At 41.5% G+C, this 144,179-nt stretch overlaps 1 protein-coding gene across 1 annotated transcript; it reads left to right on the top strand.

The window, feature by feature from the left end:
• Window positions 1-34,051: 34,051 nt before the first annotated feature.
• On the top strand, window positions 34,052-139,541 carry LOC126444234 (beta-glucuronidase-like). The gene is made up of 12 exons (XM_050090964.1): window positions 34,052-34,243; window positions 64,612-64,794; window positions 82,674-82,840; window positions 90,945-91,090; window positions 103,050-103,243; window positions 109,668-109,814; window positions 110,097-110,269; window positions 110,399-110,542; window positions 115,973-116,057; window positions 120,007-120,183; window positions 133,824-133,962; window positions 139,378-139,541. Exons 1-12 carry the CDS (start codon window positions 34,052-34,054, stop codon window positions 139,539-139,541), a joined length of 1,911 nt encoding a protein of 636 aa, XP_049946921.1.
• The last annotated feature ends 4,638 nt before the right edge of the window (window positions 139,542-144,179 follow it).

The following is a 144,179-nucleotide window of genomic DNA, read 5'->3' as shown; positions in this document are numbered from 1 at the left end:
GGAGTTAAAAGCGATCACACATTTATCTAGGTAGACCAGATTTCCAAAATCAAATACGGGACACATATGGGTACCGAAGATGCAGTACCAAACCTCGACTTTGACCAGTGAATTCATCAACATGGCGGTCCCACCTTTAAAACCTATACAATATGGCCGATCCTGACATCACTCATTAATGCAGGTAGACACAAACAAAGGAATTAATTCATACATAGTAAGGCATGAAACTATTTTTTCGCTTTCCAAAGCTAACGTGTTATATTTAGTGGTTCTCGTACTTGCTTCTTTCGAAAACACTTCATTTTTAGTACAGTTTTCTGTGGATAGAAAATGGGGCTTTTGAGTATAAAATGATCACAACACAAAAGTATTTAATTTGCAGAAAGAACATGAAGCGAACGAGACAAGCGCAGGAATTAAGAGGTTTTGGGTGGGGGCACTAAAACAGTCGAAATAACTTGCATTACTAAACGAATAAATATTTTATTGTTTTATAGTTATCACAAGCAAATAATTAGGATATACAATGATTATTACTTACGGAGTTTACTTATGTCTCTCTCAATTATATTTTGCTATAGCATGAATGTCATTCAGGAGTTTGATATTTGCAGATAGAATTTCAGAAAAATCAACGCACAAAGTATTCTGAAAACGAATTTTTGCTATAATTATTTGCCTCACAGTTTGCATACTAAATCTATTCTTTTCATCTGCCCACAAACTATTTGCGAGAGGGAACACTCTTCCTGCTGCAGCACTGGTGCCAGGTATAGCTAGCACAAAGGAAATAATGAGCTGCATATTTAGCAGAAGATATCTTCATCTGCAGGCAAGTTGAAAATAACAGACCAGTTTTCACCAACACGCTTCACAGTTTCCAGTTCACCAATTTTCACTTCACATTTATTTTTCACGTGGTTCTCTTCCTCAAAAAGCTGATCTTCACATTTCTTTCAGAACATTTTCATCAAACTCTGCTAAATTTTTAAGGCTTTGTTGAACAGACTTCCAAAGAAGGGTATATTTGAGTTGGACCCAGTTAAATGGTTTCAGTACATGAAATGTGTAGCCCACTTCTCCATATAATCAATTGATGTTTAATAAAATAAACATGAAATGTTCAAGAAATCAGACTCTTTCAGCAAGCCATAGTCTTGCAATGTACTTATCAATGACTGAATTTTTATAGTTTGGAAGTTTTCCTCTTTCCACGATTTATCTTTCCTTATCAACATTTCTAACTCCTCCAAAACTTCATTTGCTGACATATACGCTGCCTCAACAGTTTTTATTATTGATGAAAGCATTTTCGACTGGCCCTGAATGAAACAGAGCCAAAGCAGTGATTGACGATCACTGAAGAAAGATTTCAAGCTAGTAGGACATGTGTCATGAGACAAAAAAAAAGATTTTAGTCCATCTAAAGATCGACAATTGTGTTAAAACAGCCGGTTCCAAGGAGAGTCATCTGCCTTTAGCACTACCGAGCACCTGTTTATATTCCTCTTCAGAAAACTCGCAGAATTCTTTTAGTTCTTCTACACGAATGGTGTAAATGTGGAAATATTGAAAAATTTTGTTTACAATTGTTTCCATGTCCACTGGGAGAATATCAGCACTAGTTTGAACTGTATTATGCACTATGTGCGCTGCACATTCTACACCACGAATTTTGCTCTTCAGCAAAGGTTTAAGTCCTGCAAAAACATTGTTTTATCCCTTTCGAGCTGAACCTCCAAAATTTGTGTTGCAGTTGCCACCGCAAAATGCAACAGTTTTATCCTGGAGATGGTATTTATTGAGAACTTCTGTGATAAGATTTGTTATAACATTAGCCGTTTCAACTGTTATATTCTGGAAGTCAATGATCTGTACTTAAATACCCTTACTCGGCACTAAATGTCGAACAAGCACTGGTATCTACTTTACACTTTCGTCATTGGATGTGTTCACCGTAATTGAAATATACTTCGCATCTTTCAGCTCCGCACATACCTGATGCAATGTGTGTGGAGCCAACACATTCACTATTATGGATTCACACTTTTTTCTCGAACAAGTTAACTTCTTCTCAGACAGCTTCCTGAGGATCGTAACAGTGCAGTCCATTGATCTGAAGGAATGGTTGTGTTTCATTTAACGAAAAGCTAGCAAACCTTCCTCAACAGCAAGTCGCTTTTCTTCATCATTCATAATAGCACTCTTCTCGCGTTTTGTAATTAAAGACATCATACTTTGTGGCGAAGTTTTGATTGAAACAGCTAGCTTGTGTTTCTTCACATTAATGTGTCCCACAGCATCAGGTCGACCTTTGTGATCGATTGAAAAAGTACTTTTACGCAATGTGCAGAGTAATTTCTGGGCTTGCGGTTTTAATTCCAGAAAAGGAAATTCTGAGTTCATTTCGTCGCTAAATACACACTTCCTTTTTGGCATTTCTGAGACATGCAAAAGTTTGCAGTATATTACACCAGGCAACGTAATCTGCGTCTAAAATCAGTTAATTCACACTTCTAAACACAGAGACCTGAGGCAACAGACAAAGCCAAAAGAAACGTAAAGCGATGAACTACACGTGATTTTGTGTGCGGTGTAGGCATCGAAACAAATGAAGAACGAAACAGGGATAGGTCGTCTGGATTTCCCGTCATTCGTCGCACCATTACCAACTCCTGCACGACATGGGAAAGATGCCATGTGAAAGAACTACGTAATACCAACCATAGAGTACAAATATTTCTACTCTATGACACCAACCAAAGAACTTGTCATTCAGTTTAATTTAATCAGACTATTTACTTCCTTCTTTGGTTATGACCACATTTCTTCTCCATTTTGCTACGCTAAACATTACTTAAAAACACGCTACTTCAAAATACACGAGACGGTTAATAAAAAACGGTAAAATATAGGTCCCGTATTTATGTGGACACTTGAAGCTAAAAAAGGGATGATCCCGTAAAATACGGGACGTTTGGTCACCCTATGTCACGCCTTATCGCCGGGAGACAAGACAGCTAAAAACAGCGATTGCGAGAAAAGTCCATAAAATACGCCATCGAGACAACCGAAGTCCTGAACTAAAGATTAAATGTCCTTCACCATATTGCAACTACGGTGCGCCCTTCGATAAAACGGTCGATAACACAAACGGCAAACATAAACGAGAACGTAAGTAGTTTAAAAAAAAGGGCGTTTCGCCAGGAAATGGAGAACCGTCAAAGGTTGAGGACAATGAGCACAAAGTGGTGGGGGACCACCCGTTAACAAATGGCGATGCCTAATACGCGACCTCCTCGCAGCGAGAGGACCGAGAGGGGGTCGACCAAACCGGTGGGAGACGTTTAATTCCCAGAGCTTGTTTCCGTGAAGGGAAGACCAGTGATGATGACAAAGTGACACCACCTGCCGAAAGACGGCAATACAAAGATCTTCACAGGGTACGAGGCTGACCAGGTGTTGCCTAGGTAGTTGTACGGGCTTCCTCGAGGACAATTTTGTCGCAGGTGTTCCCTGCAGCGAAATATCACACATTTCTGCGGTTGTCCGCTGTACGACACAAAAGCTCGATACCCTCGAATGTAAACGTTCTGACTGAACGAGCGTCACCCTTGACTGTCGCCTCTTCTGGACCACCCATCTCTGGACCATCCAAGCCAAGGCACACTCTCGTCTCCGCCTCCTCAAGCTCCTTTCTGGCCGCACATGGGGTCTGGACCCCTCCACCATCCTCCACACCTAACATCCCTCATCCGCCCTATCCTCTGCTATGCCCATCCCGCCTGGATCGCCGCCCCTACTACCTTCTACAAATCCTCGAACGCCATGCGCTCCGCCTCGCCTATCACATCCGCCTCCCCTCCCCCACGCGGATCCTCTACGACTTAATTCCGTTCCCACACCTCCTCCTTTTCCTCGAACGGATACAGATCCTTTACATCTCACGCAAACTTGATCTTATTCCCATCCTTTCCCACCCCCATGTGCTGCCGCGCCTGTACTCCCACATCCCACCCGCTATCCACCACTCCACACTCCATACCCTTGCCCAAGGTGGCTTCCGCCAACTCCCCCCCCCCCCCCTGATGATGCCCTCATCCCCTCCATCTACCCCTCCTACCTACTTTGATCCTCCCCTTCCTCCCGCTGTGTTTTTCCTCCAGGACACCCTCTTTCCCTTCTCTCCCACCTCTCTTCCTCCCTCCCTCTACTGCCCCCTCCCCCTCCTCTCCCCTCACCCTTCTCCTCTCCCACTGGCATCAACACTCTCCCCCTCTACCTCCTACCCTAACCTCTTCCCTTTGGCAGGTCCCCGGCTTTTTCGTGTGAACAATGCATCTTCGTGCACCGGAGATCGTCGCCAGTGCTCGTGTGTGTCATCGCGTTGGTGCTTCAGTGTCTCTCCGTTTGTGCTCCCCCGTTCACGTGTGTAAACTCTGTCTTCCCCGTTGTGTACAGTGATGAACGTTTTTATCCAAACAGTGCGCCCGTGAACGGCTTCATTTCTTTTACTATGTCTGTCTCCCGTTTTTATCCACCATGTTTGTTTGTTCTTCTGTCTTTCTGTTTCCTTTATGTGTTCACTGTGGCTGAAGAGCGGCGTAGTTAGGCCGCTGCCGGCCTACCTTTATTGTAAAGGTATCAAAATAACAATAAAGAAAAAAAACTGAACGAGCACCGCTGTCCACCTAGTACACGTAATTCCCTTGTTACAGAATATACTTTTCCATGAATTTCTAAAGTTTTTGCAAATTCCTCGTTTGGAACTTCAAACCGCTACATTGAACACCCTCGCATTCCAAATGCCATATGCAGCACGTTGCACCAAAATATCTCTGATGGAACCAACAACAAGTTTAAATTTCTGGACACCGTTATTACAGGCCACCAACCGTTCAGCAACATTAGCGGTACAAAGTTTCACAAAACACGAGTTCAACGGAAAGTTCAGCTGAATGCCCTCTAAATCCTTATCCGCTATTTTCAAAGTGAATAGATTCCAGATGAATTTCGTAAGCCGTGGGTCACGGATAATTTCTATCGAATGCGCATTGCACAGAGTATGCCCTGTTTCAGTTCATCATTGTACTCAGCTAGCAACTCAGTAGAAAGAATTTGTCACAACACGTACACGCTGCGGAGATACCACTCGCAGCACCGGCGTTGCAGGCACCGATGTAAACACAGAGGCCGGCGAAGCGCGCTGTCGGCACGTCCGACCAGGGTGACAGCCAGCCAAGTACCGCCCGTCTCGGTCCGAGTGCTGCCTCTACGGAGTAGCGCGCTGCTCAGTCACTGCTGGAGAACTGGTTGTTCTTCGTGTTGTGCTTTTCCTGTTGATACATGTCGGTAAGACGAATGTCGCACTAGGTTAATCTGGTACTGCTCTTTAGAATGAACACGTAAAATTCCAATTTAAAAATCATTTTGTTTGAAACGGGGAACAAACCGACGCATTGCGTCAACGCTGGGCGTCGTGTAAAAGACCTGATGAGTACAATTTGTTCATGCTGACACCAGCTACATGTTGCAAAAACGAAATTGCAAATGCCTGCCGAAACACCAGAGAAAATGAGCGTGACGACCCATAGGAGGGTAATTTCCAAGAATGATTGCCTATCGAAGTTGGAGGGCTCCAAATGCTACATATCGAACGTGCGATAGTAAATCGATTATGGAAGTCTCGTGGTGCGTGTTATCATAAATTATTTGTGATCGTCATTTTTATCAGTTTTGCGTTGTTTCTTCAGTTCATGTATATTACATTCCCTCCGTAATTTTTTTGTGATTCCATTGGGAAATAGACACGGTTACTCTTGATAGCGAGTGTAATGTGTGCTGCTTCTCAAGTTTCTTCTGCGGATTGCCTCACATGGAAAACTCTAATCCCATGCATTTCCAGTATAGACAAATGTTTGACGTTTTTCCGGAAATATGGACTTCTGCCGGACGAGGAAAGCAGGGACTGTGTTGACTGTGGTGCTGCGATGTCTGTGAAACTCCATAAGAGGAGTGTGGACACAGATTCCGTTTCAATTTCATTGCGGACTTTGCGGAAAGCGAACCAGCATCAGGAAAAATACGTGGTTTGTGTCCTCCAAATTATCGATTCAGTCGAGCGTAATTCTTGTGTCGTGCTGGATTCGAGATTACGCGTTGTAAGCCACAGCATCATAAACTGAGTTATCGCTAAATACCGTGTGTGACTACATCGCCGGCCGCGGTGGCCTAGCGGTTCTGGCGCTGCAGTACGGAACCGCGGGACTGCTACGGTCGCAGGTTCGAATCCTGCCTCGGGCATGGGTGTGTGTGATGTCCTTAGGTTAGTTAGGTTTAAGTAGTTATAAGTTCTAGGGGACTGATGACCTAAGATGTTGAGTCCCATAGTGCTCAGAGCCATTTGAACCATTTTTGACTACATCGGGTTTTGTCGAGAAGTGTGCTACGTGATAATGACAAATGACAGTGTGCCAATTGGTGGACCAAATAAAATAGTAGAAGTAGGTGAATCTCATATCGCTAGACGAAAGAATGAGAGAGGACGACCTTCTAAAAGTGAAGTAGATCATATTTGGGTTTTTGGTGGGATAAAAAGGGAGTCGCGTAAGTGTTTCGTTGTGAGGGTATTCTCCTGAGACAAGGTGACTTTAGTGGGTCTCATAAAACATTTCATACTGCCTGGAACAAAAGTCACCACAGACGGGTTTCGGTCGTACCAGACTGTCAAAGCTGAAGGGTTCGAGCACGAATTCGTGAACCACTCTGTGGAGTTTGTCTCTTCAGATGACGCTAGTGCCCATACCCAGAATATAGAACGGCTGTGGAAGTCTGCCAAGTCTACCATAAAAAGAGAAGGGCGTTCAGGGCAGAGGGAGGAACTGTATTTGTTCCAGTGCCTATACTTTCACAACTTACGCTTGCAGGGGAAAGTCGACGCATGCGACACTCTGCCGATATTCCTGCATGATATTGGCAGTGTTTACCCTGGGTACGGGAAAAAAGGAATTGCCCCTGCAGCTTATACATCACATGGACTGTCACAAGACAATAACACCGACGACGAGTAAGGTAAGTCGTCTCCTTTCAATTTGCAAGTGCTTCTCTAACGCATTTCTTTTGTCGTTCTGTAATGACACCTTCAAACGCACTCGTAACCAGCGCCACGAGACTTCCATAATCGATTTACTATCGTATCTTCGATATGTATCGTTTGGAGCCCCCCAACTTCGTTAGGCAATCATTCTTGGAAATTACCCATAGGAGAGACAACCGGTATACAGAGCGTAATAGAAATGCAAAAATGTACGGCACAAATTGTAGGACACATTCCTCACACATAGACGAAGAAATTATGTTATATAAAAATGGGCCTGGAAACGCTTACTTTCCATGCTGCAGCTCATTTTCTCCAACTCATTAATCATGGAAAACAGACACGAACAGAACGCACCAGCATACCACAAGTAACTCTTTCTCACAGGAGATGTTCAGTATGCCCTCTGTGGGCATTAATCGAAGTATCAGCTCACCGTCGTAGTGATCTCGGATGCGCTGATGTACCACTGGAGTACTGCGTATTGTTCCGCAGCCTTCCATAATACGGGCACAGACACACTGAACATCTCATTCTGAGGCTCCATACACAAGAACTTTAAAAATGTCCCCACAAATAAAAGTCCAGTGAGCTTAGGTCCGGAGAGCGTGGAGGCCAAACAATTGGTCCATCTCTACACATCCATCTGACACCGGATCTATTATTTAGAAACCGACGGACATTAAAACTAAAATGAGGAGGTGCTCCATCGTGGATGAATTACGTGTTTTGTCGCACAGATAAATGCACATCTGCTAACTGATCAAGTAGAACATTCTCTGCAAAATTATGATAACTTTCTCCGTTGAACTTGGGAGGAAAACATGGCCAAAAACGCCGACACAAAAATGACAGAAAGTCTTTGTTGATACTTGCTTCAGCAGCTGCGTGAGGATAGACGTTTGCCCATACATGCCTATTTTGAAAATTTACCGTCCAGTCTCGTTGGAACGACGTCTTATCTGTGGACACCATCGTTCCACTAAAATTAGGGTTGACACTTTGTTGAATAAACCACTTGTAGAAGAGTCCCGTGCAGGGAAATCAGCTGTTGACAGGGCCTGCACACGCTGTCCTCGTGTAACACTCGCCAGACAGTCACGTGGTCAGCGTTCAGCTACGTGTCTTGTACTGATACAAAGGTCGTCGACACTGCCTGAAGAACTGCCGCCTCCAGTTGCGGTGTCCCCGTCCTTCTAGGCCTCCCCCGGTCTCGAGTGTCTGGCTTAAATGCCCCATGTTCCCTAAGACGACGGTCAGTGGCTTCAAATTTTTTCCTGCGGGGGCACCTTCGTCCTGGAAATCTCTCCCGGTACAAACGTTGAGCACGAGCGCCACTGACGTCAGCCAATGCGTGCGTCACATGGGTATCTGCCTCCTCTGCATTTGTGTACACTGCCACTGCACGAGTCAAACCTGCGATTAACTCTGCGTAGTAACCCGTGTGCTTACAACGGTCGTACTGATACCTGGAACAGTTGATGTTACCCTTAAACAAGCAATGACGTACGTCTCATGGCAACAAAACATATGGGTGCGCAACGTAACCAGACGTCGCCAAGAGTGTGTGTTCGCCATGATTCTAAGGTTCTGTTCTTGTGTGTTTCCCATGATTAATGAGTTGGAGAAAATGAGTTGTAAAAAATGTGTCTCCAGACCCATGTTCATGTAATATGATTTCTTTGTCTACGTGTCAGGAACGTGTCCTGCAATTTGCGCCGTACATTTTTGTTTCACCCTGTATTGTGAAAGCTCTGATATTTTGTACGCTCGTATTTTGTTCAGTAGGTGGCAATGCGGAACTGTATCGAACTCCTTTCAGAAGGCAAATAACACGGCATCAGACAGTAAGCCGGTGTCCGTTTATTTCTGGGTCTTGTCGACGAACAGAGTGAGTTGAGTTTCACATGATGGGCGTTTTCGGAGCCAGTGTTGATTCCCACAGAGATTTTCGGTCTCGAAAAAATGGTTCAAATGGCTCTGAGCACTATGGGACTTAACAGCTATGGTCATCACTCCCCTAGAACTTAGAACTACTTAAACCTAACTAACCTAATGACAGCACACAACACCCAGTCATCACGAGGCAGAGAAAATCCCTGACCCCGCCGGGAATCGAACCCGGGCGCGGGAAGCGAGAACGCTACCACACGACCACGAGCTGCGGACTTTCGGTCTCGAGAAATGACATAACCAGCGAGTATAAAGCGTGTTCCAAAATTCCATAAGGAACGGTGTCAGAGTTTTATGTGCCAGTTCTTGAAAACGGGGATGACTTGCGCTTTTTTCCAATCATCGTTAACGCATCGCTCCACCAGAGACTTGCGCTATATTGCAGCAAGAAGAGGGACAAGTTCTTCCTCATATTAAAAATAGAATCGTATTTGTATCTCGTCAGGTCCAGTAGCGTTTCCTCCGTTGAGCGAACCAGCCGTTTTGCTATCCCGCTGTCACTTATTTCGACATCTGTCAGTCTGATGTTCGTGCAACAATTTAAAAGGGGAAGTACAGTACAATCTTCATCATTGTTTCAGTTTTGAGAAAAGGAGTTTTGTAATTCGGCCCTCTCTCTGTCATCCTGCTTTTCGATGCCATTGTGATCACAGAGTGGACTGATGGCTTCGATCCGTTTACTCATTTAATCTGAGACCAAAAACTTCCTGCCGGCCGCTCTGGCCGAGCGGTTCTGGGCGCTTCGGTCCGGAACCGCGCTGCTCCTACGGTCGCAGGTTTGAATCCTGCCTCGGGAATGCACGTGTGTGATGTTCATAGGTTAGTTAGGTTTAAGTGGTTCTACGTCTAGGGGATTGATGACCTCAGATGCTAAGTCCCATAGTGCTTAGAGCCATTTGAACCATTTGAACCGAAACTTCCTAGGATTTTCTGTTAAGTTAGTAGAAAGAAATTTACTTTCGAATTCATCGATGCTTCAAGCTTAGCTCTTCTCATGTTAATTTTGGCTTCGTTTAGTTTTCGTTTGTCTATGAGGCTTTGGCTACGCTTAGATTTGCCGTGAAGCTCCCTTTGCTTTCGTAGCAGCTTTCTAAAACGAATCTTTCGCATTCCTCGCAACATTGCTCGACTCAAATCTGTTGCATAATCACCCGCGGAAAGTTAGGGAGCGTATCCGGCTGACCTTATGCGGTGAACCATCCTAACATTCGTGTAGTACAACTACAGATAACAAATGTGAATATTACCATGGGAAACTTCAGCTCCAAGCATTATGACTTTTCTTTTTACACAGATGTTGTTTTAAGTATCCTTTCAATATTATTACGAGGGGCGTTCACTATGTAATGGGGCAGTACCCTTTTTTCTCAGATGGTTTTGGTTGAAAAAATGCGGGATTTGTTGTGAAGCATAGTGGAATATCCCCGCTTTAGCCCCTGTGGTGAAGTTCCGATAGTTGGAGGCGCTATATGTAGCCTTGTAAGTGACGTCTGTAACGGAGGAGCATTTCAAGCAGGAAGGTGTCACTGAGTTTCTTTTAGCGGAAAAACAGGCCATTTCAGGTATTCACAGACGCTTGAAGGATGCGTGCGGAGACGTGGCAGTGAAAAAAAGCACGTTGAGTCGTTGGGCAAGTCGTCTGTCATCGTCGCAACAATGTCGCGCAAACCCGTTCGATCTCACGAGTGCCGGCCGGCCGCTAACAGCTGTGATTCCTGCGATGTTGGAACGTGCGGACACTCTCATTCGACGTGATGGACGGATCACAATCAAACACCTCGCTGCACAACTGGACGTCTCTGTTGACAGTGCTGACACACTCGTCCACCATTTGGGCTACCCAAAGGTGTGTACCCGCTGGGTTCCTCGTCGCCTAACGGAAGACCATAAAAAACAACGAAGGATCCCCTGTGCGGAATTGCTCGCGTGCTACGAGGGTAAACGTGAAAATTTTTTGTCGAACATCGTCACAGGAGGTGAAACATTGGCTCATCACTTCGAACCGGAATCAAAACGGCAGTCCACTGAGTGGCGCCACACTACCTTTCCTCCGAAGAACAATTTCACAACCGTAGGCTCAGCGGGTAAAGTAATGGCGACGATCTTCTGCCACTTTGAAGGGGTTATCCTGTTTGATGTCCTACCTCATGCTGCTACGATCAACTCTGGAATTAAAGAAATGACATCAACGTTTTCGTTGCCACAGAAGTGCAAACGAACTTCCCCTTCTCCACGACAACGCAAGGCCCCACGCAAGTCTGCGCACCCGACAAGAGCTCGCAAAACTTGGTTGGACTGTTCTTCCTCTTCCACCCTTCAGGAAACTTGCATCTTCCGACTTCCATCTGTTTGGCCCAATGAAGGATACAACCCGCAGGAAGCAGTACGTGATTGATGGGAAGATTACTGTTGCAGCAAGACGTTAGCTCCGACGTCAACCAGGAGAGTGCACCATTCGGGCATATACGTCCTCCCAGTAAGGTGGCGTAAGGCCTTCACATTTAACGGAAATTATGTTGTAAAATAGGGTTTTGTAGTCAAAAAAGTGGAGAATAATATGTTGCATTGGAATACTAAATAAAAACAACCTAGTTGCAGAAAAAAAATGTATAGCATTACTTATTTCGCCCCTCGAAATACTTCCCCAAAGACTATCGTAAAATTATTATCCCTTACATTTTGTCAGTTCATCAACGGTCTTTACTGACTGATAGAATTGGCACTATTATCGTCATTAATTTCTTTGTGTGACCGTGTATGAGGCCCATTCTAAATTGAAAAATTGACGAAGACACCTTTAACGGACATTCTTATATCCTCGATGGTTTGAAAAGTCCGTTGCTACTGAAAACACTCCATCAAGACGTAGTTTCGTAGCGTGAACTACTTATTTTCCCATAACTGTTGTTGTTCTCAACCTCGTCTTAAGACAGCAGCAAACATTTCTTATATACCATCACATGTTCCTCATGAAATGAAACCCATCTTTCTTTTACAACTGTCCTGTAACAGATGCCGGAAGAAGAACTTCCTTTTTTGAAAATCGAGATTTGGACACCATTGTAAATGAAATTCATTTTCAGATTTCGGTAGCTAAATTTACCTAACATAACACCCATGAGTCATTCACGCGATACGTGTATTTGCTCGACACAGTATACTGTAGAAAATGTAGAACCGTACTAAACTATTTCTCAAGTATACGACGAAAATACCTGATCTGGACACGACAGTCAAGTTTGAACTAATGAATAGGATCCCAAAATAAGATCTACGAACTTAGCTGAAGTGAAAAGTATCAGTGTGGAATAATTACAATTGCTTATCAACTTAATGAGGGAATAACAGAATTATTATGTAAAACATCCACTTCAAATTAAGGTCACTCAGTGATGGTATATCTCATTAATGTTATCATTTCCTTTTTGAGTGCCCTACTGATAAAATTTTACTTTCAGAAATGTAATAGGCTGTAGGCAAACAGAGATACGGACTTCAATAGCCGTGCACAAGTGGTCGTGCAGAATGCTTATATCTGTTTCTGGGCTACTGTTTCAGTTAATCGTAAGAAAGATCAAACTGGCAAGGGTATTGAGCTGTCGTTCTCTAGGAAAAGATATCCACACAACAAGCTCGTTACCTCATTACGTTTCTGCAGATGACTATCTTTCACCTTGGTAATGTATTTACTTTCCCCGGACTCAAATAAAGCAACCTTTCAAGCTACATTTGAGATTTCGCTGAACAAAAAACTACAAAAATAACAATTCTCAAAGCGTTGTATACAATCAAACATAACCAAACTTCAGATCGTATGACATGCAACAAATAAAACTACCAAAAACGTCAGTGTAAAATACCTCGACAAGAAGCAGAAGTATTCTCCTTGTAAAATTGCTCTCATAACAGCAAGGGTCTGCTGAGAACCTTGACCACACAGAAATACATACTTAGTGACAGAATCGCAATGGCGCTCTTTGCGACACCATCCTGCGCCACATCGTATTCAACCTTCAGACACTCCATATGTCGTCAAGTATTGTTGTCTTTTGGGATGTAATTTTCATTTGCTCCACTAATATTCAACGAGCCATAGAGGATTGCTGCATCCAGTGTCGCCAGTTTGGACGTTGCAGTTTTTGACAGCACAGTGTGGGTCTGGGAGGGCGCGGGGGGCGCTCAAGCCCTCAGATGGAACCCTCTATACCAATTCTAGAGCCCTATATGCATCTGCTTCTACTGCTCGTACGACGTTTCTAATGTACAATGACTGCCAAGAAGAAAGTGAAGCACGCAGAGGGGGACGAAGAAACGAAATGAAGCTTTATGGGTTGAAATGGTATGTGACGTTATTTCAGTAATTACAACGCAGACTAAAATTTACAAATTTACAAATAACTTCGGCCGGCCGGGGTGGCCGAGCGGTTCTAGGCGCTTCAGTCTGGAGCCGCGCGACCGCTACGGTATCAGGTTCGAATCCTGCCTCGGGCATGGATGTGTGTGTTTTCCTTAGGTTAGTTAGGTTTAAGTAGTTCTAAGTTCTATGGGACTGATGAGCTCAGAAGTTAAGCCCCATAGTACTCAGAGCCATTTGAACCATTTGAACAAATAACTTCGCAGTATAAGCCCACTTATCAGTACGACGTTTCACCCCCTCTGGAAAGGGTGTCATACCGTTGTATCCTCTCCTGACGTAAGCTGGCTTACAACTATTGTAACTGGTCCTTGGTATGCAGAATACTGGCGCTGGGGCGGAGCTGACACTCGATCTGGTCTTCAATAAGGGACAGATCTGAAAATCTTGCTGGCTACGAGAGTACCTCAACATCAAAAAGACAGTTCATAGAGAAGTGTACCACGTGTGGACGAGCTTTGTTGTGTTGAAAAATGGCACCACGACACTGTCGCACGACAGAACGCAGGATGTCCGTGATGTACGGTTGTGTGCTGAGAGTTCCCTGAAGTGACCTGAAGTCATACCCAATGGCTCCCCAAACCGTGGCGCCAAAACCAAACTTTCCACGTCTCCATAAAACATTGGGAGAATGAGACCTTTCCTCATTTTCACCATCATACGTGCCGACGATGGTCATCCAGGGCAGTGCAGAACTGTAGTACATTGCTGAAATCCAAGACACGCCTTTCATCAGCAGTCATTCCTTCCCAGTTACGACATCACACCAAATGCAGCTGTTCGTGTTGTGGCGTTAACGGCACCCTACCCATGGGACGGTAATTCCTTAGTCTATCTGCAGTTAGGCTCCGGTTCCACTCTGTTTACGTCAGGCTGCGCCACGTCCAGTCGTGCAGGACATGGAAGTCCGTCGTTGATACCCCGACACGGGAGGGGACAGCTGGATCCCCCATATCGTAGTTCAGTGGAGGTGGCAGAATGCTGAACTGGACAGAGTCTCGAATCCCAGTGATGGTAGAGATGGCCACGTCATCGATGCGATGTTGAACAATGCAGGCTTCAAGTCACATTGCTGCCTATCTGCTCGACAATGACTGGTCTGCGGAGAGGTTTAAATACATTTCCTTGATGCTGATTTCACTTGAGGACCATGTTTCTGTGCCACTACGGAAATGTTCTGAAATAGAGGCAGTGACCCAGCGGCTGATGGCATGTGGCAGTCCGTACACTCATAGATACTTGCTGAGGGCTGACCACAGGGAACTGATACGCAGAAGTCTGGCGATAAGGGAGCAGCGACTTCTCTTGGGCTGTTGAACACACAGTCGGCGACCAGTGGTCGTCATTGTCTATTTCCTGGTATGCTGTTCTTGGATCCAAGGTCTTCTACAGTCCATCACGTTACACAAATAAACATAATGAAAATGACCCCTTCCCATATTGGCTGCATTCTGACCCTACAAAAATTCTAGTTAATAAATTACAGCGAATATTAACGATAACACAAAGTGATGCCATCACGCATAACTCGTAAAACAACAAAAAACAAACTAATATTTATATAGGTACAAGTGCAACATATCAGATCAGCGCGCAGATACCTTCCCTTCTATGTGGCGCACTTGATTTTTTTCTGGTTTCCACTAAATCTGAACTATGATCTCTTTAATTGGTGGCCTATTTCAGTCGAATAACATAATGTTTATTTTGGTACATAAACGCAAATACACTGCCTGGCAAGAAAAGAAGCACCAAGAAGATATGAATGTAACTTCGTACATCAGCACACCACTGGCGGATAGGCAAATGATTATAGTTGCAACACTCTGTGACAAATATAACAGCCAGCGGGTTGCATTACTGTCAGGCCCGGATGTAGGACGCAGGGGTTGGGAGGGGCGGGGGACAAACCGGGCTATCTGCCCCAGGTGGCAGTTTCAGGGGAGCCAAATTCATATTCTTGAAGAAAAAACCATGTTTCACAAAACGCCTAGCATCCAGCACACGATAGTCTATCGATTATTCATATAATTTTGAAACGCATTCCTGTGGGTTTTTTGAACATTTTTGAACAAATTCTAAGTAGATTTCTGAACTACTCATAAGTTTATTTTGAATGCGTGCATAGCGTACTTGACGTCTCTGCCAGGGGAATCCCCGTCGTATAGAGAAATAAAAAACTTCCTGTAGGCGAAAGGGGACGACACTATACGAGCTCAGCCGCATAAATCCGGAAGGGTGACTGCCAGTCTCTGTTTATGTGACTTATTGCGTACACGAATGATAAGCGTTGTCATAATTACTAGCGAAACCCATAGATTCAGAGTACCAGAGTGGAAACAAAGAACGAACAGGAAGAATGATAGAATACTATCTTCCCTGTGCATTCAAGAAAACGAAATTTTCACAGAAAAGTATTGCCCGAACGCTACAGTACTAAGGGCCAGAAGTTGTACAGCCTCCAGTTAGGTGCCACTTAAGTTCTGTTCACGGAATAGCGCGGAGAACGCGTTGTACGAACATTCAATAACGCCTAAACGGAGAATAAATGTGGGATAACTGAACCGGTGATTCTGGTAGGGCTAGCGAAGTTAACCGGAGAATACGTTTTCACAATGGTAGGAATAGTTACAGAGTTAGTGATGACTAATTGTTTATTAGAACAAGGATGGAAGAATATAAAGATTCCAAATTTATATAAAAATTTCGTACTACTATTACTTTTTGATCTCATGGCTGAGAAACTGGAGCGTGTGAGTGAAATATGAAACTATTTCCTAACATAAAACGTTTTGCTTATAGTAGGCCTAATAGGCATTTGATATTGATACTTCGTGAGTTATATTCTGTCGTGTTAGTTTTGTGAATGAGGTAGATAAAAATGATCATTTGTGCCAAAACAGTCTCGCTTATTTGGCGTGTGTTACAATTGCTGCGATATTAGAAAGGACTATTTCGTTTTATCTAGCAGACAGTGACAAAATCAACGTAATCAAATCGAGAAACCACACCAATCTTGCGTACTATTCATATTAACAACTTCTTCAGTATTAGATAATGACATTCTGATTTTTCATGTAGCAAAAAGCATGACGAACTTTGATGAGATAATAGATTCATAGAGAGGAAAGCACGCCGCGTAAATCAGTAGCAAGATTAGAGAGAAAAAAAATGCTGGGACCTAAGTATTGAAGAAATGTGTGCTGTCTTGCTTGTCTCTTGTCTTTACTGGTTTTATGTTTCCTATATTTAATTTTATGTCACACAAAAGGGAAAGTTATTAGGTAATAGGTAATAAAGAGTGCAAATTTTCTAAAGCGTTCTTATTCTTCCGATCACAAATAATCCCACCCAGTATTCATTGAGAGTAAGGGGGTTAGGACGTCAAACAGGCCGACTGGAAGAAGGTGAGGCACCACAGGACACTTTAATTTCCGGTGTTGTGAATATAGGTTCGATGGCTTCCATTACAAAATATACACGTTTTAAATCCACAGAGCGGAATACAGTGACGCGCGATAAAAGAACGCCGTGTGAAGAGGCGTGGCACCATACCTTGGCACAATTAAGACCAAACAACATGTCTTACATTTCATCGAACGTGTATATTTTATATGTCAAACTCTTCAGACGGATGTGCGCAACAAAATAAACATAGTTTTGAAAGTCGATTTTTTGATTTTTGACGGTCTACCTCAAACGCTCGAGGGGGAGGGTAAGCCGCCACTATCACGTTTCTGCCTCGGTTCGGAAATATCGTAGATCCGGGGCTGATTACTGTCGTTCATATTGAGTGTTTTTAGCAGGTCTGGTAGGGTATAAAAGGGGGGTTGAACAGCGTCAAATGCTGACTGATCACTGAAAAGATCACAGAGGCGGTGCCTACTCGTGTGAGACAGCATTATCAGCACCTGACGGACTTTGAAAAGAGCGACATTGTTGATCTTCATTGGGTTAGCTTGTCGAATTGTTGGGATTCAGATGTGACAGTGGCCCAGTGCTGGACTGCTTGCAAACGTGGGAGCGCTCATACTGCTCGTCGAGTTTCTAGTCGATCTGACTATCAGAAAGGAGAACCCGTGCATTGTGCATCAAGCACTTTGTAACGTACACCTTTAGTCATAGACTAGCAGCAGCCAGACCAGGGAATTACCATGTGATGCGTAGGATGTCATTTACATAACAACACAAACGGCTGTGTTTGGAGCGGTGTTGCGGCTGGGATAAATGAACTGCTGATGAAAGGCGTCGCATTGTGTTCAGTGATGAATAGCGGTTCTTTACTACCCATGGATGACCATGATCGGCAAGTACGTCGGCCACCCAGGGAGAGGAACCATTCTTCCATTTTTTTTGCAGAGCTGCAGTGGCGTTACTCTTGGCGACATTGTGTGGCATCGTAGCGTCATTTTTCAACAGGACAATGCTCAGCACACATGACACTTGTCTCTATGAACTGCCTACTTGATGTGGCACTCCTGTGCCCAGCAAGAACCCCAGATCTGTCATCGATAGAACAAGCACGGATGTCAACCTCACTCAGTACCAGCATCCAGGATGTAAAGAACCAGTTACAAGAGTTGTAGGTCCGCTTGCTTCAGGACAGGATACAACGGCTTTAAGACCCCTTCATAACTGAACTACTGTATTCATCCAGGCAAGAAATTGTGTAACGTTGTACGGATAAGTGGGCTCATACTGCCATGTTCTTTGTAAATATGACTTGATTTTGTAATCACTGAAACAACACCACACTTCCTGTCAATCTGTGACGTTTCATTGCTTTTCCTCCTCCCCTTCTGCATGCTTTACTTTTCTTGTCAGGCAGTGATATCCTGGGGATAGGGTAAATGCATAAGCTTACACATACTGACGTTACCATAAACATCATTGTGGAATACATTGTGCTATGGTCAACTTAATTGATTAGTGATAATTAGAACTGTCAGTACTCAGGATCCAGTCAAGTTCCACATAAACTAGATTGGTATGTGTTTACCGTATAGTTCGGCTCCCGATTGACATGTCATCGATGAGTCTGACCACATGCATTTGCCACATGTATAATTTCAAGTATTTGTTGCATTATTGTTCATAAAAAACAGTCATCATGTAGCCCTAGAGTTCGCGCTGTGTCGTGCAATGCTCCATTGAACTCGTGATGTCAAGAAGCACAATTTCATATCGTCATTTATTTCGTAAGTCCATTGGATGCAATTTCAATTTTTTTCCCTGTAATATTTATGAGTAATAATCAGTAGCCGAAAAGCGACATTTTTGGCAGTTCGACCACAAGTCCGCCGCAGCTAGTACATTCGAGCAGCTTCCGAGTTTTCTCTTCCTTTATCTGCTGCACCATGTTTGTGTTCAGCGTTGAGGTATCCATTCACAGCTCCTCTGGTCTGGTGAACCGCGCGACGATCCACGCCCTCCACAGCCGCGAGCCGTCCGCTGTGTGTGGAAGCTGGCGACCGCTCGGTGTACTCCGCTTGCTATGCGCCTAATAGCATGGCAGTGTTTATCATCAAAACAAAAGAGAAATATTGCTGTGGCTCTTTGGATGAAGACAAGGAAAAAAATGTTTATCAACGAAAAAATGCTTGAAAGATAAATCTAATATTTCTCACATAAATCGGTTGCCAAACCTTCAAGTTTAAGAGCCTATAAACTAAAAAACTTCTTGTGTATGAACGATAATTTTGTGATTTGTTGGAATTGATACTATGCAAAACCGATTAGAAAAAAAAATCTGCATGAGAGCTACCATCAGTGTTGAAGAGAGGCTAGTCGCAACCTTGCGATTTCTGGCTACAGGCAGATGTTATGAAGGCCTAAAATACAGCTGTTCCTTTTCACCTCAACTGCTTGGAAAAGTCATCTTTGAAATGTCCTAGGGCATCTTCGGCACCCTGCAGCCATTATACTAGCGAGTAAGCGGATCACTTTATATTCTGTGATAGTAACTTTGGCTTACATCTCAGTGGTGCCAGCTGGGTCTATCAGTAGATTGGGATTCACTAGGCGTGGCCTACACCTAAATAGATATGGGAAGGGGATGCTGACAAAGCTTATAGGTGACAGTGTAGAGGGTGGTGGTGGTGGTGGGTAGTAATTGATGTTAGAGCAACCCCTGTTTTAGATTGAAGTCAGCTGATAGGTACACCTGCTTAAATGAAGTCCCTGTAACTAAGGGCTCACCTTCAGAGGATATAATGTTTCTAAGTAGAGAAGTAATTAGCATATTTCATCAAAATATAAGAGATATTAGTGATAAAGTTAGTGAACTGCTTATAGATGTTGACTCTGAAATTATTAGTATATCAGTGCACCACTTAAATAATTTGACAGTTTAGAGGCTTCCTTTACCAGGATACAGATTAGCTGGCTGTTTTTCAAGAAGTTCCTTGCGGGATGTGGGAGTGGCTATGTATGTAAAAAACGGTATTCCATTTGAGTCCATAGACTTCTCACGGCACTGCAGTGAACAGATATTTGAATGTTGTAAATGGGCAGTTAAATTTATTGAAACTAAACTTCTAATTGTTGTTGTTTATAGGTCCCCTAACTCTGACTTGAGAGCATTTCTTCTCAAGCTAGAGAAGGTTCTTGGTTCACTTTGTAGGAAATACCAGAAATTAGTTACATCTGGTGACTTCAATATAAATTTCGTATCTGATGGTGCAAGAAAAAGGATGTTGGCAGATCTCCTAAATTCATGTGATCTGATGCAGACTTTGTTTTCTCCAACTAGGGTGAAGGGGAACTATAACACAGCCATAGACAATATTTTTATTCATTCTTCATTTCTAGATGGGCGTTCTATTAGTAAAAGGGTGAATGGTCTTTCAGACCATGATGCACAAATTTTAACACTAAAAGGCTTTTGTACTGAAAAAATGTCACATATAATTACAAACTATGCAGGAAAGTTAATCCAATTGCAATTTAAGGTTTTTTAAACCTTGTCAAGGAACAAGAGTAGCAGGCTGTTTATACTGCCAATAATATAGATGATAAATAAACGCTTTTCTTAACACATTTCTCATGCTCTTTGAGAGTTGTTTTCCATTAGAGCGTTCTAATCGGTGTACTAGCAGTAATAGGCAGCCCAGGTGGCTGACTAGTGGGATAAGGATATCATGTAGACCAAAGTGGGAATTATATCAAAATGTTAGAAGTAGTCATAATCAAGCTACAGTAGACCACTATGAACAGTATTGTAAGGCGCTTAAAAATGTTATTAGGAAGGCAAAGAGCATGTGGTATGCAAACAGAATAGCTAATGCCCAGGATAAAATTACAACCATATGGTCAGCTGTGAAGGGAGTGTCTGGTCAGCTGCCCAAGGTCGACAATATAAACTCAGTTCACAGTAAAAATATTTCTGTTACTGATAAATCAGATATATGTACAGTATGTAAAAATCATTTTCTGAGCATTGCTGATGAATTACATAAAAATTTAGTTTCTACATGGAATCATATAACTTTCTCAGCAAATGCCTTTCCGAGATTGATGTCTGAAATACTCTTCTGTGATATAGACAAGAGGGAGATTGAGTCAATAATTAAATCACGGAAGACTAATGACTCTCATGTATGATGCAGTGCCTAGCAGAATATTAAGGTACTGTGCTGTACATGTTAGCCCTGTATTTAGGCATATTTGTAATTTTTCAGTTTCCTGAACGATTAAAGTACTCAGTAGTAAAACAGCTTTATAAAAAGGGAGAAAGGGATAATGTAGATAATTTTAGAACTATTTCTATGTCATCAGTGTTTGCTGAAGTTATTGAAACGGCTGTGTACGAGTATGTAAGGATAAGTGATCATTTTATATCATACGATTTGCTATCAGACGTACAACTCAGCTTTAGAAGTCGTTTAACAACTGAAAATGCAATATTCTCTTTTCCTCTGTGAGGTACTGGATGGATTAAACAAAGGTCTCAAACGCTAGGCATATTTTTTTATTTAACTAAGGTGTTTCATTGTGTTGAACACAAAATATTGTTCCAGAACCTGGACCATTACAGAATACGGGGAATAGCTCACAACTGGTGCACCTCTTACTTTAGCAACTGACAGCAATAGGTCATTATTCACAATGTTGAGAATGGCTGTGATGTGGGGTCTGAGTGGGGTACTGTCAAGTGGGGGGGTGCCCCAGGGATCAGTGTTGGGGCCAATCCTGGTCCTTATCTATATAAATGATATGCCCTCTAGTATTACGAGTAACTCTAAGATATTTGTTTGCTGATGACACTAGCTTGGTAGTAAAGGATGTTGTGTGCAACATTGGCTCGGTTCCAAATAGTGCAGTTCATGACCTAAGTTCATGGCTTGTAGAAAATAAACTAATACTAAATCACAGTAAGACTCAGTTTTTACAGTTTCTAACACACAGTTCAAGAAAACATGATGTTTTAATTTCACAGAATGGGCATATGATTAGTGAAACTGAATAGTTCAAATTTCTAGGCGTTCAGATAGATAGTAAGCCATTGTGGAAAGCCTACGTTCAGGGTCTTGTTCAAAGACTTAATGCTGCAATTTTTACTATTCGAACGGTATCTGAAGTGAGTGATCATTCGACACGAAAATTAGTCTACTTTCCTTATTTTCATTTGCTTATGTTGTATGGTATTATATTTTGGGATAACTCTTCCCGTTCTAAAAGGATATTTTTGGTGGTTCGCGCAACAAGTATTGTAAGTTCACGCACCTCTTGTCGATCCCTGTACACGAGTCTGGGTATTTTGAAATTGGTCCCTATATATATATATATATATATATATATATATACCTTATTGTTATTTCTTGTTAACAATATTAGGTTATTCCCAAGAATAAGCAGCTTTCACTCAGTTAATACTCAGCAGGATTTTCTTGGAAAATTAAGCTGATTCTTGTTGTATTGTTGATTTTGTTTACTTAAACTTATTGACTGACTTTTTTCATATTCATAAACAATTATTTTTATCTGTTATTACTTTTATGCTGTAAAAACATCATACTCATACATCATACTCATACTTGGAGATTTGCTCCTCAGTTTGGTCCTACAGACTTGGCGTGTAAATAAATAAAATAAAATAATCGTTAATACTTTTACCCCACTGTGAGGCAAGATGCCCAGTGCCCTAATGGAAAAATGTTTGCGAATACCTACAGAATCATGACTGTACCTAGACGTGCACCTCTACTTGCGAAGCAAATTGACAGTCACAAGATGTCTTTCTTCAGGGCTCTAAAAATATCGAACTCGCATGGGGAACTATCGGGACTGCATGGGGGACATGTGAGGGCTTCGGAACCATGACTGTACCTAGGCGTGCACCTATACGTGCGAAGAAAATCGACGGTCACAATATGTCTTTCTTCAGGGCTCTAAAAATATCGAAATCGCATGGGGAACTATCGAGACCGCATGGGGAATGTGTGAGGGCTTCCCAGCGAAACTTCTGTACTGTAGTCGAAACAACCTTGGCAACGTGTGGCAGGCTTTACCCTACAACAGAATGCATCGAGTGACATTATACTGAGTGCATTATCCGAAAATTACCTCGAGCAATTAAACAGAGAACCGACTCGTGGAGATAACATCTTGGACCTACTGATAACAAACAGACCCGAACTTTTCGACTCTGTATGTACAGAACAGGGAATCAGTGATCATAAGGCCGTTGCAGCATCCCTGAATATGGAAGTTAATAGGAATATAAAAAAAGGGAGGAAGGTTTATCTGTTTAGCAAGAGTAATAGAAGGCAGATTTCAGACTACCTAACAGATCAAAACGAAAATTTCTGTTCCGACACTGACAATGTTGAGTGTTTATGGAAAAAGTTCAAGGCAATCGTTAAATGCGTTTTAGACAGGTACGTGCCGAGTAAAACTGTGAGGGACGGGAAAAATCCACCGTGGTACAACAACAAAGTTAGGAAACTACTGCGAAAGCAAAGAGAGCTCCACTCCAAGTTTAAACGCAGCCAAAACCTCTCAGACAAACAGAAGCTAAACGATGTCAAAGTTAGCGTAAGGAGGGCTATGCGTGAAGCGTTCATTGAATTCGAAAGTAAAATTCTATGTACCGACTTGACAGAAAATCCTAGGAAGTTCTGGTCTTACGTTAAATCAGTAAGTGGCTCGAAACAGCATATCCAGACACTCCGGGATGATGATGGCATTGAAACAGAGGATGACACGCGTAAAGCTGAAATACTAAACACATTTTTCCAAAGCTGTTTCACAGAGGAAGACCGCACTGCAGTTCCTTCTCTAAATCCTCGCACAAACGAAAAAATGGCTGACATCGAAATAAGTGTCAAAGGAATAGAAAAGCAACTGGAATCACTCAATAGAGGAAAGTCCACTGGACCTGACGGGATACCAATTCGATTCTACACTGAGTACGCGAAAGAACTTGCCCCCCTTCTAACAGCCGTGTACCGCAAGTCTCTAGAGGAACGGAGGGTTCCAAATGATTGGAAAAGAGCACAGATAGTCCCAGTCTTCAAGAAGGGTCGTCGAGCAGATGCGCAAAACTATAGACCTATATCTCTTACGTCGATCTCTTGTAGAATTTTAGAACATGTTTTTTGCTCGCGTATCATGTCATTTCTGGAAACCCAGAATCTACTATGTAGGAATCAACATGGATTCCGGAAACAGCGATCGTGTGAGACCCAACTCGCCTTATTTGTTCATGAGACCCAGAAAATATTAGATACAGGCTCCCAGGTAGATGCTATTTTTCTTGACTTCCGGAAGGCGTTCGATACAGTTCCGCACTGTCGCCTGATAAACAAAGTAAGAGCCTACGGAATATCAGACCAGCTGGGTGGCTGGATTGAAGAGTTTTTAGCAAACAGAACACAGCATGTTGTTATCAATGGAGAGACGTCTACAGACGTTAAAGTAACCTCTGGCGTGCCACAGGGGAGTGTTATGGGACCATTGCTTTTCACAATATATATAAATGACCTAGTAGATAGTGTCGGAAGTTCCATGCGGCTTTTCGCGGATGATGCTGTAGTATACAGAGAAATTGCTGCATTAGAAAATTGTAGCGAAATACAGGAAGATCTGCAGCGGATAGGCACTTGGTGCAGGGAGTGGCAACTGACCTTTAACATAGACAAATGTAATGTATTGCGAATACATAGAAAGAAGGATCCTTTATTTTATGATTATATGATAGCGGAACAAACACTGGTAGCAGTTACTTCTGTAAAATATCTGGGAGTGTGCGTACGGAACGATTTGAAGTGGAATGATCATATAAAATTAATTGTTGGTAAGGCGGGTACCAGGTTGAGATTCATTGGGAGAGTGCTTAGAAAATGTAGTCCATCAACAAAGGAGGTGGCTTACAAAACACTCGTTCGACCTATACTTGTGTATTGCTCATCAGTGTGGGATCCGTACCAGGTCGGGTTGACGGAGGAGATAGAGAAGATCCAAAGAAGAGCGGCGCGTTTTGTCACCGGGTTATTTGGTAACCGTGATAGCGTTACGGAGATGTTTAATAAACTCAAGTGGCAGACTCTGCAAGAGAGGCGCTCTGCATCGCGGTGTAGCTTGATCGCCAGGTTTCGAGAGGGTGCGTTTCTGGATGAGGTATCGAATATATTGCTTCCCCCTACTTATACCTCCCGAGGAGATCACGAATGTAAAATTAGAGAGATTAGAGCGCGCACGGAGGCTTTCAGACAGTCGTTCTTCCCGCGAACCATACGCGACTGGAACAGGAAAGGGAGGTAATGACAGTGGCACGTAAAGTGCCCTCCGCCACACACCGTTGGGTGGCTTGCGGAGTATCAATGTAGATGTAGATGTAGATGCCGTCCATAACATTCATGGCTGTTTGGTCGTGATGCCGCTCTTTAATTTTTGCAAAGCATCCATATGAAGCGCGCCATAAAGTCCAAACGCCCATGAACGTTGATGGACGGCATCATTCTGTTGCACGGTAAAGCCTGCCCACACGTTGCCAAGGTTGTTTCGACTACAGTTCAGAAAGTTTCACTGGGAAGCCCTTACACAACCCCCATGCAGTCTCGATAGTACCCCAGGCGATTTCCATATTTTTAGAGTCCTGAAGATGTGCACCTCTGGGTATGATCATGGTTCCGAGGGCAATCGCAAACATTTTACTATGAAAGCAGTAGCCGTCTTGCTCAAAGTGGAATAAATGTATAACGGTTATGGTGATTACTTTTGAAACAACATCCGGTTTACTTACTTTTTATCTATCTGTATCGTTTTCATTTCCCTTGTAGCTAATAATGAGACTCCTGCAGACTGTATTTTTGCTCAGGAGAAAAAATATTTAGACACTTCATGTCTTGTACTTTTAGCAATTGCTAAACGTGTCACAGCAACACAAATAAAGTGAATGAAACGAGAGGGAGAAAGAGAAATAAACACATAAAAATATACTTGCACTTCAGAAAAACTTCGAGAGGTTCTCGTCATATTGCAACAACGTCCCCATTTTTTGAATGAAATACACTCCTGAAAAAGGAAAAAAGAACACATTGACACCGGTGTGTCAGACCCACCATACTTGCTCCGGACACTGCGAGAGGGCTGTACAAGCAATGATCACACGCACGGCACAGCGGACACACCAGGAACCGCGGTGTTGGCCGTCGAATGGCGCTAGCTGCGCAGCATTTGTGCACCGCCGCCGTCAGTGTCAGCCAGTTTGCCGTGGCATACGGAGCTCCATCGCAGTCTTTAACACTGGTAGCATGCCGCGACAGCGTGGACGTGAACCGTATGTGCAGCTGACGGACTTTGAGCGAGGGCGTATAGTGGGCACGCGGGAGGCCGGGTGGACGTACCGCCGAATTGCTCAACACGTGGGGCGTGAGGTCTCCACAGTACATCGATGTTGTCGCCAGTGGTCGGCGGAAGGTGCATGTGCCCGTCGACCTGGGACCGGACCGCAGCGACGCACGGATGCACGCCAAGACCGTAGGATCCTACGCAGTGCCGTAGGGGACCGCACCGCCACTTCCCAGCAAATTAGGGACACTGTTGCTCCTGGGGTATCGGCGAGGACCATTCGCAACCGTCTCCATGAAGCTGGGCTACGGTCCCGCACACCGTTAGGCCGTCTTCCGCTCACGCCCCAACATCGTGCAGCCCGCCTCCAGTGGTGTCGCGACAGGCGTGAATGGAGGGACGAATGGAGACGTGTCGTCTTCAGCGATGAGAGTCGCTTCTGCCTTGGTGCCAATGATGGTCGTATGCGTGTTTGACGCCGTGCAGGTGAGCGCCACAATCAGGACTGCATACGACCGAGGCACACAGGGCCAACACCCGGCATCATGGTGTGGGGAGCGATCTCCTACACTGGCCGTACACCACTGGTGATCGTCGAGGGGACACTGAATACTGCACGGTACATCCAAACCGTCATCGAACCCATCGTTCTACCATTCCTAGACCGGCAAGGGAACTTGCTGTTCCAACAGGACAATGCACGTCCGCATGTATCCCGTGCCACCCAACGTGCTCTAGAAGGTGTAAGTCAACTACCCTGGCCAGCAAGATCTCCGGATCTGTCCCCCATTGAGCATGTTTGGGACTGGATGAAGCGTCGTCTCACGCGTTCTGCACGTCCAGCACGAACGCTGGTCCAACTGAGGCGCCAGGTGGAAATGGCATGGCAAGCCGTTCCACAGGACTACATCCAGCATCTCTACGATCGTCTCCATGGGAGAATAGCAGCCTGAATTGCTGCGAAAGGTGGATATACACTGTACTAGTGCCGACATTGTGCATGCTCTGTTGCCTGTGTCTATGTGCCTGTGGTTCTGTCAGTGTGATCATGTGATGTATCTGACCCCAGGAATGTGTCAATAAAGTTTCCCCTTCCTGGGACAATGAATTCACGGTGTTCTTATTTCAATTTCCAGGAGTGTATGACGGCCCAGATATATACGAGTTAAGAGTTGGTTTCACTTGACAGACTTAACAACGTGCTTGACATTCGGAAGCAGAAAATGGTTAACAGTGTGGTGCGTCACAGCTAAGGTAGCGATGAACAATAAAATGTGAAAGGTGTTGCCATGCCCTTATTAACGTGTTATAGGAAAAGTAAAGAAAATTCAAATGAGATGGCCGTTGAGGGGTTGAGCAATGGGTCCTCTCTAATATTGGTCACACATTAAAAGTTGAGCAATCTCACTCTGTCAGCACACACGTCAGTGATTGCTTGCAGGGGCAAGGGGGTGCGGATGGCGTAGGGGAATCACCCCGTGATGCAAACGTCATACTCATAAAACAGATAAGGCACAATAATTATAATTAGAGAACAACTTGTGGAACACTTGAATGAAAAGTGATGTGATGATGAGAACTGCCACTGATGATAGTGCCAGAAGTGTCTTGTGAAATCCCGCAATCCAAGTGGAGCACCCACTTGACTGTTTCGCTTGTGTGTGCGACGACTTTATACTGGCTACGTATTCCATGTGCCCCGGTCATTAATTGTTTGTACACTTTATCAGGTACAAAATGACCAGCGATAAGAGATGAGGAAACTACTCTGAATAAAATCGGGTAACACACAGCACAGCCTGTTAGTGTTTGGTCCCACATCCTCTGGAACGCCACACAGCAGGCCCTATCACAAGGTAAGCTCCACAACGTTACAAAGCAGTAGAAACATGTTATGATGTCTTTGGTATGCACCGAAAAATAAATGTCGTATGGCGTGAGTGACTGAGGTTCAACATCAACATCCACGAAAAGCACCAGTGATTTCCTGGTTGTCGTTTTAGACCATGAGACACCATCAACCACAAGCTTCTCTAAAAAGAGTGGCACCCAGAGGAGACAAAACCGCGTCACTTTCATGATTAAGTATGACATAATCACAATAAAGTATATGACGACCCAATGCTGAAAATTTGTTGCATGCAAAACGTCTTTTATTGCAATTTTTTCCTTTTTTCTGTGACTGATTTTGACCTATCTGCCACTGACGTCTTTTTCGAAAATGTCCCACAACATCAAACACAACCCTGTATGGCAGTTCCACCGACGAATTCAGCAAGGCTCTAGAAAGCACGAAACTGAGAAAGGTACCCAGATCTGACGGCATCCCCCTGCACGTCATTCAAAGTGGTGGCTTGCCTTTAAAAAACACACTCTTCTCCCTCTTTCTTCTAATGTGAGACGCCTGTAACGTATTTGTTGAAATGAAGAACTGCACAGATGGCACCATCTTTAAAAAAAAAAAAAAATGTGACCGAAGCATACGTGGTAACTACCGTGACATGTCCTCGCTCTCCGTGGCCGGTAAAATCTTTGCTAGAATTCCGTCGAAGCGCCTTCAAACTCTTTCCGAGACTGCACTTCCTGCCGGCCGTGGTGGCCGGGCGGTTCTAGGCGCTTCAGTCTGAAACCGCGCGACCGCTACGGTCGCAGGTTCGAATCCTGCCTCGGGCATGGATGTGTGTGGTGTCCTTAGGTTAGTTAGGTTTAAGTAGTTCTAATTTCTGGGGTACTGATGACCTCAGATGTTAAGTCAAATAGTGCTCAGAGCCATTTGAACCATTTGAGCAAACTGCACTTCGTGAATCTCAGTGCGGATTTCAGCCCTCCAGAGGAACTGTTGATATGATCTTCTGTTAACGACAACTGCAGGAGAATTGTGCAGGGTACAAGATAAGCCTTTGCTCCTTGTGTTCTATGACCTAAAAAAGGCCTTTTGACACAGTGCACAGAGAATCTATGTGGAAGGTCTTAAAACGTTTTGGCTGCCCGAATACTTCGTTAAACTGATTCAGGCTTCCCACGATGACATGTATGGGCAAGTGCTATATCAGAATGAAACGTCTGATATATTCCCTATTACTAATGAACCGATACAAGGATGTGACCTCATGCCAACGTTGTTTGCTGTTTACCTATCAGCCAAACTTTACGAGACATCGTCTGTAAACAGCACAGGAACAGAGCTTAAATACAGATTAGACGGAGTGCGATTTAATCAGTCCAGACTGCACTCTAAAAGGTTCATAAGTCTCGTTCAGGTAACTGAACTGCAGTACGTTGACGACAATGCTTCTCCAGCTCACCCCCCCCCCCCCCCACCCCCCCCGCCAGAGCTGCAACTGTCTGTAACAGCTCCTGTAACTGCCTTTCCAGATTTCAATATCTCTGTTTCCAGCACACCTTTGGAACAAGTGGATCACTTCCTCTGTCTAGGAAGTATATTATCAACTAATTGCTCACCAGAAAAGGACGTGGAGAACAGGATGCATGCTGCACATGTTGCTTTTGCACGTCTCCTACACAGGGTCTTCCTGAATAAAGATCTGACACTATGCAACAGACTGATGGTGTAACGAGCAATTGTTGTTTCTATCCTGCTCCAGGGGATCGAAATCTAGACACTACATCGTATATCACCGTGGTCTTAAGAAACTAGAACTGTTAAACCAATAGAAGCTTAGATACATTATGAACATCAAACGGGATGACTTCGTATCAAACACTACGGTTCCTGAGAAGGGAAAGATATATAGTACAGAGGCCACTGTAATTAGTCGCCAACTCAAAAGGATTGGGCCCGTCCAGCAGACGAGGAACAACAGATTCCTCGACAAATTGTACAGTGAAGTGAGCACAGCTAGAAGTCCTCGTAGTGCTTCTCTGAAGCGCAATAAAGACCAGTCCAAGAAGCACCTAAAGAGTCTACACATTCATCCAAGTAATAGGTGCGCCGCAACAGAAGATCGTAATCAATAGCGCACAACTACTTCACCTCAGCTCCTGTCTTACGTTTTGAGCAGGAACATCGGAGGCAGGAAAATGAAAAATGTCGGAGATGCGCCGGCCGGAGTGGCCGAGCGGTTCTAGGCGCTACAGTCTGGAACCGCGCGACCGCTACGGTCGCAGGTTCGAATCCTGCCTCGGGCATGGATGTGTGTGATGTCCTTAGGTTAGTTAGGTTTAAGTAGTTCTAAGTTCTAGGGGACTGATGACCTCAGAAGTTAAGTCCCATAGTGTTCAGAGCCATTTGAGCCATTCTGTCCTTAGCGGTTTCATTCCTGGGCGATGATGAATCAGTGAATCAATCTGACCCTATTTCACCCCCTCAGGGGTTGAATTTCCAAAAACAGTGAAACACGTTTTTTCCCCTAACCGAGAATGTTCAGTTTCATTCACTATTTCACCCCCAAAATGTTAAGTTTCCAAAATCGCTGAAACACATATTTTTTTACTTCTGTCAGAGAAACAAGCTTTGAAAATGCTTTCGCAATGAAATATTTTCATAAAACGTTTCACCCCCTATTTCAACCCCTTAAAAAAACATTGTCACGCTTTTTGTTATTTCTAACAGAGAAGCTAAGTACAAATTATCATAGATTTACCTTCAAAAATGCTTCGTTAGGTTATTTTAGGTTAGGTCAGGTAAGGTTAGGTTATATTTACACTATTAAACATTTCCATGAAAACTTTCATCCCCCATTCCACCCCCATAGGGTTGCATTTCCAAAAAGAGTAGGGCATGTACTTTTTTTATTTACAACTGAGAAGCCAAATTTAAATTTTCGTAGATTTGTCTTTAAAATGCTTTCATAATAAAATATTTTCGTAAAAAATCTCATGCCCTATTTCACTCCCTTAGGGGTTCAATTTCAAGAAACACTGAAACCCGTATTTTTTTGGTTGGAACCGAGAAGTCAAATACCAATGCTCATGAGTATAGCTTTAAAGTATTTTAGTAGTTGCTTGGTAATGATATAGTTCCAAAAAAATTTCATCCACTATTTCACCCCCAAAAAGTTAAATTTCCAAAATCGCTGAAACACATATTTTTTTACTTCTGTCAGAGAAACAAAATATCGATTTTCGAGATGTAGATTCAAAATTGTCTTAATAGCGACTTTTTTAAAAAAAAATCCCTTCATCGTCTATTTCACCCCCTTAGGGTTGGAGGTAGGTACTGGGAGATGAAGGAGCTTGCACAGGATAGAGTAGCATGGAGAGCTGCATCAAACCAGTCTCAGGACTGAAGACCACAACAACAAAACAACAGGGTTGGAATTTCTAAAAATTCCTTCTTGGACGACGCCTACAGTATAAGATCCACACCTTCTCCTAAATTTAACTTTCTGGGTGGTGATGAGTCAGCCATTCAGCCAACCAGTCAGGACATTGCCTTACGTACAGTACACACGAATATTCACTAGAGCGTTGTCTAAAAATTTTGAAATAAATCGGTCAAGAACTTTACGAGACTTTTGGTAACAACCTTTTCCTTTTATATGTTACGTGTGTAATAAAAGAAACAGATTTATGAAATCAAGCAAGTATTCGCATGCAACGTTGTGTCAAAATTTCAAAGCAACCGGTGAAGAAGATCCGGAAAGTTAAGATTTTCAGCTAACGAACATTTACATTTTTATTCATATAGGTATCGTAGTAATATGGAGTCTTACGTGCCATGACCGCTTCTGTGGCCAAATGGTGAGCGTGTCTGACTGCTCCGTGGAGAAACTGGGTTCGATTCTCAGTACTGCTAGAGATTTTTCCTTGGCGGGAGGCTGGAAAGTGATGCACTCAGCCTCGTGATGCCAATTGGCAGATACTTGAGTGAGAAGAAAGCCGACAACAATCGAGAGAGCGGTGTGGTGATCAAATGCCCCTCCATAGCGCACCAAAATATGCAATTTGTAGAGGATAACACGGCGGTCGGTCAATGCCGATTTACCCACGTAGGCCAGAGCACCGAACTTTGCTTTGCTTCAAAGTCATATTGCCACCGTATTTTACGGACTATAAGATGCACCTTAATTTTAAGCAGTGTCTTAAAAAATAACATTTTTATTATTAAACTGCAAAGCCATAATAAGAAAATTCTTAATTTGTAACACCGAACTGACCTTTAAAATCCCTGAAAATCGTTATCTGAACTTTCTTCTTCTTCTTCCTCTTCATCGTCATCGGAAGCGTCGCTTATGCCGCACTTCTTGAAAGGTTTAACAATAATGTCTTCTCTCACTATAGACCATGACTGTTTTCCACAGCATCGAATGTGTGGCCATTTTTAAGACTGGCGGGAATTTTAAATCAGACGCTGACATTTTTATACGAGGTTAATCCCAAAAGGAAGGTCTGCTATTTTTTTTATAAGTACATAGACCTGTTTATTTCTACAGTGGTTTACATCTGTTTACAGCTTGAATATTTAGATATTTTTCGACATAATAACCATTTCTGCAGACGCATTTTTGTAGACGTTGTGGCAGTTTTTGTACGCCCATGTCATAGCAGCTCTCCGCCATGCTGTTCAGAAAGTTATGAACCTCTTCTTTCACCTCGTCGTCGGAGCTGAATCGCTTTCCGGCCAAATGTTCTTTTAACTTAGGGTACAGGTGATAGTCTCTGGGCGCCAAGTCAGGACTATGGGGTGGGTGGGTGATTATGCTCCACTGAAATTGTTGCAGGAGAGCAACGGTTTGCCGAACGATGTGTGGGCCAGTGTTGTCATGGAGAATGTGTACGACCTGGCTCAACATTCCTCTTCTACGGTTCTGAATTGCTTTTTTGAGTTTTTTCAGAGTCTCACAGTACCTGTCAGCGTTTATTGTGGTCCCAATGGGCGTAAAGTCGACCAACAATACCTCTTTACGATCCCAAAAAACGGTTGTCATGACTTTACCGACAGACTGTGTTTGTTTGAATTTCCGCGGCTTTGGCGCAAAGGATGCCGTCACTGGCATGGTTGTTGCTTGGTCTCGGGTGTAAAGTGGTATGCCCAGGTTTCGTCACCCGTGAGAATTGAGTCCAGAAAGCTCTCCTGTTCGGCTGCAAGGCGGTGAAGAAATGCACGGGAAGCATCAAATCGTTGCCGCATATGGTCCTCAGTCAGCATGAGTGGCACCCATCTTGAGCACACCTTCCGGTAGTACAATGTTTCCGTTAAAATTCTGTGAGCAGTGCTTTGGGAAACCACAGGAACCAACGTGCATAGATCATCCAGGCTGATCCGCCGATCTTCACGCATGCTTTGCACAACCTTCAACACTGTCTCCTCAGAAATTGACGGTCTCCCGCTCCTTTGTTCGTCGTGAATTTCGGTTCTACCAGCTGCAAACTCTCTACGAACATTTTTCAGATCCATGCACGACTCACCATACACTTCCGCCAATTGGCGATGGATTTCAATCGGCGCAGTGCCCTTTGCGTTCAAAAGCCGAATAACTGCGCGCAATTCGCACTTGGCGGTAACATCCAACGGGAGCTCCATTCTCAGCTGCAAGCCAAGACTGAGCGCCTCAGCGCGGCGTGCGCATGTTTACACACAGCGCGTGAAACACTCTTCATAACAGTGTGACCAACTGCCACAAAAACAGAGTTCGGCACTTAAAAAAAAAATCGGAGACCTTAGTTTTCGGATTACTCTTGTATTAATTTCGAGTATACGACGCACCTGAATCTTGGAGGCATTTTTTTGAAGAAAAAAATACTTCTTATAGTCCATAAAATTCTGTAAATTAGCTTGAGGAATGCTCCTTCTGTAATCGCGTCGACCATCTAGTTGACAGACTGCCATGATGAGGTTGTGGAGGTTCTGCGTGCTGCTGTCGACTGCAGTGGCAGCGGTGCCGCTCGTGGACGCCGGTATCCTGTATCCCAGGGAGTCCGAGTCCAGGGAGGTGAGGTCTCTGGACGGCCTCTGGAACTTCAAGCTGGACCCGGGCGACGAGGGCCACGCTCAACAGTGGTACGCCGATGACCTCGCCTGGGTAAGTAGCCTTCCAGACTGCTACTGGAACTCGAACTCACTCTGTGATAGCCAAGAGCTACTTAAGTGCACTGTCTGTCGTTCTTTATTTCTGTCGTCTGCATCCCACAGTGTACGTCTTCCTAACCCTCTAATTTTCTTCCCTTTGCTATATTTGCTGCGTCTTCTTTTAACAGCGATTGGGCACCGTGCGTAAATCTGCCACAGGTTACGTATGTCATTTTTAAACAGTTATTCCTTACAGACTGGATTATGCTCATATAGCGCATTCACAAACATGTTCATTGTGATGCAGACATCAGCACGGCTTCATTGTTTCACTGAAAGTTATGAACACGTCTGTTATTGGACTGAGGTTATGCAATCATGTTTAATTTTGGGTACGTAATATGTTTACTACAAACCGAGAGCGAAATACACCGGAATAGAGAAAAAGACTGTCGAGCCTGTCAAACCCAGTCTTTCTTTCATTCAGAAGGAAAATCAGTATAGACATTAGAAAGGTTGCGACAGTTGCGTTTTCTCAACTCAGTTCATTCATAGGGCTCTGTTTACTGAAAATTCGTTATTATTTGGAGTGGTGATGAACATGAATTCCTAAAGATATAATTTCTTCATGTCAGCTGTTCTCGCTGATTTCTAGTAGGTTGTCCTCCAGTTAGCTATAAACATCAAGAGCTTCAAAATTCCAAAGTTCAATTGGTTTCATTACACTACGCGTCAATGTTATTAATGATAGTAGAGTCCTAACATCCTTACATATCCTTAAGGCTGAATGTAAAGATCTTGGGTTGGGTTGATTTGAGGGAGGAGACCCGACAGCAAGGTCATCGGTCTCATTGGATTAGGGAAGACGGGGAAGGAAGTCGGCCGTGCCCTTTCAAAGGAACCATCCCGTCATTTGCCTGAAGCGATTTAGGGAAATCACGGAAAACCTAAATCAGGAGGGCCGGACGCGGGATTGAACCGTCGTCCTCCAGAATGCGGGTCCAGTGTGTTAACCACTGCGCCACCTCACTCGGTTGCAAAGATCTTGAAGTCGGCTTATGTATACAGGATGTCCCAGAAACGTTGGGGCAAATATGAAGCGGCTGTAGAGCGTGTGTTGAAGAACAAGTCGACGATAGGAACCCATGTCCGGAAACGTCATCTAACGACGCTACAGAGTGTTGAAGTTATATGCGCCGACATCTGCCACTAGGGCGACCCTTCGGCAGCAAACGCTAGCTTGTACGCTGACGGACCGTAGGTGGAACGTCTAAAAAAGAAAATGGTTCAAATGACTCTGAGCACTATGGGACTTAACTTCTGAGGTCATCAGTCCCCTAGAACTTAGAACTACTTAAACCTAACTGACCTAAGGACATCACACACATCCATGCCCGAAGCAGGATTCGAACCTGCGACCGTAGCGGTCGCGCGGCTGCAGACTGTAGCGCCTAGAACCGCTCGGCCACTCCGGCCGGCGGAACGTCTCACAATGTTGTTTTTGTCATTGAATGATCGCGATGGATTGTCACGTTCGCTAGTGGTGAAGTTGGAGGTAGCTGCTGCTTACGTAGGCTTCGTCTCCTGTGTATGTGATCCTCTGTTATCTTGGTGGATGAAGGTTACGGACACAGATTTGCTTTGCATTTTATTTTTCTCCTGTAAACCTAAAAACACTGGAGATTTTAGAGGGTTCCAGGAGAACAATAAACAGCAGATGGAAATCCGTACCCAAAACCGTCTTCCACCGAGGCAACAGAAACGTCGCATTCATAGGAGACAACGCCTTTCTAAGCAGCACCAACCCTCCACCTTCTCCACTGGCGATCGTGGCAATCAGTCAAGTTCCGAAAAGTTCCGCCTACGGTCCGTCAACGTACACAGTCACGTATACTGCCGAAGTGGTGGCCCAGTAGCATGCGCCGCGCCAGTAATTTCAACGCTCTGTACCGTAGTTGGATGACATTTCCAGATACAGGTTCCCATCCTCTATGTGTTCCTCGAGACACCCTCTACCACCCTCGAAGTTTGCCGCAGCATTTCTGGGACACCCTTTATGTACACTACCGGCCAATAGCATTGCAACACCATGAAGGCGGCTTGGAATAATCATAAAACTTGGCATGAGGCGTGCTACTGTGCTTTGCTATGCAAATGACTAGCGTTTCAGTGCAACAGCACAAAGTGGATAGGGTTAATGGCATCTACATTCTGTGTATAAGGGAGGTTTACGAAACGGATTTATTGTTCAGAAACCGCATTTTAATGTTGTTTTGAAATGACAGTGTCATGCCTCATGTAAGAAGGATAACGTCCGTCAGCATGTTTCGGAATTCGTGGCCTACCAAGATTGCAGTTCATAATTCCACAATGTTGCTGCTCGTGATGGTCAGGATTCCGTGACTTACATGTGACTATAGAACTGATGGTTTCAACAAGACCATGCTCTACGCAATACAGGATCTTAACAGTAGGATCTCATTGCCCCCACTAAACTAGCGCCCGAGAGGACAGACACCCAATTTGTCTGGCGGTGGGGGGTGGGGGATCGTACAGATATGTCAAACGCCTTGAGTTAGGAAATTGGCTTACGTGCTGGAAGACCAGTATCCACACGGGCAGTGGGACGACTGTCAGCACAGTAATCACTGCTGCGGGTTCCCTTGACGTGGCTGCACAGGGAAGCTCGCCGACAGTGTCGAGCCCAACGACAACTATCACGTCGTCGTTTCAGACGAATCTCAGCCCTGCGAACAGCGTTGCTGTGGACATATTCGTACAGTGACATGAAGTGATCGTAAAACATGTTGTTGGGTACATTTATGACGTGTTAAGCTTAGTAGCTGTACCCACCTTCGATGTCTCCTTAGCGTTTTCTTCTGCAGTAAACTCAGTGCAACTCAATCATCTTTGCAAGAAAATTTCAATGACGTTTGTGAAAAATATCTATCTGGTTTGAAAATTGTGTCATGTAAGCTGTAAGGAACAATCATACACGAAAAACATCGAAGTAATCGTTTTCTTAAATTCCTGCAGGTGAATACTGAAATGGTTTATTCATCAGATCCTGGCAGATCACAGCTGCCGCTCTTCTGCACTGAGCTAGTACTGGACACATAAGACCCTCACGATGAAGAAGCATAAAATCTAACATTTGTGTATCGCCACTTATATTTTTCTTTTTAGGAAACGTATTCGCAAATTGCGAATAAGGGATCACCATAGCTACACATTTCAGTGGGAACAGGCGAAAATTTGTGCCGGATCGGGACTCGAACCTGTTCATGTTTTAGGCCAGTGACTTTAACTATCCAAGCACACTTCACAGACAGATCCAAACTTCCATGTGTCTGCTGCCCATAGTGCTCACACAATGGTGTGATTCACACACAGAGAGAGACTTACCTAGTTTTCTCGTTAGGTTGCCTTGGCTTTGACTTAGGCTTTGGCATAAATCGGAAAATCCGGGTTCGAGTACCGCTGTAGCACAAATTTTCATAGGTTTCCTGTAAATTGTATAGCTTTGGCAGTTCCGTACTTTCAATTTTTGGGTACTTTTCCTGATGTAATACATCTATAAATCGGCGGCAGTGTCAGTTCCTTTAAACGTGTATGCATGTCCGAAGGAACATAGTATCGAACTTTACAGACACTATCCAATACTGACACTGTACATATATCTTCTCCTTTCACTTTATTTCTTCTTTACGCGATTTAGTATTTTCCACGGTACTTGTTTAACAAATACAGGTTGATAATAATTAAACTTTCCCTACATGAGCCAGTGTAGATGGAAAACTATTTACGGTATGGGTACACAACTTCATAAGGATGATGTTCATACTACGCACTTCAGTATTTGCTTTGTTCGTAGTGTTAATTTGAAACACAAGCATCAATGTGAATTACAGTTGCGGACAGTCAACATGGGTGAGAACCAGGAGAGCAGGGCTTTATCCTTAAACCTGTTTTTCAAAATAACAACAATAGTGCGACTGCTCTTCACGAGAATCAACGCATTGTAGGATACGGAGCGGTCCTCTTTCCGCACCGAGGTTGAAGAACATAATTCGCAAGTTCGATTTAGCTGGTTATTTAGTAATTGCTCCTGGGAGAGGCCGACGGCCAGTTGCGCTACATATTGTTGAAGAAAATGTTGTCACTGATGAAAATGCTGGACGCAATGTGGCATCTTCAAGCAGTGCGGGAGCTGTGTCACGACAGCTGAGTATTCGAAACGTGCTGCTAACAATTGTGAAATCATATCCGTAGTGCTGTTCCAGGCTGTCGTGGGTGCAAATGGTCGCCACAACGTTTGTAGCCTGCAACGTAAATATTGTACACAATTAACAAACGTTACACTCTCATATGGAAATTAAAATGTGTTTCCTTCAATGGTTTATTTATTACTCCTCTTCCGCAAGTCCTTACAAAGGTTTGCAGAAATTTCATTGTGCTACAATCACTCGTTTCTTATTGAGGACGCTCCCAGGTAGCGAAAGTTTAATTATAGCCACCCTGTACATCCGCAAGCTTTCGGCCGAGTGCTCATGGACCGTTATCAGGAGGCAACTGACAGCCGTGCGATTGCAGCCCTCGTCCTTAAATAGCCGTGTTGCTGATTCTGACGTCACTGGTGCTCAGTTCTTCGTCGTATACGGGAATGTTTTTGTTCCGTGTCTGCCACGTCTGCTTTAACCTTGTGATAACTAGACTCCCTGTTGTGCTTAGCTGCAAGCTGTAGAGATTACAGGTGGTCTCATAAGACATTTTGATCTCTATAGATTCTTTAATTACGTTAACCGAGAAACCGTTAGTCTTCGTGATGGACAGAAGTGTCGTTGACTGTAATTTTATGTCCGTCATCCAATGTCACATCACCATTTACACTTATGGTGTGTAGCGGAGGGCACTTATGGTACCATAACTAATCCTCCCTTTCCTATTCCATTAGCGAATGGTGTGAGAGGAGAATGATTCTCGGTAAACCTCCGTATGAGCTCTAATTTCTCTGATTTTCTAATTGTAGTCGTTTCGCGAGATGTACGAGGGTGTGTTGGAAAGTGATGCACGCGAAGTTTGTATGTGAAAACTCTTAAACCTTTTTTAAATAAACCAACTTTATTAACGTTCTACAATTTTATTCTTCATGTCTACATAATTATTTTTCAACATAGTCACCCTTGCGACGAAAACATTTCTCCCAACGAGAGAGCAGTTTGTTGATATCTTCATTGTTTGACTTTGTTGACGGATGCACAATTTCGCCTATGCTTGCAAGTCTTCATCACTATCAAAAGTGAAGTCCTCGAAGGTGTTCTTTAAGTATTGGGAACAGATGAAAATCAGATGGGGCCAAGTCGGGACTGCATGGAGGATAATCGACGACAGTGAACCCAAGGCGTCGAACGGTAGCAGATATCGCAGCGCTCGTGTATGGTCTGGGACTGTTATAATGAAGGAAAGAGTACCCCATGTGTGGACGAGCACTTCTGCAGTTAGAAACTCGATTACAGACCGCTGTTTCTGACGTGCCGACGTACACTGAAGCGGCAGAGAAACCAGAGAAACTGGTACAGGCATGCGTATTCAAATACAGAGATGTGTAAACAGTCAGAATATGGCGCTGCGGTCGGCAACGCCTATATAAGACAACAAGTGTCTGGTGAAATTGTTAGAACGGTTACTGCTGCTACAATGGCAGGTTATCAAGATTAAGTGAGTTTGAACGTGGTGTTATAGTCGGCGTACGAGTGATGAGACACAGCATCTCCGAGATAGCTATGAATTGGGGCTTTTCCTGTACGACCATTTCACGAGTGTACCCTGAATATCAGGAATCCGGTAAAACATCAAATCTCCGACGTCACTGAGGTCGGAGAAAAGATCCTACAAAACGGGACCAACGACAATTGAAGAGAATCGTTCAACGAGACTGAAGTGCAACAACCCTTCCGCAAATTGCTGCAGATTTCAATGCTGGGTCATTAACACGTGTCAGCGTGCGAACCATTCAACAAAACATCATCGATATGCGCTTTCGGAGCCGAAGGCCCACTCGTGTACCCTTGACGACTGCGCGACCAAGGCTTTACGTCTCGCCTGGACCCGTCAACACCGACATTGGATTGTTGATGACTGGAAACATGTTGGCTGGTCGGACGAGTCTCGTTTCAAATTGTATCGAGAGGATGGACGTGTACGGGTATGGAGACAACCTCATGAATCCATGCCCTGCATGTCAGCAGTGGACTGTTCAAGCTGGTGCAGTCTCTGTAATGGTGTGGGGCGTGTGCAGCTGGAGTGATATGGGATCCCTGAAACTTCTAGATACCTTTCTGACAGGTGACACGTGAGTAAGCATCCTGTCTCTTCACCTGCATCCATTCATGTCCATTGTGTATTCCGTCGGACTTGGGGAATTCCAGCAGGACAATGCGACAACACCATACGTCCAAAATTGCTGCAGAGTGGCTCCAGGAACACTCTTCTGAGTTTAAACACTTCAGCTGGCTGCCAAACTCCCAGACATGAACATTATTAAGCATATGTGGGATGCCTCGCAACGTGTTGTTCAGAAAGTATCACCACCCCCCTCGTACTCTTATGGATTTATGGACAGCCCTGCAGTATTCATGGCGTCAGTTCCCTCCAGCACTACTTCAGACATTAGTCGAATCCATGCTATGTCGTGTTGCGGCACTTCTGCGTGGTCGCGGGGCCCCACGCGATATTAGGCAGATGTACCAGTTTCTTTGGGTCTTCAGTGTAATTACGTTACACAATGCCATGTTACACGATACAATTCGGAGCCTTCTGTAAGATGGCGCAAATTTGTAGACGTCAAGAATAAAGATGTAGAATGTCAATAACATTTGTTTTATTTACAAAGCTTTAAGAATGGAAAAGAAAATTGAGGATGTGCTAGATAACGATCAGTTTGGCTTTAGAAAAGGTAAAGGCACCAGAGAGGCAATTATGACGTTGCATTTGATAAAGGAAGCAAGACTGTGGAAAAATCAAGACACGGTCATAGGCTTTGTCGACCTGGAAAAAGCGTTCGACAACGTAAAATAATGAAAGATGTTCGAAATTCTGAGAAAAATTGGGGTGAGCTATAGGGTGAGATGGGTAATATAAAATATGTATAAAAGCCAAGAGGGAATAATAAGAGTGGACGACCAAGAATGAAGTGCTCGGAATAAAAAGGGTGTAAGACAGGGATGAAGTCTTTCACCCCTACTGTTCAATCTACACATCGAAGAAGCAATTATGGAAATAAAACAAAGCTTCAGGAGTGGAACTAAAATCCAAGGTGAAAGGATGTCAATGATACGATTCGCTGATGACATTACTATCCTGAGTGAAAGTGAAGAAGAATTACAGGATATGCTGAATGGAATGAACAATCTAATGAATACAGAATATGGACTGAGAGTAAATCGAAGAAACACGAAAGTAATGAGAAGTAGCAGAAATGAGAACAGTGAGAAACTTACCACCAGGATTGATGGTCACGAAGTAGATGAAGTTAAGGAACTCTGGTACCTGGGCAGCAAAATAACCAATGACGGACGGAGCAAGGAGGACATCGAAAGAAGAGTAGCCCTGAAACAAAGGGCATTTCTGGCTAAGAGTAGTCTGCTAGTATCAAACATAGATATTAATTTGAGGAAGAAATTTCTGAGAATGTACGTCTGGAGCACAGCACTGTATGGTAGTGAAACATGGACTGTGGGAAAACCGGAACAGAAAAGAATCGAAGCATTTTCGATGTGGTGCTACAGGCGATTATTGAAAATTTCGTGGACTGATAAGGTAAGGAATGAGGAGGTTATGCTCAGAATCGGTGAGGAGAGGAATATGTGGAAAACACTGACAAGGAGAAGAGACAGGATGATAGGACATCTGTTAAGACATGAGGGAATGACTTCCATGGTACGAGGGCAGTTCAATAAGTAATGCAACACATTTTTTTTCTAAAACAGGGGTTGTTTTATTCAGCATTGAAATACACCAGGTTATTCCCCAATCTTTTAGCTACACAACACTATTTTTCAACGTAATCTCTATTCAATGCTACGGCCTTACGCCTCCTTGAAATGAGGGCCTGTATGCCTGCACGGTACCATTCCACTGGTCGATGTCGGAGCCAACGTCGTACTGCATCAATAACGTCTTCATCATCCGATTGCGTCCTTCATTGGGCCAAACATATGGAAATCCGACGGTGCGAGATCGGGGCTGTAGGGTGCATGAGGAAGAACAGTCCAATAAAGTTTTGTGAGCTCCTCTCGGGTGCGAAGACTTGTGTGAGGTCTTGCGTTGTCATGAAGAAGGAGAAGTTCGTTCAGATTTTTGTGCCTACGAACACGCTGAAGTCGTTTCTTCAATTTCTGAAGAGTAGCACAATATACTTCAAAGTTGATCGTTTGACCATGGGGAAGGACATCGAACAGAATAACCCCTTCAGCGTCCCAGAAGACTGTAACCATGACTTTACCGGCTGAGGGTATGGCTTTAAACTTTTTCTTGGTAGGGGAGTGGGTGTGGCGCCACTCCATTGATTGCCGTTTTGTTTCAGGTTCGAAGTGATGAACCCATGCTTCATCGCCTGTAACAATCTTTGACAAGAAATTGTCACCCTCAGCCACATGACGAGCAAGCAATTCCGCACAGATGGTTCTCCTTTGCTCTTTATGGTGTTCGGTTAGACAACGAGGGACCCAGCGGGAACAAACCTTTGAATATTCCAACTGGTGAACAATTGTGACAGCACTACCAACAGAGATGTCAAGTTGAGCACTGAGTTGTTTGATGGTGATCCGTCGATCATCTCGAACGAGTGTGTTCGCACGCTCCGCCATTGCAGGAGTCACAGCTGTGCACGGCCGGCCCGCACGCGGGAGATCAGACAGTCTTGCTTGACCTTGCGGCGATGATGACACACGCTTTGCCCAACGACTCACCGTGCTTTTGTCCACTGCCAGATCACCGTAGACATTCTGCAAGCGCCTATGAATATCTGAGATGCCCTGGTTTTCCGCCAAAAGAAACTCGATCACTGCCCGTTGTTTGCAACGCACATCCGATACAGACGCCATTTTAACAGCTCCGTACAGCGCTGCCTCTTGTCGGAAGTCAATGAAACTATACGAGACGAAGCGGGAATGTTTGAAAATATTTCACAAGAAATTTCCGGTTTTTTCAACCAAAATTGGCCGAGAAAAAAAATGTGTTGCATTACTTATTGAACTGCCCTCGTACTACAGGGAGCTGTAGAGGGCAAAAACTGTAGAAGAAGACAGATATTGGAATACATCGAGCAAATAATTAAGGACGTAGGTTGAAAGTGCTACTCTGCGATGAAGAGGTTGGCACAAGAGAGAAATGCCTGGCGGTGTCGCATCAAACCAGTCAGAAGACTGATAGACTGATGGCCCAAAAAAAAGGAGTTTTCACATAAAAAGTCGAAGGCATCATTTCGAACACGTCCTCGTAAGTGGGAGGAAGTGATGTATTACTCAACTTTACACGAAACGTACTCTCTCGGTGTTTCAACAGTAAATCTCTCGATGACAACGGCCCACTTATAGCGCCTCTCACTGGAGTGTATTGAGTAACTCCGTAACACTCTCGCTTCGAATAAATGACCCCGTGAGGCAACGCGACCCTCTTTCTTGAATCTTTTCTCTCTCTCTCTCTCTCTCTCTCTCTCTCTCTCTTCCCCTCTCTCCCCTATGAATCCAAACTGGCAAGGACGCCACACTGATGAGCAGTAGTCCAGAATCTGTCGAAAAACTGTTTCATACCAACGTCCTTCGTAGATGAATCACATTTCCTTCAAATTCTTCCAGTGAATCTCAGCATGGCATCATGTCGTCATTCCACTTTCAGTCGCTCTGGATAGTTACTTTCTTATAGTGGGTTATATAGGGTAATGACTAATCGCCAATAATTTAATATAACATTACGGACCTCATGGCGTCATTCCATTTTCAGTCGCTCTGGATAGCTACTCCCTTCATAGTGGGTTACATAGGCTAGTGACTAGTCGCCAATAATTTAATATAACAGTACGGACCTCTTCGCCCACTTATGAACAGTACGTTACCATTATTTACGTTCTGTGTCAACTGACAGGTCCTGCACCGACATTGATCCCCCGCAGGTCTTTTTGCAATCTCCTACAGTCTTCTGGCGTTGCTACCTTCCTATTGACAACTGCATCGTCTGCAGACAGCCTCATGAAGCTTCTAGTACCACAGCCTTGGCGTACTTGTGAAACTACATTTACGTCTCTCGACTGTGTTCCGTTAAGGGTGGTGTGTTGAGCTCTGTTCGTTTACAGAGGAAATTTTCGTGCTCAAAATATTCATTATACAAGAAACTGACATCAGCGATATAGTTCTATAATTATGCGCATCTGTTCTACGACACTTCTTGAAAACAGGAATGATCTGCCATTTTTGCTGTCGGTGCGTGAAGCCCATATAACAGGTTCAGGATAGGAAAGGATCAAACATCAACACGCGGAAGCGAGACCAATCAGATAGTTCGTCGTTTTCACCAAATTAACATTTATTTAAGAAAAACATACTTATCAATTAAATCCCGGCGGCTCGGGATTAGCAGAGCGGTCTAAACCACTGCAGTCATGGACTGTGCGGCTGCTCCCGGCGGAGGTTCGAGTCCTCCCTGGGGCATGGGTGTGTGTGTTTGTCCTTGGGATAATTTAGGTTAAGTAGTGTATAAGCTTAGGGACTGATGACCTTAGCAGTTAAGTCCCATAAGATTTCACAAACATTTGAACATTTTTTAATTAAATTCCGGATTAATAGATACATGAAAACCATCAGAATTATAGTGACACAAAAGTGACCAACTACTTAACTTTAGCAATGTAATCAAAAGGAAATAGTATTCAATAAACACAAAGCATCTGAGTTTATGGACAGTAAGAATGAAACTTTAATCGTCCACTAAAGGGAAACTACATTTACCAAGCACAGAGCACAGCCGATTTTATGATGAACAGTTAGTAGAGAATTTGAAAACTTTTCTTTTATGAACAGTAAGAGGGTTAACAGCTTGGTTATAATTTACAAGAGTTCATGAGTTAATCCCTAAACTCCACAGCCTACAACCCTGGCGGCAGTCGCTCAACCCAGGTATAGCTCCAAGGAACAAGACCAGTACACAACTTTTGCTAGGTATGACAGACGACGTGGCAAATCGCTCCCGCAGCAGTAACTTAGACCAAGGTCGCGGCCCAGAAGTCACGGCTGCAAACACCAAGGTAGACAAAACTTGTCCATGGTGGGAGAGGTGCTCAGTAAACGAACGATTGTAAACTACATCGTCGTCCAAATAATTATACACACACACAAACTTCAAGTCTCCCAAAACCGCATGCATTAAACGGGATAAACTAGCAGCGCCAGTAGCCAGACCAAAGAGAACCCGGTTGTACACAAAGAGTTCCAATCGGTGCAAAAGGCTGTCACAGGCTTGGGTTGTTCCGCTGGGGGAATCTGGTGATAGGCCTGATAGAGATTCAGAACCGTAAAATATCTTGCACTGTAAAGTCAAGTGAAACAGTTATGGAGCTCATGTAATGGGACTGATTCCATAATAACCTTCATATAGAGAAGGTGATAGTCAATTACCGTTCGAAAATCCTACCCCTGATCCTTAGGAACGAGAAATATGGGATAAGCATAGGGGGAAGTAGACGGCCTGATCATCCCGTCCTGTAACATACCTTCAGCCTTTTTCCTCAGGATCCTCAACTTAGGAGGCGACAGTCTGTGAGGAGACTGATGGACTAGTACATCGTCGACTAAGCGGATGGTGTTTATCGGACATGTCAGAATATTCTCGTAACAGCTCAACTACCCGCCTTGCCTGATCAAGCGGTAGAAGATTCAACTCAAACCCAGTGATGTCGCTACTAACTAAATTAATCCACGAGGGGTGATGACAAGAACAAAGGGAGATCTTTTGAGCTGGCGAAAATTTAAAGAAAATAGCACCACTCCCATAGTCAGGGACCAGACCAGAGCGCTGTATGAAATCACAACCTAATAATAAAAGTAATTTAAGATACTTTACTAAAACCAGAGCAACCAACCAAGAAAAATTCCCGACAGACAAGCTGCCCCGCACCTTGTCCACTAGAGGCAACTCCCTCCCATCGGCTACACGACGTCACTGAATGAGAGGACGCGGGGAAGAGAATTTACACAAATGGCGGAATTACAAATAACACTGGTAGTCTAACAATGGTACCGAACTGCCCGAATCAAGGAGTGCACACACAGGTTTTTGTCCGACTCTGGCACATACATACGGAAGTCGCATACTTAGGAACACTTATAGTCTCACATCAAGGCCAGGTACCGAGGCGCTTGTGACCCTGCCTCTTCTGGCGTCAGCTGGCAGGTCTAGGATTTCTCTTAACAGGCACTCACGCACAAAATGATCTGGTGCTCCACAACGATAACACCGTCTGTAATCAGAAACACGATTTATCACTCGCGCCACAGGGGGTTCATTTCTCAAGGGCAACATCCGCGTTCCAACATCCCTCTCGCGTTGTTCGTCTAAAACTAAAAGTGCTTCTATAGAGTTTATCAACTCTCTAAACTGATCAAAAGTCCTAGGCTGATGGGAAAAGTTCAAGCGAGAGCGATCCTGAGGCCGCATCCCATCTAATATATGGGAAACGCTCTCCGCCTGTCACGCGCACATCGAGAGCTGACACTGCCGTACGCACACGTTCAAAGTAACGTTTCTCCAGAACCCTGCACCATCCAATAAAACTCGCGCTCCTTAGGTGCAGATAATTTTCTATTTGGAATCTGCTTCCTTAATTGCTGTAAGGTGCCCTGTTACTGCAAGACTTCAGAGGCTACAACACTCAAAAAAAAAAAAAAAAACCTCGTTAAAGGATATAACAGGGACAAAATCACAGAATGAGGCATGCGTAATGCATCAGCATGAACCTTGACACGTAACAGCAACCAAATGACATGCTGGATCTGAAGTAATCTCTCGACTGCCAATTCCGAAATCCCACTAACAAGACACATTATGGGTTTTGGAAGTTTACCAAAATAACTCAAGAAACTACTGCTTCCCCGATCTTCAGAATCTCTATCACTGACCGGCTGATCATTCAGTGAAGATTCCTGCTCAGGATCTGAACCGCCCCCCTCTAAGCTCGAGGACACTACCCTGAATTGCAACGCACTGACTTTGTCAGATAACTGCTGCCGAAGCTGTCTATCGGAATCTTTAAGATCTATGAATCCAAGATCGGTTAGACGGTTCCCCAGGTAAGCTAAATGTGCTTGCAGCCGACACACTTGTTTTGAGGTGGGCTGACTCGCCTCAAGAAATGAAATATTACGGCACAGTTCCTCCAACGCAGCGGAAATATTGGAGAGAAAGTCATCTACTTCGCCAAAGGTGTCTGCCGAGAGAGAAAGGGGGCAACCAACCGCTGCACGCAGCCGGGTTGCTAACTCGGGTACACTTCCATTTACGGGAAGCCCACGAATTAGCAGTTCGTAGAGAAGACATCCGCGTTTCAGGTGGGAAATCCCGGAACAAGCTCTGGATCTCATGGCGCAGGCGAACCTCCTGAAAATAAAGAAAAATCAGTGCACTGGTAAGAGTATTGTATTCTAACAACTACTTAAGGTGAACTAAGTATGCTGAAAACGACAAACGCGGCAGGAGTAAAATATGAAAATCCACACCCCCTTTAAGCTAGCAGATAGTTCTGCTACCCCGCCGCCAGGCACTGGTGCTCTAGCCCTCCTCCTCCTGTCACGTGCCGTTCACAGCTCACTGCCTTAGGGTGAGCCTCCACACCTCAACCAGGAAAACCAAAGATACGTCACAAGGGAAGTGACTATCGATACTGGTGCCAGAGGTAGTTAGGCCAGCAAACCGAGCCTCCACGGTTCAGTGGGAATCTTGCTCTTCTTCAGCAACCTGCGCTAAAGTACGGTTAGACGGCGAAGATTATTTCGTGTACCCTGTAAGGAACACTATAAGCCACGTTCTAATCGTATGCCGTATGACATTATTTGAGCGTTTAAAGGCAACTAAGCATATCATTTAGAAGAATATCAAGATAGCTTGAGAGTCATTCGTAACTCAGATAAAGACTCACTGTTGACTGTCCTACAGACAAGAAAAGAAACCCGTAAAATTTATGAGTTTCATACATTAAGTTCAATTTGAAAGAATTTTTATGCTTGTTTGATGAGGTGTGACTCTGTTACCAGTTATCAGATTCTGCAGTTTTGAGGTCCTGGATTTGGTCTTCTCTGTATGAGACTTGTATTTAAGTTTTTTTTTATTTATTGTTATTTTTAAACCTGTTTACAGGCAGGCCTGCAACAGCATACTACGCCGCTCTTTGGCTGCAGAGAAACACAAAAGAGATAAGTGGAGACAATTAGAGAAAAAAATATGGGGGACATATAAACGGAGACAAACACTTTTTAAAATACATGGAGCCGTTCACGGGCGTAGAGTCCAAGATAAAATTTGTTCAGACACTTGGACACATACATAGACGAAAATTGTCACATGTGAACGTAGGTGCACAAAACGAATAACACTGAACCACTTAAGCACAAAACGACGGCACACACAGAAACACGAGGCGTTGATCTCCGGCGCGCGAATGTTCACTAACCGTGTACGAGTCTGGGGACCTGCCTGTATTTAAGTTTATGGGTAGCTGTTTCTTAAACGCCAGATGCAATCCCTCGTGCAAATACATTGCCTGACGAAAGAAAGGTATGACTTTGTGAACTACATACCATCAGAAGTTGTGTAAATAATCTGAGTTCGAGTTTTCTATGACAACTAAATGGACACAAAAGTGCGACAGGGTTGTTTGTGTTTGCTGTTGTTACCACATCTGATAGAGTATACACTGAGGCGACAGAAATGATAGGATAGCGATATGCACATATACAGATGGCGGTAGTATCGCATGCAAATGGTATAAATTGGCGGTAGGTTGGCGAAGCTGTAAGCCCACAACCGCCTCCGACTCCTCAAACTAATCTCTGGCCGGACATGGGGGTTGCACCCCTCTACCATCCTCCACACCTACAAATCCTTAATCCGTCCCATCCTCTGTTATGCCAGTCCTGCCTGGATATCTGCCCCCCCCCCCCCCCCAAATTCTATAAGTCCCTCCAGATCCTTGAGCGTCATGCATTCCGCCTCGCCTTCCGTATACGCCTCCCGTCCCCCACGCGGATCCTCTATGATCTCATTCCTTTCCCCCATCTGCTCCTATTCCTCGAACATATCCGCATCCTCTACACCTCCCGCCGCCTTGAACCCCCTCACCCCCTGGTTGCTCCTCTCCTCTCCCATCCCCGCCCCCTGCCACGTCTTCACTGTTGTGTCCCCCCTACCCTCCATCTCTGCACCCTACATCTCTTTTGCCAAGGTGGCTTCCATCAACTCCCCCTCCCAGATGATGCCCTCTCTCCCTCCATTTATCCCTCCTATCAACTCTGATCCTCACTCCCCCTCCTTTCCTTTGTCCTTTTCCCGGGCTCCCTCTCCCCCCCTTCCATCCTCTTTCTTCCCCACCACCCCTCTCTTTGCCCCCTTCTCTCCCCCGAGTCCTTTTACATTTCCCTCCTTTGCCTCCTCTCATTCCCTCTCGTGTCTGCCCTTCTCCTCCTTTATTACTCCTATCCCTCCTTGGTTCCTCCCCCCTTTTTCGTTTTTTTCCTTCCTCCCTCCTTGTTCTTCCCCCTCCTCCAGGTCCCCCCCCCCCCATCTGCCTTTGGCTCGGGAGTGTCATCTTTGTGCCGCCACTTTCGTGCAGTGTTCTACATTGAGTGTCCTACAGTGAGTGTTCTACAGTGAGTGTTTTACAGTGAGTGGTCCGTGTTGTGTTTTTTGAGAAGTGTTGCGAACGGCCATCATACTGTCGCTGGGTGTGCCTTTTATCTCTTGCGAACAGAAACCAGACTGTCGCGGTGTTTTTTTTAATTGTGTGTGTACTATGTTACTTGTCTGATTCCTGTGTCTTTTATTAACGTTGCCAACCCCTTTTGCTTTCTATTTTAACTTTCCGCATTTTTTCGCCATTTTACACTTGACATCACCGTTTAATCGCCTGTTTTTCTTGTTTCTTTTCTTCTTCCGTTTTTTTAAAATAAATGTCTGTAGGCTGTAGAGCAGCGTACTAAGCTGCTGCCCGCCCGCCCCCTTCGGGGGGAATTGAAAACCAATAAAGGAAAAAAAAAAAAAAAAAGCGAAGCTGTAATTATCTGGCCGCGGTGGCCGTGCGGTTCTAAGCGCTTCAGTCCGGAACCGCGAGACTGCTACGGTCGCAGGTTCGAATCCTGGCTCGGGCATGGATGTGTGTGATGTCCTTAGGTTAGTTCTAGGGGACTGATGACCTCAGATGTTGTCCCGTAGTGCTCAGAGCCATTTGAACCATTTTTTTGTAATTTGTACTCAGGCGATTCACGTGAAATGGCTGCCGACATGATTATGGCCACGCTACGGGAATTAACAGACCCTGAACGAGGAATGGTAAGTAGAGCTACACGCATGGGTCATTCCGCTTCGGAAATCGTTAGGAAATTCAATATTCCGAGGTCGAGAGCGGCAAGAGTGACCCGAGAATATCAAACTAAAGCGAGTTTAACTATGTTTATATAAAATTTTAGGAAGATATTAATTATTACGAGTCCGAGAAAACGGCCATTTAGATGCTACTACCTGTGCTTAAGGCTGTTGACAGCGGATGTTCCGTTTGGTGGTCCGATGTACCCATATATCTATGTAGTATTATACTGCCAGAGACGCAGCTGGAAGAGATACCAATCTGTTCGTCAGTGAAGTGCCTGCGTGTGTAATGCCTCGGATGACGTCAGAGCTGAACAGACCTGAATGCGTTTACGGTAAAAGTAGGAAGTGAACTCACGAGGAACGTATATCGTCCGGGATCGCTTGGATTTCACGGAAGTAACTGTCTGTGTGTCGCCCGTAATGTTGGTAAAACCGCGTGGCAAGTGGCGAAATTAATTTGCCACTTTTAAGGCGAGCAATAAACTTTTGGTGAGTAGAAGTCACAGCGATAGATCATTTTACTTGGAACTTCCAGTAGAGGTCGCTTCTGAACTGTTAATAGTGCTGTTTCCGATAGGGACATTAGTTAGAATGAAGACTTATATTTTGTATGTGTGAACTTTTACTGTATATTTCAGTCAGTTAAATTCAAACTTTAATTCATAGTCATAGTTCCTGACCCCGCCGAGAAAATAGGAAGTAGGACCATTTTCTTTTTGCGCAATGTGGATCTGCAGACTGGAAATTATGGTCAGTATGTTCTCCATCTCTTTCTAGCTGATCGTAAAAATATTTTTCAGGCTCTTTTAAACGGCGAAAGTAGGTGTAAAGCATGCACAGACAACTGAAGTGTCTTTGCATAACGACACAACAACCGTTTGGATTATTTAGCCGCCGCCCTAGAGAGCCAGCACGAAATTATCCTCAAAGCATGCAACTCTATAGAAATCGTACTATGAGGCTACCCAGTATCAACCAATAAATGATTAATAATTCGATAACCCCCACTGAAAAATGCGATCAGATGTGAGGCAAACATGAAATATAAATAGTCAAAATTATTCACGTATGATGGCAAAATTTGCCACAAGGGGACTGAAAGACTAGTAATAAACTGATTTGAAAAGTAGTCAGGAAGACAGTTATGAGGAGCCCGAGACCACTGGAACTGGATGACAGGTCAACTATGATGTACACAGCATGGTAGAAAACTGGTGTGACTGACAAACTCAGATTCATATGCCACTCAATAATGAATTACTGTAAAATGTGTGTACGCTCCATTTCATTTTATGTTTCAATTTGTTTTTATTTACTGCCACTTCACTTTAAAACAAACGGCTAAGTGTTATACTTATTTGTACATTGACGAAATATCTGATGCCAATAACGCCGCGATATGGCGTTCTGTCACCATGCGCTCTCTGGTGTGCCCACACATTAAAGGCTACTTGTTTATGACACTGTCTAAGGCGCTTTGCAAACCTCTCATTTAAGAGGTGTTTGGATCATAGCCTAAAGTCTAGTTGCCACGTAAAATTATATTCATTTGCCAAGGTTGTCAAATCTGTGAGATGTTGCCGCATAGTTGATCTGAGGCAAAATTTCACCGAGAGCCAGGGTGCTCAATGACCTTTCTGCTTCGGCCACAGCCACTAGAAGAGCGTAAAAAATGCGCATAGCTATACGTACGTTTGGAAAAAAAGCTTAAATTATTAAGCTCGTGCATCTTGTTCAAGAGTTCTAATGGTTGCAAAGTAATGAAATCAAAGTTAGAAGCATAAATTGTTTTCAGATATTTAATTTCTTCTTCTAAATCCGTTGTGATATCATTATGGTGTCCATTGATATACAACTTACATGCTTCAGTGACCTGGTTGCCAGTCATCTTCGACTATTTTCATAAAACTCAAATGTTTTATCAAAAATCATCACTGTTCATATTGGGTTTTCAAGTTACACAATAAACTGGCAATAACAATACAAAATACATTTATCATGAATAAACCTTATGAATTCACATGTCACTTTATTCCTGATTTCATCATGAAATGACCAGCTCGTTTTAGTGTGCACCTATATTAACTGCATCTGCAAGAACTTTAGACCACGGAGGACGGCGTCTCAATTTTCGCGAAGATATTTTAAATTATTTAATAAGTCCCAAAGTGGCTTACTCAGCATTAAGGGTTGTACTTTGAGCTTGTAGCAATTTGCTTCTATAGGCAGTTGATACCAATAACTATAGCTAAATTGGTACCATGATTAAACACTTGAATGTCATCACGTAATCGAAAATACACCGTGTGACAAACTTCATTTAATGAGAATTTCAACAGCAGTGGCAATCTTATCCAGCTGAGCTGTAATTGGTATTGCAGCGTCAGCCAGAGTACTCCAGCAGTTATCAGGCGTAGAATATAAAGAACTTCCAACACATTCTTTCAGAATTTCCCATCGTTGTAGACTGCTACTAAGCAGGTTATAAAAAAGCTGAATTATTCTGAAATAAGTACCTGCTTCGTGACAGCTCTCAGCTGCATGTACATAGGCCTACTCCACATAAGGCTTTGACAAGCACAGAGGGAATGTTTTGCAAGAGGATTTCACTAAAGAAAACGTGTCTGAGCTCCTTTGTAAGACCCTCTAGTATTACTTCCGTTATCATAACCCTGTCCGTGGCATTCACTGATAGGATTTGAGTGTTTTTTTTCACAAGTGTTGATCGATTTAAGTGTTCAATAGCAACTCCCGTTTTCCTATTACAATCTACGATTTCAAAAAACGGTTCATTTACTTCACATTTATCAATTTCGTTCTTGAACGCAAAATGAATGTTGTTTGTTCACTATGATTTGAATCAGGAGTTACATCAATAATAATTCAGTAATACTTCTCACTTTCTCTCGGTTCCAAGATGGCACCCCTGACGTGATGGACACAACTAGAAATAAATTCATTCTGAGTATCACTTGACGGATAATGCGCTTACAAACGCTTTCCAGCTTGTCGGTCTCTGTCCTCGCTAATGTGGTTTGCAAGAACCGGAGCATAGTGACTCAAGACCTTTAGCATTGCGAGGAAATTTCCACTATTTGGAAATCTAATTTTCTCAGCTGAACCTCTGAAGCCTCTTTGACCAAATAATGTCACATTAAGTAACGTGAAAGCTTCCATGCAAGTTGGCTATTCTACGGATGTACAAAAGAACAACATTACCTCTTTAATTCTGCGCATCAGCTTGGCCAACGTATTGGTACCTATTTCATGTCATTTCATTTCTTCAGTTTTACGATTCTTCCAGGACATCTACACTCCTGGAAATTGAAATAAGAACACCGTGAATTCATTGTCCCAGGAAGGGGAAACTTTATTGACACATTCCTGGGGTCAGATACATCACATGATCACACTGACAGAACCACAGGCACATAGACACAGGCAACAGAGCATGCACAATGTCGGCACTAGTACAGTGTATATCCACCTTTCGCAGCAATGCAGGCTGCTATTCTCCCATGGAGACGATCGTAGAGATGCTGGATGTAGTCCTGTGGAACGGCTTGCCATGCCATTTCCACCTGGCGCCTCAGTTGGACCAGCGTTCGTGCTGGACGTGCAGACCGTGTGAGACGACGCTTCATCCAGTCCCAAACATGCTCAATGGGGGACAGATCCGGAGATCTTGCTGGCCAGGGTAGTTGACTTACACCTTCTAGAGCACGTTGGGTGGCACGGGATACATGCGGACGTGCATTGTCCTGTTGGAACAGCAAGTTCCCTTGCCGGTCTAGGAATGGTAGAACGATGGGTTCGATGACGGTTTGGATGTACCGTGCACTATTCAGTGTCCCCTCGACGATCACCAGTGGTGTACGGCCAGTGTAGGAGATCGCTCGCCACACCATGATGCCGGGTGTTGGCCCTGTGTGCCTCGGTCGTATGCAGTCCTGATTGTGGCGCTCACCTGCACGGCGCTAAACACACATACGACCATCATTGGCACCAAGGCAGAAGCGACTCTCATCGCTGAACACGACACGTCTCCATTCGTCCCTCCATTCACGCCTGTCGCGACACCACTGGAGGCGGGCTGCACGATGTTGGGGCGTGAGCGGAAGACGGCCTAACGGTGTGCGGGACCGTAGCCCAGCTTCATGGAGACGGTTGCGAATGGTCCTCGCCGATACCCCAGGAGCAGCAGTGTCCCTAATTTGCTGGGAAGTGGCGGTGCGGTCCCCTACGGCACTGCGTAGGATCCTACGGTCTTGGCATGCATCCGTGCGTCGCTGCGGTCCGGTCCCAGGTCGACGGGCACGTGCACCTTCCGCCGACCACTGGCGACAACATCGATGTACTGTGGAGACCTCACGCCCCACGTGTTGAGCATTTCGGCGGTACGTCCACCCGGCCTCCCGCATGCCCACTATACGCCCTCGCTCAAAGTCCGTCAACTGCACATACGGTTCACGTCCACGCTGTCGCGGCATGCTACCAGTGTTAAAGACTGCGATGGAGCTCCGTATGCCACGGCAAACTGGCTGACACTGACGGCGGCGGTGCACAAATGCTGTGCAGCTAGCGCCATTCGACGGCCAACACCGCGGTTCCTGGTGTGTCCGCTGTGCCGTGCGTGTGATCATTGCTTGTACAGCCCTCTCGCAGTGTCCGGAGCAAGTATGGTGGGTCTGACACACCGGTGTCAATGTGTTCTTTTTTCCATTTCCAGGAGTGTATATACAAGTAGAAATATTTTACTTCATGTTTAATCTTGAAGGCAAAATATTTTCTGTATACCGGTACACGTTTTTCAGTAAAATCACCTTGTGATGGAGTTGGAAATGCCTTGTCTTTGAAAGTTGTTGGCAAACTTACCAAATTATAAACACGTTTCGCAGTTGTTGCCTTGTACATTTCTTGGGGAAATGTTTTGTTAGGATTTAAAGAAAGTGCGATTTCGACTCCATCACAAGGCGGTTTTAGTTCACAATGTCTAAAGAAAATACTGTGCATTCAAGATTAAACGCGAAATACAACTGTATGCAATTGGCCTGTAAGACTCATAAAACTGACGAAATGAAATAGAAAAAAGAGCTAGATTGGTGCTAGGGTAAGTTCTTTTCTTTGTTATGAAGTACAAAATTTATTTTACCATGGCAGTCTGAGATAAGCCAACTTATCGCCTCGGAGTATTCGAACCCTTGAGAGGCTTGGGACCCGGGGATTTTACCTCCCCATCTCTTGTTCATCGTGTGCATAGAAGGCCCCATCCAAGTTTATTACGTCGAGGACATCAGTACGCACTAAAGGCAAGTATTTACGCTGCTTAACTCCGTTCTTTTGCGAAGGATAACCCACGAATATTTCCCCAATTCTTGTATCACTGATAGGTGGATAAAACAGATTTTAGTGTCATCAGTGGTGAGAAACAGCTGAAATCACTAAAATTAAACAAAGCTCCAGTGCCCGATGGAATTCCAATCACATTCCACAGTGAAATTGTGGCTGAGTTAGCCACTCTTTTAAACACAACCTACCATAGATTCCTCGAACAAAAACCGTACCCAGTAGTAGGAAGGAAGCACAGGTCACGTCCGTCTAGAAGAAGGGTAGCAGAAGTGATCCACAAAACTACTCTCCTATAACCATGGCATCCATTTGCGTAAAATCTTAGAACATATTCAGAGATCAAATACAATGAAGGATCTCTAAGAGAATGGCCTTGCCAATGCCAACCAGTACGAATTCCGAAAACATCCATCATGTGAAACCCAACTCGCACGTTCGTCACATGACATACTGAGAGGCATGGATAAAGGCACGCAGGTACACGCAGAATTTCTCGATTTCCGGAAAGCATATCACTCAACACCTTATCAACGTTTATAGCCTACCTAAAATTAGATTATGTGGAGTATTGCGATTGGGTTGAGAACTTTTTTGGTAGGGAGGTCGCTGCATGCTATCTTGGATGGAGAGTCATCAACAGATGTAGAAGCACCTTCAGGTGTGTGTCAGGGAAGCGTTTTGGAACCCTTGCTGCTCATGTTGTATATGCATTACCTTACGGACAATATTAATACTAACCTCAAACTTTTCGCAGAAGCAACAGCTATGCATAATAAAGGACTGTCTAAAGAAAGCTGCACAAATATTCAGTCACATCTTGATGACCCCGTTTTGCCTGGCGTAGTCGCCTGCGGAAATATTGAGCCATTGTGCCTCTATAATCGGCCATAATTGTTAAAGAGTTGCCTATGTGGGCTTTTGTACACGAACTGACCTCTCGAGTATGTCCTATAAATATTTAATGGGTGGTCAAATCATTCACTCGAACTGTCCAGAATGTTCAAGTCATTCGCGAACTTTGTGGCCTGGTGACAGGTTGCATTGCCATCCATAAAAATTCAATCGTTCTTTGGGAACCTGAAGTCCATTAATGGCTGGAGATGGTCTCCAAGTAGCCGACACAGCCATTTCCAGTAAATGATATGTTCAGCTGGGCCTAAAGAGACAGTCCATTCCATGTAAAAACAGCCAACATCATTATTGAGCTACCACCAACTTGCACAGTGCCTTGTTGAAAACTTGAAGCCATGGATTCGTGGGGTCTACGCCTCACTAGAACCCTCTAATGAGCTCTTACCAACTGAAAGCGGGACGCATTTGACCAAGCCTCGGTTTTCCAGTAGTCTAGGGCCAACGGATATGATCACGAGTCCAGGAAAGGGGCTGCAGGCGTTGTTGTGATATTAGCAAAAGCACTCAGGTCGATCATCTGCTGCCATAGCTCATCAACGCCCGATTCCGCCGCACTGCCCTAACGCAAACGTTCGTCGTACCTCCCACATCTATTTCTACGGTTGTTTCACACATTGTTGCTTGTCTGTTAACACTGACAACTCTATGCAAACGCCACTGCTGTCCAGCCTTAAATGAAGGCCGTCGGCCACCAAGTTGTCCGTGATGAGAGGTAATGCCTGACATTTAGTATTCTCGTCACACTCTTGACGCATTCGGGAAGACGACGGTTCAATCCCGTGTCCGACCATCCTGATTTACGCTTCCCGTGATTTTCCTAAATCCCTCCAGGCAAACGCCGGGATGGTTCCTTCGAAAGGGCACGGCCGACTTCCTCCCCCATCCTTTCCTAATCGATGCGACCGATGACCTCGCTATCTGGTCTCCTCCCCCAAAACAACCCAACCCCAACACTCTTGACACTGTGAATCTCGGATACTGCATTCCCTAAAGATTTATGAACTGGAGCGTCCCATGCGTCCAGCTCCAGCTATCATTGCGCGTTCAAAGTCTTGTTAATTCCCGTCGTGCGGTCATAATAACTTCGGAAGCCCTTCCACATTAATCATCTGAGTACAGATGACAGCTCCGCCAATGCATTCCGCGTTAATACCTCGTGCACGCGATACTGCCGCCATCTGTATATGGGCATGTCGCTATCCCATGACTTCTATCACCTCTGTGTTGAAGTACTTAAATACCTGCCTTTCACGGGCAAGTGCTCTACCAACTGAGCTACTCAAGCACGACTCATGCCCCGTCCTCACAGCTTTACTTCCGCCAGTACCTCGTCTCCTACTTTCCAAACTTCACAGAAGCTCTCCTGTGAACCTTGCAGAACTATCACTCCTGGAAGAAAGGAAATTGCGGAGACATGGCTTAGCCACAGCCTGGGGGATGTTTCCAGAATGAGATTTTCACTCTGGTATGAAACTTCCTGGCAGATTAAAACTGTGTGCCGGACCGAGACTCCAACTCGGGACCTTCGCCTTTCGCGGGCAAGTGCTCTACCAACTGAGCTACCCAAGCACGACTCTCGCCCCGTCCTCACAGCTTTACTTCCGCCAGTACCTCATCTCCTACTTTCCAAACTTCAATGAAGCTCTCATGCGATAAAAGATGGTATCTTACGACGACAATATGAATGAGTCGCTGTTGGAATCGCTCAAGTCATAAAAATACTGTTTGTAAGGATTTGAAATTGAAGGATCACAGAGGCTCAGTCGTAGGTAATGAAGATGGAGACAGCGGCTCAATGGTAGAATACTAGGGAAGTGTCATCAGTTTACAATGACAACTGCAGACAAGACACTCGTACGACCCATGTTAGAATATTGCTCAGGTGTGAGGGATTCGCATCAAGTAGGGCTGACAGCGGATATTGAATGGATACAAAGATGGGCAGCACGGATGGTCACAGGCTTGACACAAGAGAGAGTGTCATGAAAATGCTGAAAGAACTAAACTGGCAGACGCTTGAAGACAGGAGCGAACTGTTCCGTAAAACTCTAAGTAGATAGTTTCTAGAATCAACTTTAAGTGGTGAATCTAGGAATATACTACTACCGCTACGTATTGCTCCCATAGGGATCGCGAAGGCAAGGTTAAACTACGTACAACACACACAAAGGCATTTAAGAAATCATTCTTCCCGCGCTCCACTCATGAATTGAACGAAGAAAAAGCCCGGTGTAATGGGACGTAATCTCTGCCATGCACTTCACAGTGGTTTGTATAGTAGATGTAGATGTAGATTTGGGATGAACGTAGACTGGATAGGTATAATTAACTTGACCTACGTGAATACTTCTCGTGCTACCACTTACTGATGCATGTCTTTCAACTTTGTGAAGTTTACCCATAAATGTGTACATAATATTGGTCCGCGCACTGTATTCCAAAAACTGCTCACGAAAATGTAATCATTCAGGGGTCATATCTCGGGTTCTACTGATCACAGAGATACGGGGTCAAGTGTATTGCATAGCCCTTGGCCTAGCGATCTTTCGTATACAAATCGGAAGAACGGTCATGCTATAACTATCCTACAGTACAAGGTCAAAATTAAAACATTACACACTTCCTCCAGCCCAGGATAATGAGAAAACCAGTTGGTTCTTTTGCATTACATATGGTGTAGCGTGGGTCTTAGGTGGCGTGTAAAAGCACCGATTGTTCGTGGGCGGTTCCTGAGAAAACCTCAAAAAAGCATGATTGTTGGGCACACAGAGTACCAATTGTGAGGATTGGCCACTTCTGTAATTTCTGTTTATGGCAAATCGTCGAAATTTTTATCATATGTTCTTAAGATGATTTTCTCGGGCAACTAGGAATTTTTTTTCCATATAATTATTTCTTACCGAGATCCAGAGGTTCCAAGTTACAGTACTTACGCGCGTAATATACGGTTTCAGACGTAAATGTGGTTTTAACTGACGTAGTGAACACATGGCAAGCTTTCTAGGGTCATCACAATTTGTTTGATGTCGCCAAATTGTGTTTTTAGTCAGCATTTTTCATCAAGGTAACTTTATGATGGTCTGTCTCTGTACAATGGGCAATTTACATCTCGTATGTAAATGTTCCCAAAGTGGTACCATACAGCAGTGACAAACATCGGCCTACATAGGGTCTTAACATGGCTGAAAAGAACTTAAAATGACTGCCAAAAATTACGTAAAACTGGAAAGATTGCAAATTCTGTAAAATATTTCTCATAAAAATTTACTATTTGATGACACAAATCATAAGCCGGGTGTTTTCAGTGAGCTGCGATCAATAAGCAAAGTATCCAGAAAGAATGTAAAGGAAACAATTTTGTGTTAACCTTAAATTATGCCTATTTATTCGTTATCTATATGCCTCAAGATAAATATCTTTAATTAATTGTATGAACTCTATAAGTAAATTGTCAAGACTTTACTGACTATTGTATACGTTTTATGTAAGCAACACAATGGGTAAAAGAAGGGAACCAGCAGGAAAATGCTTCTTTTAGAGCATAAAAAGGCAAATATGTTTCTCTTTAAACGACTAAGACAGAGAAGTGGGGAACCAGCTGCTTCAGTTCTCACCTGCCTTCCTCACCAAAAATTTTGGCATGCGAACATACGCTCATGCTCATAAATTAAGGATAACGCTGATACATGATGAAAAAACGTTCTGGTTGGCGGTTTGCGGGTTTAAATCACCTCGGGGTATGACCATGCGGTGCATTTGACCCGCGGTCGTCGCACGGTGACGCTGGCAGCAGTTCACATACGCATTGGTGTGTTGATGCATGTCAGAGTACGGTGCATCGAGTAAGTGTGCAGACGTTTTCAGACGTGCTAATGGTGACTGTGTGTTGAAAATGGTTCAAAGAACACATATTGATGACGTTATGAGGGTTAGAATACTTGGGCGACTGGAGGCTGGTCAGACACAGTAGGTCGTAGCACGGGCCCTCCGTGTGCCACAGAGTGTGATCTCAAGATTATGGCAACGATTCCAGCAGACAGGAAACGTGTCCAGGCCCTACAGTACGCGACGTCCACAGTGTACAAGATCACCATCAGTGCCCGCAGACGGCCACGGAGTACTGCAGGTAGCTTCGCTCGGGACATTACCGCAACCACTGGAACAGTTGTCTCCAGACACACAGTCTACAGACGACTGAACAGACATGATTTATTCGCCCAGAGACCTGCAAGGTGCATTCCACTGACCCCTGGTCACAGGAGAGTCCGTAAAGCCTTGTGTTAAGAACACAGTACATGGTCATTGGAACAGTGGTCCCAGGTTATGTTCACGGACGAGTCCAGCTATAGTCTGAACAGTGATTCTCGCCGGTTTTCATCTGGCGTGAACTAGGAACCAGATACCAACCCCTTAATGCCGTTGAAAGGGGCCTGTATGGAGGTCGTAGTTTGATGGTGTGGGGTGGGATTATGACTGGTGCACGTACACCCCTGGATGTCTTTTACAGAGGAACTGTAACAGGTCAGGTGTATCGGGACGTCATTTTTCACCAGCATGTCCGCTTTTTCAGGGGTGCAGTGGGTCCCACCTTCCACCTGATGGATGATAATGCACGGCCCACCGAGCTGCCATCGTGGAGGAGTATCTTGAAACAGAAGATATAAGGTGAATGGAGTGGCCTGCCTGTTCTTCAGACCTAAACCCCTTCGATAACGTCTGCGATTCTCTCGGTCGATGTATCGCTGCACGTCTTCAAACCCCTAGGACACTTCAGGAGCTCCGACATGCACTGGTGAAAGAATGGGAGACTATATCCCAGCAGCTGCTCGACCACCTGACCCAGAGTATACCAACCCGTTGTGCGGCCTGTGTATGTGTGCGTGGTGATAATATCCCATATTGATGTCGGAGTACATGCGCAGGAAACAGTTGCGTTTTGTAGCACATGTGTTTCGGGACGGTTGTCTCAACTTACCACCAATACCGTGGACTTACAGATCTGTGTCGTGTGTGTTCCCTATGTGCCTATGCTATTAGCGCCAGTTTCGTGTAGTATCACGTTGTGTGGCACCACATTCTGCAGTTGTCCTTAATTTATGAGCAGGACTGTATTTGTGCTCTTTTGTGCTGAAAAAGAGTAGCAGAGAGACAGTGTCAGGGGACGAGAGAGGAGACAATGCTTGTGGGAGCGAGAAGACAGAGACGCTGAGAGATAGAAAGTGGCAGTGAAAGAGAAAGAGAGATGAATGAAGGCAATGACAGTGGGAGCAAAGAGAGGTGATAGTGACGGTCAGTGAGAGATAGTGGCAGTGAAAGAAGAAGAGAGATGGACGAAGATAGCAATCGTGTAAGCAAAACAGAGGGAGACAGTGGAAATGAAAAATACAGGTGAGTGGAGACTATTCATAGGCGTGGGGGTTCAGACACTCGAAGGCCAGTGAAGTTGAACAGTAGATATAGGGAAGGACGCATTTTGGACCGAAATTTTAAACATGTGGGTATAGGGGGAAAGTAAGTTGGACCACCAGAATTTTTGAGTTGCTTACGTGTGGTGGAGACTGTGGCAGTGGGAAGGAAAGAAAGGCGAAAGAAGACAGCTTAAGCGAGAGAGGAGACAGTAGCAGTAGGACATACTGTAAATTAACGGGAGAAATAGTAGACAGTGGGAGCGACATACACAGACAGTGACAGTGAGATGCTGAATTTTAATGCTTAACTACAAAGAGAGACCGTGTAAAACGATTTAGAATGTTCTGTATTAAAAGAGCGTGATTGCGTTCGCATGCCAAAACCTTTGGTGAGGAATTCAGAATGAAGATTGAGCCAGCTGATTCCGCGCTTTTCTGTCACAGTCATTTAGAGAGAAACATATTTGCTTTTTATGTGCTCTGACAGGGACTATTCTCTGCTCGTGTATGTCAATTCGATATTTAGTAACACCCACAAGCTAGAAGTCTCTACTGTTGGTGCGGCTAGACAGTAAAAAGTAAACATTTTAAAAAATGCTTGTGCTCGCTTCTGATGGGACCTATTAGTCAAACAAATCAAATAATACGCAACCTGAGACGGTTTATATGTACAGTAATTACAATGGTTGCTCTGTGCCCTGCAGGTGAAATCTGCCTTTGCTAATAACTATTAATCTGAGTATAATGCAATTGATCGTTTTAATTTCATCCATTTTAATAGTGGACTCGTTCATTTGTGAAGGTATACTGGAAAAAACTTATTTATTCGTTCCCCCCAAAAACATACAGTTTTGTTATTTTCCATTCTCGTAGTACCATATTCATTTAATTTGTCTTCGTAACTCAAAACAGCACTCTGCCGTCAATGTTAGCTCCACAGTGACAGACGGGATTGCTTTTAATCAATGCCAACATCTAACAACTCTACAGTCGAAGAAGCAATGTTGGCATTGCTGGAGGCTGCGAGGATTGTCTCTCTCAACAAATCTGTCCTGGGGATAGGGACTTCTTCAACGTCCTAATCTTTGGTGCTGTCAGATATCCTCTAAAAAGCAGCTGGTATGTGCCCATGTAACACCATCACAGAATGAGACTGCTCTGCTTTGTTTCCCTAAATGCATTTACTCTTGAATCTTCATGGCAAAATAAAACTGTGTGCCGAACCAAAACTTGAACTCGGGACTTCGCCTTTTGCAGGAAAGTGTTCTACACCGAGCAACCCAAGTACGATTTACAACCCGTCTTCACAGCTTTCGTCTCCTAACTTCCAAACTTCACAAAAGCTCTCCAGCGAAACTTGTTGGACTAGCACTCCTAGAGGAAAGAATATTGCAGAGATGTGACTTAGCCACAGCCTGGAGATGTTTCCAGATAGAGTAAAACTGTGTGTGGGACTGAGACTCGATCTCGGGACTTAGGCCTTACACAAGCAAGTGATCTGCCACTGAGCTACCCAAGCAATGGTCCTGAGTTCGAGTCTGGGTCAGGCACACAGTTTTAATCTACCAGGAAGTTTGACATCTGCGCACACTCCACTGCAGAGTGAAGATTTCATTCTGGAGTAATATTTTCTTATTCAGCAAGAGTGCTGATAACCATGCCACTGCACATCACATACTCACCACTCCATAGACCGATCAGAGACCTGAAGCTTGACGGCAAGCTTTTTGGAACATGTAGGCTATACCTTGGCATCATATTGTACCTTTCTTCTTCTACTGTTTCCGTCATTTAAGTAATTGTAGACACCATACAATATTTTGCATTGTTCGAATCTTTATGGACAATGTTAAATCCAGTCAAGTAACAACAGCCTTTCAAAGCCTTTAATTAGCATGATCTGCAACATTCTTTTCGCTCAATTCTGAGAAAAAATTGAAAAGTATACTGTTATAATTGCAAGGAGTGTAGTCCTGAGTGCAGTGTGATACCCCCAATAATAACTTCGGCAGTATTACAGCTGCCATTTTAAACTTCTTGCTCAGTACTGTCGGTGTAGCTGACCAATTTTGAATGTCTGCAGGTAGGAGAGGTGCTGGCGATGCCGATACCGGCCAGCTACAACGACGTGACTCAGCTGAAGGAGGTGCGCGACCACGTGGGGCTGGTCTGGTACGACCGGCGCTTCTTCGTGCCGCGCTCCTGGCAGTCGCCCAACACCCGCGTGTGGCTGCGCTTCGGCAGTGCAACCTATGCCGCTGAAGTGGTGCGTAGCTCGCAGACATTTCATGTACTAGTTTCACAGACACAGCTTTAGTGGAGCCTATCGAAGAACTGTCATCTCTCTATGTGGGAAGTGGAGTAACTGAATTTCACAAGAGGGAAACAACGTACAAGACGACTCAGTTTCCTCGTTCAAAAACAATCCCTCCACAATTTTATTGTGGGAGGATAGAAAGTATATTCTTGAGTAAGCTTCTTTAGGTATGATTTTCCTCTTTTTTTATCGTTACGTAGGTATTTACCTGGCGCCGGCCGGCGCTTCAGTCTGGAACCACGCGACCGCTACGGTCGCAGGCTCGAATCGTGCCCCGGGCAAGGATGTGTGCGATGTCCTTAGGTTAGTTAGGTTCAAGTAGTTCTAAGTTCTAGGGGACTGATGACCTCAGATGTTAAGTCCCATAGTGCTCAGAGCCATTTGAACCATTTTTATTTACTTGGCACAGTTTCATAGATTATACAATAAATGTTTGTATTATCTGTTGACTGTCGGAAGCTGACAACTGCCTGGTCGAAACACGTTACACCACTGTGAAACGTTCATGTAATTCAGTTGTAAAAAAAAAAAAAAAAAAAAAAAAAAAAAAAAACGGTTGCATTTCATGAAGCCATTCAAAGACTCAGCAGACAAACTCAACGTCCCTCCATGGGAATGTAAACACAAGTGGTGTAATTCAGAACGTGATAGAACACTGGAATTCTGCTTCAGAGTCTGGAAACATTGGAATGGCCACCAAAGTCCAGAGAACTGGTGAAACTTCTTAGAAATGCAGAAGAAGACATCCATAGAACACAGAGGAGTTAGGCGCGCGTCCCACTTCAACAGATTGGACGAAATTGATAATGACTTCAAACAGAACACACGGAATTTCTACAGGACTTTTAGGGAAGACCTAGCTAACTATATTACCCCCCCCCCTCCCCCCAGATATTTGATTCCGTCGTCCAGATGGAACGCTCGATTCATTCACAAATTCTAATTCTCATATGTTGAATCGTTAGGTCTATTTTACAGGAAACATGCAACTGTGAATCTGCTACATAAAAACTAAAGTTGGACAGATTTTCCTCAAACAAAGTTTTATTTTTACTGTCATGGTGAGACACTTTATCAAAATGTTACGTCTCAAAAGCAGCAAAGCGCCAGGAAGACGGTAACTGATGAATTACTCAACATCGGAGACAAACTCCTCTTAACAGACTACAAGCCATCATTGTGAGTATATGAGAGATTCAAAAACTGCGTTCACTCACAAGGAGACAGGACAAATCCAAAAAATTAACGAGGCATTTCTGCTCTGCCAATCACCTGCAAAGTATTCCATCATGCCCCCTTACCAGATTACAGTAACAGATGGAATGGAAGATGGGTGAATACTGAGCGGGTTTCCAAGAATGCAAATCTTGAGCAGAACAGAATTGCAATCTCATAATGATAGTGCGGCACCACCACGAGATTCACACAGTCACCACTTTTGTAAATGTAAAGATCCTGTAATTCTGCTGATGGCACCGCTCTTGGTTCAAATGGCTCTAAGCATTATGGCACTTAACATCTGAGGTCATCAGTCCCCTGGGCGTATAACTACTTAAACCTAACTAACATAAGGACATCAAATACATCCATGCCCCAGGCAGGATTCGAACCTGCGACCGTAGCAGCAGCGCGGTTCCGGACTGAAGCGCCTAGAACCCAGCCGCCTGGCACCGCTCTGATTAATACAATAACAATATAACTAGCTTAATCAAACAGACGTCAACAAATACAACCTTAATTGTAAATTTCATGGGCGAAACCTCTACATCTTATGATAGAAAAACTGACATAAGGCAACATGACTAGTTATCTCCATTCATTTTCAATATGGCGCTAAATAAGAGCATCAAAATATGGCAGAACGAAATACTTGGAATATAAATATGGGAACAAGACTAAAACAGTTAGCATCAAACGTCTTGGATTTGTCCATGACCTAGCAATAATTACCACTGGAGCCTGATAGACCCTAGAAAAGTTTTATGAGATCACCGTCAAAGCTGGCCTTCAAATTTCTTAGGAGAAGCTATAGTACATGGATTCCAAATCCACAGATCTGGGAACACTCACAAGCTGGGGTAACATCATTCGGGTTCAGAATTTCAACTTTGTCTCTACTTCTTCTACTTCTGCAGCTCATTCACAGAGCATCATGCACGTCAGACGAGACGGGTATTAGCATGAAGTGGGAAATACTTGCATGTGCGACGTAGGCCTACAGTGGAGAAGCTGTGTTGACCAAATTAATTTGCACATTTTCACTCATTGTTGTCTTACAGAGTTTCTTTCTGGGGCAATGCACCTGAAGTAAATAAAGTGTTTAGTCAGCGGAACTAGTGGGTAAGTTATTGAGTAAAGTACCATATGTCTTGCAAAATCCTTTTTAAGGATTTTGAATTCTTGCACTCGCTCCATATACATTTACTCTTTAATGGCTTTTACTGCTGATAGTAAAAACCAGTTCCTGCTAAACTATGATGTACATAATCACAATACAACACACGAATTTAATTTTCATGTAGATTTTGCCTTCTTGTCTAGTGTTTACCTAACATAAAACAATGAACTGGGATTCTTCACGAGCTCAAAAAATTAAAAACTTATCTCACTAGCCAACCAATTCCCCTACAAATTATCTACAATATCTAGATTCAAGGAATGGAATTTTTGTTAACTACATGGCAAGAAGTAATGTTTGTTGTAAAGATGTGTGATGAGTCGCATTGTTAATAGAACCCAGTATGTACAGCAACATTAGGATGTCCACTAGTCCAGTTTTTCCATGATGGTCCCGTTTTTCTCCAAAATGTCCCGCCGCTCCGAAAATTTTTTGGAGACTCTCAAATGTCCCGTTTTTCTGTGATTCTGGCTGGTAAAGTACTTTACGCTAGCAATTTACTGTGTAAATACACTCTACGACAAAAAAGTAAGCGAGACATCATGAAAAAATTATCCGCATTGAATGGAAATCGGTACATGTGATACACATGTACAGACACCCAAATCATTACAATTTCAGAAAAATACCTAAGTTTTACCCACGAGAAAGAGCTTCACAAATTGAGCAAGCAATAATGCATTAGCCGGCCGGTGTGGCCGAGCGGTTCTAGGCGCTTCAGTCTGGAACCGCGCGACCGCTACGGTCACAGGTTCGAATCCTGCCTCGGGCATGGATGTGTGTGATGTCCTTAGGTTAGTTAGGTTTAAGTAGTTCTAAGATCTAGGGGACTGATGACCTCAGAAGTTAAGTCTCATAGTGCTCAGAGCCATTTGGACCAGAGCCAATAACGCATTAGTCCATCTCTGGCCCACATGCACATAATTCAACGTGTTGATACACCTCTGGCCCACGTGCACACAATTATTCAGTTGGGTATTGCTTGACAGAGTTTTTTGACGTCCTCCTGAGGGATATCGTGCCAAATTCTGTCCAACTGGTACGTTAGATTGTCAAAATCGCGGGATGGTTGGTAGGCCCAGCCCATACTCCAATCATTCTCAACTGGGAAGAGATCTGGTGACCTTGCTGACCAAGGTAGGATTTGGTTGGCCTGGAATCTTGTTGACTGGAGTAGAATTGTCTTCAGTGATGAGTCTCTGATGACCAGTGAAGACATGTCTGGAGGTGCCCCAGACGGCGGTGGGATACCAACATGACTGTCGCCTATCATATGGCCCAAAAACCAGGAGTTATGGTCTAGGGTGCTATTTCTTTCCATGGCTGGACCCCTTTGGTTGCCATCTGCAGCATCCTTACAGCACAGTGGTACTTCAACGATTTTCTGTGTCCCATTTAGTTGCCTTTCATGACAAGTCATCCTGGGCTTATATTTCAGCAATATGACACCTGCCCACATTCGGCAAAACTTTCTACTGCTTGTCTTCAAGCTTTCCATACGCTATCTTGGCCTGCAAGATCATCGGATCTCATTCAAATTGGGAACGTTTGGTGCATTATGGACAGGATCCTCCTGGCAGATTGGAATGTTGACAATCTAGCACTCCAATCTGACAACATTTGGCATGATATCCCTCATGAGGACATCAAACTACACTATCAATCAATGCCCAGCTCAATAGTTGCTTGCATATGGGCCAGAGATGGACCAACACATTACTGATTGCTCAATTTGTGACGCTCTTTCTCTTGAGCAAAACGTACCTATTTTCTGAAATTCTAATAATCTGTGTGTCTGTACATGTACATCACATCTACCAGTTTCCATCCCATTCAGATAATTTCTTGGTGGTGCACTTTTCCCTTAATAGTCTATATACATTAGCATGTACCACTCGTACAACTTGCTCTATAATCTTTGTTTAGTGACTGCTAATGTTTTGCACTGTTGGTAGTAACGATTCATGTTAAATTGCATTTGGTTGGTTTAGATAGCGAGAATTTCCATTTCCATTCTTGTAAGCAGCCTGAAGATATTATTGTGGACGTGGAACAATTTTAAATCTGTGTAGTCACTGTCATATCATGACAAATAAAAAATGTAATTTTAACAAAAATATAAAAAAGGAAACTTCCTTTTATCAGTGGTAACAGAGAAACTGTAGAATTATGTGTGTTTTACTTTCTGAACTACTTGTGATTAAGATGAAAAAAAAGAAACACCAGAATGGAAGTTGAAACAGTCAAGGCCTTGCTGATTGTCAAAACACACTTGACTGAGTTATCATAAGCTCACTTCTATTACAAACTGTCAAAAGGAAAACACACTTGGTGATAAAATACATAAAAGTGGAAAGTACATCAACAGTACAGTAGAATAAATGTTAAAAGTCATTTGTGATCACCTGAGTGCATGGTAGTAAGGTAAACATCCATGTCCATTGTTGCTTTTGTTGCGGTCTTCAGTCCAGTGACTAATTTCCAACAGCTCTCCATGCTACTCTATCCTGTGCAAGCATCTTCATCTCCGAATAACTACCGTATTCATCCCTTGGTCTCCCTGTATCATTTTAGCCACCACACTTTCCTCCGATACTAAATTAGTGATACAGTGATGTCACAGAACGTGTCCCATCAAACAATCCCTTTTTTTACTCAAGTTGTGCCACAGATATCTTCCCTCCCAACTCTGTTCAGTACCTCCTCATTAGTTACATGGTCCAGCGATTTGACCTTCGGCATTCTTCTGTAGCACCATCCTTCAAAAGCCTCTAATGTCTTCTAGGTTTTTCAGAAATACTTTATTTTATGTCCTTTGTATCTCGGCCATCATCAGTTATTTTACTGCCCAAATAGCAAACTCATCTGCTACTTTCAGTGCCTCATTTCCTAATCTAATTTCCTCACCATCACCCATTTTAACTTCATTCCTTTGAAGATGCTGTCTATTCCATTCAATTCCTCTTCCTAGTTATCTGCTGTCTCTGACAAAATTACATTGCATTGGCAAACCTCAAAGCTTTTATTTCTTCTCTCTGAAATTTAATTCTTGCACCAAATTTTTCTTTGGTTTCCTTTATTGGTTGCTCAAGGTATAGATTGAATAACAGTGGGGATATGCTACAATCCTGTCTCTCTCCATTCTCAACCAGTTCTTCCCTTTCATGCCCCTCCACTCTTACAATTGCTGTCTGCTTTCTGTACAACCTGTAAATAGCCTTTCGCTCCCTGTATTTTAACTCTGCTAACTTCACAATTTCAAAGAGAGTATTCCAGTCAACATTGTCAAAAGCTTTCTCTAAGTCTACAAATCCTATGAATGTAGGTTTTATTTTTCTTAACCCATCTTCTAAAATAAGTTGTATAGTCAGTATTTCCTCACATGTTCATACATTTCTCACAGACCCAATGCAGTCTTCCCCACAGTCAGCTTCTGCCAGTTTTTCCATGCTTTTGTAAAGAATGCATATCAGTATTTTGCCTTTTACCAAAGAGGATACCATCAGCGTTTAAACATACAGTAGTGATTCATGCCCTTGTGAAAAATTACGGTTTTAATTTCACCTTGCTTTCAGTACAAGTACAGCTAGGCCATTTTGGTAGATGTTACAAGGCCAGATCAGTCAATTATATAGATTGCAATTATTGAAAAGGCTGCAGCCCCTCTTGAGGAATCACACATTTGTCTCGCCTCTCAACAGATACCACTATGTTATGGTTGTACCCATGGTATGGCTGTCTGTATCACTGAGGTATGCAAGCCACATCACCATAGCGAGGCCCATGGTTCATGGGGGAGGGGTCTATGTCCATTACATTTTGGGAATAAAATTTATGTCGTGTTTCTTTCCTGAATTGTCCCAGGTCTTTTTCTAATTTTTTTAAAATTCCCAATTACTAATAAAAATGAAATGGATGCCCTAAGCAATGTAATTCACTAAGTACTAAGCCATCAAAGCAATGGAACAAACACTGAGGTGACAAAAGTCATGGGACAGTAATACGCACTCACACAGCTGGCAGTAGTATTGTGTACACGAGGTATAAAATGACAGGGCCTTGATGGAACTGTTATTTGTACTCAGGTGATTCAAATCAAAATGTGTCCAATGTAATTATAACCACATGACAGGAATTAACAGACTCTAAATGTGGTATGGTAGTAGGAGCTAGACACATGGGACATTCAGTTTCAGACATCTTACAGAATTCAGTTTTCTGAGATCCACAGTGTAAAGATTGTGCCAAGACTACCAAATTTCAGGCATTACCTCTCACCACAGACAATGCAGAGGCTGACAGTCTTCACTTAAGGGCAGAGAGCAGCAGTGCTTGAATAGAGCTGGCAGTGCTGATAGACAAGCAACACTCTGAAATAAATGCAGAAATCAATATGGGATGTATGACGAGCTTATTCATTAGGACAGTGTGGCAAAATTTGGTATTAATGGGCTATTGCAGCAGGCGATCAATGTGAGGGCTCTTGCTGACAAAACAACATTGCCTCCAGCACCTCTTCTGAGCTCGTGACCATATCGGTCAAACCCTAGATGACTGGAAAACCATAGCCTGGTTAGATGAGTCCCAATTTCAGTCAATAAGAGCTGATGGTAGGGTTCAAGTGTGTCTCAGACCCAATGAAGTCATGGACCCAAGTTGTCAACAAGGAATTTTTATGGATGACAATGTACCAAGTCATCAAGTCTCAATTGTTCACAACTGAATTGAAGAACATTCTGGACAATTCAAGTGAATGATTTGGTCACCCTGATCATCTGACAGGAATCTCATCGAATATTTATGGGACATGACTGAGAGATCAGTCTGTGCACAAAATTCTGCACTGGCAAGACTTTTGCAATTATGGATGGCTATAGAGGCAGCAAGGCTCAATATTTCTGCAAGGTATTTCCAATGACTTGTTGAGTCCATAGCACGTCAATTTTCTGCACTATGCCAGACGAAAGGAGGTCCAACATGATATTAGGAGGTATCCCATGACTCTTGTCATAATAGCCCAGTCAGCAAAGATCAAAAAATGTCATCTGGGGAAAAATATTGATGTACTCACAAACTTTTGTACAGGAGTAGGTGGGAGTGTCACAAACAACATACTAAAAATTCTGACCAGTGGGTTGTGAGCATGGAACTGTGTGTGCAAATGTCACTTTTTTGTGTTTTTCTTGACTGTCTCAAAAACTGTAGCTTCTAGCAAAATGAATTCTTAGTACAAAATTAAACTACATTAAATTTCCTACAAAAACAGGTCCCATCCATTTTCCCTGTAAGACTAATAGTTTCTGCACTGCAGTGATGGCAAAATTGCAGATTATTAAAAACAGTATTTAAATGGTATAAAATTAACATTTATTGTTAAGTGTAGCGAGTTAAGAACAAATATTATATATGTATACCACATTTAAATACAGCACAATGGTACTAGGGGGTAAACTGTGGTCTGGGATTGTAACAGGGTGGAAAGTTGGGGATAGATGTTAGAAGTGTGAGGGAAGGTAGATCACCAAATTGTGGTCGCATACTTCCCTCCTTCATAGATATGTAAAATAAAGAGTGAGCAGGTGATTCCCAATGCTCTGTACAGCACTATGTCACAAAAAGCAGCTACAGGTTTCTCACGAGTGTTTTAACAATACATTTAATACAGATGTGAGTTGCTAACAATACAAACACAAGATAAGCATATGGACAGATTCTATGTAAATCTGTGTACACTGTTCGGCACTGCTACAGGGGAAATTGATTCTTAGTCATCGTCTATGGCAGTCATAGCTTTCTTCTGGGACAGGTGACTTCTTCCACCATGACACTGCTTGCTTTTCTGTTTATAGACAGATTATATTTCCTCAATATTTCCTGTCCAGTTCTCCTATGTAAGTAGACAAAATAACTTCACTGAGATTGTGTTTATAGTGGAGTTATTTTCAATTTATTAAGTGAGTACTTATTTGCAGTTGTTAAGTGAGCTTTTATGTCAAATACATTGCTATAAAGAATGGTTGAGAAGTGCCTAATTAGTAAGTGTGATGTTGTTCAGTGACACATGTAACACTGGCAGGAAAGGGATCAGATTGTTAAATGTGGCATATTGCTCCTGTCTGTCATTGACAGCATATTGTAAAGTCACGTAACAATGTTGTAGTCACTTGGTGGTGAATTAATTAATGACCAGAAACTTACTGTACTTCTCTCCCATTAATAGTGTTACCAGTAGACTTCATAAACCTTTCCATTCAGGAACTGCTGGCACTCGCAGAGTAGACTGCACTGAGTAGAACTACTTACCATGTCTTCAACATTTCACTAACCCAAGCTAGTGTATTCAGGTTATGAAAAAACATTGCACCCCTTCTTTCAGAAGTACCAACAGTTAACTAAATTTCTTCAAAGACTCTTTCCAGTAACATAAATGATTGTATTTACCAACGAGACCACATCTCATATGAAAATTTCTTCATTGATGTTTTTGTATCTTATTTAGATGGAATTATATTCACATTTCTGCTGCATTTATATATGATATCCATTTAGTCTGCCTAGTTTAGAAGGGGCTGTCTTTTAATTTTACAGTAAATTGTCTTCAGCATGTAAGGGTTTTTTTTTTCCTAATGCAAATAGCTCACCAACTTGATAAAATTTAGTCAACCACAGATATTCTTTAACAGTTATGTTGTGTAACATAAAGATATATCATTTTCAACTACTTTATATTATATGTGAATCAATAACTGGCAAGAAATTGCAAGAATTATTACAGTTCTAAATTTCCACATTCACTTTAACATCAAACTTATCTTCAATCTAAAATGATAATTGGGAAGTCTCACAGATATGTATGCAAGGTGAAGTCTGTGTGAAGATATCAGTTACTTGAATGACAGCCAAGATCAGATCTGAAGTCAAGTAATCAAACAAAACTATTCTCATCATTGTTCAGAATTCATCACTTTAGAAAAAGTTACTCCTTTCAGTGACATAACAGTACCCAAACCTAATTTAGGCACTTTTCACAATTTGGAAACAACTTTTTCAGTGTTCAATTGTGCATGAATTCACAAAATTGTCTTGTCCATTAATAACTTCAAAATTGGTCGCAGTAGTCACCACCAGATTATTGTAGATCCATCCTTCCAGTATAGCATCAGTCAGATCCTTTTAAAGATTATCTTACAAGAAGTCCAAATTCAGTAACTTCATTATAGTTCAGCATTACAATTACTATGCTAATCATTAGATGTAGTTGACCCACGTATAGTTAACATTCAGTTTATTTTACAAACATTGATGACTTACAATGGTCACACAAGCCCAAGACGTTACATAGAACTGATACAGTTTCATATATTCATTTCAAACATTAATTTTTAACATTGTACAAAGGTGATGCTGACAATGCCAATCTGATGTTCTCACCACCGTGGACCATCAGCACTCTCATGATTAGTGACCTGCACTGCCGATTTGCTGTATTGGTGGAACACCAATGAAACATCTGCCTGGATCTCCTCCATGCAACATGAAACAGGCACAAAACACTAACATTTCAGTATACTCCTCAGTCTTTGGGAGAGCTATTGTTGGGGTGGTGCATTTGATACCCTCAAGTTGTGAAAACTATTCCAGATATTGATAGTGGAGACAATGAAATCAACACTGTAAAATATATATTCACAGTATGTTACACTTGTGGAAGGCTCTTCAGTGTGGTAGACAGCTGCAGCTGTTGAGCTTTTTCCCACAACATCTCATTTAACAACTGCAAAGAAGTAATCATTTAATAAACTGAATATAGTTCCACAGTACAAATACAAGGTCAGTAAAGTACTTTGTCTACTCACATAAGAGAACTGGATAGGAAATGCTGAAGTATATAGTATGTCTCTAAACTGAAAAGTGAGCAGCACTCACATTTGGTGAAGTTGCCTTTCCTGGAGGAATGCTACAGCTGCCATACAGGATGAATAATAATCAATTTCCCTCTAGCATAGTGAAACAATGTGCAGAGAGGAAAGCAGATTTTGTACATGTGCATTTCTTGTGTTAATATTATTAATAATTCATATCAATATTCCATGGAGCATTAACACACTCTGTGGAAATTAGACACCCCTAGGCCTCTCTGCAAACTGCTTTGACAGTGATGCATAATGCAAACTATTGAAGGATCATTATAACTTTGTGAAACACCCTGCAGTGCTTTTTGTGATGCAGTACAGCACAAAGAATCGGGCACTGCCTACTCACTCTTCTTTTTGCAGGCCTATGAAGGAGAGGAGCACATGATCACAACCCAATGACCTCCTGCTTCTAACCTCCACCTCTACCTTTCCACCTTATTACACCCCCAGAACACAATTATCCCTTAATACCGTTTTACTGCAGGTAGATGTGTTACAACATTTACTATTTGTTCCTAACTCACATTATTTAACAATATAAATTAATTTTATACCATTAAAACAATATTTCTAATAATCGGCATTTTTTCCATCACCTGCAATATGGAAACTATTAGTCCTACAGGAAAAATCAGTAGGATCTATTTGTAGGAAATTTAATGTAGTTTAATTTTGTACTGGAAAACAGCTTTGCTAGAAGTCACAATTTTTGAGATAGTCAAGAAAAACTCACACACCACCTATCAGGATTTTTAGTATGATATTCATTACACTCCCCTCTACCATTGTACAAAAATTTGCATCTACACATATTTATCCCATCATTTACCTTTGTCAACTGGACTATAGTAACTTTTTAGTACAACTGAGATTCCAGCAGCTTTTCTCAGCTTCCTTTCTAACTTACCAGATTAAATTTAGCCAGCACAAGTGTGATTAACATGAAGCAGTATAGTGACAGTTTACTGTTAATACAGCACACAGATGAAGTTTCTGCAATTTTATCAATGTACACTTTGAGTCACTCCACATACTTGAATGTTCTTCTTCTTGATGGGATCTACAGAACATTAAGAATGCAGAAATACAAAGTTGTCCATTGCTATTGTCATCATTTTCACTTCCTAAAACATGTTCGCTTATTCTTGAGAGCTTCCCCATCTCCACCTTTATATACAGGCACTACCTTACTTCTTTTTAGGTGTTCAGGGAATATTCATTCTTCCATAGCTGAATTCTCAAGAAACGTCAGTGATCACATCAACCCCGTTTAATTATCATAGTAAATATATTATCTAGTCACTCAGATTACGCAATATTATTGTTATTTGTGTTTAATTTGCTGGGAACATGAAAAGACATCCAGTCAGACAGGGGATGATATTTGGGCTTTCTTTCCTATACATTTGCTAGGAATTATGGATTTGTCTACTATCTCAACATAATGCTGATTAAAAAGATAGCTGACTTAATTTGGATCTCTGAATTATTTTCCTTCTGTCTTCAGTAAAAAGTTATCACTGTCTGCCCTACTTATGAGTGATTCAAGGATTTTATACAAAGAAAGGCAGTACAAATGGTCACAAGTATGTTTGACACTTGGGGCAGCGTCATGAAATTGCTGAAAAACCTAAACTGCAACACTCTTCAAGGATCTTGAAACTTTCAGCACTGAACAGGAGCATGTAGAGGAACTACAGCTCAAGTTTAAAAGAATAGTTGACCATGCACTAGACACATATATCCCCAGTAACAAAGTTAGCAATTTGAAGGGGGGGGGGGGGGGGGGGGCAGCTCTCCATCGTACACAGTCACCGTAAAGAAATTTCTAAAGAAACAGAGACTACTGCACAATAAGTGTAAAACTAAGAATACGTCCGATAGATACACATAAAACAGAACTGAAAATTTACATTCCTAGCTTTCGGAACTTTGTTCCTTCATCAGCGAGGAGAGAGGGGAAAAAAGGGAAGAAGGGAAAGTGGATTCAGTTACTCACAACCCAGGTTATGAAGCAACAGGGAAAGGTAAACAGGGAGGGTAGCAAGGATGGAGGCTTGGTTGTCAGTAAGTTGTGAGTAACTGAATCCACTTTCCCTTCTTCCCTTTTTTCCCCTCTCTCCTCCCTGATGAAGGAACAAAGTTCTGAAAGCTAGGAATGTAAATTTTCAGTTCTGTTTTATGTGTATCTATCGGCTGTACTGAGCTGAGGTAAGTACTGGCCAGCCCCTCTATCTCTTTGTTAGTATTTGTTTCACATCTTATATGAGATTTTCCATTAATCATTTAAACTAAGAATACGGCTATACATAGAGAGAAACTAAAAGAAATGCATCTGGCTGTTGGGAGAGCAATGCATGAAGCCTTCAATGACTACTGTAGCAGTTCTGTCAAATGATTTTTCACCAAACCCAAAGAAATTCTATTCACATGTAAAGGCTGTTAGTGGCACCAAAGTTAGTGTCCAGTCACTCACGAATGAGACAAGAACTGAAACTGAGAGTAGCAAAGCAAAACCTGAAATGCTTAACTCCATTTGCAAATGTTCCTTTACAAACAAACACCAGGAGAATTGTTCCAGTTTAATACATGTACCACTTAAAAGGTGATGAAATATAGTGAGATGGCAAAAGTCATAGGATATTGATATGCACATATACAGAAGGCAGTAATGACATGTACACAAGGTATAAAAGGGCAGTGTATTGGTGGAGCTGTCATTTTTACTCATGTGACTCACATGAAAAGGTTTCCAATGTGATTATCGCCACTCAGTGGGAATTAACAGACTTAGAATATGGAATGGTAGTTGGAGCTAGACACAGGAGACATTCCATTTTGGAAATCTTTAGGGAATTCAGCATTCTGAGATCCACAGTGTCAAGAGTGTACTGAGAATACCAAATTTAAGGCATTACTTCTCAAAATGGACAATGCAGTGGCCGACAGCCTTCACTTAATGACTAAGAGCAGCAGCATTTGTGTACAGTCGTCAGTGCTAACAGATAAGCAACACTGCATAAAATAACTGGAGAAATCAATGTGGGACACAAATGAATGTATCTGTATGGACAGTGCAGTGAAATGTGGCATTAATGGGTATGGTAGCAGATGACCCGCATGCATGCCTTTCCTAACAGCATAACATCACCTACAGCACCTTTGAAGGGGTTGTGACAATATTGCTTGGACCCTAGATGACTGGAAAACCATGGCTGGTCAGATGAGTCCCGATTTCAGTTGGTAAGAGCTGATGGCAGGGTTTGAGTGTGATGCAGACTCCACCTAGCCATGGAACCAAGTTGTCAACATGGCACTATACAAGCTGGTGGTGGCTCCACAATGGTGTGGTGTGTGTTTCCATGGAATGGACTGGATTCCAATCATTGATTGGAAATTGTTATGTTCAGATACTTGGAGACCATTTGCAGCCATTCATGGACTTCATGTTCACAAACTATGATGTCATGTCACTGGTCCAGAATTGTTCGTCATGGTTTGAGGAACATACTGGTCAATTCAGCAAACATGAAACTTCCTGGCAGATTAAAACTGTGTGCTGGACTGAGACTTGAACTCGGGACCTTTGCCTTTCGCAGGCAAGTGGTGTGAAGACGGGTCATGAGTGGTGCTTGGGCAGCTCAGTTGATAGAGTACTTGCCCACAAAAGGCAAAGGTCCCGAGTTCAAATCTCGATCCGACACACAGTTTTAATCTGCCAGGAAGTTTCATATCAGCGCACACTCTTCTGCAGAGTGAAAATCTCATTCTGGAATTCAGCAAACAATTTAGCTACCCAGATCACCCAACATGAATTCCATCAAACATTAATGGGATGTAATAGAGAGATTAGTTCATTCACAACATCCTACACCAGCAACACTTTCACAGTTATGGCCTATGGATGGCTATAGGGGCAGCACGGCTCAGTATTTGTGCAGGGGCTTCCAGCGACTTGTTGAGTTCGTGCTATGTTGATTTGCTGCACTATGGTGGGCAAAAGGAGGTCTGATACGAGGCTAGCAGGTATCCCATGAATTGGTCACCTCAGTGTAAGTATTAGTGTCAGTTGTGTTGGGAAACAGATGAAATCATTAAAATTGAACAAAGCTCCAAGATACAATGAAATTCCTGTCAGATTACACAGTGAATTTGTAGCTGAATTAGCCTTATCTTTTAAGTACAGTCTATCGCAGATCCCTTGAACAAAAACAGTGCCCAATAGTTGGAAGAAAGCACAAGTCATGTCCATTTAAAAGAAGAACTCACATTTACACATGTGACACACTGAAAGCTTTGGATCAAGGCAGTCAGATAGATGCAGTATTGTCTGATTTCTGGTAAGCATTTGACTCAGTACCATATATATGCTTATTGTCAAAAGTACCATCATATGGGGTACCAAGTGTAATTAGTGACTGGATTGAGGATTTTTTGGTAGGGAGGCTGTATCATGTCATTTTGGATGGAGAGTCATTGTCAGATGTAGAAGTGACTCCACGTGTGCCTCAGGGAAGTGTACTGGGACCCTTCCAGTCCATCTTGTATATTAATGGCCTTGCAGACAACGTTAATAGAAATCTCAGAGTTCTTGTATATGATGCAGTTATCTGTAATGAAATAGTGTCTGAAAGAAGCTGCTTAAATATTAATTCAGATCTTGATAAGATTTTTGAGTAGTGCAAATATTGTCAACTTGCTTTAAATGTCCAGAAATGTAAAACTGTGCACTTACCAAAATGAAAACATAATGTTCTATAAATATAATATCATTGAGTCATAACTGGAATCTGTAAACTCACGCTAATACCTGGGTGTGGGAGAGTGCTATTTTTTTCAAGTGTGTGAGACCTATATCAAATAGGACTAACAGGGGATGTTGAACATTTACAGAGAACAGCAGCATGAATGATTGTAGTTTTTTTTACCCATGGGAGAGTGTAACAGAAATACTGAAGAAACTGAGTTGGCAGACTCTTGAAGATAGACTTAAACTACACCCAGAAAGACTACTTATAAAGATTCAGGAACTGGCTTAAATGATGACTCCAGGAACATACTGCAACTTTCTATGTATTGCTCACTTAGGGATTGTGAGGAGGAGATTAGATTACTTACAGCATGTGAATGGAAAGGGGAGAAGTACTAATAATTGGTATAATGGGACATACCCTCTCCATGCCCTTCACAGTTGTTTGAAGAGTATAGATGTAGACAGATGTCAACCATGCCACAAAAGCCTACCAACAATGTTTCAAAAACCAGTATTAAATGAGAAATCAAGGAATATACCACTGCCTCTTACATGTGGCATGACTCCTACAGGGACTGCAGTGATAAGATAGGCTAATTACAGCACACACAGAGGCACTTCAGCAGGCATTCGTTTTATTCTCCATACATAAATGAATAGGCAAGAAACCTTAATACATGGTGAAATCAGATGTACTCTTTGCAATGTGTTACACAGTAGTTTGAAGAGTAAGGATGTAATATAGATCTAGATCAAAAGGTGGAAAGCTAACAGCACAGTTTCAAAACACATGACTATAATAGCAGAGTAGATGCACAGCTTTAGATCTGTTTCAGCACCACAGAAAACTACATCTAGATCTGGGTTCCATCTAATCAGTGATAATACCTAGCCACATGTGGCTGGCCTGCTAGGTGAGTGCCAGCAAAATGAGGACACCATGCATATAGAGAGACCAGTTCACCATAAATGAATGTGTTTGGTATGCACTGGACCAGTGGATTAAAATTCAGACATTGGCATAATTGACGATAACCGACATCCAGCTGGCACTTGTCCTGCAGTAGAATAGATTTCTGAACACCATGTAGAATTTCTCAGTCCATAGTATGGGAAAATACTCTGCATATCACACTACAGTGTAACAGGATCACACCATGCAATAATGTTGTCTGTGCCAGTGGCAGAGGTACATCACACACAGTAACTCCCACCCCTATCCAGTTTTCTAGTGTATCTCATATCCACATCACAATGCCACATATCACAATTTTAACATGGTGTATTTAGTGCAAACATTACTACTATGCCTTGTATAATATCATGAATCACTGATATTTCTCTAATTATGAATATCAGGACATACATCTAGATATATCTTAAGTCCAATGATTAGCTAGTGATATTATTAGACACACAAATTATATTTCTCAATAAAATCAAAATCTTTAAAAGTCTAGTACATGTTCAACATTAAGGAAGTTGCTAAAATCTACATATGATCCATGTGTTATGATTTTATTCACATATTCAATCCAAATGAAACAATAACCTCTTAATAGTGCATAGTACTTGTGATATAATTTTTCATAAGCTCAGCTTTTCTTGCATGTGATGATACCATATAAAGTCTGAGAAGAAACTGTCACTATAATTAAATATTGATTGGTTATGTTCTAGGACTGCTAAGAAATTGTTATTTGAGTAAGTGACACTTCCTAAGTGCTTAAACTAATCCACCATTGTATTTAAAAGCTGAAATATATAAATTTTCAAATAAATTTTACTTACTTACTTACTTACTCACTGGTCATACCCGACTCGAGAGTCCATTACCGCAGCAACATATTTTCGCCATCTGTCCCTGTCTCGGGCTATTTCCTTCCATTCACCTTCAATACCTAGGTTCCTAAATCAGCCTTCACATTGTCCTCCCATCTACGCCTCGGTCTCCCCACAGGACGTTTTCCTTGTAGGTGCCCTACCAGTACTCTGCATGCTGCCCTGTCCTCGTCCATTCGAGCTACGTGACCCACCCATCGCAGCCTACGTGATTTAATAATACTGATTATGTCAGGGCTTGAATAGAGTTCGTGAACCGCTTCATTATGCAGTTTTCGCCACTCTCTGCTAATGTCATCCCTTTTTGCTCTGAAAATTTTCCTCAAAATTTTGTTTTCAAATACTCGAAACGGCTTTTCATTTTGCACAGTGAGAGACCAAGTCTCACACCCATACAGCATAACTGGTAGAATAATAGTTTTGTATATTCTAATCTTTAAATTCCTAGACAATATCCGTGATGAAAGTAATCTATTCAGTGAGAAGTTGCACGCATTTCCCGCTCATAATCTCTTCTTCAGTTCGGATTCAATCTCATTTTTCGAAGTGATGTCCACTCCTAGATACTTAAATGTGTTCACTTTTTCAAACTGCAGGTCTCCAACTCTTAACATTTCCTGATCTACTGCTGTTGGCATTCTACTAGTAACCAGGTATTTAGTTTTGTCTTCACTTATTCTTAGACCTACATCTTCACTAGCCTTGATTAACGCATTCGCATTTGCTGTTGCAGATTCTTTGCTATCGCTAATGATGTTTAGATCATCTGCATACCCTAATATCTTAATATTTCCATTTAACTCCACACCCTCTGAATTATCTGCTGCCATTCGTACAATATATTCTAGGAAATAAATTTTACTTGCAGTTATTAAGTACTTGTCAGAGTATATATTTGTATTTTTCTCTTTTCATGTAGTGGGTGAATGGCAACAAGGTGATGGAACATGATATTGGCCATCTACCATTCCAATCTGAAGTCACATCTGTCATTAGCTATGGAGGAAACAATCTAGTTACAGTTGCAGTGAGCAATTTGCTTAATAATGTAACTATTCCACAAGGCTCATTTACAACACTGGAGACGTAAGTACAGAAGCCTGTAAAAATAAATAGAACATTATCTTCAGTCAAAAATCACATTTAATTCACAGAGGGCGAGATTACTGAAAACTCCAACATTAGGCATTTAATGGGGCCCATTACGGATATGGCTGCAAAGGAGAGGATGGAATCCAATGTGCTCTCTGTGTGCATACCAGGAGGAGTCATTCCAGATGTGGAATGGGTGCTTCCAGATGCCGTGAAGAGCACAGGGTACAGCCAACTGCAGGTGATGCCTCATGTTGGTACTAATGATGTGTTTCACGTTGTATCACAACAAATTCTCTTTGGTTTTGGGCTGCTAACTGAAGTAGTAAAAACTGCCAATCTCGATTGCAAGATGAAGGTAGAACTCAGCATCTGTAGCATTATTGACTGAACTGACTGTGGTCCTTCAGTACAGAGTGGAATGGAATGTCTGAATCAGAGACTCAAATGGTTCTGCAACTTTGTAGATGGCAGATTCCTTGGCTTGCACCATAGTGTGATGGGTTTTCATATTCCACTTATTACATCAGGGACCCACTACACGCAGGCAGTGGCTCCACAGGTAGTGGAGGCTGTGTGTGTCGGGTAGATTAGAGGGTCTTGGGAAAGTGAAGAAAGGGCTTCAGTTTCAGAATCGCAGGATGAGGGTAGACATAGTAACAATCAGTATTGCAGTTGTAAACTGTCGTAGCTCTCCTGTATAAGAACCAGAGCTCAAAGTGCTAATAGAAAGCACTGAATCTCAAGTTTTATGGGCATGGAAAGCTGGCTAAAGCTGGAAACAATTTCAGCCAAAATTTTTACAAAGGGTCTAACTGCATTCAGAAAGGATTAAATACTGTTGGTGGTGGAGTGTTTACTGCTGTTAAAAGTAGCTTACCTTGTATTGAAATTTGAAGTAGGTGGTTCCTGTGGGTTATTATGGGTAGAGGTTATACTTGACAACCAGAATAAACTAATAATTGGTTCCTTTTTTGAGCCTCTGACACAGATGACACAGTTGCTGAGTAGTTAAAAAAAAACTTGAGTCTCATTTCCAATAGGTACCCCATTCCTACAACTATAGTTGACAGTGACTTCAATCAACCCTTGATATGTGGTTAAAATACAAGTTTAAAGTCAGTGGTAGGTAAAAAACATCATCTTAAATCGAACTGAATGCCTTCCTAGAAAATTATTTTGAACAGTTAGTTCAGTAGTCAACCTTAGGTGTAAATGATTGCAAAAACATACTTTACCTCTTAGCAACAAATAATTCTGACCACATAGGGAGCATTATGACACGTATTGGTTACAAAGTTCTTGTAGCTAAACTGGATACCATAACAACCAAACCCACCAAAAAAAAAAGCACAAAATACATCTATTAAGAAAGCAGATAAAAAAATTTTCTTGCTACCTGCCTAAGAGATGCTCTACACTCCTACCAATCTGACTGTGTAAGCATAGACCAGATGTGGTTCAAATTCAGAGAAATAGTATTGGTGGCAATTGAGAGGTTCTGTACCAAATACAGTAATAAGAGATGGTACTGATCCCCCATGGCACACAAAACAGGTCAGAATACTGTTGCAAAAGCAACACAAAAATAAAGCTTACCAAATTTAAAACACAAAATCCTCAAGATTGGTGAAGTTTTACTGAAGCTTGAAGTTTAGCAGAAACTTCATTGCAAGATGCTGTTAATAGTTTCCACAATGAAACTCTGTCTTGAAATCTGCGGGAAAACCCAGAGAGATTTTGGTTGTATGAAAAGTACACCAGTGGCAAGATTAAATTACTACCTTCACTGTGTGATAGCAATGGTGATGTTATTGATGAGAGTGCCATTAAAGTAGAGTTGTTAAACATGGTTTTCCAAAATTCCTTCACAGAAGAAGATGAAATAAATATTCCAGAATTAGAATCAAGAATAACTGCCAACATGAGTAACTTAAGAAGTACTTATCCTTGGTGTAGGCAAGCAGCTTAAAACACTTAAGAAGACAAGGTATCCAGTCCACATTATATACCAGTACGGTTTCTTTCAGAGTATGCTGATACTATAGCTCCTTTCTTATCAATCACATACAACCACTCACTGGCAGAAAGATCCATACCCAAAGAATGGAAAGTTGTACAAGTCACACCAACACCCAAGAAAGGAAATAGGAGTAATCTGCTGTATTACAGATCCCAATCACTAACATCGATTTCCAGTAGTGCTGTCAACAGAGGATGTCAAATTGAGTCCATACTTTTAGATTTCCAGAACACTTTTGACAGCATTCATCACAAGTGACTTCTAATCAAATTGCACTCCTATGGTGTATCATCTGCGTTGTGTGACTGGATTCTTGGTTTCCTGTCAGAAAGCTTACAGTTCATAACAACTGATTGAAAATCACTGATCTAAACATAAGTAATATCTGGCATCCCCAAGGAAGTGTTGCAGGCCCTCTGCTGTTCCTGATATACGTAAATGATTTAGGAGACAATCTGAGCAGGCCTCTTAGATTGTTTGCAGATGACACTGTCATTTACTGTCTCATAAAATCATCAGATGATCAAAATAAATTGAAAAATGATTTAGAGAAGATATCTGTATGGTGCAAAAAGTGGCAATTGAGTCTAAATAATGAAAAGTGTGAAGTCATCCACATGAGTAGTAAAAGGAACCACTACATTTTGGTTAGATGATAAATCCCACAAAAGGCTGTAAACTCAACTAAATACTTAGGGATTACAATTACAAATAACTTAAGCTGGAGCAATCACATAGATAATACTGTAGGGAAAGCAAATCAAAGACTTTGATTTTTTTGGCAGAATGCTTAGAAAATGTTAGAGACTGCATACACTGTGCTTGTCCACCCTCTTCTAGAATATTGCTGTGCAGTGTGGGAGCCACATCAGATAACATTGATGTAGGATACTGATAAAATTCAAAGAATGGCAACTTGTTTTGTATTATTAGAAAATAAGGTAGAGAGTGCCATGGATATGACACATGAACTGAGATGGCAATCATTAAAACAAGGGTGTTTTTTACTTCGGCAGGATCTTATCATGAAATTTCAATCACAGGCTTTCTCCTTGGAGTGTGAAAATATTTTATTGGAGCCCACTTACATAGGGAGAAATGATCATCATAACAAAATAAGAGAAATCAGAGCTTGCACAGAAAGATTTAAAAGTTTTTTCTTCCAGTGTGCAATGTGAGAGTGGAACAGTAGAGGTGTAGCTAGAAGGTAGTTAGACAAACCGTTTGCCAGGCACTTAATTACGTATTGCAGAGTAGTCATGTAGCTGTAGAAAGCAAGAAACCAAATTCTGTGATTCTCAAATTCTGATATGTTTTGCATGCAGTTATTTGTTCCTTTTTCTCAATACATCAGTGGTTGTTCATTAATGCTCTTTACACTGAGGAAGAGTTCCCAAATGTTCTCTTCAGAAGAACTTGTGTTGGTGGTGAGAATCCAAATAGCATGGGTGATAATTCACCTACTAGTCTCAAACACATTATGTCATGCAATATCTTCCACAACTAAGTTTCCTAGAGTATGTCTCCTACTATTTATCACGGTGCTCGCAAATGAGGAACATCCTACCCCCAATCCTTCTCGCCCTTCCCAAAGTAGTATTCTGCCACCCACCTAATCTACAAGATGGTCTAATTCATCCTTATTCCATATCTACTTCTAACTCTTTGCCACATGCGTAATACTCCTGTGAAAGGTGAGATAACTGCCTGTGTGTCCACCCAGCACATCCTATTGATATGTACCAGAGGCAGGATCATCTGTGGAAGTGCTTATGTCAAATGCAAGCTTTGCTTCAACTTGTAACAGCATTTTATGTGTGCATGACCAACAACCAACAGCCCACTCACAGTAAACATTTTTCAACCTATGTAACAATGACAACTGTAGTTCCTCAGTTAAGCTTCTTGGCATTCATCTGGACCCAAAATTAACCTGGGAAACTCACACCAATTATGTATGCAAAAAGTTATCCCAAGTCACCTATCTGCTAACTACGTTCGGACTTGTGTGACAGAGAAGCTACTGCTAAATTCCTATTACGCCTTTTCTCATAGTCACCTCACATATGCAGTGCTCTTATGGGGCAATGCCTCTGGGGCAAAAAGAATTTTTCTTTGGCAGAAAAAGGCCATTAGGTGTATTGCTGGCGTGAGAAACCATGTATCATGTAGAGACTATTTCAAAGAGTTAAAAATACTGACACTTACATCACTGTTTATTCTCAGTTGCTTAGTGCACATAAAGGCAAACCAAGAAAGCTATAAACTGCACGAGTCTGTACATAGCCACGACACACGCCAAAGGCAGATGATGGACATCCCAGTTACTAGGCAAAAAAGAAAAAAAAACCAAAACAGTTACACATACCCAGGGATACAATTATTTAACGTGCTACCACCTACACCACACAGTGTATCACTGAATGACTTCAAAAATATTACAAAAAGGTGGCTTGGACAAAAAGCATTCTATACAATAGAAGAATTTAAAGTATGTAATAAAAATGATCTAATCTATTAAAACTGCTATATGACATTACCACCATATTACATGAGCACTTCTGAAAATGTTATTGTATCATGCGGTTGTGCTTTATTTACATAATGTATTTTTACTCAATAGTTAACTGCTGTATGACATGACCACCCTATTACATAAGTTCCTCTGAAAATGTTATTGTACCATGCTGTTGTGCTTTATTTACATAATGCATTTTCCCCAATGGTTAACATGTATTAAGCCTGTCTCATTTATATTTGTTAAAATGTTTTTCTTAGCATGTGTATCGTGTTACACACACAGTATCTCCTTTTGTCATTTTGCATGACACATTTATGTTTAATGACTACTAAACATATGCAGTATAAAACATATTTACTCAATCAGAATGTTAAAAATGTATGACTTATTTTGTAATTATATAATGTATGTAAAATGGCGACATCAATTGCATGAAAAATGCTTAAAGATGGATCAATAAATCAATCGATCAATAAATAAATCAATCACCAAACTGTGGCGAAAAGTTGAGTTGACCAATCAGTGGTGAATATGGTACTGTGCACATCGTGCTCAACTTCAGTGGTTGTTCAACAGCCTGTAGCCTTCTGTGTAATTCTCTGAATATCTGGAAATCATCCCTGCAACACTTTCTTCAAGCCTATAATCCTCCCAGCCTCAATCTCCACTTGCCTTTGTCCCACATCCATATCCAACTCTTTCCTCATGAACCTTACTTCACTCATTCTGCTGTTACACCCTCCTTCCTGCAGACTCACTCTTTTTCTGTTATGACTTCCCATCCCAGCCCACTCCCCCATGTCATTATGTGCTGCATTCAACTTCCCTTACTTGCACCAGAGCAACATCAACAGAGTCACATTCCTGTTCCACATGCTTGATGCCTCTCTTTCCCAGCTGTCAGTCATCCTTCCCTTCAACCTTTACTTCTGCTCCTGTGCTCCTGGCCTTCTTTCTCCTCTTATCCACCGAGCGAGGTGGCGCAGTGGTTAGCACACTGGACTCGCATTCGGGAGGACGACGGTTCAATCCCGTCTCCGGCCATCCTGATTTAGGTTTTCCGTGATTTCCCTAAATCGCTTCAGGCAAATGCCGGGATGGTTCCTTTGCAAGGGCACGGCCGATTTCCTTCCCCATCCTTCCCTAACACGAGCTTGCGCTCCGTCTCTAATGACCTCGTTGTCGACGGGACGTTAAACACTAATATCCTCCTCCTCCTCCTCTCCTCTCATCCACCCACCCAACATGATCTCTTATCCTAGCCAATGTGTGTGTGTGTGTGTGTGTGTGTGTGTGTGTGTGTGTGTGTGTGTGTGTATTTTTATTTATAATGAAGAATACATCTGAAAGCTCGGCAGTCTTTTAAGAATAATGTTTCCAAACTAACATGTGATCTGATGTACTGCAAATACTGTAAGTCCTCTTTCATGTTATAAACTACAGAAAATAATTTTGAATGAGTGACTTAATGAATAAAACCTCATTAACTTCTCTACTTTTGTATCTTACAATTAGTAAATATTTGATGCTCCATGCATTATGTTTTGTAGTGTTTTATTCAGGTTCCTTAAAGAGTGTGAGACCACTGCTTCATATATTTGAGTTTAATAATTGTTTTATACCTGTGTTCATTACCAGTACTATCATGATCATCATTATCTTCATTATAGTCAAGGAGAGGCCTAATATTTGTAAGTTATTTTTATGTGTGTTTGATAAGTTACTACATTGTTTTTACATTGATTTTTTAAAATATTATTGGATTAATTGTCTCATTAGAATAGGTGCTTTTGTGTAAATTTGCTTCTGATTTCATCTTGAATTTTTTGACAAAAACTGTTGTGACTTATCTGTCATTTTACATCTTTTGCATCAAAAGATAAATCCCGAGAGGGAAATATATAGAACTCCAAAGAGACAGACTTACATTGAGGTGACAAGAGTCATTGGATAGCAATATGAATTTTTACAGGTTGTCGAAGTATCATGTACACAAGATATAAAAGGCCAGTGCATTGGTGAAGCTGTAATTTGTACTTGAGTGATTCATGTGACAAGATGACCAATGTGATCGTGGCCACACAATGGGAATTAACAGACTATGAAAGTGAAATGGTAGTTGGAGCTAGATGCATGGAACTTTACATTTTGGAAATTGTTATGGAATTCAATATTCTGAGATCCACGGTCTGAAGAGTTTGCAACAATACAGCTTTCAGGCATTACCTTTCACCACGGAGAATGCAGTGGCCAATGATCATCACTTAACAACTGAGAGCAGCACCATCTGCATAAAATTGTCAGTGCTAACAGTCAAGCAACATTGCATAAAATAATCATAGAAATCAATGTGAGATGTATGATGAACATCTCTGTTAGGACAGTGCAGTGAAATATGGCATTACTGTGCTATTGCAGCAGATAACTGATGTGAGAGCCTTTGCTAACACAATGACATCACCTGCAGCACCTCTCCTGGGCTCGTTACCATACTGGTTGGACCACAGATGGCTGGAAACTTATGATCTGGTCAGATGAGTCCCAATTTCAGTTGCTATGGGCTGATGGTGGGGTTCGAGTGTGGTGCAGCCCCATGAAGCCATGAACCCAGAGTGTCAACAAGACAATGTGCAAGCTGGTGGTAGTTCCATAATGATGTGGACTGTGTTTACATGGAATGGACTGGGTCCTCTAGTCCAACTGAACCAAGGATTGACTGGAACTAGTTATGTTTGATTACCTGCAGACAAGTTTCAGCCATTCACAGACTTTATGTTCCAAAACAACAATGTAATTTTTATGGACGACAATGCACCATGTTACCAGGTTACCGTTATTCACAATTAGTTTAATAAACATTCTAGATAGTTCTAGCAAATGATTTGATCACACAGATCACCTGACATGAATTCCATTGAACAACTCTGGGAGATAATCAAGAGGTTAATTTATGCATAAAATCCTGCACTGGCAACACTTCCACAATTGTGGATCACTACGGAGGCAGCATGGATCAGTATTTCTGCAGGGCACCTCCAATTACTTTTCCATGCCCCTGCTAGTTGCTGCACTATGTCAGTCATAAGCAGGCCCAACACAATATTAGGAGACTGACTTTTGTCATCTCAGTGTACATTCAGGAGGCAAAATTCCTGTACTGCTGACAGGCATATTTAAAAGCAAAAGCAATATTCCTTGCTTTTGGAATTTTTAGGTTCATCCTCAGGAAGGATAGCAGGACGGAATGGGGAAAGCTGTAAAGGAGGGGCAGATCACTTGGACCCTGGGATGAGAGGGACTCACCTGAGATGATGACTAGGGGAAACTGTGTACTCCCCTTGTCATCTCATAAGGTGAATCCAGGGCTCTGAGTGACATGCCCCAATATTTTATTGATTTATTGATTTTATTGATTCAACCATTATTTCATCTGTTTACAAGTTTTGCCATTTTATACACAAATGCCAGATTGATATGAATGCACAATAATAATGTAACCAAAACACCCCAAGTATATTTGTTTAAATATTTTATGAACTGTTTTTGTTGTACAGTACAAATGGCACCAAGACATACCAGAGCTATACATTTGATTTCTTTAATTATGCGGGCATTGATCGGCCTGTTTATCTCTACACCACACCAGGGGTCTGCATTGATGATATCAGCATTACAACTGACTACTTACCTGATGGGACAGGTAAAATATGAATCAGAGACCATTTAGACACTGTAATTCAAGTGATGTAAATTGATAGTTTCTAACATATACATTATTAAATTACTATAGGCCACATCATTTTTCTGCAAAAACTGGTGAAACTGCAGGATTTTTTTTTCAGAATTACATGAAAATAATCTTTAGAAATTATTATTTATGTATGAAACTAGTACATTGGATTTAACAACCTTGGAACATGCAACAAGTTTTGTTCATTTTGAAGGCAATGTGCCGGTATAAAAGATTATTATTAGGTAACTTACTATAAAGATATTTCAAAAAGTTTCAAAAGCAAGAAAGAAAGTTGATCTTTTTTTCATGTTAAATGACTGACTACCTGAACTATACTGATTCATATCTCTACAATTCTGGGAGATAAAAGGTAATGTCCTGACTGGCCGACTCATTATTGCCCAGCCAAACCACTAAGGATAGAAACCAAAAATTTGGAGAGGGCTGATCTTATACTGTTGGCATCATTTAAGAAGGAATTTTTTGAAAGCGATGAAATAGTGAATAAAGAATTTCTGAAAATATGTCCCTATTAAGGCTATTTTGAAGCTAGAGCTACGAAAATTAATATTTGGTTCCTCAGTCGTACGTAAAAAATACGTGTTTCAGCATTTCTGGAAATTTAATCCTGAGGGGGTGAATTAGGGGATGAAAGTTTTTATTAAATGCTATATATTCCATCCGGCAAATGCAAAGGAATTGCAAATATTGGCTGTCCAAAAGAACAGACACCACATATATACAATGAAGGCAGTGACAGCCGATGATCTCTTCAGTGCAGAGGCACACCAGGCCCAAACTCTTATAGAATTTGGTGAAATGCAAAAAATAATAAAGATAATGGACAAGGGGCACTACATTCATAGTATGTGGATAGATTGAGAATTTGGGTGTGACGGGAGGTGCGTTAGTGTAATCCGTGCAGTTGGGATGGCTGCTGCATCAGGACTGTGCAGTGGTCAGTGCCTCTGCCAAGTAAACAGGAGACATGGGTTTTATTCCCAGTCCAGCACAAATTTTCACCCTTTCCCATTGATTTAAATCAATGCCCACTAAAAGCCAATGTCTGTAATTCTTTTGCATCTTAATTCATAGTTGCTGCTGGCTCAAAATAGTGTCTGTTCTTTTGGACATATCCATGGTAAATGTGATTGGTTCAAATGGCTCTGAGCACTATGGGACTCAACTGCTGAGGTCATTAGTCCCCTAGAACTTAGAACTAGTTAAACCTAACTAACCTAAGGACATCACAAACATCCATGCCCGAGGCAGGATTCGAACCTGCGACCGTAGCGGTCTTGCGGTTCCAGACTGCAGCGCCTTTAACCGCACGGCCACTTCGGCCGGCGTAAATGTGATTCTGGATTAGCTGGGTAGTACATTTTCTTTGTATAAAGGTGTTGGCAAGATGATCAGTATGTGAATAATCTTGCTTCCCATCATATATGTAGACTCCACAAGGGCCAGGGTGTTGTTGGGAAAGGGGAGGTGGTAACAGATGTCAAAAGGGAGCCCCTGTTGATGGTCAGTGTGTTCAATGCAAAGACCTCTAATAATTGGAGAAGAATGCCCAGGGAAGTACCAGATTCAGCTGAAAAGGACCACATGATGTATGCCTGGGAGTAGATGTTGAAAAACACACACACACACACACACACACACACACACACACACACACACACACACACACACACACACACACAGAGAGAGAGAGAGAGAGAGAGAGAGAGAGAGAGAGAGAGAGAAATTCTTTAAACATTTAATGTGCTAGTATTTCACCTATACCACTACATAAAGACAATTTGTAGTTTAATTTTGCTAGCAAAAATCTCTAGATGTTCTTGACTGATTTTCTTCAGATTTTTACACAATACTCCAATAAATGTTCAGACAGAAGTAGACTACATATATTTTGAATCTATGTTGTAGATAAATCCGTATTGTTATTACTAGATTGAGACAAATCATACTTCAATGTGGTTACCAAAACTCTCAAAAAGTTCTTGAGCAATTTGCTTCAGAATTTTACACATGGATAAATGTTCCTGTGGACATAGGCTGCATATGTATATATAATAGAGGGAAACATTCCACACGGGAAAAATATATTTAAAAACAAAGATGATGTGACTTACCATACGAAAGCGCTGGCAGGTCAATAGAAACACAAACGAACACATACATACACACAAAATTCAAGCTTTCGCAACAAACGGTTGCTTCATCAGGAAAGAGGGAAGGAGAGGGAAAGACAAAAGGATGTGGGTTTTAAGGGAGAGGGTAAGGAGTCATTCCAATCCCGGGAGCGGGAAGACTTACCTTAGGGGGAAAAAAGGACAGGTATACACTCGCACACACACACATATCCATCCGCACATATACAGACACAAGCAGACATATATATATATATATATATATATATATATATGTGTGTGTGTGTGTGTGTGTGTGTGTGTGTGTGTGTGTGTGTGTGTGTGTTAACTGATTTACTTCAAATTTTTACACAATATTCTAATAAACTTTCAGACACACATAGACTACACATTTTTAAATATTTATAATACGCAAGTAGGCCTATATATGCACTATGTAAATGGGAAAGGTTGAAAAATTCTTGACATATTTACTTCAAATTTTTACATGCTACTCTAATTAACTTACAGATGGGCATATGCTCCATACTTGTAACATATATATACGTGGAATGTTTCCCTCTATTATAACCATATAATTAATTTGAACCCAACAATTACGTTTGTTATTGTCGCTGTTGCATTTCGAAAACTTTCCTGTCATCTTATTTTCTCTTTCTGGTTTTACCAGTGAAATGGTAAGTCACATCATCTTTGTTTTTACATATATATATATATATATATATATATATATATATATATATATATATATATATATATATATATATATATATATATATATATATAAAATTGGGGGAAGATTGTTAAAGTAAATCTCAAAATGTTCTTCACTGATTTCCTTCAGATTTTCACACAAAACTTTGATAAGCATTCAGACAGACATAAGCTACATACAGTACTTTAAATCTATGTGGTATGACATAGAGGGTGCGGCAGCATTCATAGCATAATTTGATTTGCGTAGTACAATCGAAATGTGGTGCTACAGAAGAATGCTGAAGAATAGATGGGTAGATCACATAACTAATGAGGAGGTATTGAATAGAATTGGGGAGAAGAGGAGTTCCTGGCACAACTTGACTAGAAGAAGGAATCGGTTGGTAGGACATGTTCTGAGACATCAAGGGATCACTAATTTAGTACTGGAGGGCAGTGTGGACGGTAAAAATCGTAGAGGGAGACCAAGAGATGAATACACTAAGCAGATTCAGAAGGATGTACGTTGCAGTAGTTACTGGGAGATGAAGCAGCTGGCACAGGGTAGAGTAGCATGGAGAGCTGCATCAAACCAGTCTTAGGACTGAAGACCACAACAACAACAACATTACAATGACGTACTGCAGGATTGCGTGCCAGCTCATGCCGCATTCGTGTACTAATGAGCTGCCATTTCGAGTGTGACAGTGATATGGAGCAGTGGAATGCACAGCATCATGCTTTTGCTGTTGAAAGTTATTTCAAGAATAACGACTCTGTTGTTGCTACCCAGCATCTATTTCAGCAACATTTCAACTTGGGACTTCATGGGGAAGCTCCAGGTGGACGGACCATTGTGACGTGGGTACGTGCACTTCAAACAACAGGTTCTATTTGCAATGGCAAAGCGGAAAGAAGTGACAGAACTGTGCAGACACCAGAAGCCATGGAAAATATTCGTGCTGCACCATTGCATAGCCCAAAAATATCTGCTTGTCATCATGCGCAAACTGTGCATATGTCCAATTGCTCATTCAGGAGAATATTGTACAAAGATCTCCATTTTCACCCATATAAGCTGCAGATTGTTCAGGAAATTAGGCCTCATGATTGGGTTTCGCACGAAACATTCTGCTTAACCATGCATGATCTCCTTCACCAAAATCCACAAATGTTACACACCATACTGATGTTAGATGAAGCTCATTTCGAGTTATGTGGTTCAGTGAATATACAGAATATGCGTTATTGGAGAGGTGTCAACCCGCATGAACTGCACATCAAACCCTTGCACAGTTCTCATGTCACAATGTGGTGTGGAGTTGCTTCCTTTGGGATTATTGGCCCTTACTTCTTTGAGAATGACAGCAGTGTGGCTCTAACTGTCACCAGTGAACGCTACCTAAAGATGCTGCAAGACTTTGTTCTTCCCCAATTAGGTATGGTTGATGTGGATGTGGAACAATTATGGTTTCAACAAGATGGAGTGACCTTGTATACAGCCAGAATTTGCATGGATTTCTTGTGACAGACATTTCCCGGTAGAGTAATTTCCCATTTTGGTGACATTTCCTGGCTGCCTCGCTCACCTGAACTTTCATGTGCAGCCTTTTTCCTTCGGGGCTACCTGAAGCAGGAAGTGTTCCGAACACATTGTGCCACCATTCCTGAGTTGAAGGATCACATCAGAACTGCTGTTTGCAACGCCCCGGGGCATACGTTACCCCTCAGATTCCTAAACTTCAGCATTACTATTCATTTGCAGACTACCAACAATAAAACTGCACAGTCATTAACTCCAATTATAAATGTTACTGAAGTATTTAAGTAACATATAACACAAAGCATATATGGAAGTTAAATATTCAAAAATAATAAAATAACTACTACAGGTCAATAGCTCCTTTGACTGAAAATTTACCACAGAAACATCAAACCTGGACACAATATATAGTAAAGATGCAAAGAAAATCATTATAGTTTAGTACACTATACCAAAATGACATAATTTAAATGTGACACTTGGCCAGTCCCAAATAATGGTACAATCCCGTTTAACTGACCTTTTCCAAAATACAGAACTTACAGAAATTATTTCCTTCTTACTTTTGTACTTGTGAATCCATTCACTTCCTGAAAATCCAGAGTGACTGCCATGCCTGATTCTATGGCTAGTACTCCAAGATTGACCAATCATTTTTGATTTTCGGATGTCCATAGGCAGTTCTTAATCCATTTTAAAACAAAAAAGGACCTTTCAACTGAACATTTTGTTGCTGGAGTTCAACTGTAAGCTTTGAGTGCTGTGTAGTCATTTAGACAGACATCACTAGTTTTTTTAAAAAAAAACACACATTCTACAGTGAAATGGAAGACAGAACAAGTTGCCACCGTATTTTTTTTTTTTTTTCATAGACAATAGATAGCTTTTAATATGTGTACATTCTTCTCTATGTCAGAACTACAGATGGCTCTAAGTTTTTCTGCAGCATCATAAATTTGAACTGTTTCTAGTTTGGTGATATTAGAGAGAGATGAGAATCTTAAGTTATGTCCTTTGTAAATATTAACTCCCTTCTGTGCTTCATCCTGAAGAACTTGTATAATTTCCCAATATGACATTTTCATTCTTTTCCAGATTTCGAAATTATCTAATCCTGTTTCTTCTTCAGGACATTTGTGTTCATCTTCTGAGTCAGATGAATCATCAAAGAATCTCTTGCATTTAATATGGCATTTCTTTCTTTGATTCTCAGCATCTGTAGGACATGGAACTTATTCCAAGCTCCTGATCTCCATAAGCTTCTTTTCAGCTGAATTCATGTGCATTGCACGAAAGTGATAACTAGACCTGTCTACAACAGCTTGCAGTTTCATCATTGTTTTGCTAAACTATAGCAGAATACAATCCCTCATCAATATCATGAAACCTATCTCAATACTTCTTAACTTTCTAAGAAGACCGTCAGCTCCACTTCTAACTTTAACACTCTTATTTTCTGATATTGTTCTTAAGGGAAAAAAACAAATATTTCCATCCTGTGTTCAGACTCTTACAAACATCCTCACATGTACAGCATAATGTTGTAGACAGTGACTTCAGTGTCATACTTCTGGATTAAAAATATGTTTACAAGATGTACCATCTGCCTGTAAAATCCGCAAAGAAGTTTTATAAACCCTGAATTAACTCAAAAAACCATACTGAAGCTGTGCAGCTCATGGGTCAACTACATTTAGTGAGTGATCCCAACATGAAGTGAAGACAATCAGAGTGTTTTGGTACTTGAGTCTTGCTTGCAATCCTGAATATGTGCTAGACATGTTGGCTGCATGTAGTTCTAAAGAATTCAGAATGCTTCTCTCCATAAACATAGGAATTTTTGAACTGAGAGACTATCTTCTTTTATGTATCTAATTATTATAATTAACTGGTCATTATGGGATATATCTGATGTAGAATCTACTATGGCTGAGAAATATTTAGAAGAAATAAGTTCATTACATATTTTTTGGGTCACTGACCTCCCCATAATACATATTAAATCTTCATAAGTTGCTGGTGACAAGCATGAAGTGAATCCTTTTCCAGTGTCAGCAAATGTAGTTATATCGTCAGACAAAAAAGAATCATACTCTGCAATTAATTCCAGACACATCACGAAATTTTCATTTTTCACAGAGCAAAACACCTCTTTATCTTCACAAAATGCTAGATCCCTAGAAGCTAGCTTCAGAACTACAGAAACAACTCTTTTTTTTCTCTTTAATATGTAACTTCATGTTCACAACGAGTGAGCAACCATTTGTCAGTTCTTTTCATCTTGTTTCCCCTGTTTTTCACTTTTGTAAGATGTCTCTGTGAGAGGGAGAATTTTCTTGTTCATCTATTCATATTCCATCATTGCTACATTCACTGAAACCAGATGCTGAAAACTGAGATGTACAACCAAATAATTTACTATATACACAGAACAATGATCCTTGGCTAGGACAATATACAAAACATCTATGGTTGACAATTTCCTCATTTGCCAAAACCATCAGAAACTACTTTTTGCTTCAAAAGTGCTGAGATTCATTGGCACATTGCTGTGAGGACATAGAAAAATCTGCATTTCTGTTTTGATTAATACAATTTTTAACAAATTACTCCAGTGTCTGGTCACTGTTCTCTGAATAAAATGGGTCATTAATGAGAACAGGAAAATCCTCTGCTTTAGAACATGTAGATTCTTGACATCCTTCCAGAACTTTGAAAGCCAGAACCCTTGTTGTATCATGGAGAAGTATTTTTATGATATTAATTAAGTAGGTTGGATAGTCCTCAGGCTGAATAGTATGAAGGCTGGGTAATCATGAGCCAGATAATCAAGAGTCCACTGTACAAAAGAACCAACTTCACTATGACCAGTTAGAACTCAAATTACATACCTTAATTTTAAGTTGAGAACCACATGAAACATTGCATTGATCTGACAGCAACATAATCATGAATGGGTGAAGAATTGAACAACATGCCACATGCAAGATCTCATAGGCTATGTGTTTACATGGAGAGTAAGTCTGTGTCAACCAGAGAACGGGCTGCTTGAGCACTCAGAACATTCTATTGCCTGCTTGGTCAGCTGTGATCAAACAGAGCATGGATAGGACACAGTGATCCCATTGTCGAATCGTTCTCATTGTGAGTGAGTCAGCTGCTGGTCAGTAAACATGAGTATCAGTTCTAATGACAATGAACTGTTGCCTTTATTTGTACTCACTTTGAGGAAATGAATCAAATGGAAATATGAAATTAACACTAAATGATAACAGGGAATTTCACTATCTTTACCCAGTACTGTGGTCTTGTGAAGACTGCTTCTTCAGTTTTTTTCAAATGTCTTGTGAACAATTGGAAATGTTACAGACGCTCATTTAACCAAAAATCTCAAAAACTGAGATGAACTAGAGAAAGCCCGTAGGTTCAGAAGAAAGACTTGTCAGTTTGTTTGAGGCAAGCACATTATTTATGATGTTAATTGATTCTTCTGTCAATGCTTGATAGAACATTACTTATGACAGAACATTATTTATGGTAGAACCCATTTACTTTATTTTATTATTTATGTGGGACTGTATATTTTCAAAAACAGTAAAAACCACAAAACGTGGAACTATATGAATAAAATATAAACTGAAAAATACTATCTACACTGTGTAGGAGCAAATGTGAGCTACAGGTCAGTCATCAACATTGAAACAAACTTTTACCTTCTCATACATTTCTCTGGTGCTACAAAAGTCATTGTAAGATTCCTCTGGCTCCTAAATTACACAGGTGACATCATTTTATGATATAGTATCAGCACTACATTGTGACACTACTGAGCTGAGTGGTGCAAGGACTGTGGAGAATAGATATGGTGGTGTTTCATTGTTTAATATTGCAAGTTCAGCCTCTCCAAATACTGTGCCAGCTGTATTTTTAAATGAGTTTGTGCTTGAGCTGGGAATGTCTTGAACAAGTGTGCATAACTTAAAAATAAGGTGCCATATTGTTGAGCTCACCCTTCTCTCTCCTACTACTGTCTCTGGTGAGTTGATAATTTGTGACTACAGCTACATCTTCATTTATTTCTTTTTATTTTGGCTTTTTTACTGGATTAACTGACATTATACAGTGAATTATGCTTCTTCCTCTTGATCTCCATTGTCTGGAAATGGTCCCTCTGATACTTCAGCATTTGACGGTGTATGACATACATGATGTATGACATAGTGACAGTGTGTCAGGAAGAAACTCCAAATTATCTGCCCATGGCCCATTCTGATACTTTTTGGCTGAACCTGTTCCTCTCTTTATGAATTTTAGGTATTTGCTGTAGCAATCTTGTAGATTCTCCCAATTGGGTCAAACAGCCTCACCTGTCAGTCAAGTCACAATCAAATTATTTTATTTCATGTGATGCATTTATTACTAACAAATAGTACATTTTGTTGCAGATATTTGGCCACTGGTGATTCACACCACACCATCACTTTTTAATTCTGCATGGGGAGGAGAACTTTCTCCAGCTTAGTCAAATATGTGCGTTCAGAACTGTACAGTGTTTTATGGCCACTGTATTTTCCTCAACCAATGGAGGAAATCTGGAAGAAAAGTAAGATGAAGTTAATGGAACAGTGGCAATTTTCTAACTGATCTGGCAATATAAATGGGAACATGTTAGAATGAAGTGTGCTAAAAACAGTGGCTCATATTATTTTTGTTACAAAAGCTTGTTTTCAATTCTCCTGTTTGCAGTTATTGATCACAATTACAACTCCATGGTTATCAAGTGGGCATCTATGGTAGACACTGTGACAGCACAAGTTTTGAAAACTGCATTTTTCCATGAATTTGTATGAGGAAAATGTATTTTGCCTCGTGATGAAGGGTTTAAGTTACAGACTTGTCTGATACCCCTTCATCAGCTTTGGAAGATCCTTCGAAAGCAATTTTCAATAAACAAATGTGTAGGGGCTGTTGTTTGGTAGAAAATGCTTTTCGTACACTCACTCTGAGGTGATAAGTCATTTTAAAACCTATAAACTTATGATCCACGTTGAAGAAGCTGTTGTCAAAGCAGCATATTTGTAGCTTAAACTATACTAGAGTGCCACCAGTAGTTTTTGGGAGCACATTATTTTTTCAGCTGAACTCTATTGCATACTACAATATTCATCTGGTACTATGTCATGCGCCTGCACATTTATTTATAAACAAAGAAGACATGTGTTTTATATACACTTGCATCAGTTTTCTTCCTCATTGCCACCTTTTTCATCAAGCTTTTATAATCACAGTGTCATATATTGTGCAAAAGTACATTTGCATATATCAATTCAATCAGTCTTCCTGTTTCTGCCACCATCTAGTGCAAACTAGCATGCCATGGACTCTGTATAAAATCACAGATGCACATTGCAGGCAAGGGTGGCCTAGCATGCGCGTCTGCCTTCTGTTTGGCTGGGGCGGCACCACAGTGTCCAACACAGAGACAGCACTGGGTGCCCATGCAGGTGGCATGCATCATGTTTGACGGAGCCTTAATGTACTGGTACATGGAAGATGTTATACAGGTAGACAAGTTGTGAAATGTGAGTTTAATGATGGGTATAAATATTTGTCAACACTTTGCCAGTAAATTATTGAACACATTAATTATAATTAAAAGAAGTTTTTCAATGGCAGCATTTTGCCATCCCCAAAATTTGCTGCCCCGTGGAACTGCACGTGTTGCACCTGCTTAAATATGGCCATGATCCGACTTGTTTGCAGATTGAAACCACATGAAATATTTTCACTGGTGCTACTATCCTCACAGATCCAGTACCTGGAGAAGTCTCTCTCATATTCCATATGCCAATGATCCCAACTGATTTACCCATTCATTTTTCAGTTCCCAATCAAGGTTCCCTTGACAACACCAATAAACAAGACTCAACATCAGAGAGAGGGGGGAAGAGGAAAAAGACAGAGAGGGTGAAGGAAATGAACATAAAGAGGAGGAAGAGGTCATGAACAGAGAGACACAGAAGACAGAGATTAAGATGAACATCAGACTACCATACATATTTAGCAATTGTGAAGCATTGCTGGATTTGATGGTGTATCATAAAGATCCTAGAGACCCCTCTCAAAATATTTTTCAAGCATTATAAGAAAACTACTAAATTCCATCTGATCAGACCTTGGCAGGCCCAGTGGTGCTGACTGTCCACCGTGTCATCCTCAGCCTATAGGCATCACTGGATGTGGATATGGAGGGACATGTTGTCTGCATACCAATCTCTCAGCCTTTGTCAGTGTACAAGACTGGAGTTGCCATTTGTCAGTCAAGAAGCTCCTCAATTTTCCCCGCAAGGGTCGATTGCACTCTAATTGTCAACAGCACTCGGCAGACTGGACAGTCACCCATCCAAGTTCTAGCCAAGCTCAACAGCACTTAACTTCAGTGACGAGAAGGGAACTGGCGTTACCACTGTGGCAAGGCCATTGGCTTTCAAGCATCATACACTGATTCTAAATTCAGCTATGAAGCCACATAAACAATGCACAGCTAAATATGATTACATGGAATACTTGGGCTAGATTTCTACCTTTCTAAGAGAAACTACATAAAAAGTGAAAATTATTAGTCTTTATTCAATAGTACTCCTGCAGGCCCCTGGAGATTTATCTCTTCAGAAATGAAACTGTAGCATTGTCTTATGTGCTTGGCATTATCAGGGGGCTGCTCAGCATTATCAGGATGTACTGCTAATTGCTTCATGTTAAAATACATTCATGTCATTCAGCAGCAGGCTTGCTAATTCATACTTTGGAATTACCATTACTATGATATTTGATCAACTCCCTGTCATGACATTATAGTTCAATAAAAATTAGACTTTCATATTTACAAAGATTAATGATTATGATACCAAATTCTCTACAATTGTGTATGTGTAACTGTACCATCTAGAGTATTCATAAGACAGGCAAATGGTGACATTTTTCACTATATATGAGTATAGTATTATGTAGTGTAGCATTCCTATGAAATATTTTATAAGAGACATAAAATCCTACAGCCAAGCAGTTTGGAAGATAGGAGATGAGATGCTGGTGGAAGTAAGGCTGTGAGGATGGGTTGTGAGCCGTGCTTGGGTAGCTCAATTGATAGAGCGCTTACCTACAAAAGGCAAAGTTTGTGGGTTCCAATCCCAGTCTGGCACACAGTTTTAATCTGCCAGGAAGTTTCATCACTTAAGAAGTTTCCAAAGTATTGAAATAGTGAATGGCTGTAAATTTACCATTTGAAATCATTTACATCCTTTCACAGACTTACCTATAGGTGCAAAGCAAACAAGTTTGTAAACTCTTACTTACATAGGCATACATAGATAACTTTTATTTATCTAGAATAAAAGCTAAATTTTATTATAATTATTCCTCATCTGCATTACTCGATTATCTGCCATATTTTCCCTTTCTGTATTGCACCATTAAAAAATTACTGCTAAGAGCCATTTACAGTGTTGTTTTCTGTATGGTTTATCATTTGCAGGCTCTGTGCAATATAATGTGACAGTAGATGGTCAGTCTGCTGATCTTGTTTCCTGTACTATGTCCCTTCTGGATGCAGAAGGCCAGGTTGTAGCCAACAGTACAGGTTTCTCTGGAGAGTTGACTGTCACAAATGCCAATGCTTGGTGGCCATATCTTATGAACCCTGTACCAGGATATCTCTACACTCTTGAGGTAAGTATTCCTTTTAATTTGTTGCATCTTTGGTACCCATTTATCTGATGGTATTTTTAGAAGAATCTGTACCACACAACTGTTCACCACTCAGAAGTAACAATGAACTAAAATCTGAGGTTCAAATTCAAGAGAATTAATAATGAATTGCCAAAAACTAAGAGATGAAAGATGAGAGATAAAGTCAAAAGAAAGGATAGAATACAAACCAAAACATTTACTGATCATACTCTATTTAATCACAGCAATCAAGCAAATTCTGAGGTCTTACTTACATTTAACATAAGGAAAAAAATTGTGCCTATGACATTGTGGCAACTTCTGTCCACTTGCAGCAGATGAGGGAACAGTAGCACCAACACATATTAATTTATTGAACACAATTTTACTCTCAAAAACTGAATACACAAAAACACAGCATGTGAACTAGCCAGTATGCAAAAATGAAAGTGAAATTCAACCAAAGAATCTTTTCAGTGATAGCACAAAGGTGCTGTTTGAGTGGTCAGTAGTCACCACAGAAACAACCCTCCCCTACTAGTGTGGAACATGGGGGAGAAGCTGGACAGGAGAGCTGGACTCACCAAAGACCTGTAGCGATGTAGGAGGGCAAAGGTGAAGTCCTCTGTGAGAGCGAGGAGGTTTGTTGACCAAGGCATTGCCATGGATGGCAGGCACACAGGGACAATAATGAATAATACACCAGCACTTGAGATTTGGGCCATGACGTGGTCCTCATCTGCCAACAGCTGGAAGATGCCTAGTAATTGAATGTGGGTTGTGAATGTGTCAGGCTGCCCTGTCGGAGAGACAAGGAAGTCTACGATTTTGCTGTCTTGTATCTCAATGGACAGTTCATCTAAGTTAAGGCCCACAATATCAGATGTAAACACTGTAGATGGGATATCAGACAGAAAGAGAAGTGTCATACGGGGGCATGATGTCATTGCACCACTGCACACTTTGCACACTGTATCCTGTAAAGAGACATTTTTTGCATGATGTCATTGCACACTTCATGTACTGTATCCTGTAAAGAGGCATTGTTTACATGATGCCATTTCACACTTCGTGCACTGTATCCTGTAAAGAGGCACCATTTACACTCTCAGAGAGAGAAACATTATCGATAGTGGCAGGAGCGCCGTAGGGTTCAATTAGGCAGGGGTTATCAGCTATAGCCAGGCCATTTTTACCCTGTTCACTGAGACAGTTTGGTGTCTGCTGCTAAACAGTTTGATAATTGTGTACTGTCATTAGCTAAGGAATTTGTAAAGGCCCAAGTACGACAGCTCGAGAGATGCCCAAACTGAGTCATCAGAAAGCATGACATATTCACAGTTAGAGAGTTCTTTATGAATGAAAGTTCATTGCAGGGTGTGTGGCTTCAATCGGAGAGTAAAAATGTGAGAAATATGAGAGCATACTCATTGAACTAGAGCAGGGAGCTACCTTGAGTTGGGAGGTCAGATCTCTCTACAAACTCAGCTAGCAGAATGAGCAGTTCACTATATAGAATATCAGTGAATGATTCTTGTAGGTCCTCTTTGTGTGCAGAACAGGTGCCAAGAAGGATCCACAATGGCACATGAGAGCTGCCTTGAGAGTGTAGTGCCAGTGTTTGACAAATCCATTGTTTTGAGAGTGATAAGCAGTGGTGTGCAACTTGTCAACACAGCACATCTCAAATAGCTTGGCAAAAAAGCAAGACTCAAATAGGCAGCCCTGGCCAGTGGTGATGGAGAAAGGGCAACCAAAGTGGGAGATCCAGCAGTTGATGAAAGTATGAGCAACTGAGTTAACCGTAATATCAGATAGTGGGACTGCCTCCACCCACCTTGTGACTCAACTGACGATCAAGAATATATCTCAGAAACCTTTATAAGAAGGGAGAGGACCAAGGATGTCAATGTTTACATGTCATAGGTGACCCTTCGGGACATTAAACTGACCAAAAGATGGTTGTGCATGTTGGACAACTTTGCTTTTCTGACAAGGGATTTTTACACATGTCCAACAGTGGCAATCACAGACTCTGACTCCAGGCCAGATGAAGCCTTCAGTAACAAGTAATGTAGTGGCTTCGATGTTTGGGTGAGCAAGGTTACAAAGGGATGTGAACGCTGCTTGTCAGAGTGAAGGAGGTATGACTGGGCACAGAGAACCCGTTGAAGTATCACAAATGATTGGCAGGGAGGAGACTGGCAGTATACACTATTCAAAAGTCAATGCACATCTGGGATCCTTTTGCATGTTTGCAAGTTCAATGTCATCTTTTTGTAAGAGAGTCAGTTCATTCATGTCGAAGGGATAGGTGATGATGTTCACTCATGACAAATAATCAGTGATGATGTTATCAGCTCTGCATATGTAGTGGATATATATGGAGTTTTGACTAATTAAGTCCATTTGCCTGAGCTGTCTACGGGTAATGTGTTTGCCTGGTTTCTGGGTGGCATCTGCAAATGGCTACTGGTCAGTAAAGATGGTAAACTCATGCCCTACAATACTGTCATGGAAGTGCCTGCCTGCCCCATAGATCAGCAGGAGCTCATGGTCGAAAGTTGACCACTTGCTCTTCAAAGTTGATAGTTTTTTGGAGAAAAATCTCAGGGGCTCAGTGGTATTGGTGATGTGTTGCTGCAGGACCACACCTATCAACACACCACTCAGGTTGACAGTGACTGAGATGCGTATGTTGGGTATGGTATGTGGCAGCATAACAGCATGGGCTACAGCCTTCTTAAGAGCATCAAAAGAATAAATGTCTTTCATCTGTCCACAGTGCTCTCCTCAGGCCAGAGGTATTTTTGCCAGCCAGAGCATTGGTAAGTGGGACCTGAATGGTGTTAGTGTGAGGCAAATGTCAGTGATAGAAGTTTATAATACTGAGAAATCTCCATAGTTTACAGTAGCCAGAAGGCAGTGGGAGATTATGAATAAACTTGACACAGTCGGATGCCAGTCAGAAGCATTCAGAAAAGAAAAAAAAAAGGAAAGAAAAAACAGTATAGTGTAGGAAAGTAATACTGTCACAAGTTAGTGGTGACTTTTCATGACTGACTTTGGTACCACTGTCATGGAGTGTGGACTAGACATGGGCCAGATGTTGTTCACATTCTTTGACAGAGAGTGGAAGATCAGGATGTCATCAAGGTAGGCATATGAAAATGGAAGGCTGCATGATAAAGAATCAATAAATCATTGCCATGTTTGGGCCACATTCTTGAAGCCATAAGGCATCAAACAATATTCAAAAAGTCCAAAAGGGGTGATGAGTGCAGTCTTAGGTATGTCTTCTTTGAACATGGGAATTTGATGGAAAGCTCTGCAACAATAAAGTACAGTGAACAGTTGTGCACCATTGAGTGGTTGAGTGAAGCCCTGTATATGTGGGGACAGGCAGTTGTCCATAATGATGTGAGCATTCAGAGCTCTGTATCTCCCACAGAAATGAAATGAACCATCTTTTACAAGGATGAAGTCCATGGGGGGAAGACCAGTCGCTGTCTTAGGGTTTGATAATGCCTACATCTAGCAGTTTTTTCGCGGATGAAGTCCTTGGGGGGAAGACCAGTCACTGTCTTAGGGGTTGACAATGCCTGCATCTAGTAGCTCCTTGACAGCTGCTTTTGTGTGATGCAGTTTCTTAGGGATGAGGCGGTGGGTGAGCCATATGGTGTATGGCTGGCACTGTCATAGTACTGGTCTTGTGACAAGTACTGTTCGTAATCACTGCCACACCCATATCGTGCATACTCAAGGAAGGTGGGGTACGGCTGAGGTGCAAAAGAGAGGGCGCTGAAGAGAAACACTGAGGAGCGAAATGTCACTGACCTTAGTGTCCTTAGAGGGAGTGACACTGAAGGGGACAAGGATGTGGCTGCAGGCATTTCGACTGTGTACAATGGCTGCGCATCAGTGAGTTGGCATAGCAAATGATGATTCTGTGACAGTTGCTTGATTGCTGCATCGATCAGTTGATGAAGTTTGGTGTTGCGAGTGCTCGAGCATAAGTTCAAGCAATGACGCAATGAGGCGAGCCATCAGTGTAGAACATGAGAGAGAGAATGAGGGAGAGGGGTCATATGTATGTAATAGAGGGGTCACAGAGCTGAATGAGCATGAAGTGAGAGAACCATAGGCATAGTGGAATAAAGAGGCGGATTGAATGTTTGGTGTAAACCAAAATGTTTAAGAAAGTCAATACCAAGCACAAATTCTTTGACATTAGTGATGTGGACTGTCCAGATAAAGTCCAGACCAGAAGTGAGCTGCACTTGGATTTATGCTGTGCTGAGTATATTGATGTTAGACTTGTTAGCTGCACATAATGTGAGCATAGCTTGGGATGTGCAAGTAGGTGCCGAAGCAATACGGATGATACCAGCCACTGCACCTATATCGATCAGGAATCTTAAATTTATTGTGTGATCCAAATTGTAGAGGCATCCACCTGGTGGTGGAGATCGCGTTTGCTGACTGTTGCATAATAAGGTATGGTGTGTGGTTATCATGAACCAGGATACCTAAACCGGCCCGCAGGCAGATTTTGGATATGCACAGGGAGTGCGGCAGTTCCATGCTGCATCTCCAAACATAGTGTAGAACCAACAGAGAGGGTATGAAGGGTGTGCAGTGGTCTATACCATGTGCACACAATCTGTTGAGTTCCGTGTGGAGTCAACAGAGTGTTCGGGTGTGCCTTCGGCAGTGGCCAGAGGGGATCGTGGATCCAGCACAGGTAATGCGTGAAGGCTGCCACCAGATGGCTGCATGTGTTCCTGTCATCCTATATGGGCTCTTGGACATCCCCTGCAGGCTGGCCAAGCTGGAGGGGGGGCAGTAAAGAGGGGGGGGGGGGGGGGGAGAGGGTGTCACAGTTACCAACTTAATCATCAGAGCGGATGCCAGGATAGGTAAAAAGAAGTCTAAAAGGCTTGGTCTTTGAGATTAAGCTTGGTCTTGAAGCAGTTGGAAGCATGTGATAGCAGTTGTAGTTGCAATTCATATGGTGGTTTAATCAGCCACAGAGTCCATAGTGCAATATCAGGCATAAACTTGGCATCTACCAGAGCTCACAGATGGTGACAGAGTGGAGACAGAGTCTGAAAATCAATGCTTTCTTCATAAAAAATGTGATGAATGACTTCATGCAGTGGGCACAACAGGCATTCAATGATAGAAACCTTAACAGAGTACTTACAATGATCATGTGGGCAGAGGGCCAAATCATGATGAGATCAGTGTGGTTGTGCAAATGACTGATGAGGCAAATGAAATATAGATCATCATCCATGGTGCTATGGATACCAAATCAGGGGACCAAGAACCCTTGGTAATGACAAAGAGCTGTGGTTGGTGAAGCCTTCATTAAGCACTGCATATGAGGGCTGATGCTGCAGAGGTGCATTTCCTGAGGTCACCATTGCAGGGTGGTGGTGATGTCCACACATAAGACACTATGTGCAACTCATGAGAGTGTTGTGATCAACTGATGCAGCAACGATGATCAAGGTCATTGGTTGCAACAGTGGTGTGCATTTGTGAGGTGAGAGAGCATTGTGTGCTGTGTTGCCTGAGGCCCCCATGGAGTGAGCAAGTAGCCGCAATGCAGAAGATACAGGAGCATGATTGACCTGCACAGGTGGTACAGCAATGGCTGTGGAAAATAGTAGTGATATATGTGTATAAAATGAAGCTGGTGATCATACAGTACACTGAGGTGCATTGTGTGAGTAGTAGTTCACTATTTAATGATCACTGAACACTAGTGGCAATGTATGTTGCATACTCACACATTGGGCAGTAATACCCTGCTATCCCTCCCTCTTCCCTGCCCCATTCCAGAATTCTACTATCATTTGATGCAACACCATTACAGTCTGGCTGGAGTGACTGGAGATAGCTTTCATGTGCGCATGAGGTATGCTTGCTCGTGTGAATGTGTGTTTTCCATCCTGAAGAAGGCTTGGCTGAAAGGTCAATGTGCAACAGTCTTTTCATAATGCCTATATGCAACTCAGTGGTGAGTAACAATCTATCCTTCTCATATTATTGTTGATATTTCAACATATTTCCTCAAACAACCAAGTTTTTTTCTGGAAAGATAAACTAAATAGTCCTCTGAATCTTGCTTATCTGTCTGCTAAGGTTTTGCTTCTCCATATTTCTAATCATACCACAAAGACTTAATTAGTTTGCAAAGATGAGAAAAGGTCATTGGCGTTTTTATTCAGTGAAAACGAGAACTTTATGCCTAATCCAGCACACAGTATGTATCTAACTTTGTTCTCTCTACTTCCATTTATTTAAACACAATCACTTTCTCTTGGACTGAACAGTAAACATTCATTTAAAATAATAATTAATTGTACCCTGTTGAGATTCCTGTACAACTAACTCATTCTGCAGATTTTAACAGGTTCATGTGATATCTCCAGATGGGGCATCAGATGATATTTACAGGCTTCCTGTTGGAATACGGCGTCTCACCTGGGATAGCTCATCATTTCTTATCAATGGCAAACCCATTTACATAAGAGGTTTTGGCAGACATGAAGATTCTGATGTAAGTATTTTCATCTTCAAAGATTATGGGATGTATTTTCTCTTTTCTTTTTTGGTTACTAAAATGATGCTACACACAAGCGCGCGCACACACACACACACACACACACACACACACACACACACACACACACACACAAATATAAATATGGTACAGTTATCAATTTACTTTGATTCTGCCTCACAGTAACTGATTTACTGTCTTCCTGTGAAAAAGACTGAGATCTCCCTCAATTCAAAATAAAAATCAGATAAAACATCATCGTCCCTCTTGTATTTTCAGATTCGTGGGAAAGGTCTTGATCTTCCTTTGGTGACTCGTGATCATAACTTGTTAAAGTGGGTGGGAGCAAATTCTTATAGGACATCACATTATCCTTATGCAGAAGAAATAATGGACTTTGCTGATAAGGAAGGCTTCATCATAATTGATGAGTGCTCAGCAGTGAACATTGCGTAAGTGTCAAACATTTATGAACAGTAAAATGACAATAAATCACACAGATGCATCAATCAATTCAAAACGAATTATTACATAACATGTAAAGAATTTCAAAGTATGTACTCAATGTGGTCTTGTTTTAGAAACTATTCGGAAGATCTACTTGAAAATCACAAACGCTCACTGACTGAGCTAATCAACAGAGATAAAAATAGACCTAGTGCTATCATTTGGTCAGTAGCTAATGAGCCTCTTACTGAACTAAATGGAACAGAGGATTATTATAGGTAAGCATGCAATTTCACTAAACTGTTATTATTTTAGTTAATTTTACGGCACAAAAAAGAACCTCATGTTCACTGAAGTTGGGCTGAAGGTCATGTTGATATCTTCTTGGGCTGAATTATTACAAAAAATCAGATTTTTATCTTCTAAATATTTTATTGCCAAGGCACAAAAAATTATTTATTTTCAAAATTTTAAAAGGTTATTCAATAATTATGTACACAGTCTCCAGCAACTGCCCTAATGTGCTGCAAGAACTAGCAAAAGTTCCTGTCCTTCCTCTCATAAGATAATTGGCAGAAGCTTCTCGCTGTAGATTGAAAATAACATCACCATTACTTATGTCATAGATGGGGCTGTTTTTAATTTGTTAGATGATGGGACAGAACATATTTGCACATAATGATAGCTTGCTTATGTAGTGAAACAACAGCTAATCAAATGCACATCCTTTTCATTCATTCATCACATTTTTACTATTGAGAGTCTGAACTTTGTAATACAGGGCACAGCTACAACATTGGTAATGCAGTTGGTGACTGACAATTGTAAGTTAAATATAGGAACATAAGTTTTTCCGCAGAGTGAAGATATAGCCTATAATGCAAGGGTTCCCAAAGTCTTCCTCAAGCAGAACACTTTGAGAATCATGGTACTTTGAGAGAACACCAATTGTCTATTTTGAAGGGTATCATTTTCTTTAAAAATCAGAAAAACTTATTTTATTTAGTGATTACTTTGATTTTAACTCATTTCATAACATAATTTTTAAAACATAATTAGTAACAACTAAATGTCTAAAAAAATGCTATTTTATTAATAGTTTTTTGTGGAGCACTTATTCACTTCTCACAAAACTTCAAAGTTCCACAGAACACAGTTTGGGAAACCCTGTTATAGTGTCCTCAGTTTGGGAAACCCTGCTGTAATGTCCTGGAATGAGGTTAATTAAGAGGAAATTAATGAGACTCCACATATAAAATTTCTAGTTATCTTTATTGGCCAGTCTGATTAAATGGAATGAACATATTCAACATTTACTCTGCATGCTTTGTTCTGAAAGATGTAACCTACTATATTAATAGGCAATTATAGCTGCTGTTATTTCAATTCTCTGCTCTGGTGCACAATAACAACTTAGTAAAAGTAACAGGAACTGAGAAACCAAGTGCATTGCAGCAAAAAATCACAAATGCTGTAGTAGCCTTTTCAACATGCTCAGAATATTTATGATGAAGTGCTGATACACTAAAGAGCAACTTGATTAAAAACTCTTCAGGGTACATTATAGCACTATTCCCTCAGATAAAGACAAGAACTGACAAGGTATCCACAAAACACCAAAAGCATTGGAAAGGGAGACTGAAGCATCACTGCTCGATAACCATCTACAGCTTTTTGAGATTCATTGTATTAAGATCCCAGATATGCACATCCCTCTTGAAAGCACATCATATGTTTTCAGTAGGATTTGGATCAGTATCCTTAAAACATGGCCAAGAACCGTCATGGCTATTGCGTCTCAAAAAACCATTCTGATGTAACTGGGGACTGATGGATTGTCATTGTCATGTTGAATGCAAGGGTCTCAAACACGGCTGTAGGCATTCAAAAGAGTGGATAAGTACTGTCAACAGGTTGTGGTATCATTTGCCAGTGGATGTCACTAGGGTTCCATCTCATTCAGTATAAACATTTGCGAAATAACTCCTCAGTCAACCAACTGTACCGTAACGCAGTTACACAAGATATCAAGCACTTTTAATTATAAAACCTGATAGCTTGTAAAGTCTATGTCCTTTGGCATGTATCTGTGCACAGTGCATCAATCAGCTACAGGTGAGTTGTTGCCATTTTGTGCTTTTTTATTTAAAAATCTTTACTCTGTGTATTGTAAGTATCTGGACAACCCCATGTAACAGGGAATTGACCACTTGATGTCACTGGAGGTGGACCTGCCAGTATAAAAGGAGGCAGGAAGTATTGTGTTGTCAGTAGAGAAGCAGTAACAGCAGAATTAGTCATATAGGAGAGCTCAGTAGCTTTGTACAGCTTTGAACATGGACTAGTCATCGGATGTCACTTGAGTAACAAATCCATCAGGGACATTTCAACCTTTCTAAAGTTGCCCAAATTGATTGTTGGTAATGTGATTCTGAAGTGGAAATGCAATCAAACAACCACAGCTAAACTGAGAGCAGGTAGACATAACATACTGATGGATATGGGCTGCAAACATTGCGGAGGGTGATTGTAAAAAAAGCACATGAAAGCAGTGGAAGGAATCACTCATTAGTTCCAAAGTGTTATGAAAAGTCCAGCTAGCACAATGACTGTGCACAGGGAGATAAAGAAGAATGAGATACAGCTCCTCATAACCTACACATTTCTATAGTCAATGCTGAGAGACAATTAAGGTGGTGTAATGGAGCTGGACTGTGGATGGCTAAAAATGAGTAATTTGGAGTACTGGACCACCCTGTATCCTGTTGCAGTCTTATGGAAGCGTTAGAATTTGGCAAATACCTCAAGAATGTTACCTACCCTCATGTGTAGTGCCAACAGTGAAGTACAGAGGAGGTAGTGTTATAATATTGGGGTGCATTTTGCAGTTAGGAAGTAGTTCCCTTAATTAAACAATACTCAAAGTGTACACCATGGGCTCCGCAAGGCCTCAGCAACAGTTCTGCCCAAATGATAACAATAATGCTATAATCAAAAACTACATGGCCAAAAATGAGGTGACAAGCAGCACAACAAATCTAAAATAATGCTACAATCAAAAACTACAGAGTAAAGTTTCTGCTTGAGTTTGCAAAAGCGATGCACAGTCCAATTTGGCATGGTTAGTCCCTGCACAGCTCTCTGACTGCAGTACATTTAAATCATATTTGCTACTGACTACAGTTTCAAAATTTTGTGTGAATATTATTTTGTGTTCATCATATTGTAAAATTTAACTGCTGTGTTAAAAGATAGAATGAAGCATTGGCTTAGAATGAAGCATTGGCTTAAAGGTGTTTCAACAAAATCTTGCATCAAAAGTTCAAGGGTTGTTCACCCATAAGATGTGGCTAACCTCAAAGATTTCCAATAAAGATAATGAGATTCAAGAAGGTGATGTAATGACTTCAAGCTCCATGGTTTCAAGTTGTAAGATATCTAATGACTCACTAAAGTTGAAAAAAGAAAGACTAACAAATCTTGCATCAGTCTCAGGTTTGCTGATTCCAGCAGCTCACCTCTCTACACTTCTCAATAGTTCCAAGGTACCTAAGATGTACCAACATTTAGAAACTAGATCCTGCAATTGGAAAGACGTGAGAAAGGACAATTATTAAAAAGTCTAAAAACTATGAAGTATGTGACCAAACCGAATGAAAAACCCACAGAGGCTTCATATTTGGCCAGCAATCACATTGCACATGTGGGCAAAATGCACACTATTACTAAGAATTTAATAAAAACGTGTATGGCAGACATAACGTAATGTATGCTCGATGAGAAATCTGCAAAGCATCTTTCTACAGGGCTGCTTTCAAATGACTCACAAAATCCTGGATGAACTACTCTGCAACAGAGAAATAATCACTTGCAGTTCTTTGAGTCATCAACAAGTTCTGACTGTATTTATCTGGCAAACTATTCACCATTGTGATGGGCCACCATTCTCTGTTTTGACTGACTAGTTTGAAGGATTTGTCAGACCAACTGGCAAGATGGGCTCTTCAGTGTCACAACTGTATAAAATAGCGCATGCAAACATGATTGCCTTTAAAGAAATGCTTTGGCAGAACACATCAGCATGGATGAAATCTCAGTCATCACTGGATTAAACGATGCTGTTGCTGAACAGAGGGAGGATCCAGCACTGTTGGGAACCACAGATGCCTTGAAGGGGGAGAAACCAACCAAAGTAGAGTTCCATTTAATAAATGGAACATTATATAAGAGGAACTATGATCCAATGGGGTGGAAATGGTTGCTTGTCATCTTGGCTCATACATGGTCAGCTGTACTTAAATATTTCCATGACAGTCAGATGTCCAGTCACCTGGGATTCGTGAAGACTCCAGACAGAATCAGACACAGGTATCACTGGCTTGGATCTACCATCCATTAGACACTATGATGTGAGCCACTGTAAGGAATGCCAGTGATGGGAGAGGGACGAAATAATCTCCGAGACGTCTGGTACCAATTCCACCTGCAACAACACCATTTCATCACATTGAAATCAACATCTTGGGGAGGTTCTCAAAGTTGACAAATGGGAATCAGTGGATAATAGTCTGCACTGACTGCCTCACCTACTACACTGTCACCAAAGCTTTGATGACAGCTGAAGCTCTGTAAATTGCAAGGTTCCTTATCAAAGACATCATTTTGAAGCATGGAGTACCATGTGTGGTGATCTCTGATCATGGAAAGTTTCCCAGTTGAGACTAGTAGCAAAGGTAATTTCACACTGTGACATTGCCCACAGGATGCCAACTGCCTACCACCCACTGACGAATGGCTTCACAGGATGCATTAATAAGTTGTTGCCAAGTAAGCTCTCAATGTATGTTGATGTCAAACAGAGAGACTGGCATGCAATACTCCCCACCATGATACTTGAATTCAACAGACCAAAGCAAAATGCTACAAGCTTCACACTTTTCCTTCTGCTCCACGGTCACAAGGCCATAAGGACAATGGAACTAGCCAGAATGCCGGAGCTGGTGGTCGTGTGTGTGTGTGTGTGTGTGTGTGTGTGTGTGTGTGTGTGTGTGAGGTATGCTTGCTTATGTGCGTGTGAATGGTGTGTGTGCGCCTCTCTTTTACTGATGAAGTCTGTGGCCGAAAGCTTTATGTAAGTGTCTTTTAAATGTGCCTGTCTGCATATTGACATGTCTTCTTTACGGTAAGTAGCAATCTGTCTTTTCCTACATTGTTGATATTCCTACCTGGAGTTTCCATTGTTTGATTATTTAGTATTAACTATTTCTGGGAGATTTTGTGAAGTTCTTATCTTTCTAATGCTTGTGTGTTCTGGAATATTTTATGTTTGTCTAAATAGTAGCCCTCTTCATTCAAGAGATCAGTTCTGTTCTGGCTGTACATCGGTGTTTGTAATAAACATGCCTTCAGTGATAAGTGTTGTATTTAATTGTAAACCCTGCTTTCAGATTTTCAACTTGATTCTGGTTATATTATCGCAAAATTCATGTGCTACCTACATATAACTTACTAAGCTAAAAATCTAGACCATGAAAATGATCTGTCTACATTATTTCCTGTGTGTATGCTGCCTACAGTATCTGCTTCTCACATGACTGCACTGTGTAGGCTACTCACTCGAAGTTTATTTTCACATATAGCCTACATGTTCTATCATTGCACAGAATACACAGTTGTATCACATTAATGTAGTTTTGTTTATATTTCAGGAAAATTATCAATCATGTGAAAAGTCTCGACACAACTCGTCCTACTACAATTGCTCAGTCAGAAAGCTGGTCTAAAGATCAGGCAGTAAGTGTGAATAACATTTTGGTTTTTTACCACTTCTTAATTTCACATTAAATTACTGTAGAATAACAATACTTACATTCATCGCAAATTGTTACATGACAAACAAAAAGCTCTGCTATTTGATATCACATATTATCAAAAAATAATTTGTGTTGGTGCCTAATAAGAATGTTCCCAATTTCACCTGGACAAACCGTGTACATGAAATTTGAGTACACAGTACGAACTATTTCATTATATATTTCAGTTCTGGTTACAGTAATTTCTATTTTATAACAACTCTCTTTTAATCAAAGCATCAAGGCCCCAGATTAATATTTATATTATTTTACAAGACTGCTGCCACTGAGAATTGTGAACACAAACCCTGGCACCAATCTTCTGGGATAATAAAACTGGTGTGCATTCACTCTAATGATAATTACAGTCAGGGGCAGATTATTATATTCACCTGAAGCTGAAACTAAGAGAAAATCAAAACAGGTCACATAAGGGCTGTAAGATACATAATGATCTGAATTCACATTATACCGGTCAAAACAATTTGGGGAGCTGATGTGAAGTTAATTAAATAAAAATAAACTTTAATTATCTTTGATATACCAATACAAAATAAGAAAGAATTGTGTTATATGATACAGAGAATAGTGCATTGTCAAAGAAGGGAGAAGGGTTATTCAAACAAAAAAATTTAATGAAAATTTTCCCATTAGATGGTGCAGTAAGCTTCATAATAACATAAATAAGTTTGGCTGCATATGACAGATGAACTGCAATATGATGGCTATGGTGTGAGTTGCACATAAAACCAAGTGCACTGCATAATTCGCATGACCGCTCTAGGTTGCAATTCAAGAGTTATGACACTGTTAGTTAGGTTCCCCCCTCCCCTCGGTAGTTTCTAACTCTCCTTAGGCCTAAAACTACATAAAAAGCTGCAATGACATTGCTTTTTAATTGGTGTGAGACTGGTGGAAGACATGTTCAATATTTTACCCAACATTTACTGCCACAAGTTGAAATTGAGAAACAACATGTTGCACAACACACTGGAGTGTCTGAGGGGTCACATTGAAAATGTTCTGTGCAATGTGTGCCTTCAATTTTTATAATCAGAGCACTGAACATAGTACCTTTCAGATAACCCCAAAGTCAGAAGTCAAACAGATTAAGATCAGGTGATCTAGATGACCAGGCTGTAGAGAAATGATGGCTGATAATTCTAGCATTTCCAAAATGCCTCTGCGTCAGCTGTAATGTGCAGAGGAGTGCCATCTTGCATAAAAATGATGCTAACCAAGATATCCACACTGTTGAAGGTTTGGAATGACATTGCTGTGCAAAAGACCCCCATTGCATTTAGCAATGACGGTACAGGTGGGAGAATCTGCAGGAAAAATATGGAACTATGGTAAATGATCCATCAGCCCACAGAACACAAGTTAATTCTGCAAAATGAAACACTACCGGTTGATTTACAAGCAGATTTTCTGTTGCCCATATACTGCAATTCTTTGTATTGACATGTCCTTGGAAATGGAAATGGGCTTCATCTGTCCACAGAATGTCCCCATGGCCATTCATTGTCCACTACCATGCCAGCAAGAAATTTTAGACCAAACATTTATCTTACTGGCAGGTTAACATGAAGCAATTCCTGAAAATGGGTAATTTTGTGCAAATAACAATGCAGAATGTTTCATACAATTTTATGCACCCTGCTCGCAGGTGTGCCCAAAGTATGGGCAAGTCTCCATGCACTGCACATTTGCATACCCTTCCTGCAATGCTGAGGCCACATCTTTTTACTGATGTCGGGTTAATTTTTTCCTCCCTGCGCCACACTGCACTTCAAAAGAACCTGTCTTATATGAATTTAGTAACCGTTTCCTCCAGACCCTTAGCAGACCTCAAACCACTGCCTTTCTTTATACCCTTCAGTGTCCAGAACTTCTGCAGAGCTACTGGTGCACAGTTGACATTCTTGTAAAAGAGCTTTACCAACAAAGCACAATACTGCACTGAGAAAGACATGTTGAGCTTCATAGGTGCAAACTTTTACTTGGCATATTCTCCCGCTTATGTTCATTAAATTTTTTTGTTTCCATAATGTTTCCCCCTTCTTTGATAATATTCTATTAACATTTGATGTTATTCTCCGCAGCAATTCTTTTCTTACAGAATTTTGTAACTGGAACTTTAATTATAATCATCCTCTACATATATTCAGTTTTTCAGAGTTCATGCTTTTTCCAGTTGACATTTATCTCCACTCCTCAGACACCAAAATACAACTCTTTTTCAGTGATCCAAAAACCACAATGTTACTCTAACTAAGGTTTTCAATCATACAGTACTGTGTTATTAATTCAATATACTCCATATTATGAAAAGGATAGGCAACTGGTGGGGGTAAGGAGGAGGCTGGGTTGGGGAGGAGAAGAGATAGCAAGGGAGAGGTGGGGGGACAGTAAATTACTGCTAGTGGGAGCATGCAGGGACAAGGTGGAGGGAGGGTAGAGGAGCTAGGTGCAGTTGGGAAGTTAGACGGTGAGTGGGCAAGAGGGGGGGGGGGGGGGGGTAACAGAAAAGGCGAAAAGTAAAAAAGACTGGATGCGTTGGTAGAACAGAGTGCTGTGAAGTGCTGGAATGGGAACAGGGAAGGCTGTAGATGGGTAAGGACAATGACTAATGAAGTTTGAGGCCAGGAGGGTTACAGGAACATGGGATAAACAAATGTATGTCAAGGATACTGGATGGTAGTTCTATGGATCACTTCTGCTATCCTCTTGGAGACAGGTGTGACCTCTGCTTTCGTCCAGTAATAGCCACAGTTTTCTGTTTGGGGGATCTATGGTAGATTATAGTTGACAAAGGGGCTAACTCAGCTGAAAATTGTGTATAGAAACTGAAAGGGATTCCAATGGGCCCCAAGGCTTCATTTAGTTTTAACAATTTCAGTTGTTTATCAACACCACTGACACTAATTTCTATTTCACTCATTTCTTCAGTGATATGAGAATTAAAGTGGTGCAATACTCCTGGGTTTTCTTTTGTAAAGGAATATTTGAAAACAGAATTATGCATTTCCGAGTTTGCTTTGCTGCTCTCAATTTCAGTTCTTGTCTTGTGACTGGATATTAACTTTAGTGCCACTAACAGCCTTTATATATGAACAGTATTACTTTGATTTTTGTGAAAGATAATTTGATAATATCCTGCAGTGATAGTCACTGAAAGCTTTACACATTGCTCTCTTGACTGCAAGATGCATTTCATTCAGCATTTCTCTATCTATAGCCCCATGCTTTGCCTTATAAATATCATGTAGTAGTCTCTGCTTCTTTGGAAATTTCTCTGCAGTGACTGTATACCGTGGAGTGTCTTTTCCATTATGAACTTTCCTACTGGGTACATATCAGTCCAGTGCTTTGTCAACTATTCTTTGAAACTTGATCCATAGTTTCTCTACACACTCTTGTCCGGAGCTAAAAGTTTCAAGTTCCTCATTGAGGTATGGCACTATTTTATCTCTATCTAATTGCTGAACACACATATCTTCCTGTTTTTTTAGCTTCCTTGGTGTTTTGATATTCATTGGTACCATATAGGAAAATATTACATATAAATGAAACTTCCTGGCAGATTAAAACTGTGTGCTGGACCGAGAATAGAACTTGGGACCTTTGGCTATTCATGGGAAAGTTAAATGTTCCTCAGACAGTATTTTATTTGTGCACTGTGATGTTTTTGAATGTAGGATTATCTGATGATGGTACCTGGTACTGAAACTGGTAGTCATTTTACAAAATATCAATTTGACATTAGACTACAGAAAATAAGGTTTTCTTCCCAAATACAAGTAAAGTACTGTGTATGTTCCTCTAACAGCCACAAATCATATAACTGTAGTAGCAGTACAGTGTTTCAATCACGTTTCTCTCTGCAGAGTCAGTTCTTGGATATTATTGGAGTGAACCGTTACCTTGGGTGGTATGAGAATGGAGGGCTTCTTGAAACAATTGAACCACAGTTCATAATGGAAATTGATATGTGGAGAGAAAAGTACAACAAACCAATAATAATTACAGAATATGGAGCTGAAAACATTGTTGGGTTGCACTCGGTAAGGAAAAATAGTTTAGTAATTGCATTACGTTTATCTGACAAAGTATTTGATAGTGACAAATTTTACGTGACATTATCAGTTTGTATGCTTCCAGTACCCAAAAAACTGAATAAATCAGCAGAATGTAAATCTTACAGTAGGATATGAATTGACTTTTTTCTTCTTCTTTTATAGAACTTGCTAAGAAACTACACCTCCAATCCAGTTTTTTTGTTTCTGAGTACTTGCATGAAATTTAAAAAGAAATGTAATAAAACTAACAATACACTGTGCAATCAATGCATCTGTAATATTTGAGTGCGCAAATGATTTATACAGGAATGAACTTAAAAAAACACAACAAATCTAACTTTGAGATTCAGTTTACATTAAATTAAAATGTGACTGAGACAGACCTTCCTCAAAGAGATGATCTCTTGTACTCTTCATATCTAAGCAGTGTTAATTATACTAGTGAGAGTATAAATACTTTAGGAGTAAATGAGGCCACTGACTGAAAAGCAGAAGCATGGAATCGTCAACAGGCACACGAGAAAAAAAAGAGAGAAAAGTTACTAGTTTTCAGAGTTAGTTCTTTTCCCATGCTCGTGTACACACACACACACACACACACACACACACACACACACACACACACAGGCACGCCTATGCCCATATGTAGAGCCAACTGGATGCACAATGCCACGATTGCAATTCGGCAGGTGGACTGAGGTGTAGTGGGGGGTTACATTTGGTGGGGTGGGTATAGGGAGTGGGAGGCGGGAGCAAGTAGAGGTACTGGAAGTGACTAGCAAGTGGCTTGGAGGGAGGAAGTCAGTTTACTGGCTAGGGGGTGGCAGGTGCTGGGTTAGGCACATAATGCATTGGTGTTGGAGCTGGTGGGGAGCAACGCATGATGAACGTGACATGGAAAATAAAGTGGGAGGTAGGATGGGACAGAGAAAGAGGTGGAGGATATGAGGACAGTCAGTTAATGGAGATTAAGGGCAGGACAGTTCCAGAAATGAAGGATGTGTTGCAAGGACAACTCCCATCCGCGTAGTTCAGAAACACTAGTGGTGGAGGAAAGAATCAAGATGGCCATCTTGATCCTTTCCTCCACCACTAGCGTCATGGAACAGCCATTGAAATAGAGCATGTGGTGCTCAGTTACATGTTAAGACATCAGGTTGTCTAATTTGTTCTTGGCCACAGTTTTGTGGTGCCATTTGTTCTTGTGGTCAGCTGGTTGGTCACCATACCAACATAAAAAGATGTGCAGTGATTGTAGCAGAGTTGCCATGTGACGGTTTCTGTCTGTACCAACTCTGCTGCAATCACTGCACAGCTTTTTTATGTTGGTATAACAACTAACCAGCTCTCCACCAGAATGAATGGCCACTGTTAAACTGGCCAAGAACAATGTTTACCACCCATTGGCAACATGCTCGATTTCAATGGCTGCTTCACAAACCATGTCATCTTGATCTTTTCCTCCACCACCAGCTTTTCAGTACTAAGCAGAAGTTATTCCTACAACATATCCTTCACTCCCAGAACCATCCTGGCCTCAACCTCTGTTAACTGATCGCCCCACACCCTCCCCAACAGCTTCATCTCCCTCTGCACTGTCATCCCCCTCCCAACACACCTCTCCATGTCACATGCATGTCTAGCCTGTGCACTTGCTACCCGTCCCTCCCTCATTCCTCGCCAGCAAACTGGCTGCCTCCCTCCAAGCCACTAGCTATCCACCCTCAAGCCCTCTTCTTTCCTCCCACCTTTCTTTCACTCTACCCATTGCACATCACCCAATACAACCCCAAGCCCACCTCAGTCTATCTGCCAAACTACACTCCTGACACTGTGCATCCAGCCAGCACTATGTAGGGGCACTAGCATGTGCGTGTTTTTGTCCTTTTTGCATGTGCCTGTTGACAAATCAAGACTTCTGCTCAGCATAAAGCATGTTATGTCAATATAGTTTATTTAAAAAAGTTATTCTTCTGTCTTTTACATATGCCCTGTTTCTGTCTGCATTTCACAAGACATGGAATAAACTTGCATATAAAGAGTGCTTTTATATTTGAATGAAGCAAACTCTGTGCTTTCAGGAAAACTAGATTTTCAATCAATGTATTCCATTCTGTTCTATTACTAGCAACAGAATCTCGTATATATGAAAATAATCTGCCATTGATTATTAATCCAAAGTCTGCAGTACTAGATGAGTCAGAAACAGCACTAATGGCATGGAAGTTTGGCCAACAAAATCTGCATCTTGTTAAGTCCTAACCTACACTACCGCCCATTAAAATTGCTACACCATGAAGATGATGTGCTAAAGACGCAAAATTTAACCGACACGAAGAAGATGCTGTGATATGCAAATGATTAGCTTTTCAGAGCATTACACAAGGTTGGGGCTGGTGGCGCCACCTACTACGTGCTGATATGAGGAAAGTTTCCAACCGATTTCTCATACACAAACAGCAGTTGACCGGCGTTGCCCTGTGAAACATTGTTGTGATGCCTCGTGTAAGGAGGAGAAATGGGTACCATCACATTTCCAACTTTGATAAAGGTCGGATTGTAGCCTATCATGATTGCGGTTTATTGTATCGCGACATTGCTGCTCGCGTTGGTCGAGATCCAATGACTGTTAGCAGAATATGGAATCGGTGGGTTCACAAGGGTAATGTGGAATGCCGTGCTGGATCACAATGGCCTCATAACACTAGCAGTCGAGATGACAGGCATCTTATCCGCATGGCTGTAACAGATCGTCCAGCCATGTTTCAATCCCTGAGTCAACAGATTGGGACGTTTGCAAGACAACAACCATCTGCATGAACAGTTCGACGACATTTGCAGCAGCATGGACTATCAGCTCGGAGACCATGGCTGCGGTTACCCTTGACGCTGAATCACAGACAGGAGCGCCTGCGATGATGTACTCAATGATGAACCTGGGTGGACGAATGGCAAAACGTAATTTTCTCGAATGAATCCAGGTTCTGTTTACAGCATCATGATTGTTGCATCCGTGTTTGGCGACATTGCGGTGAACGCACATTGGAAGCGTGTATTCGTCATTGCCATACTGATGTATCACCCAGTGTGATGGTATTGGGTGCCACTAGTTACACATCTCGGTCACCTCTTGTTCGCATTGACGGCACTTTGAACAGTAGACGTTACATTTCAGATGTGTTACGACCCATGGCTCTACCCTCCATTTGATCCCTACAAAACCCTACATTTCAGCAGGATATTGCACGACCGCATGTTGCAGGTCGTGCATGGGCCTTTCTGGATACGGAAAATGTTCGACTGCTGCCCTGGCCAGCACATTCTCCAGATCTCTCACCAATTGAAAACGTCTGGTCAATGGTGGCCGAGCAACTGGCTCGTCACAATACACCAGTCACTACTCTTGATGAACTGTGGTACCGTGTTGAAGCTGCATGGGCAGCTGTTCCTGTACACGCCATCCAAGCTCTCTTTGACTCAATGCCCAGGCATATCAAGGCTGTTATTACGGCCAGAGGTGGTTGTTCTGGGTACTGATTTCTCAGGATCTACGCACCCAAATTGCGTGAAAATGTAATCACATGTCAGTTCTAGTATAATATATTTGTCCAATGAATACCCATTTGTCATCTGCATTTCTTCTTGATGTAGCAATTTTAATGGCCAGTAGCGTATTTGCTCCTGTTTTTGAGAGCAAACAGCAATCTGGTACAGTGGTTTTGGGTAGAAAGTAATCCTGAATTCCAATACCTCATGTATGTTGTCATTGTGAATTTCATACTCCTACAAACTTTTCCTGCAGATGTCCTCAGTACAAATAAAACAGCTATTAAAATGATTATTCAGTTGAAACAATCCTAAACCAGGCAAGTTTGCAAATTTAAATAGTAACTGAAAGGCTGTAATCTAGAAGACTTAACTTTGGTAGCCAAAAACAAACATGTGTGGACAAATTAAATTAGGTGTTTATTTTCTATTCACTTACAGAGTCACTACATATGTTTGCTCCTCTGTGGTACATACCCACATTGTTACGATATACATCACCAACAACACTCGCGAGGTCATCATCAAACGGGGAGAAATAACCATCAGTAATACACACTGTTCAAAAGAATTATGAAAACATGACTTTGGGCACTGCCATACTCTAGTGAGTAATAATTGAGGAGTGGGTACATTGCCAAATTATACCATCATCTTTCAGAAATTATGTACACAAAAAAAACATCATTATACCCTCATTCATTTATATAACAAGAACTGAAGTGCCTGAGAAGTGTCAAAAACAAAGTGGAAATAATCATTCATTCCTTTATCCTGGGTGCTTTTCATTGGACGGTGAGAGCTGCAATAATGTATATGCCCTCCACAAGCATCATCACTGCCCAACACCTATGTGGCATGCTCCATATAGGTTGCAGATGTCACCCTGTTGTATTCATGCCCATTCTTTAATGAGAGTACTTGAGAGTTCTCAGAAAGTCTGTGGTGAAATAGGATGACCACGAACATGTCTGTCAAGCATGTCCCACACATTCTTGATGGGATTTAGGTCAGGGCTCACTACTGGCCATTCCTTTACTTCAATGTCCTGGCATTAAGAGACATCCCTGGCACCTACTGCCACATGGATTCTGGAATTATCAAGCTTGAGAATGAATTCAGGGCCACTACCATATGCAGCAGCCACCACATGGTCCAACAGGATCTATTCAGTGTACTTGCTGGCGGTAAGGCGACCACGCACAATGTCGAGATCCAAATGGCTGTCAACACTGAAACCACCCAACACCATCACACCATCACACTGGAAAAAAATTTGGCAACTACTGCTCACCACACAAGGACACAGCCATTACCTTGGAAGAGAGAAAATCTGGACTCATCTTTGAATGACACATTTTGCCAATGATGAAGTTGTCAGTTGAGACAGGAATGGTGGAACTGTAGGTGAGCTGCCAGACATTTTCATGTCAAGTGGAGTACTCATACAGCATGTCTGGGTCATAAGGTGATTTCTCATAACCTGGTTCTTACTGTCTGACTGGACATAACAGCTCCAATGGCCTTTATGAAAAGGGTTCTGCCCTTATGAAAAGGTTCTACAGTGCTCTGGCAGTAGTCATATGACACCACAATGCAGAGATGGCCAAATACCAGTCTTCAAGTGAGGTTGTAAAGCATTGGCAATTTTGTTCAACACACTTTGTGTACACACTTTTCTCCCCATAGTGTGTCCAGAATCTATGGAAGGCAGATGTAGAAAAATTGGCATACGTAGTGACACAGCAGAAATTCCATCCTTCTTGGATGAAACAGACTGCCCTTGCAACTTGTACTGCATTAAAATGTTCATTGTATGTGCTTGGTTGAATACAATGTCCACAAGTGACAATCTGCATATCTCACTAGCAAACCTTGTCATACCACTGCTCACTTCTTTCTTGGGGAGTAGGAGGAGCCAATAGATGGCAAATGACATTAGTTGTTGCATACATTGAAAACAAAGATCTAAAATTATGCAATAAGACCACAGGTACTGCCTGTGTCAAAATAGCTGTGTATGTAAATCCCCCACATGCCTGAAATCTTGCCTCTACTGCCCCACCAAGTAGTCTATGTTGGGGACTTTTAACAGTCATCATATGCAACAGAAATATAAGACCAATGATAGCAACAATAGATGGACCAATGATATCAATCTACTTCTGCTATTTGATGCAAAAGGGATCTTATAAATCAGCAGCCTGGAACCTATAATACAACCTTGATTTGTGCTTTGTGAGCAAAGACGATAAGAACATACTGCTGCAAGCAACCTGCAGAATACTTCAAGACTTCCCACATAGCAAACACTGATCAGCTCTAATTGAAATAGGAATAACCATCCCCCTGATCAGGTCCTGTTCCCACTCAGATGAAATTTTAAGAAGGCAGACTGGAAGAACTTCTCCAGCCACCTTGGCAAATGCTTAGGTTGGATTCCACCCACTACCGGAAGCTCTCAAAGATTCACAAGAATCGTGACTGAAACAGCAAAGAGGACCGTCCCTAGATGATACTGCAAGTAGTGCATACCAGGATAGAATGTTCAAAGTGAAGAACTATACAAGGAGTTCCTCCAAGGCGGGGACAGAGAGATATCTGATGATCTGCTACTCACACTAGACATGGCTAGATGTGAGAAATAGACAGAAACAGTCCTGAACATGGCCTTCAAAATACCTAGCAGAGAAGTGTGGGCACTTTTAAAGAAACTAGGCAGAAGTCCTAAGGATGCAAGAGGCAAAGAGGCCTCATACTCAGGCGGAACTGGAAATGATGAGGTGATTTATTCAAGAACCCTACAGGACAAAAGCACACACCACCCATATCGAACATGAATTTACAGCTCTGACAACATCTAGCACCAACCTTACTGATTTTTCCCAGCCTTTTAGTGTTGAGGAAATAACAATGGCACTCAAAGAAGTTAAAACAGGAAAGGCACCAGGGCCTATGCAATGTATCCTGAATTCCCCCTTAACTGTGGTAAATATACCAAAGATGGCTGGCACAGTTCTTTAGTGATATCATAATGAGAGGGAGAATCCTGAACAGAATTAAAATGTCTAATGTCATCACTATACTTAAGCCAGTGAAACCAAGCAACAAGCCACAATGCTACCACCCAACAGCCACTCTTAGTTCTTTAAAGTTCTTAGTTCTTGAAAGAGTAATCTACAAAAGAATCTCGGCTACAATACTTGAGAAAATTCAGATTGAACAAGCTGGCTTTCACCCAGAAAAAAAGTTTTACAGGCCAGATAATGTCTCTCATGACCTATACAGAAGCAGGCTTTCAAAAGAATTTTAAAACATTCAGTGCATTTACGGATCTTTCAACAGCTTATGACACAGTATGAAGATACAGTCTTCTCTACAAAGTCACTCAAATTGTTCCATGCAGAAAAACAGTTGAACTTATTAATAGCATGTTTGCTGGGAGGTCGTTCAAAGCCATACTGGCAACAGCTCTTTAAGGACTGCCTCAGGGATCTGCCCTCACCCCACTCCTGTTTAATCTGTACATATCCGATATGCCTGAAACTTGATCTCATAAGTTCGGATACATCAGTGACTGGGTGCTGCAGTGAGACACTGGAATTTTTGGATAAATGGAAGCCACCTTAACAACTGATCTGGCAACGATGGGAACATTCTTTCAGAAATGGAGACTGTAACCAAACACCATCATTTGTGCAACAGAGCAGCAACATACAACTCTAGGTCTATTTTGGTGACAGACTACTTCACTGCAATCAGCAGCCACAATATCTAGAGGCTACATTGGACTAGACCCTGTCCTGCAAGAAGCATCTGGAAAACACTGCTGCAATGATATGAACTAGGAACAATATCCCATGAGCTATGCAGAACAACTTGGAGTTCTTCTGCTGAAACTCTGCACACTTCAGTACTTGGACAAGTTACTCTGCTGAAGAATATGGAGCTTCTGCACGGCTAAATAGTGCACTCACGCAAACTCTCTCGAGGCACAACTGAACAAAATGATGAGGATTATCGATGGCACAATAAGATCAATCCCCATCAAATGGTTGTCCACACTGTGCCACATTCTGCCCCCTGGACACTGACGAGAAACAGCTCTGCACCAGGAGTTGAAACATACACAAGGCAACTAGAATCTCCAAATCCATCAAGATGCGGTTATCCTAGAAAGAAACCAGATTTGATCAAGAAAATAGCCATGGAACAGTACACGTCCTAATTCACCTTAACAGACTCATGGGAAAAAGACTGGACAAAGACTTTGTCCTCCACATTGCCAAAACTTGTCCTGCATTAGAAAGAAACCCCATGCCTTTGACCAATCACATAGAACATGGACAACATTTGGCATAATACGCACCAGTCATGGCAGACGAATAGACTCTTTCATGTATAGGACAGTCGAGCAGCCTAGCAAATCGTTTGTCATATTGTTAAAGAATGTTGCAACAAGGTCTACTGTGGAACTTTCAACTATTTCCTGACGGTAGTGAATGATGCAATTGATTATATTAAAAATTTAGATGTCTGTCTGTAAATTACATGGGTTATTGTTTGTGATATCTCTAATAATCTGTTAAAAAACACACAATAAATTAATTAATTAATTTTTATTCACAACAATCAAACTTATGAATAGTGGCCTTACAGTAAAACAAACAAAACAGATGTAACTGGATTTCTCATGAAACTTGTGAAATTTAGCCAGTGCAGTTAAAGCTTGCATAAATGACAACATGTGATAGCAGATTCCATAAGTAACAACTTATTTAACTGATGTGTAAGTACAAAGTTCTGAAATACCTCACCTTCACAAAAGTTCAGTAGTCTGTCTGATGAAAAAGATACAGTTTAAGATCTCACATTATTGTCCTACAACTCACATTCAAAATGTTGAAGTCTTTCAGTCTCTCCTGAGTCCACTAAAAATAATTCTAAATCACAACTGCTGCTCAGAATGTAACACTTGCAAAATTATTTTGTTATAAAACTCTCTCTCTCTCTCTCTCTCTCTCACTCTCTCTTTCAAGATACATCAGGAAATATAAACAAACATGAACTGTTTATATTGAGTGTCTTTATGTACCCTATTCAGTGGTGTGCTCAGAACTGTTTTGGTGACATATGTCTACATTAATGACCAAATGATTAATTATATAATTAACTACTAAATACATCTTAAATCTGCACGTATGACACATTTGTGTAACCATATGTAATTAAAATAAGCTGTAATACTGATTGCACTTGAGGCCATGACACAAGGTGATCAGTGTTGACAATTGATTTCTTCAGCTATTGTTTAATATCTTGTCTGTGACTATATGCATCTGGTATCTGTGGGTTTTGAATTTTTGTATGTTTTTTTGTATAAGTAGGTCTACTGATTTATACACACTGACACAAGTTTCTTAATCCTCAGAGCATAACTATTAGCTAATTTGTCTCCTTGACATAACGTGACTAGATTTCTGCAATGTTAGTATGGGATATATTCCTAATTTGACAGGAAGCCCACCATTGCAGTTTTGCACCCTCAGTGAATGTAGTACTAGTCAAGTTACCTTTCCACAGCAGCTAACGAATTCTGGGGTCCATTGATCTTTCTGTTACCTAAGGTGACTTGTGCCTACCAGCCAGTGCCAGTGACTCCCACACCCCATGCTTTCAACCACTGGTCACTGACCCAAGTAGAGGAAGAGTCACTAGCTGCATCAACAACAAGAGTGGCATCAGTAAAATCAGCAGTAGTAACATCAGTAACACCAGTAATATAAATGTCCTCAATATCAGTAGTGATACCAACTACATTCCACCAGTTACAATCCTGGTACTGCAAAACACATCTCCCTGGTGCAAGCAACCAGCTCTGCTCTCTCTACAAGATATTATTACAGTTTAATCCCAACTATATACAGCACATCTCGAAAAGTTGAAACCCTTGCTACCAAATACATCGAACAGCACTTCAGACACCAGATCCACAAATTATCAAACTTGTTAACATCCTACTCCTACCTCGGAGCACCACTATCCATCAAGACTTGTTCTACCCACAGCGAACCCCCACGTCAACGCCTAATAGCACTCACACTCCAATTAGCTGACCTTTTCAACTTGTCATAGTCTCCAAACTCCCTCTCAACACTCGATGAAACCCAGAACCCAAACAAACTCAAAAGCTTGTTCCACCAAAAACATCAATTCCACAGAAGTTTCAGCCCTGTCCAAAGGCATCACTTAAAGCACCATAGGTAAGGTTAACGATGCTAGACTCATCAAAGACCTACTCTCATCTCCTGATCATTACAGTGGAAACACTTCTTTGCTACCAATCCCTCCAACCATAGCTAACCTAAACCCTACATTGAACATTTCCCCTCACAATTCATTCCACCATCCAACCATGACCCCCCCCCCCCACCCACCCACCCTTCCCACCTAACCACCCCTGGTCACCTTCCCTACCTTGTACTTGGCCTCGCCATTCTTCCCCAGGTCCCTTCACAATAACACAAACCTCTCAACAGAAGAAGGGCAACAATTCACAATCTCAAAACAGGCCCTGATTTAATCATCCTCACTACAAACAAAGGCTCCAGCACTGTCATTATGAATCACAGTGACTACTTGATGGATGGCTTCTGCCAATGGCCTGACTCCTTCAGCTACAAGCTCTGCCATAGTGACCCCAACTCAGATGTCCAACATAACCTCCAATCCATGCTGAAAACCTTATGCCCATCCCAGAATCTCTCCCAAGTTCATCTGTCCCAGCCCAATGACCCCCTGCACACCCACATTCTATATGCTTCCCAGAACTGTTCTACATGCTTCCCAGAACCCATAGACCTAACAATCCCGGATGCCCTATTGTAATTGGTTATTGTGCTTCCACTGAAAGAAGTTCCACTCCTGTTGACCAATACCTCCAACCAATCCCTTGAAGCCAACTGTCTCACATCAAAGATACCAACAACTTCCTTTACCAACTCTCCACCATCTCCATTATCATCTGGACCCCTACTCATTACTGTTGGTGCCACCTCCCTAAACAGCAACATCCTTCATGCCTGTGACCTTTCCACTAGTGAACACTACCTCCCCAGACTTCTTTCTGACTTCAAACCCACTACCTCATTCCTCATGCACTTTACCAACTACGTGATAACACACACTACTTCTTGTTTGCGGGAAAGGTATATACACAAATCCAAAGAACAGCTATGGGCACCTGCATGGCATCCTCTTACGGCTACCTAGAGGAAACCTGCCTGTCTGGTTCAGATTCATTGGTGATATTTTCATTATCTGGACACATGCTAAGACATGCTAACCTCATTCCTCCACAACCCCAACACTTTCTCCCTCACCCACTCCACTTGATCCTCCACAACACCCAACATGCCATCTTCTTGGATGCTGATCTCCACCTCTCTGATGGCTCCACCCATACTGATATCCATATTAAACCAACTAACCACCAACAATGCCTGTATTTTGACAGCTGTCACCCTATCACAACAAAAAAATCACTGCCATTCAGTTTGGCCACCTGTGGATAGCTTACCTGCAGTGACGAGAATTCTCTTTGGAATCTGTCTGACTTTCTTTCTGTCGGTCTGTCTGTCCATCCATCTGTTGAGGCCCCATTTTCCTCATGAATGGACACACATACCAAGTTGAAGTTTGTCAAATTCCAAGGTCTATAGTCCCTTGACAGTGTCGTAACTGCATATGGTTATTTATTTGGCATATTTGATACTCATCAAAATCTACAGGGTACTTCCCACCGACCTAGAAACGTGAAATTTGGCACGTAGCAAGCTTTCACAGTAAAAGTACAGGAAAAAAAATCAGAAAATTGTTAATTTGTATTCATATGACACAAAAACATTTCCTTTGTCATTTGTTATCCAACCTCAAACTTAAAATTGAAACCTTCTTGAAGGTCTTGGAATTCCCGGGACCAACATCTTCGTAGTATCAGTGTCAGTAACAGGCAAAAATCATTGCGATTCTCAATTCTCAGGATATCTGAATCAGTGGCAGATACATATGGGGGCCACCCACATTGCCACCCACATCGCCCCCACCAGTCAGCTCGCACACTATTCGTTCATTTCTTTCGTCAGTCCACTCAATTGAATCGAGTATTTGTATTTTGTAAGTTTCTGTCTGTCACATAGGGATCAACTTAATGGCTTAGTTCTGTTGAACACTCATCCTGACATTGATTGTCCTATTGACGATGTAATTAAGCAATTTGCCAGGAAGAACAGGCACGTAGCATTCATCATTTAATGAAGAGAAACCACAATTGTAACTTTTTTATATGATAAGATGGTATTGTCTTGTAAAGTAGAGTCTCAATTATCTGATCTTCGGTTATCCAACCTTCTGTGTTATATGACCCTTTCACCGCTCCGGCATTGCGCCAGCCGATGACAGGTCAGTGACTAACATGTTGTTTGTTGATACTCAGTTCATTGTCACAGTCTGCTACTCCTCACTCCTCAGTGCTAACTTAGATCTGAAGTGGAGTGGACGTGTTGCGCTTTGTTTACTGTAAAAATTTGTGGTGATGGCTGCAAAATGGAAAAAGGTGGTCGTTTCAATGGAAGAAAAACTTAAAGCTCTAAAAAGAATAGACAACGGTGAAACTTTATTAAAAGTGGCGCAAGATTATAATGTCGGGAAAACAACAGTTGAAGACTGGAAAAGGAACCGCAATGAAATTGAGAAGTGGTGTTCTCAGCGAGCAACCTTGGCTGTTTTGGAAGATTGGAAAACCATGAAAAAATGTGATTATGAAAAAGTAAGTGACGCTTTGTTCCTATGGTTTACTCAACATAGAGATAAAGGTGTACCCATGTTGGAACCTATTTTGCAGGAAAAAGCCTTACAGTTTCGTAACGAACTAAACGAAGGTAAACCTGATTTCACAGCTAGTGTAGACTGGCTCGATAGATGGAAGGAAAGATACGGAACTCGGCAACTTAATGTCTGTGGTGAAAATCTTTCAGAAAATTTTGAAGCTGTTCAATTGTTTAGGAATAAACTTCACAAGGTATTGGACAAGGAAAACTTAACAGGCGATCAAATTTTTAACTGCGACAAGACTGGTCTCAATTACAAAATGTTACAGGAAAGTCAAGAAAATTCTCCAGATGATGAAAATCTACAGCAGCAAACCGAAACAGAAAATACTACCCCGCTTTCATTGTTACGAAAAGTTCTGGGATGTGCTGACACCACAGAAGATGACATAAATGAATGGATTGTCCAGGATGAAGAATTTGAAGTGACAGATGAAGAAATAGTCAACAGTAAACGAAAAATAAGAAGACAAAGAAGCGGATGTAGTGGAGTAAAGTGCGCCCAAGATTCCTCACAACGAAGGACACAAGGCCTTAGAAACTGCTTTAAAATATGTAGAGCAACTGGAGGAAACATTGTATACTGAGGTTTTACTTCTTAAGAGACTACGTGATTTAGCAGCAAAAAAACGGCAAATAGCAGGCAAACAAAAGTCAATTACTAACTTCTTCGCACAGTAAATATCTATTCAGTCTAATTTGATTTGTATTGTATTGAATGTTTAACTCATTGGCCTACTTTAGTTTAATTTTTGTGTTTTTTTGTATTATTTTCCGTGTTATCTGATCTTCCCGCTTATCCGACCTTGCCACGGCCGGTTTAGGTCGCATAATCGAGACTCTACTGTATATGTGTATAATCAGTTTAAATAAAAATTTCTTAAACTTTGAAAGTGACTTGATTATTTTTTATTACGGTAAAAGTAAAGATGGCCCAAGGTATCTTTAGCGCCACCTCCTTGAGGTTTTTCTGTATCCACCACTGACCTGAACTGTCTATATATATATAATTAAGTTTGTATGGAATGCCCAGAGTGTGTGTCCTACTTTCATCTGGCCAACATTTTTACATGAAAACAGTTATTTTATATAATTTTTATTATTTTAACAGAGATGTTTTTTATCTATTGATGATTAGAAATATATAGTAGCAATAATGCAAATCATAACTAAATCTTTTCTTCAATGCAGCAACCTGAATTCATGTGGTCAGAGGAGTACCAAGGAGCTTTATTTTCTGCATTCTTCAAAGCTTTTGACAAACTTCGAGAAAGAGATTACTTTGTTGGGGAAATGATATGGAACTTTGCAGATTTCCAAACTGCTCAGAGTAAGTAATCAACAGCAGCATAATGATTTAAGGCACTGATTGCCAAGAGGCTGCCACTGGTCACAGCAAAGCCCCATACCTGACACCAGCGCCTGGCCTTTTGCAACTTGACTGTAGTAATAATAATAAGAAGAAGAATAGGCCTCTGGTACGTTCTGCCAGTCGTAAAAGGCGACGAAAAGAAAAAACCGCTAATAGGGCAAACTCCCCTTTTAGTGTGATTAGTTGGTTCAGGACAGAACTAATGAAGCCTTGGACAAGTGCTGTCATGGTCGGGGAAGACGCTTGAACCCTATGCCCGTCCACAATGGTAACGACACTGCTAGCCACGCGGAAAATGATTTAAATCCAAATAGAGGTGTTTTGCAGGATATGCTTCCTGCAACCACCCTAGAAGGAAAACAAAGACAGAGGATGAGATGGTCAGATGAAGTTAACAGACACCTCATGTTCTGTTATTACCAAGCAACAAACTTAGGAATCAACACAGCTGGATACAGATCACAAGTATACACATCATTTATTACCAGATACCCAGAATTAAAATTTTTAACAGAACAACGACTAGCTGATCAGATCCATGTAATAATCAAAAATAACAGGATACCCCAGTCAGAATTAGAAAACATCAAACAACAAGTACAACAAATACTGGAACAAAATAATGTGCAATCAGAAGAAGAAGAAAATACAGTAATGGACTCAAACATCCCAGAGCAAACAAACAAAGAACAACACACATCAATTAAACAATCAGAGGAAAACAAAATCTTAAGACAGCCACCAGAACAAGCACAAATAGAACACGAAGTGACACACATGTTAGATATAGAAGAAAAATTTCAGCTGACATATATAGAATACAAAGACACAAATACAGACATTAAACCATTCTTGCATAGACCACCAAATAACCCACAAGTCGAAACAACAATAACAACTATCAACACAATCATACACAACAAAATACATGAAAATACAACTACGGAAGAGTTACAACTACTGGTTTATATAGGAGCACTCACTACACTAAATATACACACTAGGCAGAGATCAGAACCAACCAACACACAGAAGAAACCCACAAAACCAGCATGGCAACACAGGCTACAGATCAGAATAGAAAAACTGAGAAAAGACATCGGACAGCTAACACAGTTTATAAGAAATGAAATATCAGACAAAAACGAAAAAGGTTAGGTAAAATCTCACAACAAGAAGCGATAGAGCAATTAGATGAAAAGAAGCAGAAATTACAAGCATTGGCCAAACGACTTAGAAGATACAAAAAAAGTGAAAATAGAAGGAAACAAAACCACACATTCAACACAAACCAAAAGAAATTTTACCAGACAATAGATAACACACACATTAAAATAGACAATCCACCAAACATAACAGACATGGAACACTTCTGGAGCAACATATGGTCAAACCAGGTACAACATAATAGACATGCACGGTGGATACAAGCAGAAACAGACACATACAAGATGATACCACAAATGCCTGTAGTGATAATTTTGCAACGTGTAGTCACCTGAGCAATTAATTCTACGCACACTTGGAAAGCCCCTGGAAAAGATAAAATAGCAAATTTCTGGTTAAAGAAGTTCACCTCAACACATTCACACCTAACTAAATTATTTAACAGTTACAATGCAGACCCATACACATTCCCAGATACACTTACACAAGGAATAACTTATCTGAAACCTAAAGATCAAGCAGACACGGCAAACCCAGCAAAATATCGCCCCATAACACGCCTACCAACAATATACAAAATATTAACTTCAGTCATTACACAGAAATTAATGACACATACAACACAGAACAAAATTATAAATGAAGAACAAAAAGGCTGCTGCAAAGGAGCACGAGGATGTAAAGAGCAACTGGTAATAGATACAGAGGTGACATATCAAGCTAAAACTAAACAAAGGTCGCTGCACTACGCATACATTGATTACTAAAAAGCTTTTGATAGTGTACCCCACTCATGGTTGCTACAGATATTGGAAATATACAAAGTAGATCCTAAATTGATACAGTTCCTAAACATAGTAGTGAAAAATTGGAAAACCACACTTAATATCCAAGCAAATTCAAATAATATCACATCACAGCCAATACAGATTAAGTGTGGAATATACCAAGGAGACTCATTAAGTCCTTTCTGGTTCTGCCTTGCTCTGAACCCACTATCCAACATGCTAAATAATACAAATTATGGATATAATATTACTGGAACATACCAACACAAAATCACACATTTGCTATACATGGATGATCTAAAACTACTGGCAGCAACAAATCAACAACTCAACCAATTACTAAAGATAACAGAAGTATTCAGCATTGATATAAATATGGCTTTCGGAACAGACAAATGTAAGAAAAATAGCATAGTCAAGGGAAAACACACTAAACAAGAAGATTACATATTGGATAACCACAGCGACTCCATAGAAGCGATGGAAAAAACAGATGCCTATAAATATCTAGGATACAGACATAAAATAGGAATAGATAATACAAATATTAAAGAAGAACTGAAAGAAAAATATAGACAAAGACTAACAAAAATACTGAAAACAGAACTGACAGCAAGAAACAAGACAAAAACTATAAATACTTATGCTATACCAATATTGACCTACTCATTTGGAGTAGTGAAATGGAGTAACATAGACCTAGAAGCACTCAATACACTTACACGATCACAATGCCACAAATATAGAATACATCACATACATTCAGCAACAAAAAGATTCACATTAAGCAGAAAGGAAGGAGGAAGGGGATTTATCGACATAAAAAACCTACATTATGGACAGGTAGACAATTTAAGAAAATTCTTTATAGAACGAGCAGAAACTAGCAAAATACACAAAGCAATCACTTATATAAATACACCGGCTACACCACTGCAATTTCATAACCACTTCTACAACTCTTTAGATCACATAACATCAACAGACATGAAGAAAGTAAATTGGAAAAAGAAAACACTACATGGCAAGCACCCGTATCATCTAACATAGCCACACATCGATAAAGACGCATCCAACACATGGCTAAGAAAAGGCAATATATACAGTGAGACGGAAGGATTCATGATTGCAATACAGATATTACAGCAAGCATATTATTAAAGATCCCAATACCACAACAGATAAATGCAGACTTTGCAAACAACAAATAGAAACACTAGATCACATCACAAGCGGATGTACAATACTGGCAAATACAGAATACCCCAGAAGACATGACAATGTAGCAAAAATAATACATCAACAACTTGTCATACAACATAAACTAATAAAACAACACGTTCCTACATACAAGTATGCACCACAAAATGTACTGGAGAATGATGAATACAAATTATACTGGAACAGAACCATTGTAACAGATAAAACAACACCACATAAGAAACCTGACGTCATACTCACCAATAAAAAGAAGAAATTAACACAACTAATCGAAATATCCATACCCAATACAACAAATATACAGAAGAAAACAGGAGAAAAAATTGAAAAATACATCCAACTGGCTGAGGAAATCAAGGACATGTGGCATCAGGATAAAGTTGACATTATACCAATTGTACTATCAACTACAGGAGTCATACAACACAATATCCACCAGTACATCAACGCAATACAGCTACATCCAAACGTATATATACAACTACAGAAATCTGTAATTATTGATACATGTTCAATTACCCAAAAGTTCCTAAATGCAATGTAACATATACCGTACAGTTAAAAAAAGTCACGCTTGATCAAGGTCCACGTCACTTTCCATTTTTAACCAGACATAACGTCTGAGAAAGGAAAGAAATAATAATAATAATAATAATAATAATAATAATAGTAATATCATCTACCTTCAGCCAAGTTCTTGGTGATGTGTTCTTCAACCATCAGGCTGTAAAAGTCACTCAATGTGTGTCAGCATTCTTTGCTGGAAATACCAGTTTCAGTGGTGCAGTAAACCATTCTGATATATACAAATTTGACAAACTAAACAGATTTAAAGCATGTACACTGGCTTCAACATTAAAAAACTGAATATTTACTGTATTCTGTTGTACATTCAACTATTGTGTGTCAAGTTGTGCTTGATTTGCCATGCTAAAAGAGCAAATTCAAGTTTGAACTACTAGAATCATCAGTGTATACACTACATCACATTTTTACACAAATCAGGAATGATTTGCATAACAATTTGATATGTTATTTACAATACTGATTATACAGGGTGATTCAAAAAGAATACCACAACTTTAGGAATTTAAAACTCTGCAACGACAAAAGGCAGAGCTAAGCACTATCTGTCGGCGAATTAAGGGAGCTATAAAGTTTCATTTAGTTGTACATTTGTTCGCCATTTCAGCCAATAAAGTTTTTGGTCCCTTTTTCTTCGAAGGTGCTACTGTAACTGGACTACAGTATCTGGAGATGTTAGAGAATTGGCTGTTCCCTCAGCTCGAACAAGAAGCACAACAATTCATATTTCAGCAGGATGGAGCGCCACCACATTGGCACTTATCTGTCCGTAACTACCTGAACGTCAACTACCCGAGGCGATGGATCGGCCGCCAGGCAGCCCGTGACAGAGCACTTCATCACTGACCTCCAAGAAGCCCTGATCTTACCCCCTGCGATTTTTTCTTATGGGGGTATGTTAAGGATATGGTGTTTCGGCCACCTCTCCCAGCCACCATTGATGATTTGAAACGAGAAATAACAGCAGCTATCCAAACTGTTACGCCTGATATGCTACAGAGAGTGTGGAATGAGTTGGAGTATCGGGTTGATATTACTCGTGTGTCTGGAGGGGGCCATATTGAACATCTCTGAACTTGTTTTTGAGTGAAAAAAAACCTTTTTAAATACTCTTTGTAATGATGTATAACAGAAGGTTACATTATGTTTCTTTCATTAAATACACATTTTTAAAGTTGTGGTATTCTTTTTGAATCACCCTGTAGTGTTTCATAAATTTACATACATTTAATCTAAAAAATAAGCCTCCCATACTTGTCCAATAACAGATAAAAATGTTCAAAACAGTACGGCAGAAGTTACATTTTTGGTGAAAAACCTTGTAAGGATGTATGTCCTACAGGGAGTACGTCAACTTCATGTACCTGGGGATGATCCAATGATTTTTACAAAATTTCTTGACACACTAAAACACTTCCTACTCAAAATAATAAGTCACATTCTTGCATAATAGAAATCTGTGCACCAGATGATAGTGCCTCACAACGGTCTAGTAGCTTAATCCTTCCACTGTCACACTCAGACACTTATTGGAGACAGAAAATAGGCCAAGAGCATAACTAACTATATAATTTGTTCAACAATTAATTTAATATTCACTGATTAATTGCAGATTCCAAACGTGCTGCAGGAAATAAGAAGGGAATCTTTACAAGAGCACGGCAACCCAAAATGACAGCACATATGGTGAGACAGCGGTATTGGTCCCTTGCCAAAGAAGATTATAATGTAACGCTTCCTGAAGATCTTAACCCCTATGTTTGCAGTACTTGCTGAAATTGGGGAAAATGTGCATCATCCACCGTCTGTACCAGACATCAGCACATCACTTGGTCTATACTACACCTATTTATTAAGAACTCAAGATTTTCTTTTAAATAGAAGTTTTATACACAAAAAAGAACAGATACACGGAATTATTTTGTCTACTGCTAGCTGCGGATCCATATACATACTTGAGCACAGAAGTTCTAGAACAAGTGAAGAAATCCAACTGCCATATTTCTATTAACACTTCTGAAAATATATTGTAGGTTATGATAAAAATGTTGATTTAAGTAATATTTTATATGTTGTGTAACATGCTTGTAACTGTATTAAATTTTGTTAATTCCACACTAGAAGACACTGTGCAGTCAAAAATGTACTGTTATTCTTATTAACAGTGATTTAATCTTACAGTTTGTAAAGAATGTAGTTTTTTTTTATTTTGTAATAAAACTGGAATATAAAATGAAGCTTTTACAGTGAAAATGTGAGTCAGTCCAAGCTGCATTATCTTGTCAGATGACCTCTTTCCTGCAATACATAACCCTCTGTTGTGTGCTGAGGATTATGTATCCAGTATGAGATTGAAGTACTGTGTTCTTTAAGCATGGACCATGAGCATTTAATTTACGACACTCAGAAAATTCTAGAATAAGTTCTTGGTTTCATAAATAATATTAAATTAAAATAACTGAAAATTTTTGCATTAAACAGTATAGCAGCAATCATCAATGATATAAATTTATTTATTCCACATTCAACTATATAGGTACCTCTCTGTATTATCATAAACAGAGTTTCAATAAAATTTAGAGATAAGTAGATGTTTTTTTAACCCAGTCTAGTGTACAGCTAAATAACACGTACCACACAGTTTCTTGAAGTATCAAAGAATTAATTGCTTCTCTGACTTCAAATGTCAACAGAGTTATTTTTATGTGAATGGATGCTGTCTGTCTTCTTTCAGACGTATCTCAATAGGATAGGTGGGAATGTAAGCCAGAGAGTGTGAAGAGATAGTCCACACATTTATGATACAGATTGTGTCCAGATGGTGCAGTGGCTAATACAACTGCCTAGTAAGTTGGAGATCTCAGGTTCGAGCCCCATTCCGGCACACTTTTTCATCTGTTGCTGCAGATTCCACATTATGTCCCAATGCAGCTGATATCACTAGTTCCTTATCTTTCCTTCACTTTTTCCCCGCTCCACCTTCAGTTACATCGAGTTATATTTCTCAGTGGTACTTTTTATTGTAATAGTTCATTTGTGTTTGTTTTTTAAAAGTCTAGTACAAAGGGAAGAGAGATCATCATTTACTCCTTCATTTACAAATAATCTGGAATGTAGATGACAGTGACCACGTGCATGTGAGTGAGCATGTTTGCAATCTTTAAATGTACTTTTAAATGGGTCTATCTGCCACACAATATCTCCTCTATGTGGTGAGAAACAATCTATCCAGTTCTATCGCAGATTTGCCATTGTTTGATTTCTACCATAATTTTTCATGCTTGTGGTGCTTCTAAATACAGCACTAAAAAGTAGTTTTGCCAGGACAGGGTAATGATATTTATGGTACTGAAAAAATTTCTCTCGTGACATGACATGACAATGACAACATTGATAATGAATGTTGATAATGCTAAATATCATCACAACAAATCATTCATGGGTTATGAGTCCATCCATTTTACCAAAAGTGCTACACATCACAACACAAATGATTTCATAAGTTGCTTCACTACGTAGGCCATTTGCATATTCCCTTCCAGAACAAGTTTCTCTGAACTAGGGAGGTGAGACTTGTCTCACCATCATATCCTGCACTCTCACAATGGCCCTGGCCTAAACATCCACTAACCTGTTTCCCAACACATCACCTTACCTGTTCTATTCTCCCTTCTGTCCATACCCCCCCTCCTTCTCCATCAATATCATGTCCTGTTTTCTCCCACTACTCTGCCCTCCCCATGCAGACATCTCCCTCCCCCCTTCTGCAGAACCATCCCTTTCCCTCCATGTTCCATGTCTCCCTCTTCATCTCCACCTTCTTCTCCTAGTGCCATACTAAATCTCCCTGCTCTCATGGCAATGGCCCCTTTTCAAACATTTAATTTTCATGCTATTTACAACATACACTATACTATCGACTCCTGCTGTCCAACCTGACTGATACACAATCATTGCAAGAAACTTCACCTTTTCCAGTTCCACCAATCTGGTCTTTCATAAACGTACAGCCTCTACTCCTTTTACAAAATCCTTTTACTCTATGACCACAACCTCCTGGATGCCAACACTGCAGTAGGAACTCTTGACCTACGACAACTGGAACAGCATTCCCAGTACCACTGAGGAAACTGCCCCGGCTACTCCTGCCTTGTGCCCACATGGGATTTATAACCAAGGAAAAAGCTTACTGCTCTCACTTCTCTTGCCCCCTCCTCTGTCGGCCCTTCACAGCTACCCACCACACCTTGCTGACTTATTCCGCCTTCCATATTCCCAGAAACTCCCTCCACCATCCATGAAACACACTGCTCTTAAACATCCCTCCCATAACACTGTTGTCAACCTTTCTGCTAAAACTATGATCCCTCCAGAAGTCACAGTACTTTCTAAAGACCCGCCTCTAGCCTTGTATGAAGTTCATGATGCTGGACTTATAAAGGACCCCTCATTCCTTTACTCATTCTCTGCCAAAGAAACATTTCTTCACCATACACCCCACTGTCAACAGCCAACCAAAACCCCCACATATAGCCCTGTTTAAAACAGTTTCAAACTCCCTCCAACTGTGATACTCCTCACCTTTCATCCAGTCATCCCTGGTAATCTTTCAGGAATTCCTTACTTCTAACCTGGTTTCTTCTTCATTTCCTATTCCTTGTTAGTGAGTTGAACATTAATCCTTTGGAATTCACAGCTATCTGTAACCTGAAAACCAATCCTACTCTATCATCCCTCCCAGAGACAAAGGCTCCACCACAGTGGTCATTAATTATAGTGACTATGTGCCTAAGGGTCTCTACTAACTTTCCAACACCTCTGCATACAAACCTTACGACCATGATCCTATCCCAGAAGTTCAACATGACATTCAGCGGCTCCTCAATGCCTTAGGTCACGGCCTTAGGTCCACACCACAACATAACACCTGAACCCAACTCCTTCCTCACACTAGCAACCCCCTATGCTCCTAGTTTTATCTAATCCCCAAACTCCACCAATCCAAACCAACAGGTCTCCCTACCAGTCATCCTATTGTGCCTACTCCCATAGAAAGAACATCTGCATTTGTTGACCAGTACCTCCAAGCTGTTGTCCATAACCTTCCACCGCGCATTCAATACACTGCTCACTTCCTTAATCGCCTCTCCATAGTTCCTGAACCATTAGCACCAGACACTGTCCTGGTCACTGTGGATGTGACAGCCTTATACACCAACATCCTCAATGCCATCTTTGCCAACATCTTCCTGATACGAAGCCCATCACCTCTCTCCTTATTCTCCAAGCCAATCACTTCCTGACCCACAATTATTTCACTTCGAAGGCCAAATCCATAAACAAATCCATGGTACTTTAATGTGTACTCTCATGGCACCATCTTCTACCAACTTATTTCTGGGCCATCTGAAGGAATCCTTTCTATCTAGTCAATAGCTAAAACCCCTCATGTGGTTCAGATTCACTGATGACATTGTCATGATGTGGACTCATGACAAGGGCAACCTCCGCTCCTCAACACTTACTTCCAAATTCACTTCACCTAGTCCTCCTTAACTCAACAAGCCATCTTTCTAGATGTCAACCTCCACCTTTCAGATGGCTCCGTAGCTATGCCTGTTCATATCAAGTGCATCAGTCACCAACAGTACCTCCACTTTGATAGCTGTCACTCATTCCTTGTCAAAAAGTTTCTTCATTATAGCCTCATCACCCATGGACACTGCATCTGTTGTGATACACATTAGATGTCAAAATATACTGACAACCTTATCAGAGCTTTTATTGACAGACAATATCCTACTCAGCTCATCCATGAACAGCTCTCCTGTGCCATCTCCTCCTCTGACACTAGTAAACCCATTAACCACCACCAACCAGCACTACTCTGATCATCCAGTACCACCCTGGCCTTGAAATGGTCAACCACATCCTTCACCAGGGTTTCACCTACCTCTCATTGTGCACTGAGATGGATATCCTACCCACATCACTCAAAGTAGCGTTCCGCCGCCAACTCACCTTATAAACTATCATTTACCATCCCTATTCCAACCCTGTTATCAATCCTGCACCCCAAGGGTCATTTCCTAGCGGTCGGCCCAGATTCAAGACCCCCCATCTACCCCTCACTACCTCTTCCCATCACAGGCATTTCCTACCCAATAAAAGGCAAGGCTACTTATTAAAGCAGCCATGATACGTATCAGCTATGCTGCAATTATTATACAGCACTCTATGTGGCATGCCATGTAACCAACTGCCTACTCACATTAAAGGCCCATGACTAACTGAGGCAGATTTGACCACTGAGTTGCTCAACATGCTGCAAACTGTAATACAAATGAGTTACACAGTTGCTTCACTCCACAGGCCATTTGGATACAACCTTCCAGAAGAAGTTTTGCTGAACTA

Source organism: Schistocerca serialis, chromosome 1 (genome assembly GCF_023864345.2).
Source record: "Schistocerca serialis cubense isolate TAMUIC-IGC-003099 chromosome 1, iqSchSeri2.2, whole genome shotgun sequence".
Taxonomy (NCBI): Eukaryota; Metazoa; Arthropoda; class Insecta; order Orthoptera; family Acrididae; genus Schistocerca; species Schistocerca serialis.
The sequence above is the reverse complement of the archived record's forward strand: the minus strand, read 5'-3'. Positions and strand labels throughout refer to the sequence as shown.

Bases quoted from the DNA above. Each gene is read 5' to 3' on its own strand.
- LOC126444234 (XM_050090964.1), top strand. From the start codon at position 34,052: ATGAGGTTGTGGAGGTTCTGCGTGCTGCTGTCGACTGCAGTGGCAGCG. The intron at 110,543-115,972 runs GTAAGCATGCAA...TTTATATTTCAG, and splicing joins GGAACAGAGGATTATTATAG to GAAAATTATCAATCATGTGA. The intron at 120,184-133,823 runs GTAAGGAAAAAT...TCTTCAATGCAG, and splicing joins ACATTGTTGGGTTGCACTCG to CAACCTGAATTCATGTGGTC.